This window comes from Capricornis sumatraensis, chromosome 15 (assembly GCF_032405125.1).
Source record: "Capricornis sumatraensis isolate serow.1 chromosome 15, serow.2, whole genome shotgun sequence".
NCBI classification, from domain to species: Eukaryota; Metazoa; Chordata; class Mammalia; order Artiodactyla; family Bovidae; genus Capricornis; species Capricornis sumatraensis.
This window is the reverse complement of record NC_091083.1, coordinates 46,464,204-46,608,382: the sequence shown is the minus strand read 5'-3', so window position 1 is coordinate 46,608,382 and position 144,179 is coordinate 46,464,204. Positions and strand designations below refer to the sequence as shown.

The 144,179-nt window shown below is 40.7% G+C and overlaps 3 protein-coding genes and 3 pseudogenes across 5 annotated transcripts; all 6 read right to left on the bottom strand.

Moving 5' to 3' along the window:
• Positions 1-1,922, bottom strand: part of LOC138091851 (prostaglandin F synthase 1-like) — a 13,698-nt pseudogene extending 11,776 nt beyond the window's left edge.
• Positions 1,923-15,372: 13,450 nt separating this feature from the next.
• LOC138091116 (prostaglandin F synthase 1-like) lies at positions 15,373-28,835 on the bottom strand. The gene is made up of 7 exons (XM_068986766.1): positions 28,821-28,835; positions 27,353-27,430; positions 26,808-26,930; positions 25,728-25,837; positions 24,654-24,819; positions 20,765-20,847; positions 15,373-15,415 (listed from the first exon to the last, which is right to left on the bottom strand). The coding sequence occupies exons 1-7, from the start codon at positions 28,833-28,835 to the stop codon at positions 15,373-15,375; spliced, it is 618 nt and encodes a 205-aa protein (XP_068842867.1).
• Positions 28,836-29,489: 654 nt separating this feature from the next.
• Positions 29,490-42,164, bottom strand: LOC138091474 (prostaglandin F synthase 1-like). 3 transcript variants are annotated; one of them, XM_068987322.1, is made up of 9 exons: positions 42,048-42,164; positions 40,148-40,315; positions 39,742-39,858; positions 38,413-38,490; positions 37,620-37,742; positions 34,786-34,895; positions 33,757-33,922; positions 31,822-31,904; positions 29,503-29,755 (listed from the first exon to the last, which is right to left on the bottom strand). In XM_068987322.1, the coding sequence occupies exons 1-9, from the start codon at positions 42,129-42,131 to the stop codon at positions 29,713-29,715; spliced, it is 972 nt and encodes a 323-aa protein (XP_068843423.1). In that variant the 5' UTR covers positions 42,132-42,164; the 3' UTR covers positions 29,503-29,712. The 3 variants fall into 3 exon arrangements, with proteins under 3 accessions (XP_068843425.1, XP_068843423.1, XP_068843424.1); XM_068987323.1 differs by lacking the exon at positions 29,503-29,755 and adding an exon at positions 29,802-30,060; XM_068987324.1 differs by lacking the exon at positions 38,413-38,490 and having other exon boundaries at positions 29,490-29,755.
• Positions 42,165-56,228: 14,064 nt separating this feature from the next.
• On the bottom strand, positions 56,229-69,019 carry LOC138091883 (dihydrodiol dehydrogenase 3-like; annotated as a pseudogene).
• An 11,195-nt stretch (positions 69,020-80,214) lies between these two features.
• Positions 80,215-88,046, bottom strand: LOC138091115 (dihydrodiol dehydrogenase 3-like; annotated as a pseudogene).
• Positions 88,047-99,079: 11,033 nt separating this feature from the next.
• On the bottom strand, positions 99,080-114,158 carry LOC138091695 (dihydrodiol dehydrogenase 3-like). The gene is made up of 9 exons (XM_068987628.1): positions 114,018-114,158; positions 107,557-107,724; positions 107,159-107,275; positions 105,853-105,930; positions 105,296-105,418; positions 104,384-104,493; positions 103,365-103,530; positions 101,239-101,321; positions 99,080-99,205 (listed from the first exon to the last, which is right to left on the bottom strand). The coding sequence occupies exons 1-9, from the start codon at positions 114,099-114,101 to the stop codon at positions 99,163-99,165; spliced, it is 972 nt and encodes a 323-aa protein (XP_068843729.1). The 5' UTR covers positions 114,102-114,158; the 3' UTR covers positions 99,080-99,162.
• Positions 114,159-144,179: the final 30,021 nt, after the last annotated feature.

The window sequence follows — 144,179 nt, the reverse complement described above, 5'->3', positions numbered from 1 at the left end:
TTCTTTGTGCTTTTAGTTCATTTTGCAACTGTTGTGATGAACTCATGACAGTTTCTCTGAATGTTCTGGCCAGAGATTAAATGGGCAGTAAGGAACCCTTCAATCCCAGGTGGCCAGTGGCTGTTCACAGGCCTCAGAGGACCCCAAGACAACCTCCGGGTTCAATGATTTGCTGGAAGACCCAAAGGACTCAGCATAAAGTTGTAGTCATGGATAAGATTTATACTGTGAGATGTTTGAGGCAAAATCAACAAAGGTGTAAAATGCCTGGTAAAAGCATCAAGAAACATGTGAAAGCTACTAAGACTTCAGTCTTCAGTGAAGCCACACAGAATACACCAATTAAAAAGCATATATATTTAATAAAGTGATGTTTTCATATAAGTATACATTGCTAATGATTACCGCAATCAACCTAGGCAACAGATCCATCACCTCATATACTTAAATTTATGGCATGTTTGTAAGAAAATTTAAGGTCTAGTCTCTACAAAATCTCAAGATATAGCCCATTATCTTTAACTATAGTCGCTGTGCTATATAACAGGTGTTCAGATTTATTCACCTTAGGACTGAAAGTCTGTACCCTTGACCAACATCTTTTTATTTTTCCTAGACTTGTCCCCAGCTTCTGGTCACCATACCTTATTCTTTCTTCTATGAGTTCCACTGTTTTAGATTCCACCTATAAGTAAATTATACAGTAATTGTTTTTCTGTTTATGGCTTATTACACTTAGCTTAAAGTTAGTTCATCTGTGTGGTTCAAAATGACAGGATTAATTTCATTTATATATTGAATAATATTCCACTTCTTTTTATGTGATTCAGACTCGTTCCTATTTCAAGGAGGTAGATAGTTGGTATAGCTTCTCTCTGTTAGGGTTGGTCCTGGATTTTCTTAAATGCTCTGGTATTTGTGTGTATACCAAGGAATGAACCCAATGAGCTTCAGTAACAGCCTGGACTCTTCCCTGCCCTCACCCCAATTTGTACTACAAAGTTCTGTCTTATGTTTCCAAAATGTATCTAATTATTTTCATCGGTTTTATAGATGAAAATTTTGAGGCTTAAAGTTTAAGGACCAGTCCATTGTCTCAACTACATACTATAAACACAAGATGGATAGCAAATTTTCTGGCTTACAGTATAGAGACTTGTCTACTAGCTCCTCTTTTATAACCCAGCACTGAAAACAATACTTAAATGAAAACACATTACAAAACACAAAGATACATTACAAAACCTAGCCTGTAAGATTGCATCTCATCACGTCAAATGATACTATAGTTCCCATCAGAAGTTTCCAAGCAGAAACAGAAGCACAGAGCAAAATACAGCTGGAGTGTTTCTGCCCTGGCACCTACCAGGCATCCCACAGTAGAAAAACGATTTTCTGCCATTATTTTTCAGTCACCTCATCTTCAGGACCTTCCACCTAAAAGCTTCTCTGGGTCATGTTTTTTTGGAAGGAGGAAAGAGTTCTTGAACTAATAAAATCTACAGCGAAACCCCACCATTGCAATCACACTTATAGCAAAGCAGCTAACAGTCAGTGTTCTCTACAGCCAAGTCTCACCTCTTCTGCCAAGCTGGGAAAGAGATGGAAACTGGAGGGGAACCCAGAGTAACTTGCAGGTGAGCACAGCTTCAGACCATGATGCAAAGTGGAGATTGGATGCTCTTTCTCCTTTCACAGGGCATGGTTCTAACCTGGTTAGTGGAACCACGTGACCCTCCCAGAGTCACACAGGAGCTCAGTGCTTGACAACCCAAGTCCCTTTTGCTCATATCACATCCACTACTATTTATATCTCAACCCCAAACCACTACTGTTACCTCTGGAGGTGCGTAGGTTCCAAATCCCAGGACAGGAATGAAGTGGCCATCATTAAGCTTCACCTTCTGGCTTTTGGGGTCCATTGCCTGTTGTTCCCCTGAGTAAGCAGATTGATTTTTTCTTCTGCCTTCAGAGGTTAGAAATAACAGGAAGCTAACACCCCAGCTGCACTGTCCAGTGTTAGCAGATGCATTGCAGGAGAAGTGTGATTAACCTAATGCCCATGGAGTCAGAGAGTTAACTTGTTTGATTTTTTTTATCAGTATAACCTAAAGTTTTATATAAAGTGAGATTGGCTGGGCAATTAATGACCGTTAGTTAAACTAGAAATTTCCACACTCCAACCTTTATATTTTCTATTATAGGCCCAATCTCAATCAAACATAAACTGAGACAATTGTCTTACAGTACAAACAGCACACATACACACATCACAAAATGTAAAGTGATAACAGCATTTTTGAAAATGTTATCCCTTAATAAAGAATCAAAACTTCAAGTGAAAGTAAATTTTCCTTTTTACATTTCTCACCAGCAAAATTATTTTGCTTTACAGACCTGACTGTGGTAAAATCCTGAACAGGATACCTAAACCAGACATTTTGGAAAAGTATTTATTAGAGGTTAATTATTAATAGCTTTAGGATACCATGTGCAGTGTGCAGAGAACGTTGTACTTAGTTATATAACTTTTACAGTACGCTTGCTTTCCAGGTGGCCCTAGTGGTAAAGAACCTGCCTGCCAATGCAGGAGATGTACAGTTTCCATCACTGGGTTCAATCCCTGGGTTGGGAAGATCCCCTGAAGGAGGGCATGGCAACCCACTCCAGTATTCTTGCCTGGGGAATCCCATGAACAGAGGAGTCTGGCGGGCTGCAGTCCATGGGGTTGCAAAGAGTCGGATGGAACTAAAACAGCTTAGCACACACCCAGAGTACTTTCATAATGTATCTGATACATACTTTACATAATTTACTAACTTGTTGAACATTATTCATAAAAGAAAACGCAAGAAACTACATGTATATTAGTAGCTAAGTTGTGTCTGACTCTTTGCGACCCCAAGGGGTGTAGCCGACCAGGCTCCTCAAGCCATGGGATTTTCGAGGTAAAAATTCTGGAGTAGTTTGCTATTTCCTTCACCAGAGGATCTTCCTGACCCAGGGATCAAACCCGAGTCTCCTGCATAAGCTACATAAATTATAACAAATTTGGAAAGAGTAAGGGAAATTGTGATGCACTGATATGTGGGGGTGTGGTGAAGTTAAATAAAATTTAACATATATAGTGATGTCAGCAAAATGGTGAAGTAAGATGACTGAATTCTCCCTTGGAAAGGCTAGAAAAGAAAGAGAAAGCAGCTGAAAAACCTAGTAAGATCTCTGTAAAACACTCAAAGATCTACAGCAACAAAGTGAACACACAATTAGGAAAAATCCAGAACAGAATGGTAGGAAATTTCATTGTGTATTACTCACCTGTACCCTCCTCCTCCCTGGGACAGTGCACTCTTGATCAGCCCCCAGATGCTTCCCTCAATCCAGAGTGATCAAAGAAAACCAACTGTGCAATGTTCCAACCAACTTGGGGGCTGCCTGGGGGCTGGTGCCTGTTCCAATTAACTCTAACCTTAAACTGAAGAGCAGCTGGAATGGCTATTGCAGCTCGAGGGGAACTATATATATATATATATATACACACACACACACACATATGTATACACATATATGTATATGTATATGTATACACATATATGTATATGTATACATACATACACACAGAGCCAAGGACAAAGGAATAAGGGTGGAGCCATAGACTAGACCATGTTTTGATAAAACCCTGAGTAGAACTGGGGTGTGGATTTGGGAGCCATAAGGCATTCAAAAACAGTCATAAATTCACTGGACTCAGAAAGCCACCCATGGGCCAGGCAAGATGCTGACTCAGAAATGAACTGAGTCACCCTTAGCTTTCCTGTTGGGGTGAAAGAAGGACAAGGAGAATGCCAGGCAAACTAGTGAAAGCCAGTCAGGACAGGGAACAAGATCTACCAAGAGTGAGTATTTGCCTGCTGTTTCAGGTAGCCAATTATGAACACATACATACACATACACACACACACACACATACACACAGGAACACACACACATCTGGATGGGGCAGGGAGGCCAGACGGGCCTGAGGAGCAGGGTCTGGGGTTCTGACGGTGTGCCAGGGGTGCACCACAGGCACGGCTGCCCACACCAGGGGCTGCTCCAGCATTCCTCCCTCCAGCTCTGCCACCCTCTAGGGCAAAGGTGCCAGAGTGGGGGAGGGGGGTGCACACTTACAAGAGGTGGAACCAGTGTGGACCCAACCCTCAGAGTTCTGCTCCAGCATATTGGGACCCGCCTGGCCCAGTAGGGTGGGGACAGCCACTGAGCACAGGAGAAGCGTTTGCTCACACTGGGCTCTGGCTCTAGTCTTCCCCTCCCCCTACCACCAAGATGACAGTTGCCAGCACTCCCTGGGAAGGGGTGACCCTGCCCACCTCAGCTCCAGCTCTGCCCCAAAGCCTCTGGGCACACAGACTGCACAGGGACACAGCCACACAAGGACAGCCCCGCAAAACCAGGACAGGGAACTTTTTCACCTAATTTCATAGAGACAGAGGATGTTAAACAAAATGAGAAGACTGAGGTATCTGTTTCAAATGAAACAATTTAAAAAAAAAGAAAAACCTGAAAAAAATCTGCTAATAAGATAGATATTAATAATTTACCAGAATTCAGAACAGTAATAAGAATGTTATTCTAACTAGGGAATAGAACATACTAACATTCACATGATAGGGGTTCCACAAAGAGAAGAGAGAGGAAAAGGGGCAGAAAATGTATCTGATGAAAATATGGCCAAAAAAAAAAAATTTTTCTGAACCTGGGACTTCCCTGGTGGTCCAGTGGTGAGGATTCTGTGCCTCCACTGCAGGGGGCACAAGTTCTGAAACTGGTCAGAGAACTACTTAGCAAAGGTGATTAAAACCATGAGATGGGGCCACGGCGTGCGGGCTCCTGTTCAGGCTTTGTCGGCCGGTCTGCGGGGCGTGCAGCTGGCAGTCCGCGTGTGGGGCGCCGGCGTCCTCTCGCCCTTGGGCGCCGGGTCAGTGGAGCGTTCCGGGCCCCGAGCGGGTCGGCAGGGTCCTCTGGTCGGGTGGACGGGCGGGCTGAGCGCGGCCGGCCCCTCACGGGGGTCCCGGAGCCTCAGGCTCGGTGAGCCTGGCTCCCAGCAGCCGTCACGGCTGCCCCCGCCGGACTGCAGTCCGGCCCGGGTCCCGCAGCTTCTCTCCCCAGGGAACGTCGTGTGGGTAAATTCCACTCTCTTGGTTCCTTTCCCTGGCTCCAGGGGCCACACACCCAGGCGTAGAGCCCCCAGTTTCAGCGTCTGTGTCGCGGCTTTCAAGCCCACTGCCTGCTTTGGGGTGGCCTGAGGGTAGGTGAGGGGCACGGTGCGGGTAGTGCTGCTCTTTTGTTGCAAGCCAGCCGGCCTCTCCCTGGAGCCCGAGGGAGCTCTCCAGATGATGCTGGGAGAGTGACCGGCGCCTCGAGCCTGCCTGTGCTGGAGGAGGTGCACAGCCGGCACCGGTGCCCTGGCCGGGTAGAGGTGAAGAAGAGAATCCCCTCCAGATGATGGGCTGCGCTGTCCTTTTCTCGAGTCGTATCAGTCCTGGAGACCGTCTCTGCTGGTGCCCTGGACGTCCTACCCCTTATGCAGTGGCTGCATCGTAGTCATGGGAGCCTCAGGGCCTGAGTAGCATGCCTTTCTGTATTCCCGGGAGTGTTAGCTGGAGACCAGTTTGAACTCTGGCAGTTTGTAGAGCTCATGCTCTTAATCAGGCCACAGTGCCCTCTCTCTGGAGCACATCTTTCCCCTGAGCTCCAGTCCCAGTGAATGACAGGACTTGGTCCTGTCCATGGAGGTGGGACTTAGATGTGACGATAACAGTATCTTAATAATGGCAATAGCTACAGCATCACTCATGTGGAAGATACCAGAGAAATGGGGCAGGGCGGGGCGAGGTTGCTATGCCTTTTCACAAGCCTAACTTCCTAGCTCCAGTGTCTCCTGGAGAGATGGGGATGGATTTCTCCTGCAAAGGCCTTAGGGATGGTAAGGCTTGCACGGTGGAGCTGAGAAAGCCCTAACCGCGTTCAGAAGCTGGTAATGGAAGAGGTGCTCAGAGAAGCAGCTGACCCAGAATAGGCCAGGGCCTTGAAGCAGTTCAGGGAGCTGTCAGGCACGTCCAGTGCTGCCTCAGGTTGTGGAATATGACCAGTGAAAGGACACTGAACTGCTCAGGAAAGGAGAAGACCATTGACATCTGGGCAGAGCCCTGGGAGCAAAGCAGGTGGCTGTGCGGTGGTGGGGGGAGGAGACCGCAGCTAGCAGCTGGCTCAGCTGTAAGCCAGTCACCTCCCTGAACCTCATGGATGATTGTGTGGCGAACACAGGAAATAAGAAAAGCATGTGCCGGGTACTTGGTCCCTGCTGTGGCTGTGGTGGCATGAGTGCAGGGTGGTGGCATGAGTGCAGGTTGGTGACACTGGCGGCCGTGGAGCCGCGCAGGGGTGCAGATTCTCCTGCAGCTCTAGTCCATGTCTTCCTTGGGTGCCCTTTTACTATCCTTTTCCTGCTGCTCCCAAGGGTGGAGCTCTGCACACCTACCTGCTTCCTTTCTTTAGACTGTAAGTGGCAGACAGCCACGCTGGTAACTTGCAAGCCCAAGGCTTATAACACCCCTTTACTAGTGCACGTGCACAAACAGCTTCCTGCCCCTGCAGTGGGCACTGCCCTCTCCCATCTCAGAGCCACTCTGGCGGTTCATAACCTTCACTCCCAGCTCTGAGGCTTGCCCCATCTCAACATCAACAATGTGTTATATTTTGTCCAGCAAGTTCTAACAGAAGGGAGGGCCATGTTAGCCCCAGACATTATGGAACCAGCAGTCTGATATATTTTTACTTCGTTTGCTTATTTCATTCAGGTTTCTTTAAATGAAAAAGTATCAATTTAACTTTATATGAATTCACAGGGGGAAAAGGCGTTAAGGAGAAACTGAAAGATTGCTGACATTCAGATAAATGTTTATTCAAAGTATTTAATTTTAAAAACTTCCTGAAAAGTTAAAGTTATGAAAATCACAAAAAGGCACACATTTTAAAGCTATATTCTTATAAATAGATGCAAGCCTGTTTTCAGGTGGTATAACAGTCCTTTTAAACAACAACAACAACAAAAAAAAAAAAAACCAGGAAATACCACCTCCAAAACAAAAAACCAAATATACTCCCTTTTTTTGGATTAAAAAAATAACAAGATTTAAAGTATAAGACTTTTAGAATACCAATCCCACCTGCTCTAAGCAAAATACCCTGTAACAGCAACATCACACTTGGGGAGGGAAAAACATCTTTGAGAATGGACTCTGGAGGCAGACAGGCCTGACTCTGAACCTAAGCTCTGCCACTGACTGGCTTAGCAGCCTTGGGTAATTGACTTTCTCAGCCTCTGTAAAATAGAGTAAACAATCGAGGTCATGGCTGCCTTGCAAGGTTTGGAGCTGTGCCTGAGACTGTGCAGGCTGGTTCAGCAGTGCCTGGTTGGGGTTGAGGGACACTCATCAATAGCACCCCTCCTGCCCTCCCAAATCTACACCAGTGAGGCCCATGAAGAGTGAAAGTTCAGCTCGCCACTTGTCCAAGCCTTGGTTGGAGTGATGCTGGACCTCTAGACCAAGTGCTGGTTAGGCTATGTCCTGCCTGCCCACAGGAGGCGCTGGATCGCCACAGCCTCTCCACAGCACCGCAATCCTGGCCCAGAGCAGCAGGACCTGTGCCCCAGTGGACGAGGCTGGGTGCTACGTGCCTAGTTATTCTCCCACCCTTTCATTCGGTTAACTCCTTCCCCTAGTCTGGGGGAGGGAGGTGGGCTGAGTACTTCAAAGAATGTCGTTCCTCATGACACCAGGGGCACCTCCAGCATCTGAAGTGTAGTGGGACCTCTGAGCACCAGGGCTCCATGTGAATGAACTTGAAGGATGTGGGGATGTGTTAGAAGTCGGGGGAAGGTGTATAGATGGACAGGTATATGTGACCCCATGTTTATACCTACAGATGGCGTGCATGGAAGTAAATGTTGTTTTTGCTTAAGCAGAAGTCTGGATGAATACGTATAAACTGAACAGCTTGCAGTGGTCTCTGGGATTGCTGAGGATTATCCTTGTTTTTGTTTACCACTTGAAGTGTTCTTACAGTGTGGGTCTTGTGTCTGTTATTGCTCAGAATGGACAGTATAAAAGTGAAGTAAAACAGGATATGAGACTGAGGAGTGTGATCCTCATTTCATAATACATTGGTGCAGAAAAAAACACTAGAGAAAAACGTCACTGTGTAATCTGAGTACTGGGGTTAAGAATAATTTTATTTTTAGTCTTAAAGTTTTTATCAACTAGCATAGTTTACCCTTATGCCTTGAAAAAATAACTAATTTCTGTAAGCAGGAAAAAGATTTAAATCAAGTTAGTGGGCCTTTAACCCAGAAGAACAGTGTCAGTGAAGGTCACCGGGCAATGGTCAGAAATGCTGTGTCACAGGGCACCCAAGAGGGCCACTGCTCCAGGAAGCTGTGTTGCAAAACTCACATGCAGAGAAACGCCTCACATAAACTTGCAGCTTCTCACTCTTACTGTCAGCTGTTGGTTCAGTGTCTTCATCATCACAGGGAGCGTTGCATCTGAATAGTCAGGTTATCTAACAGCATTATTTAAGCGAGGGTTCCTCTTGCTATAACGGAGATACAAAACTAGTTTTCCCAATAGGAAACTTGGTTTCTGGTATCCCATCTCAGAGGCAGGGGGAGGGTCCTGCCCCCCAGGAGCCTGCAGTATGGCCTCGTGCACATCCCACGGGCTGGGCAAGAGGGTGGCATGCTGGAATCAGTCACAGGTCACCCCTGACATCAGGGGACTTCAGGAAACATGGTGGTTCACTGCTGGCTGGCTCTGTGTCCACTGAAATTTCTGGAGGGATTTTTGTCACTCAAAGCAGGGACACTGGGCAGCTTCTTGTTTGCCGTAGCTGACCAGCTGACCCTCTGGCCCACACACTAGGCTGTGCTCAGTTGCTGCCTCCAGCCGGAGCCAGGATCTCTGGCCTGTGGCCTTCTCTCAGCACCAGTGCGTGTCCACACAGCCACAGTCTAAACTCGACAAGTTCCAGCCTCCCCAGATGCTGCCTCCTCCCCCAGCAAGAGCAGATGACCATGTGAATGCATCCACTCAGGAAGGGGAGGAGCCCCGAGCGCAGGCAGTCGCTGGTCCACAGCTTCAGCAATTCCCGGGAGTCTCCAAGGGTGGCCTGAGCTGTAGCCACTGAAAAGAAGGAGTTCCAGGGCTCAGCAGGAATGAAGACCTCTGTCGGCCAGAAGACAAGCATAGGACCGTGCCCAGCCCTGAGCTGCCAGTCCCTTGGGGTGAAGGGCAGAATCGTGGAAAGGACACGGCATTGTGCTCACACAACGAAGGCTGCCCATGCTGAGGTCCACGCAACATAGGCAGCCTCCCTGGTGTGGTGCTCAGCATCAGCAGACAGCTGGGGGGGGAGGGGTCCTGACAATGCTCAAATTAGTGTGAAAAGTCCTACAACCTTAGAAATATGCTAAGAAGCAGTGAACTGTATGCTTTAAAATGGTGGATTCTATGATGTGTGAATTCTAGCTCTATAAAAAGTGGGTGCCTATTGAATAAAAAGCAGACACAAACAAATAAATAAAACCATGAGATGGGGATGTTCCTGGATTACCTGGGTCACCCTGGTGTAATCACAAAGTTCTTATACGTGGGACCTGTCAAAGGGTTGTAGTCAAAGAGAAGGTGGGAAGATAGGAGCATTAGATAAGAGACTCGAAGACACTATGTGCTGTCTCTGAGATGGCTGGAGAGTCTACAAGACCAAGAACGGAGTGTTCTCCTGCTGTTCAGTCCCTCAGTGGTATCCAACTCTACCACAGCATGGACTGCAGCGCACCAAACACTTCTACCCTTCACTGTCTCCCAGAGTTTGCTCAAACTCATGTCCAGCGACTTGGTGATGTCATCTAAGCATCTCATCCTCTGTCACCAACTTCTCCTCCTAATCTTAATCTTTCCCAGCATTGGGGTCTATTCCAATGAGTTGCCTCTTCTGGTCAGATGATCAAAGTATTGGAGCTTCAGCTTCAGCATTAGTCCTTCCAATGAATATTCAGTGTTGATTTCCTTTAGGATTGACTGGTTTGATTCCCTTGCTGTCCAAGGGACTCTCAAGAGCCTTCTCTGGGACCACAGTTTGAAAACATCAATTCTTCGGCACTCAGCCTTCTTTATGGTCCAAATCTCACATCCGTACATGACTACTGGAAAAACCAGAGCTTTGATTACATAGAACTTAGTCAGAAAAATGATATCTCTCCTTTTTAATATGCTGCCTAGTTTTGTCATAGTTTTTCTTCCAAGGAGCATTTAATTTTATGGCTAAGGTCAGTGTCTGCAGTTATTTTGGAGCCCAAGAAAATAAAATCTGTCACTGTTTCCATTGTTTCCCCCATCTGCCATGAAGTGATGTGACCAGATGCCATGATCTTAGGTTTTTGAATGTTGAGTTTCAAGTTGGCTTTTTCACTCTCCACTTTCACCTTCATCAAAAGGCTCTTTAGTTCCTCTTCCCTTTCTGCCATAAGGGTGGCATCATCTGCATGCATGAGGTTATTGATATTTCTCCCCAAATCTTGTTTCCAGCTTGTGATTCATCCACCTTGGCATTTTGCAGGATGTACTCTGCATGTAATATAGATAAGCATGGTGACAACATACAGCCTTGATGTGCCTCTTTCCCAGTTTTGAACCACTTTGTCATTCCATATCCAATTCTAACTGTTGCTTCTTGGCCTGCATACAGGTTTCTCAGAAGGCAGGTAAGGTGGTCAGGTATTGCCAACTCTTTAGATGTACCACAGTTTATTGTGATCAATACTGTCAAAGGCATAAGCCTAGTCAATAAAGCAGAAGTAGACATTTTTCAGGAATTCTTTTGTGTTTTCTGTGATCCAGAGGATGTTGGCAATTTGATCTCTGGTTCCTCTGCCTTTTCCAAATCCAGCTTGTATATCTGGCAGTTCTCAGTTCACATGCTATTAAAGCTTAACTTGAAGGATTTTGACCATTGCTTTGCTAGCATATGAGACGGGCACAATTATGTGGTAGTTTGAACATTATTTGGCACTGCTCTTCTTCGGGATTGGAAAGAAAACTGACCTTTTCCACTGCTGAGTTTTTCAAATTAGTTGCCATGTTGAGTGCAACACTTTCATCCTTTAGGATTTGAAATAGCTTAGCTAGAAATCCTTCACCTCCAATAGCTTTGTTCATAGTAATGCTTCCTAAGGCCCACTTGACCCCACACTCCAAGATGTCTGGCTCTAGGTGAGTGAACATACCACCCTGGTTATCCAGGTCATTAAAACCTTTTTTGTACAGTTCTGTGTATTCTTGCCACTTTTTCTTAATCTTTTCTGCTTATGTTAGAGCCTTACAGTTTCTGTCCTTTCTGTGGTCATTTTCACATGAAATGTTCCCTTGGTATCTCTAATTTTCTTGAAGAGATCTCGGGTCTTTCTCATTCTATAGTTTTAATCTATCTCTTTGCATTGTTCACTTATGAAGGTATTCTTAATCTCTCTTTGCTCTTCTTCAGAACTCTGCATTCAGTTGCCTATATATTTCCCTTTCTCTTTTGCCTTTCACTTCTCTTCTTTCCTCAGGTATTTGTAAGGCCTCCTCAGACAACCATTTTGTCTTCTTGCATTTCTTTTTCTTGGGGATGGTTTCAGTAACTGCCTATTGTACAATGTTATGAACCTCCATCCACAGTTCTTAAGGCACTGTGGATCAGATCTAATCTCTTGACTCTATTTGTCACTTTCATTGTATAATCATAAGGGATTTGATTTAGGTCATGCCTTAATGGACTAGTAATTTTCCATACTACAGGGAGGAACCACAGTCCCCATCCATTAACAGAAAATTGGGTAAAAGATTTACTGAACATGGCCTTGCTCAACAGAGCAAGACTCAGTTTCCCCCACAGCCAGTCCCTCCCATCAGGTAGCTTCAACAAGCCTCTTATCCTCATCCATCACTAGACAGACAGAAGGAGCAAGAATTTCAATCCCATGGCCTCCAAAATGAAAACCACAATCACATAAAAGTAACCAAAATGATCACATGGGTCACAGCCTTGTGTAACTCATGAAACTATGAGTCATGCCATACACGGCCCCCAAGATGGATGAGTCATGGTGGAGAGTTCCAACAAAACTTGGCTCACTAGAGAAGGGAATAGCAAACCACTTAGAATTCTTGCCTTGAGAACCCCATGAACGGTAGGAAAAAGCAAAAAAGATACAACCCTGAGAGATGACTCCGCCAGGACAGTAGGTGTCCAATATATTATATGCTAGAGAAGAGTGGAGAAATACAGCCTGAAAGAATGATGAGGCTGATCCAAAGCAGAAATGACACCCAGCTCTGGATGTGTCTGGTGGTAAAAGTAAAGTTCTTTAAAGAACAGTATTGCATAGGAACCTGGAACATTAGGTCCATGAATCTAGGTAAGTTGGATTTGGTCAAACAGAAGATAGCAAGAGTGAATATGGATTTTTTTAGGAATCAGTGAACTAAAATAGATGGGAATGGGTGAATTTAATTCAGATGATGATTATATCAACTACTCTAGGGAAGCATCCTATAGAAGAAATGGAGTAACCCTCATAGTCAACAAGAGTCCAAAATGCAGTACTTAGGTGCAACCTCAAAATGACAGAAGGTACCTGGTCCATTTCCAAGGTAAACCATTCAATATCACAGTAATCTAAGTCTATGCCCCAACCACAAATGCAGGAGAAGCTGAAGTTGAACATTCTATGAGGACCTACCAGACCTTCTAGATCTAACACCAAAAAAAGATCTCCTTTTCATCATGGAGGACCAGAATGTACAAGTAGGAAGTCAAGAGATACCTGGAATAACAGGCAAGTTTGGCCTTGGGGTACAAATGTAGCAGGGCAAAGGATAACAGAGTATTACCAAGAGAACACTGTGGTCTTAGCAAACATACTCTTCCAACAACCCAAGACCTGTTCTCTAGGAGTTGGATAAAGCAACAAAATGGATTTCCCCTACAAACTCCAGAAGAGACCACAAGCCTGCTGGCACTTTGATTTCAGACCTCAGAACTGTATTTTGAATTTCTGACCTCCAGATATGTAAACGAATACCTTGGTGTTGTTTCAAAGCACAAAGTTTTTGGTCATTTGTTATAAGAGCAGCGTTAACTAAGACAGATGTGGTTCAAGTCAGCCCCACCTCCATCTGCAGCATCACAAGTTTTACTCTTTACTGGAATGTTCCTCTGACCTCAGACACTGGTTGTCATCTCCCCAAACACAGGAACCTTGTCTCTTGATTCCACTTTCTTCCTTAGTGACTGACTGATTCTGTGGTGCTCATTACAACAAAGTCTTTGAAAACTGTGTATACTCAATTCCACATTGGTCTCTTCACATCATTTCTTGAACCAACTTTACTCAGGGTTTGCCTTCACTACTCTATCAAAGCTGCACTTGATCCTGCCAAGATTAACTGCTGAATCCAGTGGTCCATTTTCAATCTTCTCTTACTTGACCCATTGAAAGCACCGGACTCTTTTCTCCTGCAAACACTTACTTCACATGCCTTCTAAAACAGTCCCTCCTACCTCACTCTCTGATCCTTTTCAACCTCTTTCGATGGTTCCTTCAGGTTTTTTTTTTTTTCCTTAAAGCAATTTCTTAATGCTTATTGCTCATGAAGCTTGACTTCCTTGTCCACACCACTCACTGTATAATGTAATATCTCTGACTGGTTAGTTTCATGGCTTTAAGAGACTATATTTGACAAATTTCAGATATGAATATTTTGTCTAAACCTTTCCTCTAATTGACTTGCATGTCCAGCTCTATGTACGCATCTTCACTTGGATACCTAAAAGCATTTGAAAGATACGTATCTATAACTGAACTCATGATCTTCCCACAAACATGAGATTCCCTGAATTGTCTCCATCTGAGAAAATGGCATCTGCATTTCCTGTTACTTAAACACAAACACCTGGAGTCAACTTTGATTCCCTTTTACCTTTCACCATATGTCCAACATGTTAGCAGTCTAGTTAATGCTGACCCTAAAATAAGTTCCTATTCCAATACCTCTGGCCATTTTTACTGCTCCTTCTGTGGTTTCAGCCAACATTGCCTCTCACCTAAATTCCTGTAGAGTCCTAAAAAGGGGCTCTTTCTCCTCTTTTTCTTCTAAACATAACAACCAGAGTGATTTTTTTGAAAACATGTCAGCTCATGTAACTGCTGTGCTCAAAACCAAAATATCATTCTCTACTTCCCTCAGAGTAAAGAACTCTCAAAAACCTACATGAGACAGACCCCATGGCCCCACTGGCTCTCTGGCTTGTCTTCAACTCCTCTCTGCTTCCCTCACTAAACTCCATCCACATCAGCCAACTTGCTGGCCCTCAAATGTTACATCAACATTCTTCCTTCCTGGACTTAATGTTTTCTGTTCCAGAGAAAAGCAAGGAGCCACTGTCTCTATGTTTCAAGGCTGTTTCTTGTACAAATGAAAAGTTGTGTGGGATTAAGGGTAGTTGGTGTCTCTGCCTAACAGATGGACAGAAATGTGAGAGATTGTGCAGGATTTTCTCAACAGACACCTACCCATTTCTAACAGCTAAATTCTCCTGATGACATTCACTGTCCCATCCTCCACTAGACAATAAACTCAAGGATTTTTCATTTAGTTAATATTTATTGATAAAACAATGTCTTACTAAAGAATGTTAAATAAAGTTTTGCTGAATGAATGAATGAATGACAACAAATGAGTGGATGGTAAACTATGTACGTATTTATCAAAATACTAAACATGGGCAGACAATTAAGAATTTAAACAAATGAATCAGATGTGTTGCTTTACAGAGAGCAAAATTTAATACTGGATTTTTTAAATCATATTTTAGCTTACCAAGATGATTATGCTAAGTTGAAAAGTATACAACCTGATTGAAGATTATTTGTCTTTGTAAATAATCATGCACACAAATTTGTGTAGGATTCTATAAGGAAAATGTACCAAAGTATTATTTAATGGTGAATTACAGCTTATCTTTATTTTCTATCATTTCTCTTTTACTTTCCAAACTTCCTGTAATTTTTTTTTAATTATCAGGGAAAAAAGAGCATTCTTACTTTGAAGTTTTAATTGTTTCATAAACTGTTTTGTTTTTTTTTCACACGGAAAGGCATTTTCAAAAGTTGAGACACTTCATTCAAGCACCTTCACCACTTACAAAAATCCTCTTCACAGCCCCAGAAGCAAGAAATTCTTACAGAACCACAGTGAGACCCGAGAATCAATATTCTTCAAGAAATGGATATTCAGGATGACTGACACCACTGAAAGAGAAGTAGGAGGATTCATTTATTAATTCTTTCATGTTGTCATAGAGAGCATTACTCTGTGAGTGCAGTCAGGATGAGCTAAAATTCAAAATCTACAAACACATCCCTCCTTCTCCCCCAACAAACACACATCAGCTGTCTGCTACATGTGCACACGGCACCTGCACATCCAGTCCCAACATTGATGTGTAACCGTCACTCCACAGTGACAGGTAGTTGGACTCAGGTTACAATTTTAAGAGGGCCCAAGACCTGGGGCTAGCTCTGGAGATCATTTCAGCCCCTTCGTGGAACTTCTGTCCCTAGACTATGAGAAGGATCATAGCGAACAAAGTAGCTACTCTTTTTTCACACATCCATGGATAAACAGATACTGAGCACTCCCCAAAATACAGACTGTCTCCATTAAGGAAATTCTACTCTATTGAAGAGATACTACAGTCACCTGAATAATCATACAGCACAAGGTGGCATTGATATTTTCTTAATTTACGATGTATTAAAACATTGGTCTATATTTCTGTCTTTGTGCCAGTATCATTCTGTCTTGATGACTGTGGCTTTGTAGTAGAGACTGAAGTCATGCAGGTTGATTCCTCCAGTTCCATTCTTCTTTCTCAAGATTGCTTTGGCTATTTGAGATTTTTTGATTTCCATACAAATTGTGAAATTATTTGTTCTAGCTCTGTCAAAAATACCATTGGTAGCTCGATAGGGATTGCATTGAATCTATAGATTGCTTTGGGTAGTATACTCATCTTCACTATAGTGATTCTTCTGATCCATGAAATTGGTATATTTCTCTATCTATTAATGTCCTCTTTGATTTCTTTCATCAGTGTTTTATAGTTTTCTATATATAGGTGTTTAGTTTCTTTAGGTAGATATATTCCTAAGTATTTTATTCATTTTGTTCCAATAGCAAATGGAATTCTTTCCTTAATATTTCTCTCTGTTTTCTCATTATTAGTGTATAGGAATGCAAGGGGTTTCTGTGTGTTGATTTTATATCCTGCAACTTTACTATATTCATTGATTAGTTGTAGTAATTTTCTGGTGGAGTCTTTAGCATTTTCTATGTAGAGGATCGTGTCATCTGCAAACAGTGAGAGTTTTATTTCTTCTTTTCCAATCTGGATTCATTTATTTCTTTTTCTACTCTGTTTGCTGTGGCCAACACTTCCAAAACTATGTTGAATAGTAGTGATGAGAGTGGGCACCCTTGTCTTGTTCCTGACTTTACGGGAAATGCTGTCAATTTTTCACCATTGAGGATAATGTTTGCTGTGGGTTTGTCATATATAGCTTTTATTATGTTGAGGTATGTTCCTTCTATTCCTGCTTTCTGGAGAGTTTTTTTTTTTATCATAAATGGATGTTGAATTTTGTCAAAGGCTTTCTCTGCATCTACTGAGATAATCATACGGCTTTTATTTTTCAATTTGTTAATGTGGTGTATTGCTGCTGCTAAGTCACTTCAGTCATGTTCGACTCTGTGTGACCCCAGAGATGGCAGCCCACCAGGCTCCGCTGTCCCTGGGATTCTCCAGGCCAGAACACTGGAGTAGGTATTACATTGATTGATTTGCAGATATTAAAGAATCCTTGCATCCCTGGGATAAAGCCCACTTGGTCATGGTGAATGATCTTTTTAATGTGTTGTTGGATTCAGATTGCTAGAATTTTGTTAAGGATTTTTGCATCTAAGTTCACCAGTGATATTGGCCTGTAGTTTTCTTTTTTGTGGCATCTTTGTCAGGTTTTGGTATTAGGGTGATGGTGGCCTCATAGAATGAGTTTGGAAGTTTACCTTCCTCTGCAGTTTTCTGGAAGAGTTTGAGTAAGATGGGTGTTAGCTCTTCTCTAAATTTTTGGTAGAATTCAATGGAACAAAATAGAAAGCCCAGAGGTAAATCCACACACCTATGGACACCTTATCTTTGACAAAGGCAGCAAGAATATACAATGGAGAAAAGACAATCTCTTTAACAAGTGGTAATGGGAAAACTGGTCAACCACTTGTAAAAGAACGAAACTAGAACACTTTCTAACACTATACACGAAAATAAACTCAAAATGGATTAAAGATCTAAACGTAAGACCAGAAACTGTAAACCTCCTAGAGGAGAACATAGGCAAAATCCTCTTACATAAATCACAGCAGGATCCTCTATGACCCACCTCCCAGAAATAAAAGCAAAAATAAATAAATGGGACCTAATTAAAGTTAAAAACTTCTGCATAACAAAGGAAACTATAAGCAAGGTGAAAAGACAGCCTTCAGAATCCGAGAAAATAATAGCAAATGAAGCAACTAACAAACGCCTAATCTCAAAAATATACAAGCAACTCCTGCAGCTCAATTTCAGAAAAATAAACGACCCAATCAAAAAATGTGCCAAAGAACTAAATAGACATTTCTCCAAAGAAGACATACAGATGGCTAACAAACACATGAAAAGATGCTCAACATCACTCATTATCAGAGAAATGCAAATCAAAACCACAATGAGGTACCATTTCATGCCAGTTAGAATGATGCTTTCCAAAAGTCTACAAGCAATAAATGCTGGAGAGGGTGTGGAGAAAAGAGAACCCTCTTACACTGTTGGTGGGAATGCAAACTAGTACAGCCACTGTGGAGAACAGTGTGGAGAATCCTTTAAAAACTGGAAATAGAACAACGTTATGACCCAGCAATCCCACTGCTGGGCATACACACCAAAGAAACCAGAATTGAAAGAGACACGTGTACCCCAATGTTCATCACAGCACTGTTTATAATAGCCAGGACATGGAAACAACCTAGATGTCCATCAGCAGATGAATGGATAAGAAAGCTGTGGTACATATACACAATGGAGTATTACTCAGCCATTAAAAAGAATACCTTTGAATCAGTTCTAATGAGGTGGATGACCTGGAGCCTATTATACAGAGTGAAGTAAGCCAGAAAGAAAAACACCAATACAATATACTAACACATATATATGGAATTTAGAAAGATGGTAATGATAACTCTGTACGCGAGACAGCAAAAGAGACACAGATGTATACAACAGTTTTCTGGACTCTGTGTGAGAGGGAGAGGGTGGGATGATTTGGGAGAGTGGCATTGAAACATGTATAATATCATATATGAAACGAATCACCAGTCCAGGTTCGATGTATGATACTGGATGCTTGGGGTTGGTGCACTGAGACGACCCAGAGGGATGGTATGGGGAGGGAAGAGGGAGGGGGTTCAGGATGGGGAACACGTGTATACCTATGGTGGATTCATGTTGATGTATGGCAAAACCAATACAATACTGTAAAGCAATTAACCTCCAATTTAAATAAATAAATTTATATTAAAAAAAACATTGGTTACTCAGTAGTTAGTATAACTATTGTTTTCTTTTTTCCACGTTTCAACTTTTCTTTCTAAACCTGTCCTTTTTAATTCAATTCATTAAGAGTGCATTCTGAGCAATTCAAGGGCCAGGAGCTGTGCTGTTGACCTGAGCCCACAAAGAGGAATAAGTCTAGCCATTCACAGCCTAATGAAAGAGAAGATAGAATTATACTTAAAAGTCTTTAAGGACAGAAAAGTGAGTCTCCACCATTTTTTCATTTATCATGTATTTTATCAGAATTGTGATATAGTTTTACAAACAATAGGGAGATTTTTGAGATCTTTCCCTTCAAACAAAGTCTTCGCTGTACCAATAATTTGCATTCCCTCCTCTCTAAACTCCCTTCCAAATTTCTCTTCTGTCTCTTCAATCATGACATTCTCCTGCAGTGATGAGGCAGCTAGAATTCTATGTTAGTGACTAAGTCAAAGGCAAGTAGGTGGGGGCTCCCCAGGGGGTGGACTTCTGCTGGATAAAGGCTAAACTGCAGTGAGTCTTCACTCAAGAAACCATAGAGACCCAGATGATCTTACCTCAGTGTGTCTTGTTAAGGACACAGCAGTCTTTCACTGGAGGGTCAGTTAAGCTCATGATCTACTGGTAATTCAGCTTGGTGAGATAACAAGGATGAGGACATGGGAATTGTAACAGGGAAAAAAGATCAATGAAGGAAGAGATTAATTTGAAAGAAATGGATTGTGTCTTGGAGAAGAAATGCCCATAAGGGAGAAAATCCACCAGACCCTTAGGAGATGAGGTGGAAGCAGGCCCATGTAACTTCTCAAAACTATTGAAGGTTGGCCTTCATGGGACCTTCCTCCATAAAAAAGTGTCAACAAGATGTTTTATCATTGTGTTAGGAATAACAAGAATGGGGGCTTCCCAGGTGGTCAGTGATAAAGGATCCACCTGCCAAGTAGGAGACATGTGTTCAGTGACTGGCAAGACAACTTGGAGAAGAAAATGGCAACCCACTCTGGTATTCTTGCCTGGGAAATCCCATGGACCCTGGAGCCTAGCAGGCTACAGTCCGTGGGTCCAAAGAGTTGGACACAACTAAGCAACTCATGTATGGATGTGAGAGTTGGACTGTGAAGAAAGCTGAGCACTGAAGAATTGATGCTTTTGAACTGTGGTGTTGGAGAAGACTCTTGAGAGTCTCTTGGACTGCAAGGAAATCCAACCAGTCCATTCTGAAGGAGAACAGCCCTGGGATTTCTTTGGAAAGAATGATGCTAAAACTGAAACTCCAGTACTTTGGCCACCTCATGCAAAGAATTGACTCTTTGGAAGAGACTCTGATGTTGGGAGGGATTGGGGGCAGGAGGAGAAGTGGACAACAGAGGATGAGATGGCTGGATGGCATCACTGACTCAATGGACATGAGTCTGAGTGAACTCCAAGAGTTGGTGATGGACAGGGAGGCCTGGTGTGCTGCGATTCACGGGGTCACAAAGAGTCAGACACGACTGAGCGACTGAACTGACTGACTGAAGCAACTAAACAACAACAAAACATGAATGTAATCCAGAAAGGATTCATTATTATACAGTTTTTATTAATATAACCATTTTATCCTGATGTAAAAACAATAGTGGGCTGCTGGCACTGTGCCCTCTGTGTTTACTGGGTCCCTTGGCCCTGAGAGGAAGTGCATCAGGCACAGGGATTAGGGGCACAAAGTAGTGAAATCACCACGATGTCAACTCTGAGGATTTTACTGATGGGCTGTCTTAGGTCCCAATCATTTCTGTTGGTCAGACACAGAGCCCAAGAGGAAACCTCTGCTTTGAGGCCTGCAGGAAGACTCTGGTTGGTTCCTATGCTGGAATCAGGACTGTCTTCCTAGAATCAAGTTTTTAAAAGCTTAGTTGCCCTGCTGATCTGCCTGCTACAGGAAAAAAAAAAAAAACCCATGTGTGTGAAACATCTGTAAGTCAATTATGGTAGAAATTCGTAATATCTTATGTTTCTATTGATGCCATTGGTTGCTTTCATGTCTTCTGGAGTCAGTTCAAAGTCAAGCACCTCGAAGAAAAGAAGAATCACATTACCTCTCCCCCATGAAAACGGCCTCCCCCTGGGGACTGGAGGACTTTCCAGCTGGATGGGGACAGGAAAAGGGGAGAGGGAAGCTGTGTCTGTCCTCAGCTCCCAGGTGAACAAGGCTGGGACCCTCTGCTGAGTTCTCACCTCTCCTTCCCACACCTCCTTCTCTGTCCACTTCACAAACATTACAGTGCCTCAGTCCCTTATCTTTCTAAGTGAATCACTTCAGACAGAAAAGAAATGTAGTAAAATACCCTTTTGTCTTTGGACACTCCTGCCTCGACACCTGAGCAAACATTAGACTGCTTCATGCTCCCCAACATGCCCTAAGTGTGACAGCATTGCACTGATGGGCTGAGGACTGATGTGGGGAGGAGTCTTCCTTGCAAAAGCCTATCCAAGAATCTGATAGCAAACTTACTCTTTATGAATAAATCTAAAAGAAACTTTGTGTAAATGCCTTTGTAGATAAAGTTATGAAAAGTTTAAATATTAAAGAACACCTAAAATATTAAAAGTTCACATCATAATCATGAAATGGATAGCTCAGTTTTGTAAAGAAATTTGTTTTCTCTGAAATCATCTAGTGTTCCAATGCAACATGAATCAAAGACTGACATACACATTCTCTTGTGGAAGTCAGTAAGGTGATACCAAATTTTAAATAAAAGAACGAATAAAAAGCAGCCAAGACATTCTTCAGTTCAGTTTAGTTCTGTCACTCAGTTGTGTCCGACTCTTTAAGACCCCATGAACTGCAGCACACCAGGACTCCCTGTCCATCACCAACTTCCGGAGTCCACCCAAACCCATGTCCACTGAGTCAGTGATGCCATCCAACCATCTCATCCTCTGTCATCCCCTTCCCTCCTGTCCTCAATCTGTCCCAGCATCAGGGTCTTTTCAAACGAGTCAGCTCTTCGCATCAGGTGGCCAAAGTATTGGAGTTTCAGCTTCAGCATCAGTCCTTCCATTGAATATTCAGGACTGATTTCCTTTAGGATGGACTGGTTGAAGAATTTACCATTCTGGAAATAAGACTTATTTTACAATTTAATAACACAGTACAGAAAAATAGTTAAATAGAAGAAAGAGGCCAGAAATGTACTTAAAGTCTCTCTATATATGACAGAGTTGACAATGAAAATCTGTGGAAAATATGGACGCGTTGTTTTTATTCAGTTGCTAAGTCATATCCAATTGTTTGTGACACACTGGACTGTGGCAAGGCAGGCTTCCATGTTCATTATCAACTCAGAATTGCTCAAACTCATGTCAATTGAGTTGGTGATACCATCCAACCACCTCATCCTCTGTCTCCCCCTTCTCCTTCTGCCCTCAGTCTTTTCCAGCTTCAGGGTCTTTTCCAGTGAGTCAGCTCTTCACATCAGGTGGCCGAAGTATTAGAGCTTCGGCTTCAACATCAGTCTTTCCAATGAATATTCAAGGTTGATTTCCTTTAGGCTAGATTGATTTGGTATCCTTGCTGTCTTAGATTTCCACTTAATAAACATATATGTAACCATTTTGATATTATATTGGAAAACCAATTCTAGGTGTATTGCAGGGCCAAATTTGAATGTAAACACAGAAACAGTTTTTTAGGGGACCATACACTTGACCTTGACTTAGATGGGCCTGTAACATTGGGCAGTGAACTTTGCCAGAATTGATGACTCAGTTCTGAGTCTAGAAATGAAGAGGTTTTTTTGTTTTGTTTTGTTTTGTTTTCATTCACTGACTATGGATCATAGTACTGTGCTGACGTGATAACCAGGTTAATTGACCACAGTCTAGCCAAATATACATGTAAAACTACATGGAGAAGTGTGCAGGCTCCTCTGACAAGAGTCATATCCACCTGCTAAAGCAAAACTGCTGATCTGCTCTGCACTGAGCTGCAAATGCATGAGCAAGAGCAGTTAAGAGGACAGCAGCTGAGCTGAGTTCAGGCTGATTGTCAAAATACAGAATCAAGAGATACAGAAATGATCTCTGCATTAAATCCTGAAAATGGGGAGAGTTTCCTGTATAGCTGTGACTAAGGGTACAATAATGGTCTCCTACAAATAAATCAAAAGAGAAACAACCTAGCTAAAGTGGACACAGTCTTGAAAAGGAGCTTCACAAAGAGAAACTCAAGAAGATCAAATGTATAAACATGAAAAACTATAATATTAAGGGAAAAGCAAAATAAAACCATGATGGTTTGGGGGTTAAAGATTGCTGCTATAATTTTTGTGCCCCCAAACTTCCAAATAGGAAAAGGAGTACATCAAGGCTGTATATTATCACCCTACTTGTTTAACTTATATGCAGAGTACATCATGAGAAATGCTGGGCTGGAAGAAGCACAAGCTGGAATCAAGATTGCCGGGAGAAATATCAATGACCTCAGATATGCAGATGACATCACCCTTATGACAGAAAGTTAAAAAGAATTAAAGAGCCTCTTGATGAAAGAGGAGAGTGAAAAAGTTGACTTACAGCTCAACATTCAGAAAACTAAGATTATGGCATCTGGTCCTATCATTTCATGGCAAATAGATGGGGAAACAGTGGAAACAGCAGCTGACTTTATTTTGGGGGCTCCAAAATCACTGCAGATGGTGACTGCAGCCATGAAATTAAAAGACACTTACTCCTTGAAAAGAAAGTTATAACCAACCTAGACAGCATATTAAAAAACAGACATTACTTTGTCAACAAAGGTCTGTCTCGTCAAGGCTATGGTTTTTCCAGTAGTCATGTATTGACGTGAGTTGCACTATAAAGAAAGCTGAGGGCCGAAGAATTAATGCTTTTGAACTGTAGTGTTGGAGAAGACTCTTGAGACTCCCTTGGACTGCAAGGAGATCCAACCAGTCCATCCTAAAGGAGATCAGTCCTGGGTGTTCATTAGAAGGACTGATGTTGAAGCTGAAACTCCAATATTTTGGCCACCTGATGCAAAGAGCTGACTCATTTGAAAAGACCCTGATGCTGGGAAAGATTGAGGGCAGGAAGAGAAGGGGATGACAGAGGATAAGATGGCTGGATGGCATCACCTACTCAATGGACATCAATTTGGGTAAACTCTGGGAGTTGGTGATGGACAGGGAGGTATGGCATACTGTGGTCCATGGGGTCACAAAGAGTCAGACACGACTAAGCGATTGAACTGAACTGAACTGAAATTTACATTTTGATGTTGTTAGAAATGGAGTCATTGAAAGGCCATGATAGTGGAGCTCTCACGAATGAGATTTTAAAATAGCATATTCATATAAGAGACTTGGGAGAAGGCTCTGTTGCCCCCTCCATGATATTAAGATACAAAGAGAAACCTGTGACCTGGATGAGGGCCCTCACCTGACCACACAGGAACCCTGACTCAGATCTCCAGCTTCAAAACTGTGAGAAATAAATTTCAATTTTCCTCAGCCACCCAATCAGTGATATTTTATTAGAGCAGTTCAAATAGTCTAAAAAAAATCACATATTGCAATTTCATCAACTGAGAACAAAGAAAATAAGATGTCATTTGCACAAGATGACAGAATAAATGCTGACATAACTCCAAAACCAAAATCTCTGTTTTCTGTCCAACCTGAACCCTCTCCAGCCATGCCGCCTCTCCTGTTGCCACATCAGGAGGAGAAAACCACCAAAAACACACACAACGCATTCATGCATGGGGAAGAACTGGTAACTTGTCTTGATTCAAGGAAAGTCTTGAGAGACAAAGAATGACCCTCGTGAAGGATGTTCCTTAGGACCCCTCTGCCCACAGCCCAACTCATCACCTGTATGTTCTCTTTGATCCACTTCTTGTTGCAACTCTTGGCCAGAACCACAATCCCACGTTGTATCTGGTAATGAAGGGCAACCAGAGCTGGGGTCTGCTTGTGCTTTTTGGCAATGGCACAAAGAACCGGGTCCTCCAAGAGAACGGGCAGGCCCAGGTTCACCCTGGAAGGAAATTCAAAAATGCTGAGGAGCTGAGACTAAGTACTCAGTTTGTGAGTAGTTTCACCAAATAAACCAAGTATGTCCACTCTATACCAGTGCTTCTCAAACTGTGGTCCATGTACTAAGAGCATCAGCATTACTCAGAATCTTGTTAGAAATACAAATTCCCAGCTTAAATGCAGACACACTGAATCAGAACCTCAATGGAGGCACCTCCTAATCTGTGTTTACAAAGTTCTCCAAGTCATTTGGATGCATGTTTGAGTGAGACCAGAACTGCCAGACTCGTGGATTTTTTTCCTTTTTTAATTCTCATTTGTTGTTTTTCTCCATTCATAGCTCTAAAGTTTGTACAATGGCATGAAAAGAAACAGTGATGGAAAAAGACTGGGAATTTTTTTTTAATTATGACTTTTCACAGGTATTGACACAAGTTGAATAGTGCAAAATATAGAACTATTCATTTCATCATTATTTATATTATGCAATTTTCTATATATGTTTACAAAAATGGTTCATATTGAAATTTGTTATGATGAGAGACCTGGAAGTTGCATATTATCATCCCAATTTTAGATAAAAGATATGTGAAGTTTAGACATGTATTATTAGAAATATGTTCATTGTTGAATAAATAAATAAATCATGATATGAGCTTGTGTCTCTGGTATCAACTGGGGGATTATATATAGACTTTAATGCAGACATTTGTTATTTATGGGTCAACAATCTAATACAATGTAGAAAAATTGGCTGGGTGATGGGAAGATAAAAGAGAAGGATTCATTCCATCCCTCCCTGCTTATACACTGTGCCTATGAGTTATCTGAGTAACATATGATTTACACTATTTTATCAAAAATTGAATTTTACATAAACTCCTTGTTGTCTTCATGAGGGTTCAATACCATTCTTTTAGTCGTTGAGATCCCAGAGCAGCATAGGCAACAAGAACAATATCATGTGACTTGCAAAAATCCAACAGTTTCCTCTGGTTGAGATAAGGGTGACATTCCACCTGTAGAATGTCAACAGAGAAGAGTGTCAGATTATATGGAAAGGTATTAATGTGACAGAAAAAGATGTAAGCTGGAAATATCAACACCAAGAGAGAAATAGACAAAAGTGTGTGTGTACAGTTAATTTTATGATAGACATGGATGGGAAAACAAGTCTAAGACTGAATAATCAAAACGTGGGCTCTACATTTCAGTAAATGCTTCTGAGTAAATATTTCATGTAATGTTAGCATCACCATGAGCCTTTAAATTAACGCTCTAACCTGGATGATTTCTATCATCTCCAGCACATTTTTCTGTTCTGTGCTCCCTGTTGAGACTCATAAATGCTGAGCCACCAAGATTTTGGATACAGCCAACAGAACCACACACGAACGCTTAACACCCATCTCAGCTGATTTTTCTCTTTATTACTTCCCATTCCAGTTTTTTTAATTATTTTTTACTGAAGAATGATTGCTTTACAGAATTTTGCTGCTGCTAATTTGCTTCAGTCTTGTCTGACTCTGTGAGACTCCATGGACGGCAGCCCACCAGGCTCCCCCATCGCTGGGATTCTCCAGGCAAGAGTACTGGAGTGGGGTGCCATTGCCTTCTCCACAGAATTTTGCTGGTTTCTGTCAAACCTCAACATGAACCCATTCCAGGTTTTAATGGTGTTCCTTCTTGCTTGCAGTTCACTCCAAGCCACAAAAGCTGGTCATCCCTCCATCTCAGGGAAATGCCTCCTTCCTCTAGCTCTGGATTCTACCCACAATTTACCAGGAAGCCTTCCACACCTATCAACCCAGACTTTATCAGAGATATCATTATGGATTTCATTCAGAAAGGCCAGACAGAGGCTCTGTTCTCTAGAACCCTCTGACCCACAAAGCTCAGATGAACAGAAGGAGAGGACAGACAGACATCAGGCTCCAGGGCAAGAAGGAGGTTGTGAAGAGCAGGAGGGAGAGGAGCCAAGCTGCTCACCTGGTTGCAGATGGGCTTGTACTTGAGCCCTGGCTTGTTCAGGATCTTCTCCAGCTGCTTGTGGTTGAAGTTGGACACCCCGATGGACTTGGTCAGCCCTGCGTCTTTACACTTCTCCAGGGTCTGGGGACGGATAGGTGCTGAAAAATCACTTGGAATGGGCAATAGAACAAGAATAAAAGCTGAAAAAAATACCTGTAAAAAGTGTCATCCAGAAGGAATTAGCATTGATTATCAAGAAGGAAAGAGGGGAAGAATGACATGACACAAAAAGGAGAATTGCCATCTCCTCCTTGGAAAACCCTGGAGAGCACATATCACATGGAAGGAAATAGATATCTGTCTCACTGTCCCAGATTCTCCTCCTCTGTTCCTCTCTGTGACCATTTCAGCAATGGTTTCCTCCCCACAACCCCAGCATCACATCCCTTAGAGTTCATGACCTGCTGAGACTGATGGCCCACAGCCCATCTCATAGGCAGAAGAACTGATGGAGTTTTCCCCTCTCCTGGCTCCTCCTTTAACTCTCTACTCTTGGAACTCACCTCCCATGTGTGACAGAGACCCACTGAGTCAGCTATCAGTTTTCCATTTTCATCTTTTGGGTATAATTCCTCCCCTGGCTGGAATAGAAGCAGTCATTTTAGACATGTCACAAAATAATTTCTCCACATTTAGCAAGGCTTCCAGGCACCCGGGATTAAACCTACATGAGGTAGGTTTATAACTTTCTAGATACTAATATTTGCAAAGTGATTGCATATAGAGATGTAAGCAAGGTCTTTAGGAGGGAGGCTTATTCTACTTTTTTACACTCAATACATGTTGTAATAAGTACAATTTTTCTAGGTCCTAAAAAGGACTTCAAGTGACTTCTGTGAATTTTGTCTGTTCTTGTACTGGCCTCTTTTGAAATATCTCTAATCTGAGAATGGCAGTAAGTTACATGGATTTATTTCCAGAATAAAAATTGCAGCCTTGACCTGGGCTAGATAATCAGATTTCCTTTTCCCTCTGAGTATCAGATGCCCTAAGGCAGGCACATGAACAAGAAAGACTCTCCTTAAGTTGGTATGGATTGTGGAAGATCAGGGTCTCAAAGATCAATGGTCTATGAGACCATTGTGGAAGATCAAGGGTCTCAAATGTTCATGGCCATGAACCTTGAGCTGCCCCAAGGTCATATTTTCCATCAGTGGAAAATTTTCAGTAAAAAACAAGCAAACCATGAGTAACATCCTGATAAGGCATAGAAATTAGTAGAAATTAGGAGACGTTTCTGAAGAGTACTGCGAATCCCCAGTCTGTCTGTGGCTATGGCTTGTCATCTACATAGTCCACTAAGCTATTGTGCATCAGATGGTTTGGGCTGCTTTTTGTGACTTGAAATCAAGAGTTCTCAGTAAACCATTCTTAACAGCTAAGTGCAGTCTACAAACCTCATCATAACGTCAGGCAAGAGAGGAGGCAATCTCTCCTATGTCCTTATAAAGGAACAAAGTTTAGATGCACCCAGAGTTTAAGGACCAGTCCCTCGTGACAGTTACATGGTCTAAAGACAAGACAGACATCCAACTTTCTGCCTTCCAGTCTAAAGACTTGTCCACTAGCCCCACTTATGCCCAGGCACTTCAGACTATACTTTAATAAAAACACACACTGAAACCCAAGAATACATTGGAAAACTTGGCTTGTAAGACTGTAGTATCCCCTCAGTGATATATCCCCTCAGTTATATCCTCCTGCCCACTCAAATGATACTATAGTTCTCATCAGAAGAAGTTTCCAAGCAGAAAGAGGAGTACAGGGAAAAACATAGCTGGAGTGTTTCTGCCCTGGCACTGAGTAGGTATCCCACAGTAGAAAAGCAATTCTCTCCCATTATTTTTCAGTCACCTCATCTTCAGGACCTTCCACCTCAAATGCTTCTCTGGATCATGTCTTTTTGAAAGAAGGAAAGTGTTTTGTAATAAAATAAAGAGAAACCTTAACTTGCTGTCCCTTAAATGTTACATAACACTCGGCCATCTTGAACTTAGTATTTCTGTTCCGGAGTAATGAATGGAGCCACTGTCTCTATGTTGCAAGGCTGTTTCTTGTACAAATGAAAACTTGTGTGGGATGAAGGGTAGCTGGTGTCTCTGCCTAACAGATGTACAGAAATGAGAGAGATTGTGCAGAATTATCTCCTACAGGCACTTACTCATTTCTAACAGCTAAGTCCTCCTGATTTCATTCACAGTCTTATCCTCCAGTAGGCTATTGACTCAAGAATTTCTCATTTTAATTGATATTTACTGATAATAAATGTGTTACTAAAGAATATTCTATAAAGTTTTGCTGAATTAATGAGGGAATGACAATCAATAAATCAATGGCAAAATATATAAAAATTCATCAAAATGCTAAGCATGGGCAAAAATTAAGAAATTAAATAAAAGAATAAGATATGCTGCTTTGTAGTAAGCAAAATATAATACTGAATTTTTAAGTCATATTTTTATTTTACCAAGATAATTATGCTAAGTTAAAAATAAGTAGAAAACCTGTAATTGAAGATCCTTTCCCTTTGTAAATGAAAACACACATGCATTTCTACAGGAAAATCATAAGGGAAAAGCACCAAATTTAAGTATTATTAAATGGGTTAATCACAGCTTATCTTTATTCTCTATCATTTCCTTTCAACTTTCCAAATTTTCTGTAATTTGCATTTTTTAACTATCATAAAAAAGTATTTTTACTTTGAAGTCTTTATTGTTTCATAAAATGTTTATTTTTTAAAAGGAAAGGCAGACTTTCAAACATTCAGACACTTCATTTAAGCACCTCCACCAAGTACAAAAATTCTCTTCATAGTCCTAGAAGCAAGTAATTCTCAAAGAACCACAGTGAGAGCTGAGAGTCAATATTCTTCAGAAAATGGATAGCCGGGCTGACCAACACCACTGAAAGAGAGGAGAAGGATTAACTTATTAAATCTGCCATGTTGTCAAAAACTGCTGCTCGATAGATGCAGTCAGGATATATTTGTCTAAATATGCAAACACGTCCCTCATTCTCCCCCGACAAGCACACCTGGAGGTGCCTGCTCCATGTGCACACGGCACCTGCACGTCCAGTCCCAACATTCACGTGTGATCTCCACTCCATAGTGACAGGTAGCTGGACTCAGGTTACAGTTTATATGAGAGCACAAGACCTAGGGCTAACTGTGGAGCCATTTCACACACCGGGAGAACTTCTTCAGTCCCTAGTTGATGAAAAGGTGCACAAATTAGCTGCCCTTTTCCACACACCCATGGATAAGCAAATACTGAGCACTCCAAAAATACAGAGCACCTCCATTAAGGAACTTGTCGTCTATAGGAGAGCTAGCATGCACACCTGAATATTCATACAGTTCAAAGCGGGATTATTACCTCTTTAACGTAGTCAAACATTGGTTATGCAGTAATACTGCTTTTTTCATTTTTCCCATGTTTTTACTTTTCTTTCAGAATTTGCCTTTTTCAATTTGATTCATTAAAGAATGCATTCGCAGCGATTCCAAGGACCAGGAGCCTGGCTAATGACCCGAGCCCACAAAGATAAATAAGTCTAGGCATTCACAGCCTAATGAAGGAAAACATACAATTATACTTAAAAACCTGTAAGTACAAAAAAGTAACTATCCACCTTTTTTACAATTCTCATGTCTTTTATCAGAAGCATTATAGCTATAAAAACAATAGGGAGAGTTTTGAAATCTGTCATTGGAAACAAAATTTCATTTCTCCAATAATTGTTATTGCCTTCTCTCTAAACTCCCTTCCAAATTCTCCCTGTTTGATTAGCCCTCTGTCCCATCAATCCTGACATCGTCCTGCAGTAATTAGGCAGCTGGAATTCAATGTTAGTGACTAAATCAAAGCCAAGATGGTAGGGGCTCCCCAGGGGATGGACCTCTGATGGACAAATACAACAGTGGTGTGAGTCTTGACTCAAGGAACCAGAGAGACCCAGACTATCTTACCTGAGTGTGTCCTGCTAGGCAGTCACTCACTGGAGGGTCAGTTATGCTCAAGATCTACTTGTAATTCAGTTTTGTGAGATAACAAGGATGAGGACATAGGAGTTGTAATAGGGAAGAAAGGGCAGTGAGAGATTGATCTGTAGGAAGTAGATGGTGTCTTGGTGAAGAAACGTCCATAAAGGAGAATGTCCACCAGACCCTTAGGGGACAGGGTGGAGGCAGGCCCACGTGACATTGTAGCACGGATGGATGTTGGCCTTTCTAGGACCTTCCTCCATTAAAAAACATCTACAATACATTTTATAGTTGTGTTGGGATTAACATGATTGCAGGCTTCCTAGGTGGCTCAGTGGTAAAGGATCCACCTGCAAAGCAGGAGACATGGGTTTGATCCCTGAGTCAGCAAATCCCCTGAAGAAGGAAATGGCAACTCACTTCAGTATTCTTACCTGGGAAATCCCAGGGACAGACGAGCCTAGTGGGCTACAGTCCATGTGATACCAAGAGTTGGAAATGACTGAGTGACTAAATAACAGCAAAACTTGAATGCAATTTATGATGGATTCATTATTATACAATTATTATTAATATAATAATTTTCCACTGATGTAGAAAGAAATAGAGATTAAACATGTTCACAGGACCCTGAAAGAATACAGGGCTGCAGGCCCTGTGCCTTCTGTGTTTCCTGGGTCCCTCAGTCTTGATAGGAGGCATACCAGGCACAGGGATTAGGGACACAAAGTAGTGAATTCACCAGGATGTCAACTCAGTGATTTTATTGATGGGCTGGCCTGGGCCCCATCACATTCCTCTTGGTCAGAGACAGAGCCCTGGAGGAAACCTCTGGTCTGAGGTCTGCAGGAAGCCCCTGGTTTACTCCTACTCTAGAAATCAGCACTGTTTTCCTAGATTTAAGCTTTTTAAAAGCTAAGTTCTCCTGCTGACCTGCCTGCCCCAGAAAACAGTATTTGTGGGAAACATAGGCAAGTCACTTACAGGTGAAATTCGTAATATCTTATATTTCTGTTGAGGCCATCGATTGCTTTCACGTCTTCTGGAGTCAGTTCAAACTCAAACACCTGGAAGGAAAGAAGAATCACATTGACCTATCCCCCAAGGAGCCAGCCTTCCCCTGGGGACTGGAGGACTTTCCAACTGGATGGAGACAAGAAGAGGGGACAGGGAAGCCATGTCTCTCCTCAGCTTCCAGATGAACAAGCCTTGGACCTTCTGCTGAGTTTTCACCTCTCCCTTCCCACACCTTCTCCTTCTCTGTTCACCTCACAAACATTACAGTGCATCAGTCACTTATCTTTCTAAGTGAATTACTTCAGACAAAAAATCTAAAACCGTTTTCTTTTTTCCAAACACACTGCTTTTAGACACTCCAGACTCGATACCTGAACTTGAGCTGACATTAGACTGATTGCCTCTCCCCAACACACCCTAAGGGTGACAGCATTCAGCTGAAGCAATGTGGGAAGGAGGCTCCCCTGAGAAAGCCTGTTCAGGAATCTGATATCAAACTACTCATTATCTATGATTGGATCTAAAAAAAAACTTTATGTATATACCTTCCTGGGGAGAGTTATGAAAAGTGTTTAAACATTAAGGAACAACAAATTATTAAAAATTCACTTTATAACAATGAAATGGAAAGCTCAATTTTGTAAAGAAATTCATTTTCTCCAATGAGTTCTCTTGTTTCAATGCAACATAAACCAAAGACTTAAACGCATATTCTGTTGTGGAAGTTGGTATAGTGATACTGAATTTTAAATAAGAGAAGAACTAGTCAAAAGCAGTCAAGACATCCTTAAAATAGAAGAATGTACCATACTGAAAAGCAAAACTTATTTTTTACTTCAGTAGCACAGTACAGAAATCGTTAAATAGAAATGAGTGGGCAGAAATGTACTTATGGACACATGATATGTGGCAGAGTTGACAAGGAAAATCTGTGGAAAATATGGACAGTTGTTTTTGTTATTCAGTCACTTAGTATGTCTGACTCTTTGTGACCCAAAAGGAAGAGGTTTTTCTCCCCACTCACTGACTGAGAATCATATCACTGTGCTGAAAAGAAGACTAGGTTAGTTACCTTATTCTAGCCAATAAAAATTATACAGAGGAGTCTTCAGGCTCCTCTGACAAGAGCCACATCCACCTGCTAAAGCAGAACTCCTGAGCTGCTCAGCACTGAACTGCAAATGCACAAAAGAGCCCAGCCTAGAGGACAATAGCAGAGCTGAGTACAGGCTCATTTTCAAACCACAGATTCAGATACACAAATGAACTCTGCATTAAATCCTGAAACTGGGGAGAGTTTCCTGTACAGCTAAGGGCAGAATAATCATCTCCTACAAATAAATCAAAAGAGAAACAACCTAGCTAAAGTGGACAAAGTCATTAAGAGGAACTTCACAAAGACAGAAACTCAAAAAGATTAAATGTATGAAGATGAAAGCCTATTAGTATTCAGGGAAATAGTAATAAAACCACAAGGCTTTGGAAGTTAAAGAAAATTTTTGTGCCCCCAAATTCACATGTTATGGTGTTAAAAATGGAGCCTTTGTGGGAGGAGTAAGTCATGATGTCAGAGGCCTCACAAATGAGATTTCAAGAATATCATATTCATATAAGAGACTTGGGAGAGCTCTGTTTCCCCTCCAACATGTAAAGATACAAGGAGAAGCCTGTGACCTGGAGGAGAGCCCTCACCCAACCACACAGGTACCCTGATCTCAGATCTACAGCTTCACAACTGTGAGAAACAAATTTAATTTTTTTCACAGCCACTCAGCCTGTGGTATTTTGATAGAGCAGTTCAAACAGTCTAGGAAAAATCACATAATGCAATTTTATCAATTGAGAACAGAGAAAGTAAGATATTTTCCTTCGGAGCCCTCTGCCCACAGCCCTGCTCATCACCTGCATGTTCTCTTTGATCCACTTCTTGTTGTTACCCTTGGCCAGAACCACAACCCCGCGTTGTATCTGGTAGCGAAGGGCAATCAGAGCTGCTGTTTTCTTGTGCTTTTGAGCAATGGCAGAGAGAACTGGGTCCTCCAGGAGAACGGGGTGGTTTGGGTTCACCCTGGAAGGAATTTCAGAAATGCTGAGGAGCTGAGACTATGCAGTTTCTAAGGAGGCTTTTCACAAAGAACAAGTAGGTCCACTCTAGGCCAGAGCTTCCCAAAGTGTGGTCCAGGGACCGGCAGCATCAGCATCACTTGGGATATTATTAGAAATACAAATTCCATGGCTGAGCTTAAGACAAACTGAATCAGAACCTCAACTGAATCACTTCCCATTCTGTGTTTACAGAGCTCTGCAGGTGATTCGGATGCATTATTGAGTTGAGACCAGAATGCCAAATTGTGGATTATTTTCTTTAATTCTCAGGGGTTGTTTTTCTTCTGCAATCGAGGGCATGAATAGAGAAACAGTAGGGAAAGCCCAAGAATTCTTTTTAAATTTCACTTTTTAAGGTACTGATAAATATTGAGTAGTCTCAAAAATAAGAGACATTTATTTTATCATTATTTTTCTATAGATGTTCATAGAAATGCTTCAAACTGAATTTTTTTCTATCATGATATACTGAGCATATTATTATCCCAAATTTAGATTTAAGGTAAGTGAGGTTTGCAACATCTCTTTTTACAAATGTGTTCATTAGTTTAAAAGTAAATCATGACATCAGCCTGTGTCTCTGGTCTCAACCGGGGGATTCTATATAGATTTCAATGCAGATATTTGTTATTGATGAGTCTACAAGCTAATACAATGTAGAAAAATTGTCTGGGTGATGGGAAGATAAAAGAGAAGGATTCATTTCATCCCACCCCTCTCTCCCCTCTGCCTATGAGAGTTATCTGAGTGCTGTGTTATTTAAATTATTTCATCAAAAATTGAATTTCAGGGCAACTCCCCGTTGTTTTCATTAGGATTCAATACCATTCTTTTACTCGTTGGGATCCCAGAGCAGCATAGGCAACAAGAACAATTTCATGTGACTTGCAGAAATCCAACAGTTTCCCTTGGTTGAGATAAGGGTGACATTCCACCTGTAGAATGCCCAAAGAGAAGAGTGTCAGATTATATGCAAAGGCAATATTAATATGACAGAGAAAGACTAAAAGTTTTCAAAGGCTAAAGGAAACAGTAGAACATTAAATGAAAACTGGAAATGCCAACATCAACAGAAAAACAGAAAAAAGTGTATTTATACAGTTAATTTTATAATAGACAAGGCTAGGAGAACCAGTCCAAGACTGAGTAATCAAAAGCTATGCTATACATTTGATTATATCAGTTCAGTTCAGTTCAGTCACTCAGTCATGTCGAATTCTTTGTGACCCCTTGAATTGCAGCACGCCAGGCCTCCTTGTCCATCACCAACTCCCGGAGTTCACTCAGACTCACGTCCATTGAGTCCGTGATGCCATCCAGCCATCTCATCCTGGGTTGTCCCCTTCTCCTCCTGCCCCCAATCCCTCCCAGCATCAGAGTCTTTTCCAATGAGTCAACTCTTCGCATGAGGTAGCCAAAGTACTGGAGCTTCAGCTTTAGCATCATTCCTTCCAAAGAAATCCCAGAGTTGATCTCCTTCAGAATGGACTGGTTGGATCTCCTTGCAGTCCAAGGGACTCTCAAGAGTCTTCTCCAACACCACAATTCAAAAGCATCAATTCTTCAGCACTCAGCCTTCTTCACAGTCCAACTCTCACATCCATACATGACTGCTGGAAAAACCATAGCCTTGACTAGATATGCAGATGACACCACCCTTATGGCAGAAAGTGAAGAGGAGCTAAAAAGCCTCTTGATGAAAGTGAAAGAGGAGAGTGAAAAAGCTGGCTTAAAGCTCAACATTCAGAAAACGAAGATCATGGCATCTGGTCCCATTACTTCATGGGAAAGAGATGGGGAAACAGTAGAAACAGTGTCAGACTTTATTTTGGGGGGCTCCAAAATCACTGCAGATGGTGACTGCAGCCATGAAATTAAAAGACGCTTACTCCTTGGGAGAAAAGTTATGACCAACCTAGATAGTATATTTAAAAGTAGAGACATTACCTTGCCAACTAAGGTCCGTCTAGTCGAGGCTATGGTTTTTCCTGTGGTCATGTGAGAGTTGGACTGTGAGAGTTGGACTGTAAAGAAGGCTGAGCACCAAAGAATTGATGAGTTTGAACTGTGGTATTGGAGAAGACTCTTGAGAGTCCCTTGGACTGCAAGGAAATACAACCTGTCCATTCTGAAGGAGATCAGCCCTGGGATTTCTTTGGAAGGAATGATGCTGAAGCTGAAGCTCCAGTACTTTGGACACCTCATGCGGAGAGTTGACTCATTGGAAAAGACTCTGATGCTGGGAGGGATTGGGGGCAGGAGGAGAAGGGGACAACCCAGGATGAGATGGCTGGATGGCATCACGGACTCGATGGACGTGAGTCTGAGTGAACTCCGGGAGTTGGTGATGGACAAGGAGGCCTGGCGTGCTGCGATTCATGGGGTCACAAAGAGTTGGACTTGACTGAGCGACTGAAATGAACTGAACTGACTAGACAGACCTTAGTCGACAAAGTAATGTCTCTGCTTTTGCATATACTATCTAGGTTGGTCATAACTTTTCTTCCGAGGAGTAAGCGTCTTTTAATTTCATGGCTGCAATCACCATCTGCAGTGATTTTGGAGCCCAAAAAATAAAGTCTGACACTGTTTCCACTGTTTCTCCACCTATTTCCCATGGAGTGATGGGACCAGATGCCATGATCTTCGTTTTCTCAATGTTGAGCTTTAAGCCAACTTTTTCACTCTCTTCTTTCACTTTCATCAAGAGGCTTTTTAGCTCTTCTTCACTTTCTGCCATAAGGGTGGTGTCATCTGCATATCTGAGGTTATTGATATTTCTCCCGGCAGTCTTGATTCCAGCTTGTGTTTCTTCCAGTCCAGTGTTTCTCAAGATGTACTCTGCATAGAAGTTAAATTAGCAGGGTGACAATATACAGCCTTGATGTACTCCTTTTCCTCTTTGGAACCAGTCTGTTGTTCCATGTCCAGTTCTAACTGTTGCTTCCTGACCTGCATACAGATTTCTCAAGAGGCAGGTCAGGTGGTCTGCTATTCCCATCTCTTTCAGAATTTTCCACAGTTTATTGTGATCCACACAGTAAAAGACTTTGGCATAGTCAATAAAGCAGAAATAGATGTTTTTCTGGAACTCTCTTGCTTTTTTAAATGTTTCATAAATTACTAGTATCACCTTGAGCCTTTAACTTCATCCTCTAACCTGGATGATTTTCATCACCCCCAACACATTTTTTTTGAACTGTACTCCCTGTTTAAGACTCATAAATGCTGAGACAACTAGACCAAGAATTCAGACATCAGAACCCCACACAAACCCTTAAAATCCATCTCAGCTGTTGTGACTCTTTATTAATTTACCTCTGATTCCATGTTTTCATTGTCTTCCTTCCTGTATGCAGTTCTCTTCAGGGCACTTTTCCCTCCATCTGCTTATTCTTTCATCTCAGGGAAACGCCTCCTTCTTCTAGTTCTGAGTTCTACCCACAGTTTAGAAGGAAGGCATCCCACCTTTTCCACCCAGACTGTCAAGCAGAGATACTGCTACAGATTCTATTCACACCATCTAGAGTGGCTCTGCTCTCTAGAATCCGCTGACCTACAAAGGTCAGATGAACAGGAGGGGAGGACAGACAGACATCTGGCTCCAGGGCAAGAAGGAGGTTCTGAAGAGCAGGAGGGAGAGGAGCTGAGCTGCTCACCTGGTTGCAGACGGGCTTGTACTTGAGCCCCGGCTTGTTCAGGATCTTCTCCAGCTGCTTGTGGTTGAAGTTGGACACGCCGATGGACTTGGTCAGCCCTGCATCCTTACACTTCTCCAGGGCCTGGGAGGGAGGGGTGGTGAACAATTACACGGAATGTTAGAGCAAGAATAAATGCGTCAAATCATCAGTAATCACACTCATCCATCAAAAATTACTCTTGACTATCAAGAAGAAAAATCAGGAAGAAGATCATGATATAAAAGGAATTATGGCCCCCTCCTTAGAAAAAAACCCCAAAAGACATATCACATGAAAGGAAAGAGATGCCTGTCTGCTGCTAAGTCACGTCAGTCGTGTCCGACTCTGTGTGACTCCATAGATGGCAGCCCACCAGGCTCCCCCGTCCCTGGGATTCTCCAGGCAAGAACACTGGAGTGGGTTGCCATTTCCTTCTCCAGTGCAGGAAAGTGAAAAGTGAAAGTGAAGTTGCTCAGTCGTGTCTGACTCTTCGCGACCCCAAGGACTGTAGCCTACCAGGCTCCTCCATCCATGGGATTTCCCAGGCAAGAGTACTGGAGTGGGTTGCCATAACTGCCCCCATATTCTCCTCCTTCGTTCCTCTTTGTGAACATTTCAGCAATGGTTTCCTCCCCACAACACCAGCATCCATGCCCTTAGATTCATGAACTGCTGAGTCTGATGGTCCACAGCCCATTCTCACAGGTGGAAGAAATGAAGGAGGTTCCTCCTCTGCTGACTCCTCCTTTTGTTCTCTCCTCCCTGGACTCACCTCCCACGTGTGACAGAGATCCACTGAGTCAAATATCAGTTTTCCATTTTCATCTTTTGGAAGTAATTCCTTCCCTGGCTGGAATGGAAGCAGTCATTTTAGAGATGTCACAGAATAATTTTCCTGCATTTAGCCAGGCTGCCATACACCAGGGATTAAACCTCCATTAGGTAGGTTTACAACTTTCTAGATGCTAATATTTGCAATGTGATTTGCATATATAGAGTTGTCAGCAATGTCTTTAATAGGGAGACTTATTTTAATGTCTTATATTCAATTTATGTTGTAATAAATACAATCTTTCTAGGTTCTAAAAGGGACACACAGTGACTTCTCTGAATTTTCTCTGTTCCTTGTACTTAACCTATTTTGAAATACCTTTCTGTGCTGGGAATGGCAGTAAGTTACATGACACAATTTCCAGAATAAAAATTTCGATCTTGACCTGGGCTAGATTTCAGATTTCCTTTTTCCTCTGAGCATCAGATGCCCTAGGGCAGGCATGTGAACCATCAAGGTTCTTTTTGGTTGCTATGGAATGTGGACCATCCAGACATGCTCTCAAATGTTCATGGCCATGATGAGCCTTAGGCAGCCCCAAGGCCATATTTGTCACTAATGAAAAATGTTCAATAAAAATAAAGCAAACCATAAGTAGTGCCATGATAAAGGATAGAAAAAAGAAGACATTTCTGAAGAGCACTGTAACCCTCAATTCTTCCTGTGGCTGGGATTTGTCATCCACATAGTCCATGAAACTATTTTGCATTGTATGGCTTGAGTATATTTCTGTGACTTGAAATCAAGAGTTCGAAGTAATAATATTCTTAATGGTTAAGTGCAGTCCACAAGCATAAACCTGAAGACCAGGGAGAGTGTAGGCAAGGTCTCCCAAGTCCCTATAAAGGTATGAGGTTTAGACACACCCTGAGGGAGCGCCGCCAAATCTGCTCACCTAGAAAGAGTGAAAGACAAGATAAACTCATCATATTCAATGCAAGGCAGTGTCATGCTCATCACAGCTGCACCAAACTCTTGGTTCATGAAATCTCCAGTCATAACCAGGACTGCATGCAGAACTGACTTATTTTATTTCCTTTAATTTTTCAATCAGAGCCTCAGATTATTAACTCCTTTCTCTGGGAGACATGTAAGGGGGTCAAAGAAACTCAGTAAAAAAAATGATCACAAATGATTACTTGGGGGATTCTACTGTAGTGTAATCATCACTACAACCTATTAAGACAAATCTTAATTCAACCATCTGTGCAAGTTGATGAACATTCTAACACAAGACATGACATTGGTGTGATCACACAAATTTCCAACCTTCAGAGCCAGTGGAAAATGAATAATATAGAGATCAACATAGTCCAGTTGAAGCTTTTTCAGTGACCTTTCCAAGGCTGGTCGGACCAACTCTGGTCGAAAGGATGTGCACCAAAGCTGTAGAGGTTAGAGAATAAAAATTGTATTAATAATACTTTAGGTAATTATTTTTGGCAGTACCATGTGGCTTGTAGGATATTACTTCCCCAACCAAGGTTCAATCCTGGCTTATGGAAGAAAGCACCAAGTTGTAACCACCGAACCACCAGGAAACTCTAATACTTTAGTAATGTACCAATAAACATAATTCACTAAACAATTCTTCACCAAATGATCCTGTTTTATAATTGTCACCTGGGCACAATCACTTGCACACATGTGCACACACTCACAACACACACAGTACCTTTGAAGTGCAGAATATGTCTTCTCTCTTCACAGTGCCATCTGCAATCTTCCTTTGAATGGCCTGTCCAACCTGCTCTTCATTTTGGTAAAAATGAGCACAGTCAATATGGCGGAACCCAACCTCTATAGCGAATGGGGTGAATTCCAGAGCTTCCTTCTTAGCAACCTACATAAGCAACAAAGGTTTAAGTTGAATATCCACATAAGAAATTGCTAGGCACAAGCTTTGATCTTCCCAAGAATCAACTTTTTTCTGTCTTTGGTTAGTTCTTCATGTTTAGTGACGAACACATGACAGCTTCCCATAACATTCCTAATGAGTAATTAAATGGTCACCACCCAGAAACCCATCAACATCAGGTGATCAGTGGTTGATTGCTGTCATCAGAGGATGGCAAGACCACCTCTAGGTTCAATGATTTGCTGGAAGAACCCCAGGGACTCAACAAAATGTTGTAGTCATGAATATGATTTATAATGTGGGGTGTTTGAAGCAAAATGAACAAAGTTACAATGTTCCTGGTGAAAGTATCAGAACCAACGTGAAAGCTTCTGAGACTTCTGTCCACCAGTGAAGCCACACAGACAGAATACAATGAAAAAAATTGTATCTCTCCAAGGTGTACAATGTGATGTTCTCATAAATGTTGCTCCTGTTATTCACTCACTCTGTCTGTCAGATTCTTTGCAACTCCATGGACAATAGCATGCCAGGCTTCCCTGTTCTTCACTAACTCCCAGAGTTTGCTCAAACTCGTGTCCACTGGGCCAATGATGCCATCAAACCATCTCATCCTCTGTCACCTCCTTCTCCTCCTGCCCTCAATCTTTCCCAGAATCAGGGTCTTTTCCAATGAGTCAGCATTAGCATCAGGTAGCCAAAGTACTGGAGCTTCAGCTATAGCATCAGTCATTCCAAGGAATATTCAGGTTTGATTTCCTTTAGGATTGATTTGTTTGATCTGCTTGCTGTCCAAGGTACTCTCAAGAGTCTTCTCCAGCATCACATTTCGAATGCATCTTCTTCAGCAGTTATGGTCCAACTCTCACATCCATACATGACTACTGGAAAAACCATAACTTTGACCATATGGACCTTTGTTGGCAAAGTAATATCTCTGATTTTTAATGTCCAAGTTTGTCACAGCTTTTCTTCCAAGGAGCAACCTTCACAGTGATTTTGAAGCCCCAAAAAAATAAAGTCTGTTCCAATTAAAATAAATAAATTTATATTTTTTAAAAAAAGAAAAAAAATGATAAAATTTAAAAAAATAAAAAATAAATAAATAAAGTCTGTCAGTGTTACCATTTTCCCCATCTATTTGCCAAGAAGTTATGGAAATAGATGTCATGGGCTCAGTTTTTTTTTAATGGGGCATTTTAAGCCAACTTTTTCACTCTCCATTTTTACCTTCATCAAGAGGCTGTTTAACTCCTCTTCATTTTCTGCCATTATTGTGGTGTCATCTACATATCTAACATTATTGATATTTCTCCCAGCAATCTTGATTCCAACGTGAGCTTCATCCATTTATTTATTTATTATTTTACATAATAAAATGCACAGAGAAATTTTGCAATTGCAGTCACCCTCAAAGGAGAGCAGCTGACAGTGTTCTTGACAGCCGAGTCTCACCACTTCTGCCAAGCTGGGAAAGAGATGGAAACTGGAGTGGAACCCAGAGTAATCTGCAGGTGAGCACAGCCTCAGACCCTGATACAGAGTGAAGACTGAATGCTTTCTTCCCTTTCATAGGGATTGGTTCTAGCCTGGTTGGTGGAACAATGTGATGCTCCCAGAGTCACACTGGGCTCAATGACTTGATAATCCATGTCCCCTTACTCTCATGTTGCATCTGTCTACTATTTATATCTCAACCACTAACCCCTACTGTTACCTCTTCAGGTGCATAGGTTCCAAATCCCAGGACAGGAATGAAGTGGCCATCATTAAGTTTCACCTTCTGTCGTGTGGGATCCATTGTTGTTTCTTCCCTGAGTAAGTAGACTCTGATTTTTTTCTTCTCCACAGGTTAGGAAAAACAGGAAGGTAACACCCCAGCTGCACCATCCAATGTTAGCAGATATATTGTAGGAGGAGCATGATTAAACCAGTTTCCATTGTGTAACAACAGGATTGAAATCAGCTAACTTATTTGTTTTTTCTTATCAGTAAAACATTATTACCTAATGACGATCTGTGCTGAAAAATTACTGACCATATGTTAGACTAGAAATTTCCACAAGAGCAATATTTTTCACTTTTCTATTTCAAAGCCAATTTTGATCAAATATCAATTGAAACAACTGTCTTACAATGAAAACATACACACATACACAAACCACACAATGACCCAGAGGGATGGTACGGGGAGGGAGGTGAGAGGGGGGTTCAGGATGGGGAACACATGTACACCCGTGGCAGATTCATGTCGATGTATGGCAAAACCAATACAATATTGTAAAGTAATTAGCCTCCAATTAAAATAAATAAATTTAAATTTAAAAAAAAGTCCTGAATGTATAAAAATAATAATAAAATAATTTAAAAAAATTTTTTCAAAATGTTACCCTTTAATAAAGAATCAAAACTTCAAATGAAAATAGATTTGCCCTTTTACATTTCCCACCAGCAAAATTATTTTGCTTGCAGCTCTGACTGGTGAAATCCCGAACAGGATACATAACCAGACATTTTGGCAAAGTACTTATTGGAGGTTAATTATTAACAGCCTTAGGATACCATGTGCACTGTGAAAAGAGACTATGAATGTTTACACCTGTACCTAGTTATATAACTTTTAGGTACTGTCATGATGGAAACAGTGTCAGATTTTATTTTGGGGGGCTCCAAAGTCAGTGCAGATGGTGATTGTAGCCATGAAATTAAAAGAGGCTTACTCCTTGGAAGGAAAGTTATGACCAACCTAGATAGTATATTCAAAAGCAGAGACATGACTTTGCCAACAAAGGTCCATCTAGTCAAGGCTATGGTTTTTCCAGTGGTCACATAGGGTTGTGAGAGTTGGGCTGTGAAGAAAGCTAAGTGCTTAAGAATTGATACTTTTGAACTGTGGTGTTGGAAAAGACTCTTGAGAATCCCCTGGACTACAAAGAGATCCAACCAGTCCATTCTAAAGGAGATCAGTCCTGGGTGTTCATTGGAAGGACTGATGCTAAAGCTGAAACTCCAATACTTTGGCCACCTGATGCGAAGAGTTGACTTATTGGAAAAGACTCTGATGCTGGGAGGGATTGAGGGCAGGAGAAGGATGCGACAGAGGATGAGATGGCTGGATGGCATCACCGACTCGATGGACATGAGTTTGGGTGAACTCTGGGAGTTGGTAATGGACAGGCAGGCCTGGTGTGCTGCATTTCATGGGGTCACAAAGAGTTGGACACAACTGAGTGACTGAACTGAACATAATGTAACTGATACATATTTTACATTATCTACTAAATGTTATACATTATTCATAAAAGAAAAATCTATTTTAAAAATTTTAAATACAACAAATTTGCAAAGAGTAATGGAAATTGTGATACACTGATGCACGGGGATGTTGTGAAGACAAATAAAATTTAATATATGCTGTGATGTCAGCAAAATGACATCATGTGAGCTAGGAGGACTGAATTCTTCCATGGAAAGATAAGAAAAGAAAGAGAAGGCAGCTGAAAAACCTTCTAGGAGTTCTGGGAAACAGTCACATATCTATAGCAACAAAGTGAACATGCAACTAGGTAAAATCCAGAACAGAGTGACAGGGAACTTCATTATGTTTTTACTCACCTGTCTCCTCCTCCATAGTCAGTCTCTCCCATCAGAAAGCTTCCATAAGCCTCTTAGCCTTACCTGTCAGAGGGCAGACAGAATGAAAACCACAATAACAGAAACCTAATCAAACTGATCACATGGAACATAGACTTGTCAAATTCAAGAACTATGAGCCATGTCATCTAGGGCCACCCAAGATGGACGGGTCATGGTGGAGCATTCTGACAAAACGTGATCCACTGGAGAAGGGAATGGCAAACCACTTCAGTATTCTTACCTTGAGAACCCCATGAACAGTATGAAAAGGTAAGAAGATATGACATTGAAAGATGCACTCCCCAGGTCAGAAGGTGCCCAATATGCTGTTGAAGAAGAGTGGAGAAATAATTTCAGAAAGAATGAAGAGATGGAGTCAAAGCGAAAATTACGCCTAGTTGTGGATGTGACTGGTGAGGGAAGTAAAGTCCGATGCTGTAAAGAGCAATATTGCATAGGAACCTGGAATGTTATGTCCATGAATCAAGGTAAATTGGAAGTGGTCACACAGGAAATGGCAATAGTGAACATAGACATTTGAGGAATCAGTGAACTAAAATGAACTGGAAAGGGTAAATCTAACTCAGATGACCATTATATCTACTACTGTGGCCAGGAATCCCTTCAAAGAAATGGAGTAACCATCAAAGCCAACAAGAGTCTGAAATGCAGCATTTGGTCCCAATCTCATAAACGACAGAATGATCTCTGTTCATTTCCAAGGCAAACCATTCATTATCACAGTAACCCAATCTATGCCCCAACCAGTAATGCTGAAGAAGCTGAAGCAGAGTGGTTCTATGAAGACCTACAAGACCTTCTAGAACTAACACCAAAAAAAAGAAAAGAAAACAGATGTCCTTTTCATCATAGGGGACTGGAATGCAAAAGTATGAAGTCAAGAGATACCTGGAGTAACAGGCAAATTTGGCCTTGGAGTACAGAATGAAACAGGGCAAAGGCTAACAGAGTTTTCTCAAGAGAATGCACCAGTCATAGCAAACACTCTCTTTCAACAACACAAAAGAAGACTCTACACATGGACATCACCAATGGTCAATACCGAAATCAGATTGATTATAGTCTTTGCAGCCAAAGATGGAGAAGCTCTATACAGTCAACACAAAAAAGACTGGGAGCTGACTATGGCTCAGATCATGAACTCCTCATTGCCAAATTCAGGCTTATATTGAAGAAAGTAGGGTAAACCACTAGACCATTCATATTTGACCTTAATTAATCCCTTACAATTATATAGTGGAAGGGACAAATAGATTTAAGGGATAATATCTGACAGACAGAGTGCTTGAAGAACTGTGGACAGAGGTTTGTGATATCATACAGGAGGCAGTGATCAACCATCTCCAAGAAAAAGAAATGCAAAGAGGCAAAATGGTTGTCTGTTAGTTCAGTCACTCAGTTGTGTCCAACTCTTTGCAATGCCATGGACGGCAGCACGACAGCCATCCCTGTCCATCACCAACTCTTGGAGCTTTATCAAAGTCACGTTCATTGAGTCGGTGATGTCATCCAACCATCACATCCTCTGTCATCCCCTTCTCCTTCTGCCTTCAATCTTTCCCAGAATCAGGATCTTTTCAAATGAGTCAGTACTTCACATCAGGTGGCCAAAGCATTGGAGTTTCAGCTTCAGAATCAGTCTTTCCAATGAATATTCAGGATTGATCTTTAGGATGGACTGGTTGGATCTCCTTGCTATCCAAGGGACTCTCAAGAGTCTTCTCCAACACCACAGTTTAAAAACATCAATTCTTCAGTGCTCAGTTTTCTTTATACTCCAACTCTCACATCCATACATGACTACTGGAAAAATCATAGCCTTGATGAGATGGAATTTTGTTGGCAAAGTAATGTCTTTTCTTTTTAATATGCTGTCTAGGTTGGTCATAATTTTCCTTCCAAGGAGTAAGCATCTTTTAATTTCACGGCTGCAGTCACCATCTGCAGTGATTTTGGAGCCCCAAAATATAAAGTTTGTCACTGTTTCCACTCTTTTCCCATCTATTTCCATGAAGTGATGGGACCAGATGCCATGATCTTAGTTTTCTGAATGTTGAGTTTTAGGCCAACTTTTTCACTCTCCTCTTTCACTTTTATCAAGAGGCTCTTTAGTCTTTCTTCCCTTTCTGTCATAAGGGTGGTGTCATCCATCTGCATATCTGAGGTTATTGATATTTCTCCCAGCAGCCTTGATTGGTGCTTGTGCTTCAACCAGACCAGCATTTCTCATGAGGAACTCTGAATATAAGTTAAATAAGCAGGGTGACAATATACAGCCTTGATGTACTCCTTTCCCTATTTGTAACGAGTTTATTGATTGTCTGAGGAGGCCTTTAAAATAGCTGAGAAAATAAGAGAAGCTAAAGGCAAAAGAGAAGAGGAAAGATATACCCATTTGAATTGAGTTTCAAAGAATAGCAAGGAAAGATAAGAAAGCCTTCCTCCATGATCAATGCAAAGAAATAGATTAAAATAATAGAATGGGAAAGACTAGAGATCTCTTCAAAACATTAGAGAAATCAAGGGAACATTTCATGCAAAGATGGGCACAATAAAGGACAGAAATGGTATGAACCTAACAGAAGCAGAGGATACTAAGAAGAGGTGGCAAGAATACACAGAAGAACTATACAAAAAAGATCCTCACAACCCAGATAATCATGAAGGTGTGATCATTCACCTAGAGCCAGATATCCTGGAATGGGAAGTCAAGTGGGCCTTAGGAAGCATCACTACAAACAAAGCTAGTGGAGGTGATGGAGTTCAAGTTGAGCTATTTCAAATCTTAAAAGATGATGCTGTGAAAGTGCTGCACTCAATATGCCAGCAAATTTGGAAAACTCAGCAGTGGCCAGAAGACTGGAAAAGTCAGTTTTCATTCCAATCCCAACGAAAAGCAATGCCAAAGAATGTTCAACCTACCACACAATTGCACTCATCTCACATGCTATCATAGTGGTACTCAAAATTCTCCAAGCCAGGCTTCAACAGTACATGAACCATGAACTTCCAGATGTTCAGGCTGGATTTAGAAAAGGCACAGGAATCAGAGAACAAATTGCCAACATCCACTGGATCATAGAAAAAGCAGGAGAGTTCCAGAAAAACATCGGCTTCATTGACTATGCCAAAGCCTTTGACTGTGTAGATCACAACAAAGTGTGGAAAATCCTAAAGAGATGGGAATGCAAGATCACCTTACCTGCCTCCTGAGAAATCTGTATGCAGATCAAGAGGCAACAGTTAGAACTGGACATGGAACAACAGACTACTTCCAAGTCGGGAAAACAGTACATCAAGGCTGTATATTGTCACCCTATTTATTTAACTTCTATGCAGAGTACATCATGCGAAATGTCAGGCTGGATGAAGCACAAGCAGGAACCAAGATTGCTGGGAGAAATATCAATAACCTCAGATACACAGATGACACTACCCTTATGGCAGAAAGGGAAGAAAAACTAAAGAGCCTCTTGGTGAGAGTGAAAGAGAAGACTGAAAATGTTGACTTAAAACTCAGCATTCAGAAAACTAAGATCATGGCATCTGGTCCCATCCCTTCATGGCAAATAGATGGGAAAACAATGGAAACAGTAAAAGACTTCATTTTGGGGGGCTCCAAAGTCACTGCAGATGGTGACTGCAGCCAGAAATTAAAAGACGCTTACTCCTTAGAAGAAAAGTTATGACCAACCTAGATAGCATATTCAAAAGCAGAGACATTACTTTGCCGACTAAGGTCCGTCTAGTCAAGGCTATGGTTTTTCCTGTGGTCATGTATGGATGTGAGAGTTGGACTGTGAAGAAGGCTGAGCACCGAAGAATTGATGTTTTTGAACTGTGGTATTGGAGAAGACTCTTGAGAGTCCCTTGGACTGCAAGGAAATACAACCTGTCCATTCTGAAGGAGATCAGCCCTGGGATTTCTTTGGAAGGAATGATGCTGAAGCTGAAACTCCAGTACTTTGGCCACCTCATGTGAAGAGTTGACTCATTGGAAAAGACTCTGATGCTGGGAGGGATTGGGGGCAGGAGGAGAAGGGGACGACCGAGCATGAGATGGCTGGATGGCATCACTGACTCGATGGATGTGAGTCTGAGTGAACTCCGGGAGTTGGTGATGGACAGGGAGGCCTGGCATGCTGCAATTCATGGGGTTGCAAAGAGTTGGACTCGACTGAGCAACTGAACTGAACTGAACATTCACGGTGTAGGGATTCCAGAAGCAAAAGGGAGGGTGAAAGGGGCAAAAAATGTATCTAATGAAATTATGGCTACAATTTTCTGAACCTGGGACTTACCTGGTGGTCCAGTGCTTCCACTGCAGGGGGCACAGGTTTTGAAACTGGCTGGGGAACTATTTATCAAAGGTGATTAAAGTCATGAGATGGGGGATGTTCCTGGATTACCTGGATCACTCTGGTGTAATCAGAGTCCTTATACATGGGACTTGGGAGGGTTGTAGTCCCAGAGAAGGTGGGAAGATAGGAGCATTAGATAAGAGAATCCAAGGCACTATTCACTGTCTCTGAAGATGGCAGAAGAGTCTCCAAGACAAAAAATGAAGTGTTTTCTTGTTGTACAGTGACATAGTCACATATGACTCTGCACCCCATGGACTACAGCACACAAAGACCCCTGTCCTTCACTATCTCCCCGGGTTTGCTCAAACGCATGTCCATTGAGTCAGTGATGCCATCAAACCAGCTCATCCTCTGTCATGCCCTTCTCCTCCTGCCCTCATTCTTCCCCAGCATCAGGATCTTTTCCCAGTGAATCAGCTCTTTGCATCAGGGGGCAAAATGTTGGAGCTTCACATCAGTCCTTCCAATGAATAATCAGGGTTGTTTTCTTTTAGGATTGACTGGTTTGTTCTCCTTGCTGTTGAAGGGACTAAGAGTCTTCTCCAGAACCACAGTTCAAAAGCATCCATTCTGCGGCACTCAGCCTTCTTTATGGTTCCACTCTCACATTCATACATGACTATTGTAAAAAAAACATAACTTTGACTATATGGACCTTGGTAGGAAAAGTGATGTCTCTGCTTTTAATACATTTTAATACAATTTTAACACATTGTCTAGGTTTGTCAGATTTCTTTTTTTTCAAGGAACAAGTGTCTTAATTTTGTAGCTGCAGTCATGGTTCACAGTGACTTTTGAGCCCAGGAAAATAAAGTCTATCACTGTTTCCATTTTTCCCCTATCTATTTGCCATAAAGTGATGGGACTGGATAGGCTTCCTGGTGGCACTAGTGGTAAAGAACCTGCCTGCCAATGCAGGAGACATAAGTGGCATGGACTCTACACCTGGGTCAGGAAGATTCCCTGAAGGAAGGCATGGCAATCCACTCCAGTATCCTTGCTCAGAGAATCCCATGCACAATGGAGCCTGCCTGGCTACAGTCCATAGGGTTGCAAGAGTCAGACATGACTGAAGTGACTTAGCATGCACTCATGCATGATGTGACTGATTGCAATGATCTTATTTTCTTGAATGTTGAAATTTAAGCCAGGCTTTTCACTGTCTTCTGCCACCTTCATCAGGAGGCTCTTAATTCCTCTTTGCTTTCTGCTAGAAAGGTGGAGTCATCTGCATAACTGAGATTATTGCTATTTCTCCCAGCAATCTTGATTCCAGCTTGTGATTCATCCAATCCTGTACTTAGCTTGATGTACTCCACATATAAGTCAAATATGCAGGGTGATGATAAACAGCCTTGACACACTCCTTTTACAATCAAACCAGTTCATTGTTCCATGTCTGGTTTGAACTGTTGCTTCCTGACCTGAATACAGGTTTCTCAGGGGGCAGGTAAGGTTTTCTGTTATTCTTATCTCTTTAAGAATTTTCCACAGTTTGTTGTGATCCACACAGACTTTTGAGTAGTCATGGAAGCAGAAGTAGATGTTTTTATGGAATTCCCTTGCTTTCTCTATGACCCAAGAGATATTGGCAATTTGATCATTGCTTCCTCCACATTTTCTAAATCCAGCTTGAAAAAGTTATTGGTTCACATATTGCTAAAGTCTAGCTTAAAGGATTTTGAGCATTACATTGCTAGCATTTGAAATGAGTGAAATTTTCAGTAATATGCACATAGTTTGGCATTGCCCTTTTTGTGTGACTGGAATAAAAACTGACTTTTTCCAGTCTTGTGGCCACTGCTTTGCTTTCCAAATTTGCTGGCATATTAAGCGCAGCACTTTAACAGCATCATCTTTTAGGATTTGAAATAGCTCAGCTAGAATTCCATCATGTCCACTAACTTTGTTCATAGTGATGCTTCCTAAGGCTGACTAGACTTCACACTCCAGGATTCTGGCTAGAGGTAAGTGACCACACTATTGTGGTTATCCATGTCATAAAGACCTTTTTTGTACAGTTCTTTGGTGTATTCTTGCACCTCTTTTTAATCTCCTCTGCTTTTATTAGGTCCTTATCGTTTTTTTCCTTTATTTTCCTCATCTTTACATGAACAATTTCCTTGGTATCTCTAATTTTCTTGAAGAAACATTTAATCTTTCCCATTCTATTGTTATAGTCTATTTCTTTGCATTATTCACTTAAGGAGTCTTTCTTATCACTCCTCACTATTCCTTGGAACTCTTCACTCTGTTGAGTGTATCTTTCCCTTACTCCTTTGCCTTTCCCTTCTCCTTTTTCTTCAGCTATTTTCAAGGTCTCCTCAGACAGCCATTTTGCCTTCTTGCATTTCTTCTTCCTAGGGATGGTTTGGTCACCACCTCCTGTACAGTGTTACAAGCCTCATCTATAGTGTTCAGGCACTCTATCAATGTAATCCCTTGAATCTATGAAACACTTCCATTATATCATCATAAGGGATTTTATTTAGGTCATATGTGAATGGCCTAGTGACTTTCCTACTACAGGGAAGGAATACAGACCCACCTATCAGCAGAAAATTGGATAAAAGATTTACTGAGCATGACCCTGCCTACCAGAGTAAGACTCAGTTTTCCCCACAATCAGTCCCTCCCATCAGGAAGCTTGCAAAGCCTCTTATCTTCATCCATCACATGGCAGAGGGGGAGCAAGAATTTAAGTCCTATGGCCCTCAGAATGAAAACCACAATCACAGAAAACTAACCAAAATGATCACATGGGATCACAGTCTTCTGCAGTTAATGAAACTATGAGTCATGCCATACAAGGCCACCCAAGATGGGCGAGTCATTGTGGAGAGTTTTGACAAAATGTGGTTCACTAGAGAAGGCAATGGAAAACTACTTAACATACTTGCTGTGAGAACACCATGAACAGAATGAAAAGGCCAAAAAGATATGACACTAAAGGATGAACTCCCCAGGTCAGTTGGTGCCCAACGTGCTACTACTAGGGAAGAGGGAGAAATAGCACCAGAAAAAATGAAGAGGCTGTGCCAAAGCAGAATTAATGCCCAGGTGTAGAAGTATCTGTTGGTGAAAGTAAAGTCTGATGCTCTAAAGAATAATATTGCATAGGAACCTGGAGCATTAGGTCTCTAATCCAGATAAACTGGGTGTGGACAAACAGGAGATTGCAAGAGGAAACACGGACATTGTAGGAATCAGTGAACTAAAATGGACAGAGATGGGCAAATTTAATTCAGATGAGCATTATATCTACTACTGTGGGAAAGAATCCCTTAGAATAAAAGAAGAAACGCTCATAGTCAATTAAAGATTCCAAAATGCAGTACTTGGGTACAGTCTCAAAAATGACAGAATGATCTTGGTTCACTTTCAAGGGAAATCATTCAACATCACAGTAATCAAATTCTATGCCCTAACCGCAAATGCTGAAGAAGCTAAAGTTGAAAGGTTCTATGAAGACCTACAAGACCTTCTAGAACTAACCAAAAAAACAGGTGTCCTTTTCATCATAGGGAGCTGGAATCCAAAAGTAGGAAGTCAAGAGATACCTGGAGTAACAGGCAAGGTTGGCCTTGGAGCACAAACAACCCAGGGCCAAGGCTAACCGAGTTCTGTCACGAGAACACTCTAGTCATAGCACACACCCTCTTCCAACAACACAAGACCTGTTCTCTAGGGGCTGCAAAAGGTGACAAAATAGGTTTCTCCCTACAAGTTCCAGAAAAGAGTGCAGGCCTGCTGGCCTTTGATTTCAGCCCATTGATTTCGAATTTCTGACCTCCACAATGTAAAATTACAAATTGGTGTGTCAATCCACAAAATTTTTGGCCATTTGTTGGAGCAGCAGAATTAAGTAATACAGATGTGGTTCAAGTCAACCCACCCCCGTCTGCTGCATCATAGGTTTTCGTCTCTGCTAGATTGTTCCTCTGACCTCAGAGCCAGGTGGTCATCTCCCCCAACTGGGAGCCTTGTCCAGTTTCTTCAGCAATTGCCCAATACCATGGTACTCATTACAGCAAAGTCTTTGAAAACTGTGCATACTCTGTCTATCACTGATCTCTTTCCACCATTTCTTGAGCCCACTCTACTCGGAGTTTGCCTTCACCACTCTATCAAAGTTTCCATTGACTTTGCTAAGGTTAACTGTGAAATCCAATGGTCAGTTTTCACCCTTTTCTTACTTGTCCCCTTTGAAGCATTAGACTCTTTTCTCCTCCAATCGTTTACTTCATGTGCTATCTAAGAACTGTCCCTCCCATCTCACTAGCCTCTTCTTCTCAGCCTCTTTTACTGGTTCTTTCACTTTAGAAACAAAAAAGAGAAACAAAATCTTCTTAATGCTGGATCTTCATGAAGCATGACTTCCCTGTCTACACTCACTGTATAATATAATATCTCTGATTTTCTACTTCCATGGCTTTAGGTAGCAACTAAATTTGACAAATCATGAATATAAATATTTTATCTAAACCTTTTCTCTAGTAGACTTCTATGTCCAACTGTATTCATATACCTTCACTTTTGAGTACCTAAAGGCACCTCAAATATACATGCCTAAAATTGAACTCCTAATCTCCCCACAAAAATGTGCTCCCCACATTGTCTCCATCTGAGAAAATTGTATCTCCATCTCCTGTCCCTTAACTACAAACACCTGGAGTCAACTTTTATTCCCTTTGACTTTCACCGTATGTCCAATATGTTAGAAAGTCTAGTGGATGCTGCCCTTAAAATATATCCTTCTTATAACAACTCTGATCACTTTTACTGTTCATCCTGTGGTCCAAACCAACATCACATCTCATCTAAATTCCTGTAGAATCCTAAAAGAGGGCTCTTTTCCCTCTTTTTCTTCTCAACATAACAACCAAAGTGACTTAAAAAAAAAAAAAAGTCAGCTTATGTCTATTGTGCTCAAAACCCAAAATATCATTCTCCATTTCTCACAGAGTAAAGTCATTTAAAAGCCTATGTGACAAGGACGCCCTGCCCCACCAGCTCTCTGACTTGTCTTCAGCTCCTGTCTCCCCACCTCACTAAACTCCACCCACATCAGCCAACTTGCTGGCCCTTAAATGTTACATGAACTCTGTTCCTTCCTGGACTTATCATTTACTGTTCCAGATAAATGCATGGAGCACTATTACCATGTTGCAAAACTGTTTCTTGCACAAATGAAAAGTTGTGTGGGATGAAGGGTAGTTGGTGTCTCTGCCTAAGAGATGTGCAAAAATAGAAGAGACTGTGTAGAATTATCTCCAACAGGAATTTACCCATTTTTAACAGCTTAATAATCCTAATTTTGTTCACAGCCTCAGCCTCCACTAGAGTATTGACTCATTTTAATTTATATTTATTGATAAAACAATTTCTAGGCAAACGAATAAGAAATAAAATAAATGAATAAGATTTTCTGCTTTAAAGTAAGTTAATATAATGCTGGATTTTTTAAATCATATTCTTAACATACCAAGGTAATTATGCTCAGTTAACAAATAAGTATACAACCTGTAGCTTGAAGATTCCTTCTCTTTGTAAATAAACATGCACACACATTTGTATAGGAAAGTGCACCAAAGTATTACTAAAACGATTAATCACAGCTTATTTTTATTTTCAATCCTTTGCCTCTATTTCCTAACTTTCTGTAAATTGTATGTTTATTTTAATTATCAGAAAAAGAAGTATTCTTACTTTGAAGTCTTTATTGTTTCAAAACATGTTAAATGTTTTAAAATGAAAAGCAAGCTTTCAAAATTTCAGAAACTTCATTTAAGCACCTCCACCAAGTATAAAGTGGGCTGAACTCTAAATTTACAAACACGTTCCTCCTTCTCCCCTGACAAGCACACAACAGGAGTCTGCTCCGTGTGCACACGGCACCTGCACATCCAATGCCAACATTTATATGTAATATTCATTCCACAGTGACAGGTAGTTTGGCTCAGGTTACAATTAATAAGAGGGCACATTCATAGGACTAAGTATGGAGGTCATTTCAGACACAGGTGGAACTTCTATCCCTAGATGATGAGAAGGGTCACAGTGAACAAATTATCTGCTCTTTTTCACACATCCATGGATAAGCAGATACTGAGAACCCAAAAAATTACAGGGTGTCTCCATTAAGGAATTTCTCATCTGTTGAAGAGATACCATGTACACCACTATAATCATACAGCTCAAAGTGGGATCATTATTTTCTTACTTTATAATGTATTAAAACACTGGTTATTCAGCAATTAATTTTAGTGCTGTTTTCCTTTTTTCCATGTTTGTACTTTTCATTATAATGTGTCCTTTTCAATTCAATTCATTATAAAGTGCACTTTTTGTGATTCCATGTTCCAGGAGCTATGCTATTGAGTTGCACCCACAAAGATATGTAAGTCTAGGCATTAATAGCCTGATGAAGGAGAACATAGAATTAAAAAGCCTTTGAAAACTTAAAAGCCATTGAGTACAGAAGAGGAACTTTCCGCGTTTTTTTCATGTATCATATCTTTTCTTAGAATCAAGATACAGCTTTGCGACAATTAGGAGAGTTATGAGATTTTCCGCTGAAACTATATCTTCAGTATTACAAAAACTAAAAAAACTAATCTAAAAAACTAAATCTTTGTTTTACAAATAATTTGTATTCTTTTCTCTCTAAACTCCCTTCTAAATTTCTATTTTGTCTCTTCAGTCCTGATCTTCGTCAGTAATTAGGCAGCTGGAGTCACATGTTAGTGACTAAGTCAAAGTCCAGGTGATAGGGGCTTCCAAAGGGATGTATTCCTGATTGACAGAAGCTACAGTGGGGTGAGTGTTGACTCAAGAAACCAGACACCCAGCCGATCTTACCTGGCATGTCCTGCTAACAACACAGAAGTCACTCACTGGAGAGTCAGTTAAGTTAATGACCTACATGTAATTCAGTTTTTTTTAATTATAAGGATGAGAAAATGGGAGTTGGAATAGGGAAAAAAAAAGACCAAAGAAAAGATCAATTGGAAATATATGGGTAATGTCTTGGAGAAGAAATGCCCATTAGGGAGAAAACACACCAGACACTTCAGGAAAGGAGTGGAAGTAGGTCCCCTGTGACTTCTGAGCACTGATGCACATTGGCCTGCCTGGATCCCCTCCAGAAAAACATTAACATAACATTTTACAACTGTACATGGGCAAACATCAACGTGGGCTTCCCAGGTTGTTCAGTGGTAAAGGATCACACTGCCCATGCAGGAGACATGGGTTCAACCCCTGGGGTGGGAAGATCCCTTAGAGAGGGAAATGCCTGGGAAATCCCATGGATAGAAGAGCCTGGTAGGCTACCTCTTTTGGGGTTGAAAAAGAGTCAGACTTCACAACTGAACAACAACAAAACATGAATGTAATGCATGATGGATTCATTATTATATAGTTATTATTAACATAATCATTTTCCATGATGCAAAAAGAATTAAAGATAAAACATCTTCACAGGTACCTGAAGGAATAGTGAGCTACAGGCACCGTGCCCTTTGTGTTTTCTGGGTCCCTCCACCCTAAGAGCAGGTACAGCAAGCCCAAGGATTAAGGGCATAAAGTAGTGAATTCACCACAATGTCCACTCTGGCCATCCTGGACAATGGCCACTCTTTCCTGGGCTTTCCTGGGACCCAGTCACATTTCTGTTGGTCAGAGATCAAGCCCTGGAGGAAGAGATCGAGACCAGAGCTCAAGCCCCTGGTCTGAGATCTACAGGAAGCCCCTGGTTTATTCCTACACTGGAAATCAGGACTGTCTTTCCAGAATTAAGCTTGTGAAAAGCACAACTCCCCTGTTGACCTGCCTGCTACAGAAAACAGTGTACATGTGAAATATCTGCAAGTCACTTACAATAGTATCTCATTATATCTTATATTTCTATTGAGGCCATCGATTGTTTTCATGTCTTCTGGAGTTAGCTCAAAATGAAACACCTGGAATGAAGGAAGAATCACATTAACCTCTCCCCCAAGAAGCTGGCCTCCCCCTGGGGACTGGAGGATTTTCCAGCTGGATGGAGATAAGAGGAGGGGACAGGGAAGCTGTATCTGTCCTCAGCTTCCAGGTGAACAAGCCTGGGACCCTCTGCTGAGTTATCACCTCTCCTTCCCACACCTTCTCCTTCTCTGTCCACCTCACAAACTTTACAGTGCATCAGTCCCTTATCTTTCTAAGTGAATCACATGTGACAAAAAACAAACTAAAATCTCCTTTTTCCAAACACATTGCCTTTGGACACTCCTGACTCCATATTGAACCTGAGCTGACATTAGACTGATTGCCTCTCCCCAACACACTCTAAGGGTGACAGCATTCAGCTGAAGCAGTGTGGGAAGGAAGCTCCTCCATGAAAACCTGTTCAGGAATCTTATATCAAACTACTCATTATCTATGATTGAACCTAACTAAAAATTTATGTAATGCTTTTGTGCAGAAAGTAATCGAATTGTTAAAACATTAAAGAACAATTTAATACTTAAAAATTCACATCATAATCATGAAATTGCAAGCTCAGTTTTGTAAAGAAATTCATTTTCTCCAAAGTGTTCTAGTGTTTCATTGCAACATGAACCAATGACTTGAGCATGTATTCTTTCCTGGAAGTTGGTAAAGTGATACTAAATTTTAAATAAAAGAGAGCTAATCAAAAGCAGTCAAGACATTCTTAAAAATAAAAAATTACCATTCTGAAAAGCAAGACTGATTTTTGACTTTAAGAACACAGTGCAGAAAACTGAATATTTAAATAGAAGAGAGACACCAAAAATGTATTTATGAAAACTTGATATGTGACTGAGCTGACAATGAAAATCTGTGAGGAAATATGGAACCTTAGATTTACATTTAAATATACATAAATATATATGTATCCATTTTCATATTATCTTAGATAATCAGTTCCAGCTAGATTACAGAACCAAATTTAAATGGAAACATGGAAACAAGTGATCAGGGGACAATTTCCCTTCCCCTTGACTTGGCCTGACCTGTAACCTGCATTGAATAGTGATATTTCCCAGAAGTGGTAAGCCAGATCTGAGCCCAGACAGGAAGAGGACTTTTTCCCTAATCACTGACTTAGGGTCATAGCCCTGTGCTGAAATGAAGACTAGGTTAGTTGGTACAGTCAAGCCAAATATTCATGAAAAACTATACAGAGAAACATGAAGGCCCATCTGACAAGAGCCATATCCACCTGCTAAAGCAGAACTGCCAAGCTGCTCTGAGCCGAACTTCAAATTCATAAAAGAACCCTGCCAAGAGGACAACAGCTTAGCTGAGTGAAGGCTGACTGTCAAACCACAGAAGCAAGAGACACATAAATGATCTCTGAATTAAATCCTGAAACTGAGGAGTTTCCTGTACAGCTATGGCTAAAGGTACAATAATGGTCTTCTACATGAAAACAAAATACAACCTAGCAAAAATGGACAAACTATTGAAGAACTTTCACAAAGACAGAAACTCAAGAAGATTAAATATATGAAAATGAAACCTTATTAGAATTCAGTGAAATGCAAACTAAAAACACAATGGTTTGGAGGTTAAAGATCACTGCCATAATTTTTCTGCCCTCATATTCACATGTTGATGGTGTTAGAGATGAAATTTTTGAGAGCCGATTAGGTAATGATGGTGGAGCCCTCATGAATGAGATTTAAACAATATATTCATAGAAGATATTTGGGAGAGCTCTATTGCCCCCTCCACCATGTTAAGATACAAAAAGAAGCCTGTGACTGGCAGCAGCACCCTCACCTGACCACACGGGCACCCTGAACTCAAATCTCCAGCTTCAGAATTGTTAGAAACAAATTTAAATTTTTTCTCAGGCACTCAATATGTGGTGTTTTGTTAGAGTGGTTCAAACGTTCTTAAAAAAAATCAAATAATTCAATTGCATCAATTGAGAACAAAGAAAACAAAACATCATTTGCATGAAGTGACAGAATACATTGCAAATGTAATGCTCAAACTAAAACCTTCATTATCTGTCCAACTGTGACCCTCTCCAGACATGATGCCTCTCCTGTTGCCACAGCAGGAGGAGAAAACCACCAGGAATACACACAAGGCATTCATGCTCAGGGAAAGAACAGGTAACTCGTCTTGGTCCAAAGACAGTCTGAGAGTCAGAAAAAGAATAACCTCATGAAGGATATTCCTTGGGAACCCTCTCCCCACAGTCCCACTCATCACCTGTATATTCTCCTTGATCCACTTCTTATTGTTACCTTTGGCCAATACCACAATCCCATGCTGTATCTGGTAGTGAAGGGCAACCAGAGCTGGGGTTTTCTTATGCTTTGGGGCAATGGCAGAGAGAACTGGGTCCTCCAAGAGAATAGGGTGGTTCAGGTTCACCCTGGAAGGAAATTCAGAAATGCTGAGAAGCTGAGACTAGGTACTCAGTTTGTGAGTAGGTTTCCCAAACAGACCAAGAGGTTCACTCTAGACCACTGCTTCTCAAAGTGTGGTTCACGGACCAGCATCATCAGTATCACCTGGGATCTGGTTAGAAATACAAATTCCATGGCTGACCTGAAGACAAAGTGAATTAGAACCTCAACTGTGTCACTTCCCAATCTGTGTTTACAGAGCTCTACAGGTAATTCAGAGGCACTATTGAGTTGAGACCAAGACTGCCAAACTCATGGATTTTCCCCTTGATTTTCAGAGGGTGTTTTTTCTTCTACAATCAAAGGCATGAAAAGAGAAACTGAAGGAAAAGACCAAAAATAGTTTGTAAATTTCACTTTTTCTAAGGTATTGGTAAAAATTGAGAGGCCTCAAAATAAGAGACATTTATTTCATCATTATTCTACTATAGATGCTTACAAAAATGGTCGAATTTCTTTTCTATCATGATAGACCTAGGAGTTATATATTATTATCTCAACTTTAGACATAAGGTAAGTGAGTCTAGAAACACATATTTCCTTTTAAGATGCTTTGTGAATTTTTTTAATTAATTTATTTTATTCTATTTTTAATATAAATTTATTTATTTTAATTGGTGGCTAATTACTTTACAATATTGTATTGGTTTTGCCATACATCAACATGAATCCACCACGGGTGTACACGTGTTCCCCATCCTGAAACCCCCTCCCACCTCCCTCCCCATACCATCCCTCTAGGTCATCCCAGTGCACCAGCCCTGAGCATCCTGTATCATGCATTGAGCCTGGACTGGCAATTCGTTTCACATATGTTATTATACATGTTAAATGCCATTCTCCCAAACCATCCCACCCTCTCCCTCTCCCAGAGTCCAAAAGCCTGTTCTATACATCTGTGTCTCTTTTGCTGTCTCTCATACAGGGTTATCATTACCATCTTTCTAAATTCCATATATATGCATTAGTATACTGTATTGATGTTTTTCTCTCTGGCTTACTTCACTCTGTATAATAGGCTCCAGTTTCATCCATCTCATTAGAACTGATTCAAATATATTCTTTTTAATAGCTAATACTCCATTGTGTATATGTACCACAGCTTTCTTATCCATTCATCTGCTGATGGACATCTAGGTTGCTTCCATGTCCTGGCTATTATAAACAGTTCTGCGATGAAAATTGGGGTACACGTGTCTCTTTCGATTCTGATTTCCTCAGTGTGTATGCCCAGCAGTGGGATTGCTGGGTCGTATGGCAGTTCTATTTCCAGTTTTTTAAGGAATCACCACACTATTCTCCATAGTAGCTGTACTAGTTTGCATTCCCACCAACAGTGTAAGAGGGTTCCCTTTTCTCCACACCCTCTCCAGCATTTATTGCTTGTAGACTTTTGGATTGCAGCCATTCTGACTGGTGTGAAATGCCACCTCATTGTGGTTTTTTGATTTGCATTTCTCTGATAATGAGTGATGTTGAGCATCTTTTCATGTGTTTGTTAGCTATCTGTATGTCTTCTTTGGAGAAATGTCTATTTAGTTCTTTGGCTCATTTTTTGATTGGGTCATTTATTTTTCTGGAATTGAGCTGCAGGAGTTGCTTGTATATTTTTGAGATTAGTTGTTTGTCAGTTGCTCCATTTGCTATTATTTTCTCCCATTCTGAAGGCTGTCTTTTCACCTTGCTTATAGTTTCCTTTGTTGTGCAGAAGCTTTTAAGTTTAATTAGGTCCCATTTGTTTATGTTTGCTTTTATTTCCAGAATTCTGGGAGGTGGATCATAGAGGATCCTGCTGTGAATTATGTCGGAGAGTGTTTTGCCTATATTCTCCTCTAGGAGTTTTATAGTTTCTGGTCTTACATTTGAATCTTTAATCCATTTTGAGTTTATTTTTGTGTATGGTGTTAGAAAGTGTTCTAGTTTCATTCTTTTACAAGTGGTTGACCAGTTTTCCCAGCACCACTTGTTAAAGAGATTGTCTTTAATCCATTGTATATTCTTGCCTCCTTTTTTAAAAAAAAAGGTGCCCATAGGTGCATGGATTTATCTCTGGGCTTTCTATTGTGTTCCATTGATCTATATTTCTGTCTTTGTGCCAGTACCATACTGTCTTGATGACTGTGGCTTTGTAGTAGAGCCTGAAGTCAGGCAGGTTGATTCTTCCAGTTCCACTCTTCTTTCTCAAGATTGCTTTGGCTATTTGAGGTTTTTGTATTTCCACACAAATTGTGAAATTATTTGTTCTAGTTCTGTGAAAAATACCATTGGTAGCTTGATAGGGATTATGTTGAATCTATACATTGCTTTGGGTAGTATACTCATTCTCACTATATTGATTCTTCTGATCCATGAACACGGTATATTTCTCCATCTATTAGTGTCCTCTTTGATTTCTTTCACCAGTGTTTTATAGTTTTCCATATATATAGGTCTTTTGTTTCTTTAGGTAAATATATTCCTAAGTATTTTATTCTTTTCATTGCAATGGTGAATGGATTTGTTTCCTTAATTTCTCTTTCTATTTTCTCATTATTCAGTTCAGTTCAGTTCAGTCACTCAGTCGTGTCTGATCCTTTGCGACCCCATGAATTGCAGCACGCCAGGCCTCCCTGTCCATCACCAACTCCCAGAGTTCACTCAGACTCACATCCATCGAGTCAGTGATGCCATCCAGCCATCTCATCCTCGGTCATCCCCTTCTCCTCCTGCCCCAAATCCCTCCCCGCATCAAAGTCTTTTCCAATGAGTCAACTCTTCGCATGAAGTAGCCAAAGTACTGGAGTTTCAGCTTTAGCATCATTCCCTTCAAAGGAATCCCAGGGCTGATCTCCTTCAGAATGGACTGGTTGGATCTCCTTGCAGTCCAAGGGACTCTCAAGAGTCTTCTCCAACACCACAGTTCGAAGCATCAATTCTTCAGCGCTCAGCTTTCTTCACAGTCCAACTCTCACATCCATACATGACCACTGGAAAAACCATAGCCTTGACTAGTCGGACCTTTGTTGGCAAAGTAGTGTCTCTGCTTTTGAATATGCTATCTAGTTTGGTCACAACTTTTCTTCCAAGGAGTAAGCGTCTTTTAATTTCATGGCTGCAATCACCATCTGCAGTGATTTTGGAGCCCCCAAAAATATATTCTCATTATTAGTGTATAGGAAAAGTACAACTTTCCAAAACTGAACCAGGAAGAAATAGAAAATCTTAACAGACTCATCACAAGCACGGAAATTGAAACTGTAATCAGAAATATTCCAGCAAACAAAATCCCAGCACCAGACGGCTTCACAGCTGAATTCTACCAAAAATTTCGAGAAGAGCTAAGACCTATCTTACTCAAACTCTTACAGAAAATTTCAGAGGAAGGTAAACTTCCAAACTCATTCTATGAGGCCACCATCACCCTAATACCAAAACCTGACAAAGATGCCACAATAAAAGGAAACTACAGGCCAATATCACTGATGAACATAGATGCAAAAGTCCTTAACAAAATTCTAGCAATCAGAATCCAACAACACATTAAAAAGATCATATATCATGACCAAGTGGGCTTTATCCCAGGGATGCAAGGATTCTTCAATATCTGCAAATCAATCAATGTTATTCACCTCATTAACAAATTGAAAAATAAAAGCCATATGATTATCTCAATAGATGCAGAGAAAGTGATTTACAAAATTCAACATCCATTTCTGATAAAACAAAAAAACTCTCCAGAAAGCAGGAATAGAAGGAACATACCTCAACATAATAAAAGCTATATATGACAAACCCACAGCAAACATTATCCTCAATGGTGAAAAATTGAAAGCATTTCCCCTAAAGTCAGGATCAAGACAAGGGTGCCCACTTTCACCACTACTTTTCAACATAGTTTTGGAAGTTTTGGTCACAGCAATCAGAGCATAAAAAGAAATAAAAGGAATCTAGATTTGAAAAGAAGAAGTAAAACTCTCACTGTTTGCAGATGACATGACCCTCTACATAGAAAACACTAAAGACTCCACCAGAAAATTACTAGAACTAATCAATGAATATAGTAAAGTTGCAGGATATAAAATCAACACAAAGAAATGAAACACACATTTTTTAAATGTGTTCATTAGTTAATAGGTAAATCATGACCTATTAGGTAAAGCTTGTGTCTCTGGTCTCAACTGGGGGATCATATATAGATTTTAATGCAGACATTTGTTATTCATGAGTCAACAAGCTAATACAATCTAGAAAAATTGGCTCGATGATGGGAAGATAAAAGAGAAGAATTCATTCCGTTACTCTGCTCTCTTCCCTTTGCCTATGAGAGTTATCTGAGTATTGTATGATTTAAACTATCTCATCAAAAATTGAATTTTACATAAATTTCCTGTTTTTTTCATTATAGTTCAGTACCATCCTTTTACTCTTGGGGATCCCAGAGCACTATAGGCAGCAAGAACAATATCATGTGACTTGCAGAAATCCAACAGTTTCCTCTGATTGAGATAAGGGTGACATTCCACCTGTAGAAAACCAATAGAGAAGAGTGTCAGATATTATGGAAACATAATACTAATATGACAGAGGGAGACAAAAAGTTTAAAAAATGATAAAGGAAAAACTATAACATTAAATGTAAACTGGAAATATTAACATCAACAGAGAAACAAAGAAAAGTGTTAATTTATGATGGACATAGATGGGAGAACCAGTCCAAGACTGACTAATCAAAAGATGGAAAGTACATTTGAGTAGACATTCATGAATAAATATTTCATAGACTGTTAGCATCACCATGAGCTTTTAACTTCACCCTCTAACCTGGATGATTTTCATAATGTCCAGTACAATTTTCTGAACTGTGTTCCCTGCTAACGACTTATAAACGCTGTGACACCAAGATTTAGGATTCAGCCATCAGAACCCCACACAAACCCTTAATACCCATTGCAACTGATTTAACTCTTTATTAATTTACCTTGGATTCCGTGTTTTCATGGTTTTCCTTCCTGTACAAAGCTTGCTCCAGGACACTTTCAACCTCCGAACTGGTCATGCTATCATCTCAGGGAAATGCTTCCTCACTCTACTTCTGGATTCTATTCACGATTTACCAGGAAGCCGTCTGCACTTTTTCCATCCAAATTTATCAGACAGAGATACCATTATGGGTTCTATTCACACCATCCAGACAGGGGCTCTACTCTCTAGAACCTTCTGTCCACAAATGTAGGATGAACAGGAGAGGAGGACAGACAGACATCTGGCTCCTGGGCAAGAAGGAGGTTCTGAAGAGCAAGAGGGAGATGAGCTGAGCTGCTCACCTGTTTGCAGACAGGATTGTACTTGAGCCCCGGCTTATTCAGGATCTTCCCCAGCTGCTTGTGGTTGAAGTTGGACACCCCGATGGACTTGGTCAGCCCTGCATCCTTACACTTCTCCAGTGCCTGGGAGGGAGGGGTGGTGAACAGTCACTTGGAATGGGCAATAGAACAAGAATAAAAGCTGGAAAAAAAAATCTGTAAAAAGTGTCATCCATCAAGAATTAACATTGATTATCAAGAAGAAAACAGGGGAAGACATTATACAAAAAGAATTATCATCTCCTCTTTGAACCCTGGAGAAGACATATCACATGGAAGGAAAGAGATGCCTGTCTGCACTGTCCCATACATCTCCTCCTCCTTTCCTCTCTGGAACATTTCAGCAATGGTTTCCTCCCGACAACCCAGCATCACAGCCCTTAGACTTTATGAACTGCTGGGTCTGATGGTCCACAGCTCATTCTCACAGGTGGGAGAAATGAAAGAGGTTCCCACAGTCCTGGCTCCTCCTCTGGTCTCTCTCCTCCCCATACCCACCTCTCATGTGTGACAGAAATCCACTGAGTCAAATACTAGTTTTCCATTTTCATCTGTTGGCAAAATGTCCTCCCCTGGCTGGAATGGAAGCAGTCATTTTATAGATGTCACAAAATAATTTCTCCATAGTTAGCCAGGCTCCCAGGAATTAAACCTCCATGAGGTATCTTTACAACTTTCTAGATACTAATATTTGCAAAGTGATTTTATCTATGTAAGCAATGTCTTCAGGAGAGAGGGTTACTCTACTTTTTTATACTAAATATACGTTGTAATAAGTACAGATTTTCTACTTCCTAAAATGGACTTCCTGTGGCGTCTGTGAATTTTGTCTCTTCTTGTACTTGCCTCTTTAGAAGTGCTTCTGTGAGCTGGGAATGACAGTAAGTTACATGGCTTTATTTCTAGAATAAAAATTGAAATCTTGACCTGGGCTAGATAATCAGACTTCCTTTTATCTCTGAGCATCAGGGGCCCTAGAGAAGGCATATGAACCAGCAAGTCTCTCCTTAGGTTGATATGGAATGTGGAAGATCCAGCCATGCTCTCAAATATTCATGATCATGAGCCTTGAGCTGCCCCAAGGCAGCTAATGGAAAATGTTCAGTAAAAATAAAGCAAACCATGAGTAGTACCCTGATAAGGGATAGAAAAAAAGGAGACATTTCTGAAGAGTACTGCAACCCTCTGTCTGTGGCTGGAACTTGCCAGCTATGTAGTCCATGAAGCTGTTTTTTGTCAGATGGCTTGAGTTCTGTTACATGAAATCAGTTGTTCTAAGTAAACCTTTCTTAAAGGCTAAGTGCAAACTACAGACCTCATCTGAAGACAGGAAAGAGTGTAGGCAAGGTCTCCCAAGTCCCTATAAAGGTATGAGGCTTAGACCCACACAGAGGGAGCACCACCAAATCTGCTCACCTAGAAAGGGTGAAAGGCAAGATAAACTCATCATGTTCAATGTAAGGCAGTGTCATGCTCACCACGGCTGCACCAAACTCTTGGTTTATGAAATTCCTAGAGACTCAGGAATCATAACCAGGACTGGGTGCAGAACTGGCTTATTTCTATTTCCAAAAGTTTTCAAGCAGAGACTCTCAGATTATTTAACTCCTTTTTCTGGGAGGCATGTAAGGAATTCAAAGAATCTCAGTTAAAAGATGATTATAAATGATTACTTGGGGGATTCTACTCTAGTGTAATCATTCCTTCAACCTACTAGACAAATCTTACTTCAACCATCCAGGCAGGTTGATGAACATTTTAACACAAGATATAGCATTGATGTGATCACACAAATTTCCAACATTCAGAGCCAGTGGATAATGCATAATATAGAGATCAACATAGTCCAGTTGAAGATTTTTCAGTGACTTTTCCAAGGCTGGTCAGACCAACTCCAGTCGAAAGGATGTGCACCAAAGCTGCAGATGTTAAGAAATAAAATTTGTATTAATAAAACTGTAGTTAATTTTTTTTTGGGGGGGGGAGGTGGTGTGTACCATGTGGCTTGTGGGATATTACTTCCCCTACCAAGGATGGAATCCCAGCTCATGGCAGTAGTGCACCACGTCTTAAGCACTGAACCACCAGGAAACGCTAATACTTTAGGAATATACCAATAAGCATAGTTCACCAAACAACTCTTCACTGAACAAATGATCCTATTATATAATTTTCACCTGGGCATAATCACTTGCACACATGTGCACACACACAACACACACAGTACCTTCGAAGTGCAGAATATGTCTTCTCTCTTCACAGTGCCATCTGCAACCTTACTTTGAATGGCCTGGCCTATCTGCTCTTCACTTTGGTACACATGAGCACAGTCAATATGGTGGAACCCAACCTCTACAGCAAATGCTGTGAATTCCAGAGCTTCCCTCTTGGCAACCTACATAAGCAACAAAGATAGAAGCTGAATATCACATAAGAAATTGCTAGACACAAGCTTTCACATTTCCAATATAAACATTTCTTTGCACCTTTGGTTAGTTCTGTATGTGTAGTGATGAATGCTTGATGATTTCCCTGAACATTCCTGGTCAGTGGTTAAGTGGACACCTAGGAACCCTTCAACCTGAGGCAATCAGTGGTTGATTAATGGCATCAGAGACCTCAAGACCACCTGCAGAACCCAAAGAATTCAGCGTAAAGTTGTAGTCATGGATATTATTTATATAGTGAGACGTTTGAAGATAAATCAACAAAGGTGCCTGGTAAAAGCATCAAGAAACGAAGTAAAAGCTTCTAAGTTCTCTGTCTACCAGTGAGGCCACAAAGAAAACACCACATAAAAACTGTATACAATCAAGGTGTACAAAGTAATGTTGTTTCTGTTCAGTCACTCAGTCCTGTTCAACTCTGTCTGACCCCAAGGACTGCAGCACTCCAGGTTTCCCTGTCTTTCATTATCTCCTGCAGTTTGCGCAAACTCATGTCCATTGTGTCAATAATGCCGTCCAACCATCTCATCCTCTATCATCTCCTTCTCCTCCTGCCCTCAATCTTTCCCAGGATCAGGGTCTTTTCCAATGGGTTGGCTCTTTGCATCATGTGACCAAAGTAGGAGCTTCAACTTCAGCATCAGTCCTTCCAAGGAATACTCAGGGTTGATTTCCTTTAGGATTGACAGGTTTTGTCTGTCTCCTTGCTGTCCAAGGTGCTTTCAAAAGTCCTCTTCAACACCACAGTTCAAAAGCATCAATTCTTTGCACTCAGACTTCTTTATGGTCCAACTCTCACATCTATTCATAACTACTGGAAAACCATAGCTTTGACTATATGGCCCTTTGTCAGCAAAGTAATGTCTCTGCTTTTTAATACACTGTCTAGGCTTCCCATAGCTTTTCTTCCAAGGAGCAAGCATTTTTTAAATTCCTGGCTATAGTCACCACCCACAATGATTTTGGAGTCCAAGAAAATAAAGTGTGCCACTGTTTTCATTTTTCCCTCGTGTATTTCCCATGATATGATGGGACTGAATGCCATCATAGTATTTTTAATGCTGAGTTTTAAGCCAGCTTCTTCACTCCCTCTTTTACCTTCATCAAGAAGCTTTCTAGTTCCTCTTCTCTTTCTGTCATTAGGGTGTTGTCATCTCTATTCTTGCCTGGAGAATCCCATGGACAGAGGAGCCTGGCAGCCTACAGTCCATGGGACTGCAAAGTCAGGAAAGACTGAGTGACTAAACCACCACCATCACCAAGGAACGAGCCAGTGAGCTTCAGTAACATCCTGGCCCCTTCATTCCCCTCACCCCACTTTGCTCTACAAAGTATACAAGTCCTGTCTTCTATCTGCAAAATGTCTCTGAATATGTTTTTCCTTTTTATGAATTAGAATAGTGAGACTCAAAGTTTAAGGACCAATCCCTTGCCACGTCTACCCTAAAGACAAGATAGACAGCAAACTTTCTCACTTCCAGACTAGAGACTTACCAGCCCATCTTATGCCCGAGCACTGCAAACCGTACTTTAAAAAAAAACATTGAAAGTGAAATTCACTCAATCATGTCCAACTCTTTGTGACTCCATGGACTTTAGCCCATCAGGCTCCTCTGTCCATGGGATTCTCCAAGCAAGAACATTGGGGTGGGTTGCCATTTTCATCTCCAGGGGATCTTCCTGGCCCAAGGATCGAACCCATATCTCCAGCATTGCAGGCAGATTCTTTACCATTTGAACTACCCAGGGAAGCCCAAGAAAACATTACAAAATCTAGCCTGTAAGGTAGTACCTTTTCCCTTCAAATGAGATTATATTTTCCCTAAGAATAAGTTTCCAAGCAGAAACAGCAATATGAGGCAAAACACAGTTGGAGTGTTTCTTGCCTGCCATCTAGCAGGCACTCCACAGTAGAAAAACAATTCATTCCCATTATTTTTCATTCATCTCATCTATAGGACGTCCCACCCCAAATACTTCTCTGTGTTATGGCTTTTTGGAAGGAGGAAAGAGTTCTGGAAATAATTAAATATACATATAAACCTCACCATTGCAATCACCTTCAAAGCAAAGAAGCTGACAATTTTCTTGACAGCTGAGTCTCCTCTTCTGCCAAGCTGGGAAAGAGACAGAAACTGGAGGGGAACCCAGAGTAATCTGCAGGTGAGCACAACCTCAGACCCTGATGCAGAGTGGAGACTGGATGCTATCTCCCATTTCACAGAGCATGGTTCTAGCCTGATTGGTGGAACCACATGACCCTCCCAGAGTCATCCAGGAACTCAGGGCTTGACAACCCAAGTCCCTTCTATTCATGTTACATTCACTTACTATTTATATCTCAACCCACAACCACTACTGTTACCTCTGGAGGTGCATAGGTTCCAAATCCCAGAACAGGAATGAAGTGGCCATCATTAAGCTTCACCTTCTGGCCTTTGGGATCCATTGCCTGTTTCTCCTCTGAGTAAGCAGATTGATATTTTCTTCTTCCTTCATAGGTTATAAATAACAGGAAGTTCACACCCCAGTTCACTGTCCAACATTAGCATATATACTGTAGGAGAAGTATGATTAAACTAGTGTCCATGGAATAAGGAGAGGCTTGAAGACAGTCAACTTGTTTAATTTTTTTTATCAGCATAACCTCAAGTATTATATACTGATGAAATTGGGTGGGCAATTATTGACCATTAGTTAGACTAGAAACTTCCAACAACAATCTTTTTTGTTTTCCTCTTATGACCATAATGTCAATCAAAGATTGATTGAAAAAGCTATCTTACAGTACAAACACACACACATACATAAATCACACAATCTGAAAGTGTTTAATAGCATTTTTTAAAATGTTACCCTTTAATAAAGAATCAAAACTTCAAATGAAAATAAATTTGTCTCTTTATATTTCCCACCAGGAGAATTATTATGCTTTACAGACCTGACTGGTGAAATCCTGGACAGTATACAGAAACCAGACATTTTGGCAAAATACTTATTGGAGATTAATTATTAATAGCCTTAGGATACCATATGCACTGTGCAAAGAGACTCTGAGTGTTTATACATTGTACTTAGTTATATAACTTTAAGAGTACTCGTAGATTAGCACTGAAACATGCATAGTACCATACGTGTAATAGATGACCACTCCAAGTTTGATGTATGAAATGGGGCACTCAAAGCTGGTCCACTGGGACAACCCAGAGGGATGGGATGGGGAAGGAGGTGGAATGGCAGTTCGGGACAAGGGGACACATACAACCGTGGTTGATTCATGTCAATGTATGACAAAAGCCACCACAATATTATAAAGTGATTAACCTCCAATTAAAATAAGTAAATTAATTTTTTTTAAAAAGATTATTCTCATAATGTAGCTGATACATATTTTACATAATTTACTGTTCCACATTATTCATAAAAGAAAAAACTATAAACAAATTAAAATATTATAAATTTGGAAAGAAAACAGAAGTTGTGATGCACTGATACATGAAAATGTAGTGAAGATAAATAAAATTTAACATGTACAGTGATGTCAGCAAACTGGTGAGATGGGAGGACTGAATTCTCCCAAGAAAAAAACAAGAGAAGAAAGAGAAATTAGTTTTAAAACTTGATAGGAGTTCTGGAAAACAGTCAAACAAAGATTGGCAGCAACAAATGAATAGGCAGTTAGGAAAAATCGAGAACAGAGTAGAAGGAAATTTCATCATGTGTTACTCACCTGTACCCTCCTCCCGCCTGGAGCAGTGCAGTCTTGATCAGCTCCCACTTGCCTCCCTCAAACCAGAGCGATCAGAGGAAACCTTATTGCGAGGTTCCAACCAACTTGGGAGCTTCCTGGAGACTGGTATCTGTTCCACTTAACTCTAAGCTTGAACTGAAGAGTTCCTGGAATGTCTATTGCAGCTGCAGGGGAACTATATATGTGTGTGTGTGTGTGTGTGTGTGTGTGTGTGTGTGTGTATACATATATATGGAACCAAGGACAAAGGAATAAGGGTGGAGACATAGACTAGACCATGTATTAAAAGGCCCTGAATAGAATGGGGGTGTGGATTTGGGGGACATAGTGCATTCAGAAACAGTCATAAATTCACCAGAATCAGATAACCAGTCTCGACCAGGTAAGATGCTAACTCAAAAGTGAACTGAGCCACCCTGAGCTTTCCTGTTGGGCTGATCCCAGGACTAGGAGTTAACTAGTGAAAGTTATGACAAGGAACAACTCTACCAAGAGTGAGCATTTGCCTTTTTCAAGGATCCAACTGAATGCACACACACAGGAACACGCACACATCTGGACGGAGCAGGGCAGCCTCAGAGAGAGCCCTGAGGAGCAGGGTCTGGGGCTCTGATGGCATGCCAGCGCTGCACCACATGCATGGCTGCCCGCACTGGGGGCTGCTCCTGCACACCTTCCTCCAGCTCTGCCACCCTCTGGGGCAAATGTGCCAGTGTGGAGGAGGGGGGTGCACACTTACAAGGAGTGGAACCAATTTGGACCCAACTCTCAGAGTTCTGCTCCAGCATCTTGGGACTCACCTGGCCCAGTAGGGTGGGGACAGCCACTGAGCACAGGAGAAGCCTTTGCTCACACTGGGCTCTGGCTCTAGCCTGCCCGTCCCCCTCCCAACAACATGACAGTTGCCAGCACTCCCTGGGAAGGGGTGACCCTGCCCTCCTCAGCTCCAGCTCTGCCCCAAAGCCTCTGGGCACACAGACTGCACATGGATAGGTCCACACAAGGATACCCGTGCAAACCAGGACAGGTAACTTTTATTACCTAATTTCATAAGAAGGAGGAAGCTAAGCAAAATGAGAGGGGAATTTGTGTCAGATGAAACAATAAGGAAAAAAAAACCTGAAAAGGTCAGATATTGAGACAAAGATTAATAATTTATCAAAATAATTTACCAGAATACAGAATCATAAGAAGAATGCTACATTAACTAGGGAATAGAACATACTAGCATTCACAGTGTAGGGGTTCCAGAAGCAGAAGAGATGTGCAAGGGGTCTGAAAATGTAGGTGTGATGAAATTGTGGCTAAAAATTTCCTTTAACCTGGGACTTTCCTGGTGGCCCAGTGGTGAGGACTCGGTGCCTCCCACTGCAGGGGTTACAATTCTGAACCTGGTCTGAGAACAATCTTGTAAAGGTGATTAAAATCTTGAGATGCAAGATATTCTTGGTTTCCCTGGTAACCCTAATATAATGACAAAGTCCTTACATGTGTGACATGGAAGGGTTGTAATCGAAGAGAATGTGGGAAGACAGGATCATTAGATAAAAGATTCTAAGATGCTATAGTCTATCTCTGAATATCTCGGTAGAGTCTGCAAGATGAAGACAGAAGAGTTCTCTTGTTCAGTTTCTCAGTTGTGTCCAACTCTTTGCCACCACATGGACTGCAACACAGCAGGTTTCTCTGTCCTTCGCTATCTCCCAGAGTTTGCTCAGATTCATGTCCATTGAGTCAGTGATGCCATCCAACCATCTCATCCTCTGTACTCCCATTCTCCTCTTGCCCTAGTCTTCCCCAGCATCAGGGTCTTTTCCAATGGGTTGGCACTTAGCATCAGGTGGCTAAATATTGAGCTTCAGCTTCAGCATCAATCCTTCCAATGAATATTCAGGGTTGATTTCCTTCAGGATTGACCAGTTCAATCTCCCGGCTGTCCAGAGTCTTCTCTAGAACCAAGTTTGAAAGCAACAGTTCCTCAGGGCCCAGCCTTCTTTACAGTCCAACTCTCACATTCATACATGACTACTGGAAATGCCATAGCTTTGACTCTACGGAACTTTGTCAACAAAGTAATGGCTCTGTTCTTAAACAGGCTATCTAGATTTGTCATAGTTTTTCTTCCAAGGAGCAAGCATCTTAATTTAATGGCTGCAGTCACCATCTGCAGTGATTTTGGAGGCCAAGAAAATAAACTTTGTCACTGTTTCCAAGTTTTCCCCATCTATTTGCTGTGAAGGGATGGAACCAGATGCCATGATTGTAATTTTTCAAATATTGAGATATAAGCCAGTTATTTCTCTCTCCTCTTTCACCTCCATCAAGAGACTCCTTAGTTCCTATTTTCTTTCTGCCATTAAGATGATGTCATCTGCATATCTGATGTTACTGATATTTCTTCTAGCAATCTTCAGCCCACCTTGTGATTCATCCAGCCCGATGTTCCATATGATGTACTCTGCATATAAATTAAGTAAGCAGGGTGACAATATATGGCTTTGATGGACTCCATTCCCAATTTGAAACTAGTCCATTGTTTTGTGTCCAGTTCTAACTGTTGCTTCTTGGCCTGCATACAGGTTTCTCAGGAGGCAGGTAAGGTGGTCTGGGATTTCCATCTCTTTAAGAATTTTCCACATTTTGTTGTGATCCACAGAGTCAAAGGCTTTAGCATAGTCAATGAAACAGAAGTAGATTTTTTTTTTGAATTCTCTTGCTTTTTCTATGATCCAATGGATGTTGGCAATTTGATCTCTGGTTACTCTGCCTTTTCTAAATCCAGCTTGTACATCTGGAAATTCTTGGTTCACATACCACTGAAGCCTAGCATCAAGGATTTTCAGCATTACCTTGCTACTATGTGAAATGAGTGCAATTGAGCAGCAGTTTGAACATTCTTTGGCATTGCCCTTCTTTGGGATTGGAATGAAAACTGACCTCTTCCAGTCCTGGGGCCACTGCTGAGTTTTCCAAATTTGCTGGGCTATTGAGTGCAGCACTTTCACAGCATCATCTTTTAGGATTTGAAATAGCTCAGCTGGAATTCCGTCACCTGCACTAGTTTTGTTCATGCAAAGCACTCTTGACTTCACATTCCATGACGTCTGGCCCTATGTGAGTGCTCACACCATAATGGTTATCCCAGTCACTAAGGCCTTTTTTTGTATAGTTCTTCTTTGTACTCTTGCCACTTTTTCCTAATCTTTTCTGCTTATCTTAGGTCATACTTTTTTTTTGTCCTTTATTGTCCTCATCTGTGCATGAAATATTTCTTTGGTATCTCTAATTTTCTTGAAGTGATCGCTAGTGTTTCTCATTATATTTTTTTCCTCTGTTTCTTTGTATGATCACTTAAGAAGACTTCCTTACCTCTCTCAGCTATTCCTTGGAACTCTGCATTCAGATGGGTAAATCTTTCCCCTTCTCCTTTGCCTTTTCCTTTTCTTCTTTTCTCAGCTATTTGTAAGGTCTCCTCAGATGACCATTTTGCCTTGTTGCATTTCTTTTCTTGGGATAGTCTTGATTATCCCCTCGTATATATTGTTACAAACCTCCACCCATAGTTCTTCTCTATGGCACTCTATCTATCAGACCTAATCCCTTGAATCTTTTTGTCACTTCCACTGTATAATCATAAAGGATTTCATGTAGGTCATTCCAAAATGACCTAGTGGTTTTCCCTTCTACTGAAGGGAGCACAGTCCCACTGTTACCAAAATGGTGTGTTGGGGTATGGCTGCTCGTTGTTCAAATCCAATAATCAGGCCAGGTTGGTGGAAAGGAAAGTTTGTTTGATTTCAGATTCCAGCAACTGAGCTGTTTGTGTGGCAAACATCTGTCCAAAGGCCAACCCCCCTCCACTGGAAACCAGTGGGGCAAGAGCCCTTACAGACAGAAGTGATAGTGGTGCTATATGCAGAAACAGCACAGTCAGCTCTGGCAGTCATCTTCAAATTGGTCATCAGTGGTCTTACCCGTGTCATCTTGATTGCTTTATGTACATTAGTCTTCAGTTCCAGGACCCATTTGTTTGCATTTCTTGAGGCCATTACTCAGAAGTGTGGCCGCTTATGTCATGGATATATTCTCGTCATCATGTAGTTAACTTCTCCACCTGGTGTTTTAGTATCTATAAGGCAGCTCACAGGATATGGTTCAGAATATTATCTATAGCCCTTGAGAAAGAGTGGAAGGTCCTTGATTATGCTTAATGACCACATTGTTATTATTTAGTCTCTTTTGACCCTTTTCCTTTGTGTCTACAGTTCTCGATTCTCTGATTAAACTTATTCTTTGAAGTTTTCCACAAAGAGCAGGAAAGGACATGGTACAGGGGCAAGGAACAAAGGATTCTGCTTCATGTCACCACCCATCAGCAGAAAACTGGGTTAAAGATTTACTAAGCATTGCCCTGCCCACCAGAGAAATACTTTCCCCACAGTCAGTCCCTCCCATCAGGAAACTTGCACAAGCCTCTCATCCGTATCCATCAGAGGGCACACAGAAGAAGAAAGAATTTCAATCCTATGGCCTCCAGAATGAAAACTACAATCACAGAAAACTAAACAATGTGATCACATGGATCACAACCTTGTATAACTCATGAAACTATCAGTCATGCCATGCAGGGCCACCCAAGATGGACAAGTCATGATGGAGAGATCTGATGATGGAGGAGGAATGGCAAGCCACTTCAACATTCCTGCCTTGAGAACCCCATGAACAGTATGAAAAGGCAAAAGTATATCATACTGAAGGATGAGATACACGTGTTGGTAGGTGTCCAATGTGCTACTAGAAAAGAGTAGAGAAATAGCTCTAAAAGGAATGAAGAGTCAGAGCCAAAGCAGAAACAACACCCAATTGTGGATGTGTCTAGTGGTAGAAGTAAAATCTGATGCTGTAAAGAGTAATATTGCATAAGAGCCTGGAATGTTAGATCTCTGAATCCAGGTAAATCGGATGTGGTCAAACAGGAGATGGCAGGAGTAAACATGGACATTTTAGAAATGAGTGAACTAAAATGGATGGGAAATAGGTGAAATTAATTCAATTGACCATTATATCTCCTACTGTGGGCAAGAATCCTTTAGAAAGAAGGGAGTAGCCCTCATATTCAACAAAAGAGTCCAAAATGCAGTATACTTGGGTGCAATCTCAAAGATGACAGAATGATCTTGGTTCATTTTCAAGGCAAACTATTCAACACGACAGAAATCCAAGTCTATGCCCCAACCACAAACGCCAGAGAAGCTGAAGTTGATGTGTTCTTAGAAGACCTAAGAGACCTTCTAAATTTAACACTGAAAAAAGATGTCCTTTTCATTTTAGGGGACTGGAATCCAAAGTAGAAAGTCAAGAGATACCTGGACTAACAGGCAAGTTTGGCCTTGGAATACAAATGAAGCAGGGCCAAAGCTAACAGAATTTTGTCAAGAGAATGCTCTTGTCCTAGCAAACACCCTCTTCCAACAACATAGGACCTGTTCTCTAGGAGCTGTATAAGGCAAGGAAATGGATTTTCCCCTACAACCTCCAGATAAGAATGTTGGCCTGCTGGCACTTTGACTTTAGCCCATTGAATTGCATTTTGAATTTCTGACCTCAGGCTATGTAAACTAATACATTGCTGTTGTTTCAAAGCACAAATTTTTGGTCATTTGTTATACCAGCAGTATTAACTAAAACAAACGTGGTTCAAATCAGCCCCACCTCCTTCTGCTGTATCATAGGTTTTCCTCTCTCTGCTGGACTGTTCCTCTGACCTCAGAAGCAGGTGGTCATCTCCCCTAACAGGAAACCTTGTCTTAAATTCCACTTTCTCCTCAGCACCTGCCCAATTCCATGGTCCTCATTACAGCAACGTCTTTGAAAACCGTGTGTACTCTGTTTCTCACTGGTCTCTTCACACCATTTCTTGAACTTACTCTACTCAGGGTTTGCCTTCACCACTATCAAAGCACCGCTTGACCTTGCCAAGGTTAACTGCCCAATCCAATGGTCCGTTTCAGTCTTCTCTTACTTGTCCACTTGGAAGCACTGGACTCTTTTTGCCTCCAATCATACCCTTCACTTGCTTTCTAAGAACAGTCCCTCCCACCTCACTAGCCTCTCCTTCTCTGCCTCTTTTGCTGATTCCTCCACTTTTTCTTTTTTTAAGGAAAAACCAACTCCTCAGTGCTGAGTTGTCATGAAGCTTAACATCCATGTCTATACTCACTCACTGTATGACATATTATCTCCAGTTTTCCAGTTTCTTGGCTTTAAGTGGCAACTAAATTTGAGAAACCACAAATATAAATATTTCAGCTAACCTTTTTCTCTGATAGATTTCTATGTCCAACTGTATGCATGCATCTTCACTTGGGTACCTAAAGGCATCTCAAAGATACATGTCTATAATTGAACTCTTAATCTTCCCACAAAAATGTGCTCTTCCCACACTGTCTCCATCTGAGAAAACGGCATCTCCTTTTCCTATCCCCTAAGCACAAATGTTGGGGGTCAGCTTTGATTCCCCTTTTCCTTTCACTTTATGCCCAATACGTTAGACAGTCTAGTTGATGCAGCCCTTAAAATACATCCCTACTCTAACAACTTTGACCACCCTTACTATTCCTTCTGTGTCCACGCAAGCATCATCTCTCACCTAGATTCCTGTAGAGTCCTAATAGAGGGCTTTTTTTTTTCTCTTTCTTCTCAATATAGCAACCAGGGTAATTTTTTTAAAAACCATCTCTGTTCATGTAACTTCTCTGTTCAGATCCCAAAACATCATTCCCCATTTCTCTCAGAGTAAAATCCTTTCAAAAACCTACATGATACAGACCCAAGGTCCCAGTGGCTCTCTGGGGCTTCTCTTCAGCTCCTGTCTCCCCAACTCACTAAGTAAGCTCCACCCATATCAGCCGACTTGCTGGACCTTAAGTGTTACATAAACACTCATTCTTCCTGAACATAGTGTTTTCTGTTCCAGAGTAATGAAGCGAGCCACTGTGTCTATGTTGCAAGGCTGTTTCTTGTACAAATGAAAAGTTGTGTGGGATGAAGAGTAGTTGGTGTCTCTGCCTAACAGATGTACAGAAGTGGGAGAGATTGTGCAGAATTATCTCCAACAGGCACTTACCCATTTCTAACAGCTTAATTCTCCTGATGTCATTCACAGTCTTGGTCCACTAGACTATAAACTCAAGAATTTCTCATTTTAAATAATATTTATTAATAAAACCATGTGTTTCTAAAAAAATATTCAGTAAAGTTTTGCTGAATTAATGAATGAATTGCAACCAATGAATCAATGGCAAAATATATAAAAACTCATCAAAACACTAAGCATGGACAAACAATTAAAAAGTTAACTAAATGAATAAGATGTGCTGCTTGACAGTAAGCAAAATATAATACTGGATTTTTTAAGTCATACTTTTATTTTATCAAGATATTTATGCTAAGTTAAAAACAAGTAGACAAGTTGTAGATTAAAGATCTTTCTCTTTGTAAATGAAAATACACACATATTTCTATAGGAAAATCATAAGGTTAAGGCACCAACTTTAAGTATTATTAAATGGGTTAATCACAGCTTATCTTTATACTCAATCACTTCCGTTCTGTTTTCCAAATTTTCTGCAATTTGTATTTTTTAATTTTGAAAAAAATAGTATTCTTACTTTGAAGTCTTTGTTTCATAAGCTTTTTATTTTTTTAAGGAAAGACAAGCTCTGAAACATTCAAATACTTCATTTAAGCACCTTCACCAAGTACAAAAATCATCTTCATAGTCCTAGAAGCAAGTAATTCTCAAAGAATCACAGTGAGAGGTGAGAGTCAATATACTTCAGAAAATGGATACTAAGGATGGCCAACACCACTGAAAGAGAGGAAGAGCATTAATTTATTAAATCTGTCATGTTTCAAAAGTTGCTACTCTATAGATGCAGTCAGGATATATTTGTCTAAATCTATAAACACATCCCTCCTTCTCCCCTGACAAGCTCACATGCAGATGCCTGCTCCATATACACACGGCACCTGCACGTCCAGTTCCAACATTTATGTGTGATATTCACTCCATGGTGACAGGTAGTTTACAATTTATGAGAGTGCAAGACCTAGGACTAACTGTGGAAGTCATTTCAGACACAGGTGGAACGTCTGACTCTTTTTCACACATCTATCAATAAGCAATACTGAGCAGATCCCGAAATGCAGAGTGCCTCCATTAAGGAACTACTTGTCACCAATCCGAGCACTATCATATGCACCTGAATAATCAATCATACAGCTCGAAGTGGGATTACTAATTTTTTAAATTATAATGGAATAAGCCACTGGTTATTCACTAATTACTATTACTAATTTTTTCTTTTTCCATGTTTCTACTATTCTTTCAGAATTTGTCTTTTTCAATTCAATTCATTAAAGAATGCATTCTAAGCGATTCCAGGGGCCAGGAGCCAGGCTGTGGACCCGAGCCCACAAAGATAAATAAGTCTAGGCATTCACAGCCTAATGAAGGAAAGCATACAACTATACTTAAAACTCCTTAAGTACAGAAAAGTAACCTTCCACCTTTTTTTTCCAATTATCATGTCTTTTATCAGAAGCATGATACAGTTATACAAACAATAGGGAGAGTTTTGACATCTTTCATTGGATAGGAAATCTTCGTTTCTCCAATAATTGGTATTCCCTTCTCTATAAGCACCATTCCAAAGTCTTCCTGTTTGATTAGTCTTCTGTGTCTTCAATCCTGACATCCTCATGCAGTAAATAGGCAGCTGGAATCCCATGTTAGTGACTAAATCAAAGTCAAGAAGGTAGGGGCTCCCCAGGGGGTAGACCCCTAATGGACAAATACAACTCTGGCATGAGTCTTCACCCAAGAAACCCAGATGATCTTATCTGAGTGTGTCCTGCTAGGCAGTCACTCACTGGAGGGTCAGTTAAGCTCATGATCTACTTGTGATTCAGTTTTATGAGATAACAAGGATAAGGACATGGGAGTTGTAATAGGGAAGAGATAGATTTGTAGGAAGCAGATGGTGTCTTGGTGAAGAAATTCCTATTAGGGAGAATGTCCACCAGACACATAGGGGACAAGGTGGAGGCAGGCCCATGTGACATTGTAGCACTGATGAATGTTGGCCTTTCTAGGACCCTCCTCCATAAAAACATCCACAATACATTTTATAGTTTTGTGGGGTTAACATGATTGCAGGCTTCCTAGGTGGCTCAGTGGTAAAGGATCCACCTGCAAAGCAGGAGACATGGGTTTGATCCCTGGGTCGGCAAGATCCCCTGGAGAGGGAAATGGCAACTCACTTCAGTATTCTTGCCTGGGAAATCCCAGGGACAGAAGAGCCTGGCAGGCTACAGTCCATGAAGTACCAAGAGTTGGAAACAAGTGAGTGACTAAAAACAACAACAAAACTTGAATGCAATTCATGATGGATTCATTATTATACAGTTATTATTAATACTGTAATAATAACTTTCCCCTGGTATAAAAAAAATAAAGATTAAACATGTTCAAAGAACACTGAAAGAATACTGAGCTGCAGGCACTGTGCCCTCAGTGTCTACTGGGTCCCTCAAACCTTAGAGGAAGTACACCAAGCACAGGGACTAGGGGTACAAAGTAGTGAATTCACCATGATGTCAACTCAGGGGATTTTACTGATGGGCTGTCTTGAGCCCCAGTCACATTTCTGTTGGTGAGAAATGGAGCCCTGGAGGAAACCTCTGGTCTGAGGTCTGTAGAAAGCCCCTAGTAGATTCCTAAGCTGGAAATCAGAACTATCTTCCTAGAATTAAGCTTTTAAAAAGTGTAGTTCCCCTGCTGACCTGCCTGCTACAGAAAACAGTGTATGTGTGAAACACCTGCGAGTCACTTATGGTAGAAATTCATAATATCTCATGTTTCTGTTGGTGCCATCAGTTTCCTTCATGTCTTCTGGAGTCAGTTCAAAGTCAAACACCTGGAAGGAAGGAAGGAACAATCATGTTAACCTCTCCTTAAAGGAGCTGGCCTCCCCCTGGGGACTGGAAGACTTTCCAGCTGAATGGAGACAAGAAGAGGGGACAGGGAAGCCGTGTCTGTCCTCAGCTTCCAGGTGAGCAACCTAGGACCCTCTGCTGAGTTCTCACCTCTCCTTCCCACACCTTCTCCTTCTCTGTCCTCCTCAAAAAGATTACACTGCATCAGTCATTTATCTTTCTAAGTGAATTACTTGAGACAAAAACAAAACAAAAAATCTAAAATTGTTTTTTTCCAGACACACTGCTTTAGACACTCGTGACTCGATAATGAACCTGAGCTGACATTAGACTGATTGCCTCTCCCCAACACTCCCTAAGGGTGACAGCGTTCAGCTGAAGCAGTTTGGGGAGGAGGCTCCGCTTGAAAGCCTGTTCAGGAATCTGATATCAAACTACTCACAATCTACAAAGAAATCTAACAAAAACTTTATATAAATGCCTTTGTGGACAAAGTTATGAAAAGTGCTTAAACATTAAGGAACAACAAATTATTAAAAATTCACATCATAATAATGAAATGGAAAAATCAATTTTATAAAGAAATTCATTTTCTCCAAAGTGATCTCATGTTTCAATGCAACATGAACCAAAGACTTAAACACATATTCTCTTGTGGAAGTCAGTATAGTGATACAAATATTAAATGAGAGAAGAGCTAGTCAAAAGTAATTAAGACATCCTTAAAATAGAAGAACATACCATACTGAAAGGCAAGACTTATTTTTCTCTCTAGTAACACAGTACAAAAAACTGAAAAGTTAAATAGAAAAGAGTGGGCAGAAATGTACTTATGGATACTTGATATATGACTGAATTGATGATGAATATCTGTGGAAAATATGGACACTTGGTGTTATTCAGTCGCTCAGTGTCTCCAACTCTTTGTGACCCCAAGGGAAGAGATTTTTCCCCACTCACTGACTGGCAATCATACAACAGCGCTAAGACGAAGACTTATTCTAGCCGATTATATATGAAAAACTATACAGAGAGGTGTTCAGCATTCTCTGACAAGAGCCACGTCCACCTGCTAAAGCAGAACTGCCAAGCTGCTCTGCCCTGAAAATGCATGAGAGAGCCCAGCCAAGAGGACAACAGCTGAGCTGAGTGCAGGCTGTTGGCCAAACCACAGAATCAAGAAATGCAGAAGTCATCTCTGCATTAAGTCCTGAAACTGGGGAGAGTTTCCTCTACAGCTATGGCTAAAGTACAATAATAGTCTCTTACACAGAAGTCAAAAGAGAAACAACATAGCTAAAGTGGACAAAGTCTTCAAGAGAAATTTCTCAAAGACAGCAACTCAAGAAGATTAAATGTGTGAAGATGAAAATGTATTAGTATTCAGGGAAATACAAAATATAACCATAATGATTAGGAGGTTAAAGATCACTGCCATAATTTTTGTGTCCCCAAATTTACATGTTGATGGTGTTATAAATAGAGCCTTTCGGATGATTAGATCATGATGGCAGAGCCCTCATGGATGAGATTTCAACAATATCATACTCATAAAGGAGATTTTGGAGAGAGCTGTTGTCCACTCCACCATGTTAAGATAAAAGGGAAGGCTGTGACCTAGGGGAGAGCCCTCACCCGATGACAAGGACATCCTGACCTCAGACCTCCAGCTTCAGACTGTGCAAAACAAATTTAGGTTTTTTTTTTTTCCCAGCCACTCAATCTGTAGTATTTTGTTAGAGCAGTTCAAACAGTCTTAAAAAAACACATAATGAAATTTTATCAATTGAGAGCAGAGAAAATAAGATATCATTTACATGAGGTAACAGAGTAAATTGTTGATATAACTCTAAAACTAAGATCTCTATTTTCTGTCCAATCTTAACCCTATCTAGCCATACTGTCTCTCCTGTTGCCAAATCTGGAGGAGAAAACCATCAGGAATATACACAAGGCATTCATGCACAGGGAAGAACAAGCAACTTGTCTTGACTCAAGTATAGTCTTGAGAGCTGAACAAAGAATGACCCTTAGGAAAAATATTCCTTAGGAGCCCTCTGCCCAGAGCCCTGCTCATCACCTGTATGTTCTCATTGATCCACTTCTTATTGTTACCCTTGGCCAGAACCACAACCCCACGTTGTATCTAGTAGCAAAGGACAACCAGAGTAGGGTTTTCTTGTGCTTTTTGGTAATGGCACAAAGAACTGGTTCCTCCGAGAGAACGGGCAGGTCCAAGTTCACCCTGGAAGGAAATTCAGAAATGCCAAAGAGCTGAGACTGAATACTTAGTTTGTAAGTAGGCTTCCCATACAGACTAAATAGGTAGACTCTAAACCAGAGCTTCTGAAAGTATAGTCCAAGGACCGGCATCATCACTATCAACTAGGATGTAGTAATAAATATAAATTCTATGGCTGAGCTGAAAACAAACTGAACAGAACTTCAACTGTGTCACCTCCCAGTCTGTGTTTACAAAGCTCTGCAGGTGATTCCGATAGATTATTAGGTTGAGACCAGATTGCCAAATTTTCTATATTTTCTTTAATTCTCAGATTGCTTTTCTTCTAAAATCAAGGGCATGAATAGAAATACAGAAGGAAAAGGCAAGAAATTGTTTTAAAATTTAACTTTTCAAGGTATTGATAAAAATTGAGTAGTCTCAAAATAAGAGACATTTATTTTATCATTATGTTTCTATAGATGTCAAAAAATGCTTCAAATTGAAATTTTTTCTAACATGATAGACATAGACATATTATCATCTCAATTTTAGATATGAGATAAGTGAAGATTGCAATATCTATTTTTAGAAATATGTCCATTAGTCAATAAGTAAATCATGACATAAGCTTGTGTCTCTGGTCTCAACTGGGGGATTCTATATAGATTTCAATGCAGACATTTGTTATTGATAAATCGACAATCTAATACAACATAGAAAAAATGGCTGTGTAATGGGAAGATAAAAAAGAAGGATTCATTCCATCCCTCCCCTCTCTTGCCTCTGCCTATGAGAGTTATCTGAGTGCTGTATAATTTAAAATATTTCATCAAAAATTGAATTTTATGGAAACTCCCAGGTATCTTCGATAGGATTCAATACCATTCTTTTACTCATTGGGATCCCAGAGCACCATAGGCAACAAGAACAATTCCATGTGAACTGCAGAAATCCAACAGTTTGCTCTGAGTGAGATAAGGGTGACATTCCACCTGTAGAACACCCACAGAGAAGACTGTCAGATTATATCCAAAGGCAATATTAATATAACAGAGAAAGACTAAAAGATTTCAAAGGCTAAAGAAAAGACTACATCATTAAATGTAAACTGGAAATGTCAACATCAACAGAGAAATAGAGAAAAGTGTATTTATACAGTTAATTTTATGATAGACATGTATGGCAGAAGCAGTCCAAGGCTGAATAATCAAAAGCTGGGCTCTACATTTGAGTAGATGGTCCTGAGTAAATATTCATAGATTGTTAGTATCACCTTGAGCTTTTAACTTCACCCTCTAAACTAGATGATTTTCATTACTTGCAACACATTTTTCTGAACTGTGCTCCCTGTTTAAGACTCATAAATGCTGAGACACCAAGACCAAGAATTCAGACATCAGAACCCCACACAAACCCTTAACACCCATCTCAGCTGATTTGTTACTTTATTAATTTACTTCTGATTCCATGTTTTCCTCATCTTCCTTCCTGTATGCAGATCACTTCAGGGCACTTTCGCCTCCATCTGGTCATCCTTTCATCTCAAGGAAATGCCTCCTTCCTCTAGTTCTGGGTTCTACCCACAGTTTAGAAGGAAAGCATCCCACTTTTCCACCCAGAATTTGTAAACAGAGATACTGTTATAGATTCTATTCACACCACCAGAGAGACCCTACTCTCTAGAATCCTCTGCCCATAAAGGTCAGATGAACAGGAGGGGAGGACAGACAGACATCTGGCTCCAGGGCAAGAAGGAGGTTCTGAAGAGCAGGAGGGAGAAGAGCCAAGCTGCTCACCTGGTTGCAGACAGGCTTGTACTTGAGCCCCAGCTTGTTCAGGATCTTCTCCAGCTGCTTGTGGTTGCAGTTGGACACCATGATGGTCTTGGTCAGCCCTGCATCCTTACACTTCTCCAAGACCTGGGAGGGAGGGGTGGTGAACAGTCACTTGGAATGGGCAATAGAACAAGAATTAATGCTGAAAAACATCAGTAATCACACTCATCCATCAAGACTTACCTTTGACTATCAAGAAGAAAAATCGGGAAGAAGGTCATGATATAAAAAGAAAAATTACTGCCCCACCTTTGAAAAACTCCTGAGAAGTCATATCACATAGAAGGAAAAAGATGCCTGTCTACACTGTCCCCAAATTCTCTTCCTCCGTTCCTCTCTGTGAACATTTCAGCAATGGTTTCCTCTCCACAACCCCAGCATCCGTGCCCCTAGATTCATGAACTGCTGAGTCTGATGGTCCACAGCCCATTCTCACAGGTGGAAGAGATGAAGGAGGTTACCCCTCTGCTGACTTCTCCCCTCATTCTCACCTCCCTGGACTCACCTCCCATGTATGAGAGAGATCCACTGGGTAAAATATCAGTTTTCCATTTTCATCTTTGGGGGATAGTTCCTCCACTGGCTGGAACAGAAGCAGTCATTGATGTCACAAAATAATTTCTTTGCATTTAGCCAGGTTGCCAGGCACCAGGGATCAAACCTCCATCAGGTAGCTTCACAAATTTCTAAATACCGATATTTGCAAAGTGATATGCATATATGGAATTATCAGCAATACCTTTAGGCAGGGGGCTTATTCCAATCTCTTACACTCAATATACATTGTAATAAATACAATATTTCTAGGTCTTAAAAGGGACTCACAGTGACCTCTCTGTATTTTGTCTGCTACTTGTACTTGTCTATTTTGAAATGCCTTTTGGGGCTGGAAATGGCAGTAAGTTACATGACATAATTTCCAGAATAAAAATTGTAGTCTTCATATGGCTAGGTATCAGACTTTCTTTTCCCTCTGAGCATCAGGTGCCCTAGGGCAGACATGGGAGCTGTAAGGCTATCTTTAGGTGGATATGAAATGTGGGTGCTCTCAAATGTGCTCTCACACATGCTCTCAAATATTTGTGACTGTGAACCTCAAACTGCCGCAAGGTCATATTTGCTTCCAATGGAAAATGTTCAGTAAAAAATAAAGTAAATCATGAGTAGTATGCTGATAAGGGATAGAAGAAAGGAGACATTTCTGAACACTGCTGAAAATCCTCAAAACACTCTGTGTCTCGGACTTGCCATCTACATAGTCCGCTAAGCGATTTTGCATTAGATAGCTTGAGTTTATTTCTGTAACTTGAAACCAAGAGTTCTAAGTAAACCACCATTCTTAATGGCTAAGTGCAGTCTACAAACCTCATCGTGAAGACAGGCAAGAGTGTAGGCCATGTCTCCCAACTTCCTATACAATTAAGAGATTTGACTCACCCAGAGAAAGCACCACCAAATCTGCTCAACTTGAAAGAGTAAAAGACAAGATTAACTCATCATGTTCAATGTAAGGCAGTGTCATGCTCACCACAGCTGCACCAAACTCTTGGTTCATGAAATCCCCGGACACTCAGGAGTCATAACAAGGACTGTGCAGAACTGGCTGATTTCTCTTTCCTTTAGTTTTTCAGGCAGAGCCTCAGATTATTAACTCCTTTCAAAAAACTCAGTAAAAAGATAATTACAAATAATTATTTGGGGGATTCTACTCTAGTATAATTGCCCCTTCAACCTACTAAGAAAAATCTTTATTCAACCATCCATGCAAGTTGATACGCATTTTAACACAAGATATAACATTTATGTGATCACACATAAGGCGATTTCTAACCTTCAGAGCCACTGGAAAATGAATAATATAGAGATCGACGTAGTCCAGTTGAAGATTTTTTGGTGACTTTTCCAAGGCTGGTTGGACCAACTGTGGTCGAAGGGAAGTTAACCAAAGCTGTAGAGATTAAAGAAAGAAAGTTGCATTAATAATACACAAGGTAATTATTTTTTTTGTCTTACTGCGTAGTTTGTGGGATATTACTTCCCGAAAAAAGGATGGAATCCTGGCTCATGGCAGTAAAGCACCAAGTCTTAAGCACCGAACCACCAGGGAACTAATACTTTAGGAATATACCAATTAGCATAGTTCAGCAAACAACTTCTAACCAAAGGACCCTATTATGTAATTGTCTGTAATTGTTAAAAGTGATTGGCACAATCACTTGCACACGGGCACACACACAATACACACAGTACCATTGAAGTGGAGAATATGTCTTCACTCTTCACAATGCCATCTTCAATCTTGCTTCAAATGGCCTGGTCAATCTCTTCATTTTGGTAGGCATGAGCACAGTCAATATGGCGGAACCCAATATCTATAGCGAATGAGGTGAATTCCAGAGCATCCCTCTTGGCAACCTACATAAACAACAAATGTAGAAGTTGAATACTCACATAAGATATCGCTAGGCACAAGCTTTGATTTTCCCAAGAATCAACTTTTTTCTCTGTCTTTGGTTAGTTCTGTATGTATAGTGATGAACCCATGACAGTTTCCCTTAACATTCCTAATAAATAATTAAAATGAACACTAGCCAGGAACCCTTCAACTTCAGGTGATCAGTGGCTGATTGCTGGTATCAGAGGATGGCAAAACCACCTTTAGGTTCAGTGATTTGATGAAAGAACTCAAAGGACTCAACAAAATGTTGTAGTTATGAATATGATTTATAATGTGAGGTGTTTGAAGCAAAATGACCAAAGTTACAAGGTGCCTGGTAAAAGTACCAAGAACCAAGGTGAAAGCTTCTGAGACTTCTACCTATCAGTAAAGCCACACAGAATACACCCCCTCAAAAAATGGTATCTTTTCAAGGTGTACAATGTGATATTCTCATATAAGTTATTCTTGTTATTCACTTGCTCAGTCGTGTCTGACTCTTTGCAACCCCATGGACTGCAGCACTCCAGGTTTCCCTGTTCTTCACCATCTCCCAGAGTTTGCTCAGACTCATGTCCTTTGAGCCAATGATGCCATCAAACCATCTCATCCTCTGTCCCCTCTTTCTCCTCTTGCTCTAAATCTTTCCCAGAATCAGGATGTTTTCCCATGAGTTGTCACTAGCATCAAGTAGCCGAAGTGTTGGAGCTTCAGCTTTAGCATCAGTCATTCCAAGGAATATTCAGGGTTGATTTCCTTTAGGATTGACTAGTTTGATCTGCTGGCTGTCCAAAGGACTCTCAAGAGTCTTCTCCAAAACCACAGTTCAAATGCATCAATTCTTTGGTGCACAGCCTTCTTTATGGTCCAGCACTTACATCCATACATGAACATGACTACTGGAAAAACCATAGCTTTGACAATATGTACCTCTGTGGGCAAAGTAATGTCTCTGCTTTTTAATACACTGTCCAAGTTGGTTATAGCTTTTCTTCCAAGTAGCAAGTGTCTTTTAATTTTCTGGCTACACACCATTCACAGTAATTTTGGAGACAAAAAAAAAAAATAGTCTGTCACTGTTTCCATTGTTTCCCCATCCATTTGCCATAAAGTTATGGGACAGGAGGCTATGATCATAGTTTTTCAAATGTGAAGTTGTAAGCCAGGTTTTTAACTCTCCACTTTCACCTTCATCAAGAGGCTGTTCAATTTCTTTTCACTTTCTCCCATTATGGTGGTGTCATCTGCACATCTCAGGTTATTGATATTTTTCACAGCAATCTTGATTCTAGCTTGAGCTTCATCCTGGATTGTTCTTACTCATGTAAGTATCCATTCTTAATAATTACCACAAGCAAGCTAGTCAACAGACCCACTACCTCACATAGCTACCTTTTGGTGGTGCTTATAAGAAGATTTATATCTAGTCTCTAAAAAATCTCAAGATATAGCCCATTATTTTTAACTATAGTAAACTTGCTGTACATCAGGTCTCCAGAATTATGCATCTTATAACTGAAGGTCTGTACCCTTGACCAACATCTTTCCATTTTTCCCAGTCTTGTCATCAGCTTCTGCTCACCATACCTCTACTCTCTCTTCTACAAGTACTATTATTTAGGATTCCACCTACAAGGATATCATGCAGTATTTGTCTTTCTATTTCTGGCTTACTTAGCTTAATGTTCTCCCAGTTCTTCTGTGTGATTGCAAGTGGGTTAACTTTGTTTTCAATGCTCAATAATATTCCATTTTGCCAGGAGCCAGCACGAGAGATCCCACCCATGGCAAAGGTCATGAGGAAGAGACCTGATAGGCAAAGGCGAATCAGGACTCAAGGGACCCCCTGGACCTGCTCAAGCATCTACCCCAAAAGCAGAATCTGTCTGTTCTACTATTTCATGCCTCTCACCAAAACCTCTGATATTAACGGGAGGCTATCCCCAACCACCTTTCTCTAAAGAAAATCAACTTAGAGCTTTAGTTAATAAGTCTCCTGGGCATAATAGAGTGTTCCAATCCAAACCCCTCTGATGACTTTCTAGCTGCCTGACAAGCTTGTTCAGACTTCTGCAGTTACACATGTGATTGTTTATGGCCTCCCAACCGTGAGAGGCACGGGAAGCCTATAATATTCTAAAAATATAGAGCCTTTCAGGTAGTTAAGAAATTATTAGAATAGCACTGGTTGAGGGTTTCATTGTTGAGTCAATACTTGCTGTTAAGTTTCCATATCCCTTACCCATTATGTCTTTGAGAATATACATTAATTAATATAGCTGGTATGTGAAAAAAATAAGTTGTAGCCTTTGATTTAACCACATCAGACCTTGAGTTAATAAATTCTTTACATGTTATAGCCCACTAAACCCTTACCCTATAGGAATGTAAACTTATCTACTGCTTTCGGAGAGTGGCACCTGACTTTAGAAAAATCACTTTTGGAGAAAATAATTTTTCTGGTTGACTAATCATTATCAGAAAGGGTCATAAAAATGTTAGCAGGCCTCCTGGCCAGAAGATGATGTAAATCACCTGAGACCTTTGTATGTCGGAAGGAATGCAGAAAGAAAGCCTGGTCTCGATAAGGGTCAGGACTGCTGACCCCGCATGACTCTGCATCTTCCATTATTTTCTATGTACAGCTCAAGGTACATAAGCTCCCTTGGAAAATAAAGTTGTGGGCCTTGCTCACTGAAGCTTGGTCTCCCCATGTTGTTCTTTCTTTTCAGGCTGACTCCCTGGAGCACAGGGGCCCTCTGAGTTCACTTCTCTGCCTGGGCTTCTAAGACTCACTTGAGAAGGTGCCCAAGGTGGGGCACCTTCCGAGATTCAAGAGGGTGCCTGTGGCTTACGTGAACAGTGCAAGTCCCGTGCTGGGGCTTTATTGGCTTTCTGCGTAAACCAAGGAATATCAGCCTCTTTCTCTCCTCTATTTTCTTAACTATAACATTCTTTTCCTTTCTCTCTATCAGTCTCTCAGTCACCGATGCCGTCACCCTGAGGATACCCTGGATCCAACTGGGGCTGGACCCTGGTACCACTGCTTTTTATGTGATTCAAAATCTTTCCCATTTCAAAGAGGTAGATAGTGAGTATAACACAGTTCTGCTGGGTCTAGTTCGAATTTTTCTTAAATGCATGGACATTTGGGAATGGGCTTCCCTGGTGGCTCAGATGGTACAGAATCTACCTGCAATTCAGGGAACCTGGGTTCCGTCCCTGGGTTGGGAAGATCCCCTGGAGAAGGGAAAGGCTACTCACTCCAGTATTCTGGCCTGGAGAATTCCATGGACTGTACAGGCCATGGGGTTGCAAAGAGTCAGACACAACTGAGTGACATTCACTTTCGGGGATGTACCTGGTAATGAGCCCATGAGCTTAACTAACAGTCCTGTTGCTTTACTCCCCTCAACCCAGTGTGTTCTACAAAGTAAATAAATTCTGTCTTCTATCAGCAAAATGTCTCTTAATAATTTTTCCATTTTATAAATTAGAATAGTGAGCCTCAAAGTATAAGTCCAGTACCTTGTCACATCTATTCTAAAGGCAAGATAGACAGCAAACTTTCTAGCTTCCAGTCTAGAGACTTGTCCACTAGCCCCTCTTATACCAAGCACTGCAGACCGTACTTTCAGTTCAGTTCAGTTCAGTCACTCAGTCACGTCCGACTCTTTGCGACCCCATGAATTGCAGCACGCCAGGCCTCCCTGTCCATCACCAACTCCCAGAGTTCACTCAGACTCACATCCATTGAGTCAGTGATGCCATCCAGCCATCTCATCTTCTGTCATCCCCTTCTCCTCCTGCCCTCAATCTTTCCCAGCATCAAGGTCTTTTCAAATGAGTCAGCTCTTTGCATCAGGTGGCCAAAGTATTGGCCAGCATCAGCTCCAGCATCAGTCCTTCCAATGAACACCCAGGAATGATTTCCTTTACGATGGACTGGTTGGATCTCCTTGCAGTCCAAGGGACTCTCAAGAGTCTTCTCCAACACCACAGTTCAAAAGCATCAATTCTTCGGTGCTCAGCTTTCTTCATAGTCCAGCTCTCACATCCATACATGACCACTGGAAAAACCATAGCCCTCAATTTTGTTTATCTTCTCAAAGAATCAGCTTTTAGTTTTATTAATCTTTACTATTGATTCTTTTACTTTTTTTCATTTATTTCTGCTCTGATCTTTATAACTTCTTTCCTTCTGCAAATTTGGGGGTGGGGGGTGGGGAGGGAGGGTGTTGTTCTTCTTTTTCCAGTTGTTTCAAGTGTAAAGTTATGTTGTCGATTGAAAGTTTTTCTTGTTTCTTGAGGTAGGATTGTTTTGCAACAAACTTCCCTCTTAGAAGTGCTTTTGCTGCATCCCATAGGTTTTGAGTTCTCATGTTTCATTGTCATTTCTTTCTAGAAATCTTTTGATTTCCCTTTTGATTTCTTCAGTAACCTGTTGGTTATTTAGAAATGTATTATTTAATCTCCATGTGTTTATGTTCCTTACAGTTTTTTACTTGTAACTGATATCTAGTCTCATAACATTGTGGTCCGAAAAGATTCTGGATACGATTTCAATTTTCTTAAACTTACTGAGACGTGATTTGTGACCCAAGATGTGGTCTATCCTGGAAAATTTTTCATGTGCACTTGAGAAGATGTATTCTTCTGCATTTATATGGAATATCCTGAAGATATCAATGAGATCCATCTCATTTAATGTATCATTTAAGACTCATGCTTCCTTATTTTCTGTTTTGATGATCTGTGATTGGTGTGAGTGGGGTGTTAAAGTCTCCTACTATTATTGTGTTACTGTCAATTTCTCCTTTTATGTCTGTTACTGTTTGTCTTATGTATTGAGGTGCTCCTATGCTGGGTGCATAGATATTTACAGTTGCTATGTCTGCCTCTTGGATTGATCCCTTGATCATTATGTAGTGTCTTTCCTTATCTCTTGAAATATTCTTTATTTTAAGGTCCACTTTGTCTGATATGAGCATTGCTACTCCAGCTTTCTTTTGCTTTCCATTTGCATGGAATATATTTCTCCATCCTCTCACTTTCAGTCTATATGTGTCTTGAGGTCTGAAGTAGGTTTCTTGTAGACAACACATAAATGGGTCTTGTTTTTGTACCCCATCAGCCAATCTGTGTCTTTTGGTTGGAGCATTTAATCCATTTACATTTAAAGAAATTACTGATATATTTGTTCCTTTGCCATTTTCTTAATTGTTAGGGTTTGATTTTGTAGATCTTTTTCTTCTCTTGTATTTCTTGACTATATAAGTCCCTTTAACATTTGTTGTAAAGCTGGTTTGGTGGTACTGAATTCTCTTAACTTTTGCTTGTCTAAAAAGCTTTTGATTTCTCCATCAATTTTGAATGAGATCCTTTCCACGTAGAGTAATCTTGGTTGTAGATTTTTCCCTTTCAGTACTTTAAGAATATTCTGCCATTCCCTTCTGGCCAGCAGAGTTTCTGCTGCAAGGCCAGCTGTTTAATGTATGGGGTTTCCCTTGTATGTTACTTGTTGCTTTTCCCTTGCTGCTTTTAATATTTTTTCTTTGTGTTTAATCTTTGTTAGTTTGGTTAGTGTCTGTGTTGATGTGTTTCTCCTTGGGTTTATCCTGTATGGGACTCTTTGTGATTCTTGGATTTGATTGATTATTTCCTTTTCCATGCTGGGGAAATTTCCAACTATACTCTCTTTGAAAAGTTTCTCATACACTTTCCTTTTCTCTTCTTCTTTGGAGACCCCTATAATTTGAATATTAGTGCATTTGATAGTGTCCCAGAGGTCTCTGAGACTATCCTCAGTTCTTTTCATTCTTTTTACTTTATTCTTCTCTTCAGGAGTTATTTCCACCATTTTATCTTCCAGCTCTCTGATTCGTTCTCTGCTTCATATATGCTGCTATTGATTCCTTCTAGAATAATTTTAACTTCAATAATTGGGTTGTTTGTCTCTGCATGATTATTCTTTAATTCTTCTAGGTCTTTGTTAATTGATTCCTGCATTATCTCCATTCTGTTTTCAAGGTTTTGGGTCATTTTTACTATCATCATTCTGAATTCCTTTTCAGGTAGTTTGCCTATTTTGTCTTTATTTATTTGGACTTCTGTGCTTCTAGTTTGTTCCTTCATTTGTGCAGTGTTTCTCTGCCTTTTCATTCTTTTTTTTTTTTAACTTATTGTGCTTGAGGTTTCTTTTTCCTAGGCTTCAAGGTTGAATTCTTTCTTCCTTTTGGTTTCTTCCCCCCTGCCCCAAGGTTGGTGAAATGGTTTGTGTAAGCTTCATATAGGGTGAGATTTATGCTATTTTTTTGTTTGTTTATTTTTCCTCTAATGGGCAAGGCTGAGTGAGGTGGTAATCCTGTCTGATGATGACTAGATTTGGATTTTTATTCTGTTTGTTGTTTGGATGAGGTGTCCTACACAGGGTGCTACTGGTAGTTGGGTGATGCCAGTCTTGTATTCAAGTGATTTCCTTTGTGGGAGTTCTGTCTATTTTATACTTCCTAGGATTAGTCCTCTGGCTCTCTACGGTCTTGGATCAGTACTTCCATGCCAAAGGATCAGGGTTTGATCTCTGGTCAGGAACAAAGACTCCACAAGTGGTTTGTTATGGCATTCAGTGCAGTTCAGTTCAGTTACTCAGTCGTATCTGACTGTTTATGACCCCATGAATCACAGCACGCCAGGCCTCCGTGTCCATCACCAACTTCCATAGTTCACTCAGACTCACGTCCATCGAGTCAGTGATGCCATCCAGCCATCTCATCTTCTGTCATCCCCTTCTCCTCCTGCCCCCAATCCCTCCCAGCATCACAGCCTTTTCCAATGAGTCAGCTCTTCACATGAGGTGGCCAAAGTACTGGAGTTTCAGCTTTAGCATCATTCCCTCCAAAGAAATCCCAGGGCTGATCTCCTTCAGAATGGACTGGTTGGATCTCCTTGCAGTCCAAGGGACTCTCAAGAGTCTTCTCCAACACCACAGTTCAAAAGCATCAATTCTTCGGTGCTCAGCCTTCTTCACAGTCCAACTCTCACATCCATACATGACCACAGGAAAAACCATAGCCTTGACTAGACAGACTTTAGTCGGCAAAGTAATGTCTCTGCTTTTGAATATGCTGTCTAGGTTGATCATAACTTTCCTTCCAAAGAGTAAGTGTCTTTTAATTTCATGGCTGCAATCACCATCTGCAGTGATTTTGGAGCCCAGAAAAATAAAGTCTGACACTGTTTACACTGTTTGCCCATCTATTTCCCATGAAGTGATGGGACCGGATGCCATGATCTTCATTTTCTCAATGTTGAGCTTTAAGCCAACTTTTTCACTCTCCTCTTTCACTTTCATCAAGAGGCTTTTGAGTTCTTCTTCACTTTCTGCCATAAGGGTGGTGTCATCTGCATATCTGAGGTTATTGATATTTCTCCTGGCAATCTTGATTCCAGCTTGTGCTTCTTCCAGCCCAGCATTTCTCATGATGTACTCTGCATATAAGTTAAATAAGCAGGGTGACAATATACAGCCTTGATGTACTCCTTTTCCTATTTGGAACCAGGCCATTGTTCCATGTCCAGTTCTAACTGTTGCTTCCTGACCTGCATATAGGTTTCTCAAGAGGCAGGTTAGGTGCTCTGGTATTCCCATCTCTTTCAGAATTTTCCACCAGTTTATTGTGATCCACACAGTCAAAGGCTTTGGCATAGTCAAGAAAGCAGAAATAGATGTTTTTCTGGAACACTCTTGTTTCTTCAATGATCCAGCAGATGTTGGCAATTTGACCTCTGACTCCTCTGCCTTTTCTAAAACCAGCTTGAACATCTGGAAGAGAAGACTCTACACATGGACATCACCAGATCGTCAACAGTGAAATCAGATTGATTATATTCTTTGCAGCCAAAGATGGAGAAGCTCTATACAGTCAACAAAAATAAGACCAGGATCTGACTGTGGCTCAGATCATGAACTCCTTATTGCCAAATTCAGACTCAAATTGAAGAAAGTAGGGAAAACAACTAGACCATTCAGGTATGACCTAAATAAAATCCCTTATGATTATACAGTGGGAGTGAGAAATAGATTTAAGGGACTAGATCTGATAGATAGAGTGCCTGATGAACTATGGACAGAGGTTCGTGACATTGTACAGGAGACAGGGATCAAGACCATTCCCATGGAAAAGAAATGCAAAAAAGAAAAATGGCTGTCTGAGGAGGGCTTACAAATAATTGTGAAAAGAAGAAAAGTGAAAAGCAAAGGAGAAAAGGAAAGATATAAGCATCTGGATGCAGAAGTCCAAAGAATAGCAAGAAGAGATAAGAAAGCCTTCCTCAGCGATCAATACAAAGAAATAGAGGACAACAACAGAATGGGAAAGACTAGAGATCTCTTCAAGAAAGTTAGAGATACCAAGGGAACATTTCATGTAAAGATGGGCTTGATAAAGGACAGAAATGGTCTGGACCTAACAGAAGCAGAAGATACTAAGAAGAGGTGGCAAGAATACACAGGAGAACTGTACAAAAATTATCTTCATGACCCAGATAATCACGAAGGTGTGATCACTCACACTCAACTAGAGCTGGACATCCTGGAATGTGAAGTCAAGTGGGCCTTAGAAAACATCACTACAAACAAAGCTAGTGGAGGTGATGGAATTCCAGTGGAGCTATTTCAAATCCTGAAAGATGATGCTGTGAAAGTGCTGCAGTCAATATGCCAGCAAATTTGGAAAACTCAGCAGCAGCCACAGGACTGAAAAAGGTCAGTTTTCATTCCAATCCCAAAGAAAGGCAATGCCAAAGAATGCTCAAACTACCGCACAATTGCACTCATCTCACACGCTAGTAAAGTAATGCTCAAAATTCTCCAAGCCAGGCTTCAGCAATACATGAACTGTGAACTTCCAGATGTTATGGCATTAAGTGAGATTAAAACACATACTCAAAATAGGAAACCAAAGATGAACTCCAGACAAATGGGAGTTACAAAATCGGTAAATAATAATTAAAATGATGGAATATACACATGTACATATACATCCATAAGCAGAATCAATAGAGTCCAACAAAAATAAAGTACAATCGACTGACCTGGAGAACAAAGGATACCAAAAATGATATCTACCAGTTAAGAACAAAACTAACGAAAGCACAAACTGGAAAACTAAACTAAAGCATGGCGCCAAGTGGGGAATAAAACAATGAAAAAAAAAAAGCTAACAAATATGTTGACAGGAAAGGAAAGAATGAAAGAATAGATATGTGAAGCTAAACAGAAGTAGATAAAATAGATTTATATACATTAAAGATTAACTGCTAGGGGGAAAGAACAGTAGGAAAAGCAAACACAGGAAGATTTTTTAAAAATTAAAGTTAAAAAATTTTTAAAAAGAAAAACAAAAAAAAGGAAGAGGAAAGAAAAAACAAAACAACATAGAAAACTCCACAGAGCTGCAAAGGCCCAACATAAAGGCAGAGGTTTATAGCAACAATAAAAAGTGTGATTGAAAAAAAAAACTCGAAAGATTAATTAGATTTCACAGTGCCAATAAAATCAACAACTACAATGAGGATGGGCAGAGGAAAAAAAAAAAGAAAAAAGATCCATAAGAAACTACACAGCAGGTCAAAACAAGAATAATAATTGTTTTTCTTGAGTCACTGCTGTCAGGATCCTTTCCTTCTCTTTGAGTTACAGTCCACCTCACCTCCCTAGGATGCCCCCCCAACATTGTGCTGGTCTCTGGACCTGCTGTGGGGGCAATTCATTTTCTAATCTGTTCTGACTCCTGTGTGTTCTTGCCTCCAATGTCAACAGCTATCAGAACTAGTGCGTTTTCTTCTGTGGGAGTTCTCAATGTCCTTTTATATATTCCATAGACACAGAGTCTGCATAGCTGATTGTGTAGATTTAATCTGCAACTTATACAGCTGGTGGGAAGGTTTTGGGTCCTCTTCCCTAAACACACTGCCCCTGGGTTTCAATTGTGGTTTTATTTCCACCTCTGCATGTGTGTTGTCCACTGGGGTTTGCTCCTGAGGCTGTCCTGGAGAACCTAGGTTTGTCCCAGAGAGGGCCAGGTGTGAAGGTGGTGTAGCTCCTTGGGTCACAGGGGTTCTGGCAGCACCCAGTACTCAGGAGAGTTGGCGGCTAGGGCATCAGGAAATATAGTGCTCCAGAAGAGTATGGCAATCAGTATTTTCCAATACACTCCAGTATTCTTGCCTGGAAAACCTCCTGATAGACAAGCCTGGCAGGCCACAGTCCACAGGGTTGCAGAGTTGGACACAACCGAAGGGACCCCATGTGTGTAGACACAAGACTTTTTTTTTTTTTTTTTTTTTTTTGCCTGTGACAGTTCTGCCCCAGTGAGGGTTGAACATGAAGGTAGCAGAGCTGCTTGGGTCGTGGGGACCATGGTGCCACCAAATGTGCAGGGAAACAGACTGCCTGAGCCACTGAAGTATTGGCCCTATCAGAGTCTTTTTTCAAGCCTCTGGTACCTGGCCATCAGAAGGCCTCTTCGGCTAGTCTTTGTCCATAGCTCCGCCTGTTCAGGCACTTAGAGGGCTCCTTTGCCTGGGGATCTTTCCTGTTGTTCCATGCATCAAGCACATAGAGGGCCCCCCTTCCCTGTGCCACACCCCGCCCCACAGTGGGGTCCTACTCTGTAAATCAGCACATGAGGCACTTAAAGGGGCACTCCGAGTGGGGTCCTCCTCTGTACTTCCCTGCCTTAGGAGCTCGATGGGTCAGCCTTTCTATTGTTCAGCTACCCATGCTGGTGTGTGGGGAGAGAGAGGCTATGGTGATGGCTCCATCCCCTATGCGTGACTTGGCATTTCCCACCACAGTCTCCTCCCTCACATTCCTTCATCTGTCTCTCCACAGCAGCCCTTGCCCTGGGATTGCTCCACAATCCCTAAGCTCCAGCTCCCAGCCACTGTGCCTTCTAGGGGACTTGCATCCCTGTCCGGGGTGTTGTATGGCTGCGGCAAGAACTGTCTGATTCTCATTCTATTCAGGCTGCCACAGATCAACTGTTTCACACTCAGCCTTAAATGTTTCTCCTCTGACTCAGACAATTGCCCCGCTGTGGGGACTGGACCCCTGCTTCAGTTCCCCCACACGCTGAGGGCAGGTCGAGTCCTACTAACACTCCAGTTTTTCCCTCTAGTTCCTTTGTCCTACAGAGTTCTGTGTGGTTCCATATATTCTTTTCTGCTGGTCAGGTCCTCCTGTCCGCTCTCAGCTGGTGTTCTGTGTGCACTTCTATGTCTGAAGGTGTATTCCTGATGTATCCGAGGAGAGAGATGTACTCCACGTCCACCTACTCATCCGCCATCTTGTTCCTCTACAGAGTGACTTTTTAAAAAACATCAGCTCATGTAACTACTATGCTCAAAACCCAAAATGTAATTCTCCATTTCCCTCAGAGTAAAGTCCTGTCAAAAACCTACATGACACAGACCTCCGGGCCCCACCAGCTCTCTGGCCTTCTCTTCAAATCCTCTCTCCCCACCTCACGAAACTCCACCCACATCAACTGACTTGCTAAATGTTACATGAATACTCATACTTCCTTGACTAGCATTTTCTGTTCCAGAGAAATGCAGGGAGCACAATCTCTATGTTTCAAGGCTCTTTCTTGTACAAATGAGAAGATGTGTGGGATGATGTGTAGTTGTCTCCTCTGGCCAACAGCTGTACAGAAATGGGAGAGATGGTGTAGAAATATCTCCTACAGGCACTTGCCCATTTCTAACAGCTAAATACTCCTGATTTTGTTCACAGTCTCAGCCTCCACTAGACTATTAACTCAAGAATTTCTCATTTTAATTAATATCTATTGATAAAACAATTTCTAGGCAGATGATTAAGAAGTTAAATGAATAAAATTTGCTCCCTTACAGTAAGCAAAATATAATGCTGATTTGTAAATGGTATTTTTAGCTTACCAAGATAATTATGCTGTTAAAAAATAAGTATACAACCTGTAGATTGAAGATTCCTTCTCTTTGTAAGTAAAAAATCACACACATTTGCACAGAAAAATGCACGGAAGTATTATTAAAACGGTTAATCACAGCTTATTTTGATTTTCAATCCTTTGCCATCTTTTTCCTAATTTTGTGTAATTTGTATGTATTTCCTTAATTATCAGAAAAATGGAAGTATTCTTACTTTGAAGTCTTTATTGTTTCATAAAGTGTTAAATGTTTTAAAAGGAAAAGCAAGCTTTCAAAATTTCAGACATTTCATTTAAGCACCTTCACAAACTACAAATATCTTCACTGCCCTAGAAGCAAGACATTCTCAAAGAACCACGGTGAGAGCTGAGAGTCAATATTCTTCAGAGAATGGAAACTCAGGATGACCGACACCACTGAAAGAGAAGAAAGATTCATTTATTAAATCAGCCATCTTGTCATAGAGAACATTATTCTGTGAATGTGGTCAGGATGGGCTAAAACTCTAAATCTACAAACACGTTCCTCATTCTCCCCTGACAAGCACACCTGCAGGTGCCTGCTCCATGTGCACACGGCACCTACACGTCCAGTCCCAACATTCACGTGTGATCTCCACTCCACAGTGACAGGTAGTTGGACTCAAGTTACAATTTATATGAGAGCACAAGACCTAGGGCTCACTGTGGAGGCCATTTCACACACAGGGAGAACTTCTTCGGTCCCTAGTTGATGAAAAGTGCACAAATTAGCTGCCCTTTTCCACACATCCATGGATAAGCAAATACTGAGCACTCCAAAAATACAGAGCACCTCCATTAGGAACTTGTCATCTATAGGAGAGCTACTATGCACACCTGAATAATCACACAGTTCAAAGCAGGATTATTACCTTTTTAATTTATAATGTAGTCAAAACATTGGTTATGCAGTAATTACTATTACTGCTTTTTTCATTTTTCCTGTGTTTCTACTTTTCTTTCAGAATTTGTCTTTTTCAATTTGACTCATAAAAGAGTGCATTCTGAGCAATTCCCAGTACCAGGAGCCTGGCTCAGGTCATTATCTGAGCCCACAACAGAGTACAGAAAAGTAAGTATCCACGTTTTTTTCAATTATCATGTCTTTTATCAGAAGCATGATAGCTGCTATAAAAACAATAGGGAGAGTTTTGAAATCTTTCACTGGAAACAAAATCTTCATTTCACCAATAATTGGTATTCCCTTCTCTCTAAATTCCCTTCCAACATCTCCCTGTATGATTAGCCCTCTGTCCCTTCAATCCTGACATCTTCCTGCAGTAATTGGGCAGCTGGAATTCAATGTTAATGACTAAATCAAAGTCAAGATGGTAGGGGTTCCCCAGGGGATGGACCCCAATGGACAAATATAACAATGGTGTGAGTTTTGACTCAAGAAACCACAGAAACCCAGATGATCTTACCTGAGTGTGTCCTGCTAAGCAGTCACTCACTGGAGGGTCAGTTAAGCTCAAGATCTACTTGTAATTCAGTTTTGTGAGACAACAAGGATGAAGACGTGGAAGTTGTAATAGGGAAGAAAGGGCAGTGAAGAGATAGATTTGTAGGAAGTAGATGGTGTCTTGGTGAAGAAATGCCCATAAGGGAGAATGTCCACCAGACCCTTAGGGGACAGGGTGGGACAGGCCCATGTGACATCATAGCACTGATGGATGTTGGCCTTTCTAGGACCTTCCTCCATTAAAAAACATCTACAATACATTTTATAGTTGTGTTGGGGTTAACATGATTGCAGGCTTCCTAGGTGGCTCAGTGGTAAAGGATCCACCTGCAAAGCAGGAGACATGGGTTTGATCCCTGAGTCAGCAAATCCCCTGAAGAAGGAAATGGCAACTCACTTCAGTATTCTTGCCTGTGAAATCCCAGGGACAGAGGAGCCTGGTGGGCTACAGTCCACCAAGAGCCCATTTCCAAGAGTTGGAAATGACTGACTAAATAACAACAACAAAACTTGAATGCAATTCATGATGGATTCATTATTATACAGTTATTATTAATATAATAATTTTCCACTGATATAGAAAGAAATAGAGATTAAACATGTTCATAGGACCCTGAAAGAATACAGGGCTGCAGGCACCTTGCCCTCTGTGTTACCTGGGTCCCTCAGCCTTGAGAGGAGGTACACCAGGCATAGGGATTAAGGGCACAAAGTAGTGAATTCACCAGGATGTCAACTCAGTGATTTTATTGATGGGCTGGCCTGGGCCCCATCACATTCCTCTTGGTCAGAGACAGAGCCCTGGAGGAAACCTCTGGTCTGAGGTCTGCAGGAAGCCCCTGGTTTACTCCTACTCTAGGAATCAGCACTGTTTTCCTAGATTTAAGCTTTTTAAAAGCTAAGTTCTCCTGCTGACCTGCCTACTACAGAAAACAGCATTTGTGGGAAACATCGGCAAGTCACTTACAGGTGAAATTCGTAATATTTTATATTTCTGTTGAGGCCATCGATTGCTTTCATGTCTTCTGGAGTCAGTTCAAAGTCAAACACCTGGAAGGAAGAAGAATCACATTGACCTATCCCTCAAGGAGCCGGCCTCCCCCAGGGACTGGAGGACTTTCCAGCTGTATGGAGACACAAAGAGGAGACAGGGAAGCCATGTCTGTCCTCAGTTTCCAGATGAACAAGCCTGGGACCTTCTGCTGAGTTCTCACCTCTCCCTTCCCACACCTTCTCCTTCTCTGTCCACCTCACAAACATTACAGTGCATCAGTTGCTTATCTTTCTAAGTGAATTACTTCAGACAAAAAAAGAAGAAATCTGAAGTCGTTTTTTTTTTTTTCAAAACACTCTGCTTTTAAACACTCCTAACTTGATACCTGTACCTGAGTTGACATTAGACTGATTGCCTCTCCCCAACACACCCTAAGGGTGACAGCATTCGGCTAAAGCAATGTGGGAAGGAGGCTCCCCTGAGAAAGCCTGTTCAGGAATCTGATATCAAACTACTCATTATCTATGATTGGATCTAAAAGAAAACTTTATGTATATACTTTCCTGGAGAAAGTTATGAGAAGTGTTTAAACATTAAGGAACAACAAATTATTAAAAATTCACATCATAACAAAGAAATGGAAAGCTCAATTTTGTAAAGAAATTCATTTTCTCTGAAGTGATCTCTTGTTTCAATGCAACATGAACCAAAGATTTAAACACATATTCTGTTGTGGAAGTTGGTATAGTGGTACTAAATTTTAAATAAGAGAAGAACTAGTCAAAAGCAGTCAAGACATCCTTAAAATAAAAGAACATACCATACTAAAAAGCAAAACTTATTTTTTTACTTCAGTAACACAGTACAGAAATAGTTAAATAAACAAGAGTGGGCAGAAATGTACTTATGGACACTTGATATGTGGCAGAGTTGACAAGGAAAACGAGGAAATGGACAGTTGTTTTAGTTATTCAGTCACTTAGTATGTCCGACTCTTTGTGACCCAAAAGGAAGAGGTTTTTCTCCCCACTCACTGACTGAGAATCATATCACTGTGCTGAAAAGAAGACTAGGTTAGTTGCCTTATTCTAGGCAATAAAAACTATACAGAGAAGTCTTCAGGCTCCTCTAACAAGAGCCACATCCATCTGTTAAAGCAGAACTCCCGAGCTGCTCAGCACTGAACTGCAAATACACAAAAGAGCCCAGCCTAGAGGACAAGAGCTGAGCTGAGTGCAGGCTCATTTTCAAACCACAGATTCAGATACATAAATGAACTCTGCATTAAATCCTGAAACTGGGGAGAGTTTCCTGCACAGTTAAGGGCACAATAATGGTCTCCTGCTGCTGCTGCTGCTGCTGCTAAGTTGCTTCAGTCATGCCTGACTCTATGCGACTCCATAGACGGCAGCCCACCAGGCTCCCCCGTCGCTGGGATTCTCCAGGCAAGAACATTGGAGTGGGTTGCCATTTCCTTCCCCAATGCATGAAAGTGAAAAGTGAAAGTGAAGTCACTCAGTCATGTCCAACTCTACAAATACATAAAAAGAGAAACAACCTAGCTAAAGTGGACAAAGTCATTAAGAGGAACTTCACAAAGACAGAAACTCAAAAAAATTAAATGTATTAATATGAAAGCCTATTAGTATTCAGGGAAATATTAATAAAACCACAAGGCTTTGGAAGTTAAAGATAATTTTTGTGCGCCCAAATTCACATGTTATGGTGTTAAAAATGGAGCTTTTGTGGGAGGAGTAGGTCATGATGGCAGAGCCCTCACAAATGAGATTTCAAGAATATCATATTCATATAAGAGACTTGGGAGAGCTCTGTTTCCCCTCCAACATGTAAAGATACAAGGAGAAGCCTGTGACCTGGAGGAGAACCCTCACCCAACCACATAGGTACCCTGATCTCAGATCTACAGCTTCACAACTGTGAGAAACAAATTTAATTTTTTTCATAGCCACTCAGCCTGTAGTGTTTTCATAGAGCAGTTCAAACAGTCTAAGAAAAATCACATGATGCAATTTTATCAATTGAAAGAGAAACTAAGATATTTTCCTTAGGAGCCCTCTGCCCACAGCCCTGCTCGTCACCTGCATGTTCTCTTTGATCCACTTCTTGTTGTTACCCTTGGCCAGAACCACAACCCCACGTTGTATCTGGTAGCGAAGGGCAACCAGAGCTGCCGTTTTCTTGTGCTTTTGGGCAATGGCAGAGAGAACCGGGTCCTCCAGGAGAACGGGTTGGTTTGGGTTCACCCTGGAAGGAATTTCAGAAATGCTGAGGAGCTGAGTCTCTAAGGAGGCTTCTCAAACAGACCAAGTAGGTCCACTCCAGACCAGTGCTTCCCAAAGTCTGGTCCAGGGACCGGCAGCATCAGCATCACTTGGGATATTATTAGAAATACAAATTCCACAGCTGAGCTGAAGACAAACTGAATCAGAACCTCAACTGTGTCACTTCCCATGCTGTGTTTACAGAGCTCTGCAGGTGATTCGGATGCATTATTCAGTTGAGAACAAATGCCAAATTGTGGATTATTTTCTTTAATTCTCAGGGGTTATTTTTCTTCTGCAATCAAGGGCATGAATAGAGAAAAAGTAGGGAAAGCCCAAGAATTCTTTTCAAATTTCACTTTTTAAGGTATTGATAAAAATTGAGTAGTCTCAAAAATAAGAGACGTTCATTTCATCATTATTTTTCCAGGATGTTCACAGAAATGCTTCAAATTGAAATGTTTTCTATCATGATATACCAAGCAGTTACATATTATCCAAATTTTAGATATGGGTTAAGTGAGGCTTGCAACATCTGTTTTTACAAATGTGTTCATTAGTTAATAAGTAAATCATGAAATCAGCTTGTGTCTCTTGTCTCAACTGGGTGATTACATGTAGATTTCAATGCAGACATTTGTTATTGATGAGTCTACAAGCTAATACAATGTAGAAAAATTGTCTGGGTGATGGGAAGATAAAAGAGAAGGATTAATTTCAACCCACCCCTCTCTCCCTACTGCCTATGAGAGTTATCTGAGTGCTGTATTATTTAAATGTTTCATCAAAAATTGAATTTCAAGGAAACTCCAGATGTCTTCATTAGGATTCAATACCATTCTTTTACTCGTTGGGATCCCAGAGCAGCATAGGCAACAAGAACGATTTCATGTGACTTGCAGAAATACAACAGTTTGCTCTGGTTGAGATAAGGGTGACATTCCACCTGTAGAATGCCCAAAGAGAAGAGTGTCAGATTATATGCAAATGCAATATTAATATGACAGAGAAAGACTAAAAGTTTTCAAAGACTAAAGGAAAGACTAGAACATTAAATGAAAACTGGAAATGTCAACATTTACAGAGAAACAGAGAAAAGTGTATTTATACAGTTAATTTTATGATAGACATGGATGGGAGAACCAGTCAAATATTGAGTAATCAAAAGCTGTGCTCTACATTTCAGTAGATGTTCCTGAGTAAATATTTCATATATTACTAGTATCACCTTGAGCCTTTAACTTCACCCTCTAACCTGGATGATTTTCATCACCTCCAACACATTTTTCTGAACTATGCTCCCTGTTTAAGACTCATAAATGCTGAGACAACTAGACCAAGAATTCAGACATCAGAACCCCACACAAACCCTTAAAATCCATCTCAGCTGTTTTGACTCTTTATTAATTTACTTCTGGTTCCATGTTTTTATCATCTTCCTTCCTGTATGCAGTTCTCTTCAGGGCACTTTTCCCTCCATCTGCTTATCCTTTCATCTCAGGGAAACGCCTCCTTCCTCTAGTTCTGAATTCTACCCACAGTTTAGAAGGAAGGCATCCCACCTTTTCCACCCAGACTGTCAAGCAGATATACTGCTACAGATTCTACTCACACCATACAGAGAGGCTCTTCAACTAGAATCCTCTGACCCGCAAAAGTCAGATGAACAGCAGGGGAGGACAGACATCTGGTTCCAGGGCAAGAAGGAGGTTGTGAAGAGCAGGAGGGAGATGAGCCGAGCTGCTCACCTGGTTGCAGACAGGCTTGTACTTGAGCCCTGGCTTGTTCAGGATCTTCTCTAGCTGCTTGTGGTTGAAGTTGGACACCCCGATGGACTTGGTCAGCCCTGCATCCTTACACTTCTCCAGGGCCTGGGAGGGAGGGGTGGTGAACAGTCATGAACAGTCATTTGGAATGGGCAATAGAATAAGAATAAATGCTGAAAAACATCAGTAACCACACTCATCCATCAAGAATTACCCTTGACTATCAAGAAGAAAAATCAGGAAGAAGGTCATGTTATAAAAAGAAAAACTACTGCCCCCACCTTAAAAAAAAAAACCCAGAAAAGATATATCACATGGAAGGAAAAAGACACCTGTCTACACTGCCCCAAATTCTCCTTTTCCATTCCTCTCTGTGAACATTTCAGCAATGGTTTCCTCTCCACAACCCCAGCATCCATGCCCTTAGATTCATGAACTGCTGAGTCTGATGGTCCACAGCCCATTCTCACAGGTGGAAGAAATGAAGGAGGTTCCCCCTCTTCTGGCTCCCCCTTTGGTTCTCTCCTCCCTGGACTCACCTCCCACGTGCGACAGAAATCCACTGAGTCAAATATCAGTTTTCCATTTTCATCTTTTGGAAATAATTCCTCCCCTGGCTGGAATAGAAGAAGTCATTTTAGACATGTCACAAAATGATTTATCTGCATTTACAGGCTGCCAGGCACCAGGGAGTAAACCTCCATCAGGTAGCTTCACAAATTTCTAAATATTAATATTTGCAAAGTGATTTGCACATATGGAGTTGTCAGCAATACCTTTAAAAAGGAGGCTTATTCCAATCTCTTATACTCAATATATGTTGTAATAAATACAATTTTTCTAGGTCCTAAAAGGGACTCACATTGACTTCTCTGAATTTTGTCTGCTCCTTGTACTTGCCAATTTTGAAATGCCTTTTTGGGCTGGAAATGGCTGTAAGTTACATGACATAATTTCCAGAATAAAAATTGTAGTCTTCATATGGCTAGGTATCAGACTTTTCCCTCTGAGCATCAGGTGCCCTAGGGCAAGCATGTGAATCAGCAAGGTTGTCTTTAGGTGAATATGGAATGTGGATGATCTACACATGCTCTCAAATATTTGTGACCATGAGCCTCAAACTGCCCCAAGGTTATATTTGCCTCCAGTGGAAAATGTTCAGTAAAAAATAAAGTAAATCATGAGTAGTGTCCTGATAAGGGATAGAAGAAAGGAGACATTTCTGAACACTGCTGAAAATCCTCAAAACACTGTGTCCGGGACTTGCCATCTACATAGTCCACTAAGCGATTTTGCATTAGATAGCTTGAGTTTATTTCTGTAACTTGAAACCAAGAGTTCTAAGTAAACCACCATTCTTAATGGCTAAGTGCAGTCTACAAACCTCATCGTGAAGACAGGCAGGGGTGTAGGCCATGTCTCCCAACTTCCTATACAGTTAAGAGATTTAACTCACCCAGAGGAAGCACCACCAAATCTGCTCAACTTGAAAGAGTAGAAGACAAGATTAACTCATCATGTTCAATGTAAGGCAGTGTCATGCTCACCACAGCTGCACCAAACTCTTGGTTCATGAAATCCCCAGACACTCAGGAGTCATAACAAGGACTGTGTGCAGAACTGGCTGATTTCTCTTTCCTTTAGTTTTTCAGGCAGAGCCTCAGATTATTAACTCCTTTCAAAAACTCAGTAAAAAGATGATTACGAATAATTATTTGGGGGATTCTACTCTAGTGTAATCATCCTTTCAACCTACTAAGAAAAATCTTTATTCAACCATCCATGCAAGTTGATACGCATTCTAACACAAGATATAACATTGACGTGATCACACAAATTTATAACCTTCAGAGCCAGTGGATAATGCATAATATAGAGATCGACATAGTCCAGTTGAAGATTTTTCAGTGACTTTTCCAAGGCTGGTCGGACCAACTCTGGTCGAAGGGAAGTTAACCAAAGCTGCAGAAGTTAAAGAATGAAAGTTGCATTAATAATAAACAAGGTAATTTTTTTTTTTGAAGCTTGTGTGATATTACTTCCCCTACCAAGGATGGAATCCCAGCTCATGGCAGTAAAGCACCAAGTTTTAAACACTGAACCATCAGGGAACTCTAATACTTTAGGAATATACCAATAAGCATAGTTCGGCCAACAACTCTTCACCAAAGGATCCTATTATGTAATTGTCACCTGGGCACAATCACTTGCACACATGCACACACACACAACACACACTGTACCTTTGAAGTGCAGAATATGTCTTCTCTCTTCACAGTGCCATCTGCAATCTTGCTTCGAATGGCCTGGCCAACCTCCTCTTCATTTTGGTAGGCATGAGCACAGTCAATATGGCGGAACCCAATCTCTATAGCAAATGGGGTGAATTCCAGAGCTTCCCTCTTAGCAACCTACATAAGCAACAAAGGTACAAGTTGAATACCCACATAAGATATTGCTAGGCACAAGCTTTGATCTTCCCAAGAGTCAAATTTTTTCTATGTCTTTGGTTAGTTCTGTATGTATAGTGATGAACCCATGACAGTTTCCCTTAACATTCCTAATAAGTAATTAAATGAACACTAGCCAGGAACCCTTCAACTTCAGGTGATCCGTGGCTGGTTGCTGGTATCAGAGGATGGCAAAACCACCTTTAGGTTCAGTGATTTGATGAAAGAACCCAAAGAACTCAACAAAATGTTGTAGTCATGAATATGATTTATAATGGGAGGTGTTTGAAGCAAAAGGAGCAAAGTTACAAGGTGCCTGGTAAAAGTACCAAGAACCAAGGTGAAAGCTTCTGAGACTTCTATCTACCAGTGAAGCCACACAGAATACACCCAAAAACATACAAAAAAAAAAAAAAGCTGTATCTTTTCAAGGTGTAAAATGTGATATTCTCATATAAGTTATTGTTGTTATTCACTTGCTCAGTCGTGTCTGACTCTTTGCAACCCCATGGACTGCAGCACTCCAGGTTTCACTGTTCTTCACCATCTCCCAGAGTTTGCTCAAACTCGTGTCCTTTGAGCCAATGACGCCATCAAACCATCTCATCCTCTGTCCCCTCCTTCTCCTCTTGCTCTAAATCTTTCCCAGAATCAGGGTGTTTTCCCATAAGTTGTCACTAACATCAAGTAGCCAAAGTATTGGAGCTTCAGCTTTAGCATCAGTCACTCCAAGGAATAGTCAGGGTTGGTTTCCTTTAGGATTGACTAGTTTGATCTGCTGGCTGTCCAGGGGACTTCAAGAGTCTTCACTAACATCACTGTTCAAATACATCAAGTCTTTTGTTGTTGTTGTTTTTGATGGTGACAGTGTTGGTCTGTATTTTTATTTTATTTTTTTTAATTTTACTTTATTTTACTTTACAATACTGTATTGGTTTTGCCATACATCAACGTGAATCCACTATGGGTGTACATGAGTTCCAAATCTTGAACGCCGTCCCACCTCCCTCCCTATACCATCTCTCTGGGTCATGCCAGTGCACCAGCCCCAAGCATTATATATCCTGCACTGAACCTAGACTGGGACTGGTGATTCATTTCTTACATGATATTATACATGTTTCAATGTCATTTTCCCAAATCATCCCACCCTCTCCTTCTCCCAGAGTCCAAAAGTCTGTTCTATACATCTGTGTCTCTTTTGCTGTCTCGCATACAGGGTTATCATTACCATCTTTCTAAATTCCATATATATGCATTAGTATACTATATTGGTGTTTTTCTTTCTGGCTTACTTCACTCTGTATAATAGGCTCCAGTTTCATCCACCTCATTAGAACTGATTCAAATGTGTTCTTTTTAATGGCTGAGTAATACTCCATTGTGTATATGTACCACAGCTTTCTTATCCTTTCATCTGCTGATGGACATCTAGGTTGCTTCCATGTCCTGGCTATTATAAACAGTGCTGCGATGAACACTGGGGTACACGTCTCTTTCAATTCTGGTTTCCTTGGTGTGTATGCCCAGCAGTGGGATTGCTGGGTCATAAGGCAGTTCTATTTCCAGTTTTTTAAGGAATCTCCACCCTGATCTCCATAGTGGCTGTACTAGTTTGCATTCCCACCAACAGTGTAAGAGGGTTCCCTTTTCTCCACACCCTCTCCAGCATTTATTGCTTGTAGACTTTTGGATCACAGCCATTCTGCCTGGTGTGAAATGGTACCTCATTGTGGTTTTGATTTGCATTTCTCTGATGATGAATGATGTGAGCATCTTTTCACATGTTTGTTAGCCATCTGTATGTCTTCTTTGGAAAAATGTCTATTGAGATCTTTGGCCCATTTTTTGATTGGGTCATTTATTTTTCTGGAATTGAGCTGCAGGAGTTGCTTGTATATTTTTGAGATTAGTTGTTTGTCAGTTGCTTCATTTGCTATTATTATCTCCCATTTCGAAGGCTGTCTTTTCACCTTGCTTATAGTTTCCTTTGTTGTGCAGAAGCTTTTAATTTTAATTATACCCCATTTGTTTATGTTTGCTTTTATTTCCAATATTCTGGAGGGTGGTTCATAGAGGATCCTGCTGTAAATTATGTCAGAGAGTGTTTGGCCTATGTTCTCCTCTAGGAGTTTTACAGTTTCTGGCCTTACATTAAGATCTTTAATCCATTTTGAGTTTATTTTTGTGTATGGTGTTAGAAAGTGTTCTAGTTTCATTCTTTTACAAGTGGTTGACCAGTTTTCCCAGCACCACTTGTTAAAGAGATTGTCTTTTCTCCATTGTATATTCTTGCCTCCTTTAAAGATAAGGTGTCCATAGGTGTGTGGATTTATCTCTGGGCTTTCTATTTTGTTCCCTTGATCTATATTTCTGTCTTTGTGCCAGTACCATACTGTCTTGATGACTGTGGCTTTGTAGTAGATCCTGAAGTCAAGTTCATAGCAATAAAGGCATACTTCAAGAAACAAGAAAAAAGTAAAATAAAAAACCTAACTCTACACCTAAAGCAACTAGAAAAGGAAGAAATGGAGAACCCCAGAGTTAGTAGAAGGAAAGAAATCTTAAAAATTAGGGCAGAAATAAATGCAAAAGAAACAAAAGAGACCATAGCAAAAATCAACAAAGCCAAAGCTGATTCTTTGAAAGGATAAATAAAATTGACAAACCATTAGCCAGACTCATCAAGAAACAAAGGGAGAAAAATCAAATCAATAAAATTAGAAATGAAAATGGAGAGATCACAACAGACAACACAGAAATACAAAGGATCATAAGAGACTACTCTCAGCAATTATATGCCAATAAAATGGACAACGTGGAAAAAAATGGACAAATTCTTAGAAAAGTACAACTTTCCAAAACTGAACCAGGAAGAAATAGAAAATCTTAACAGACCCATCACAAGCACAGAAATTGAAGAAATCAGAAATCTTCCAGCAAACAAAAGCCCAGGTCCAGATAGCTTCACAGCTGAATTCTACCAAAAATTTTGAGAAGAGCTAACACCTATCCTACTCAAACTCTTCCAGAAAATTGCAGAGGAAAGTAAACTTCCAAACTCATTCTATGAGGCCCCATCACCCTAATACCAAAACCTGACAAAGATGCCACAAAAAAAGAAAACTACAGGCCAATATCACTGTTGAACATAGATGCAAAAATCCTTAACAAAATTCTAGCAATCAGAATCCAACAACACAATAAAAAGATTATACACCGTTACCAAGTGGGCTTTATCCCAGGGATGCAAGGATTCTTCAATATCTGCAAATCAATCAATGTAATTCGCCTCATTAACAAATTGAAAAATAAAAGCCATATGATTATCTCAATAGATGCAGAGAAAGCCTTTGACAAAATTCAACATCCCTTTATGATTAAAAAAAAAAAACTCTCCAGAAAGCTGGAATAGAAGGGTCTTACCTCAACATAATAAAAGCTGTATATGACAAACCCACAGCAAACATTATCCTCAATGGTGAAAATTGAAAGCATTTTCCCTAAAGTCAGGATCAAGAGAAGGGTGCCCACTTTCACCACTACTATTCAACATAGTTCGGAAGTTTTGGTCATAGCAATCAGAGCAGAAAAAGAAATAAAAAGAATCCAAATTGGAAAAGAAGAAGTAAAACTCTCACTGTTTGCAGATGATATGATTCTCTACGTAGAAAACCCTAAAGACTCCACCAGAAAATTACAAGAGCTAATCAATGAATATAGTAAAGTTGCAGGATATAAAATCAACACACAGAAATCCCTTGCATTCCTATACACTAATAATGAGAAAGTAGAAAAAAAATTAAGGAAACAATTCCATTCACCATTGCAATGAAAAGAATAAAATACTTAGGAATATATCTACCAAAAGAAACTAAAGACCTATATATATATATAACTATAAAACACTGGTGAAAGAAATCAAAGAGAACACTAATAAATGGAGAAATATACCATGTTCATGGATCGGAAGAATTAATATAATGAAAATGAGTATACTACCCAAAGCAATCTACAGATTCAATGCAATCCCTATCAAGCTACCAGCGGTATTTTTCACAGAGCTAGAACAAATAATTTCACAACTTGTATGGAAATACAAAAAACCTCAAATAGCCAAAGCAATCTTGAGAAAGAAGAATGGAACTGGACAAATGCATCAATTCTTTGGTGCACAGCCTTCTTTATGGTCCAGCACTTACATCCATACACGAACATGACTACTGGAAAAACCATAGCTTTGACAATATGTACCTCTGTGGGCAAAGTAATGTCTCTGCTTTTTAATACACTGTCCAATATTGTTATAACTTTTCTTCCAAGGAGCAAGTGTCTTTTAATTTTCTGGCTACACATCATTCACAGTAATTTTGTAGACAAAAAAGAAAAAAAAAAAGAGTCTGTCACTGTTTCCATTGTTTCCCCATCAATTTGCCATGAAGTTATGGGACAGGGTGCCATAGTTTTTCAAATGTGGAATTGTAAACCAGGTTTTTCACTCTCCACTTTCACCTTCATCAAGAGGCTGTTTAATTCCTCTTCATTTTCTGCCATTATGGTGGTGTCATTTGCATATCTCAGGTTACTGATATTTCTCACAGCAATCTTGATTCCATATAAGTATCCATTCTTAATAATTACCACAAGCAAGCTAGTTAACACCATCATCTCACATGGCTACCTTTTAGAAGTGCTTGTAAGAAGATATAGATCTAGTCTCTACAAAATCTCAAGAGATAGCCCATTATTTTTAACTATAGTCAACTTGCTGTACATCAGGTCTCCAGAATTATGCCTCTTACAACAGAAGGTTGTACCCTTGACCAACATCTTTCCATTTTTCCCAGGCTTGTCACCAGCTTCTGGTCACCATAATGCTACTCTCCCTTCTATGAGTACCACTATTTTAGATTCCACCTACAAAGAGATCATGCAGTATTTGTCTTTCTGTTTCTGGCTTACTTCACTTGTGATTGCAAATGGACTAACTTTGTCTTCAGTGCTCAATAATATTCCATTTCTTTTTATGTGATTCAGAATCTTTCTCATTTCAAGGAGGTAGATAATTGGGGTAACAGACTTCTGCTGGGTCTAGTTCTGGTTTTTCTTAAATGCCCAGACATGTGGGGATGGGCTTCCCTGGTGGCTCAGACAGTATAAAATCTGTCTGCAATGCAGGAGACCTGGGTTCGATCCCCAGGATAGGAGATCCCCTGGAGAAGGGAAAGGCTACCCACTCCAGTACTCTTGCCTGGAGAATTCCACAGACTATACTGTGCATGGGATCACAAAGAGTCAGACACGACTGAGTGGTGTTCACTTTCAGGGATGTACCTGGGAATGAGCCCATGAGCTTCAGTAACAGCCCTGTCCCCTTCCTCTCCTCAATCCAATGTGCTCTATGAAGTAAACAAGTTCTGTCTTCTATCTGCAAAGTGTCTCTTAATAATTTTTCCATTTTATAAATTAGAATAGTGAGCCTCAAAGTATAAGTCCAGTCCCTTGTCACATCTACTCTAAAGACAAGATAGACAGAAAACTTTCTGGCTTCCAGTCTAGAGACTTGTCCACTAACCCCTCTTATGACCAAGCACTGCAGACCATACTTTAATAAAAACACATTACAAAACCCCAGGATACATTACAAAACCTGGCCTATAAGATTGTATCTTATCCCCTCAAGTGATACTAAGGTTCCCATCAGAAGAAGTTTCCAAGCAGAAACAGGAGCACAAGGCAAAATGCAGCTGGAGTGCTTCTTGCCTGGCACCAAGCAGATATCCCACAGTAGAAAAGCAATTCTTTTCCATTAGTTTTCAGTCACCTCATCTTCAGGACCTTCCACCTCAAATACTTCTCTGGGTCATGTATTATTGGAAGCAGGAAAGAGCTCTTGAACTAATAAAACATACATAAAAACCTTGCAACTGTAGTCACCCACAAAGGAAAGCAGCTGACAGTCAGTGATCTTGACAGCCGAGTCTCACCTCTTCTGCCAAGCTGGGAAAGAGATGGAAAGTGGAGGGGAACCCAGACCCAGAGTAATCTACAGATGAGCACAGTTTCATAACCCTGAGGCAGAGTGAAGACTGAATGCTCTCTCCTCTTTCATAGGGCATGGTTCTGGCCTGGTTAGTGGAATGATGTGATCCTCCCAGAGTCACACAGGAGCTCAGTGCTTGACAACCCAAGTCCCTTTCACTCATGTTATATCCACTACTATTTATATCTTGACCTACAACTGCTACTGTTACCTCTGGAGGTGCATAGGTTCCAAATCCCAGGACAGGAATGAAGTGGCCGTCATTAAGTTTCACTCTCTTGCTTTTGGGATCCATTGCCTATTTCTCCTTGGAGTAAGCAGACTGATGTTTTTCTTCTTTCTTCCCAGGTTAAGAATAACAGGAAGGTAACACCCCAGCTGCACCATCCAATGTTAGCAGATATATTGCAGGAGGAGCATGATTAAACCAGTTTCCATTGAGTAAGAACAGGATTGAAATCAATTAGCTTGTTTGCTTTTTTCTTTTTTTAGCAGTAAAACACTATTATATAATGATGATATGTGCTGAATAATTATTGACTATATTTTAGACTAGAAACTTCCACAAGAGCAATAGTTTTTATTTTTCTATTACAAAGCCAATCTCGATCAAACGTCAGTTGAAACAATGGTCTTACAGTACAAACATACACGAATACATAAATCACACAATCCAAAAGTGTTTAATAAGCATTTTTTAAAATGTTAACCTTTAATGAAGAATCAAAACTTCAAATGAAAATAAATTTGCCTTTTTACATTTTCCATCAGCAAAATTATTATGCTTTACAGACCTGACTGGTGAAATCCTGAACATGATATGGAAACCAGACATTTGGCCAAAGTGCTTATTGGAGGTTAATTATTAATAGTTTAAGGATATCATGTGCAGTGTGCAAACTCTGAGTGTTCTTACCTGTACTTAGTTATATAACTCCAATAGTACTCTCATAATGTAACTGACACATATTTTACATAATTTAAAAACTGTTCCACATTATTCATGAAAGAAAAACCTATAAACAAATTAAAATACAACAAATTTGGAAAGAGTAATGGAAATTGTGATGCACTTATAGACAGGGATATTGTGAAGACAAATAAAATTTAACATGTGCAGTGATGTCAGCAAAAAGGTGAGATGGGAGGATGGAAATCTCCCATGGAAAGACAAGAAAAGAAAGAGAAGGCAGCTGAAAAACCTCATAGGAGCTCTGGAAAACAGCCACACAAAGATCTATAGCCAAAAAAAAGTGAAGAGACAACTAGGAAAAATCCAGAACAGAACTACAGAAAATTTCATCATATATTACTCACCTGTACCCTCCTCCTGCCTGGGGCAGTGCAGTCTTGATCAGTTCCAGTTGCCTCCCTCAAACCAGAATGATCAGAGAAAACCTTATGTGCAATGTTCCAACCTACCTGGAGATGTATGTATGTATGTATAGTGTATATGTATGTGTATATATATATATATATATATGTGTGTGTGTGTGTGTGTATGTATGTATGTATGTATATACATATACATACATACAGGGACTCAGGACAAAGGAATAAAGGTGGAGACACAGACTAGACCATGTATTAATAAAACCCTGAAGAGAACTGGGGTGTGGCTTTGGAGGACACAGGACATTCAAAAAACAGTCATAAATTTACCGGAATCAGAAAGCAATTCTCAGGCCAGGCACGATGATGACTCAGAAATGACTGAGACCCCCTTAGCTTTCTTGCTGGGCTGATCCCAGGACTAGGAGCATGATGAGCAAACTAATGAAGAAGTCATGACAAGAAACAAATCTACCAAGAGCAAATTTTTACCTGCTGTTTCAAGTACCCAATGATGAACACAAACACACACAGGAATACACACACACACACACAGCAACACACACAGGAAAATACACACACACATCTGGATGGGGCAGTGCACACTTATAAGGGATGGAATGATTTTGGACCCACCATCAGAGTTCTGCTCCAGCACCTTGGGATTCACACAGTCCAGTAGGGTGGGTACACCCAGTGAGCACAGAAGCTTCTGCTCACACTTGGCTCTGGTGTAACCTCTCTCCCCTCCCACCAAGCTGCCAGCATGCCCTAGGGAAGGGGTGACCCTGCCAACATCAGCTCCAGCTCTGCCCCCACATCCTCTGAGCACAAAGACTGCACAGGAACCTGTCCACACATGGACACCCCTGCAAGACCAGAACAAGTTTTTCACCTAATTTCGTAGGGATGCTTCCTTGGTGGCTCAGCTGGTAAAGACTCTGCCTACAGTGTGGGAGACCTGGATCCATCTCTGGCTTGGGAAGATCCCCTGGAGAAGGGAACAGCTACCCACTCCAGTATTCTGGCCTGGAGAATTCCATGGACTGTACAGTCCATGCGGTCACAAAGAGTCAGACCCGACTGAGCGACTTTCACTTCACAGGGAGAGAGGAAGTTAAAGAGAAGAGAGAGGAATTTGTGTCAAATGAAACAATAAGAATAAACACCAGAGAAAAAATCAGCTATGAGATAGACATTGATAGTTTACCAATATAATTGACCGGAATGGAGAAACATAAGAAGAATGCTACCTTAACTAGGGAATGGAACATACTAACATTCACAGTGTAGGGGTTCCAGAAGCAGAAGAGAGGAGGAAAGGGACAGAAAATGTATCTGATGAAAGTATGGCTAAAATTTTCTTAACCTAGGACTTCCCTGGTGGTCCAGTGGTGAGGACTCTGTGCTTCCACTGCACGGGGCACAGGTTCTGAACCTGGTCGGGAAACTACTTACCAAAGGTGATTAAAATCATGAGATGCGAGATATTCCTGGATTACCTGGATCACTCTGGTATATTCACAGAGTCCTTATACATGGGACCTGGGAGGGCTGTAGTCGAAGAGAAGGTGGAAAGATAGGAGCATTAGATAAGAGAATCAAAGAAAGACCCTATGGGCTGTCTCTGAAGATGTTGGAAGAATGTCCAAGACAGAAAATGAAGCATTCTCTTGTATAGTGACATAGTCGCGTATGACTCTTTGCACCCAATGGACTATAACACGCAAGGATTCCCTGCCCTTCACTATCTCCTGCGATTTGCTCTAACTCATGTCCATTGAGTCAATGATGCCATCAAACCAGCTCATCCTCTGTTGCACCCTTCTCCTCCTGCCCTCAGTCTTTCTTGCATCAGGGTCTTTTCCAATGAGTCAGCTCTTTGCACTAGGGTGAAAAATATTGGAGCTTCAGCTTCAGCATCAGTCCTTCCAATGAATATTCAAGGTTGTTTTCCTGTAGGATTGACTGCTTTGTTCTCCTTGCCGTTGAGGGACTGAATCTTCTCCAACACCACCATTCAAAAACATCAAATCTTCGGCCTTCATTATGGTTCAATTCTCACATCCTAACATGACTACTGAAATAACCATATTTTTTACTAAATGAAACTTGGTGGGCAAAGTGATGTCTCTGCTTAATACGTTGTCTAGGTGTGTCATAGATTCTTTCCAAGGACCAAGTGTCTTAATTTCCTTGCTGCAGTCATGGTTCACAGCGATTTTGGAGCCCAAGAAAATAAGTCTGTCACTGTTTCCATTTTTTTCCCATCGATTTGTCACAAAGTGATGGGACTGGATGGGCTTCCAGGTGGCCCTACTGGTAAAGAACCTGCCAGTGCAGGAGACATAAGTGACATGGGTTCTACACCTGGGTCAGGAAGACCCCCTGAAGGAAGGCATGGCAACCCACACCAGTATTCTTGCTCAGGGAATCCCATGGACAGTGGAGCCTGGCCAGCTACAGTCCATAGGGTCACAAAGAGTCGGACATGACTGAAGCGACTTAGCATGCACTCACGCATGATGTGACTGATTGCAATGATCTTATTTTCTTGAATGCTGAAATTTAAGCCAGGTTTTTCACTCTCCTCTACCACCTTCATCAAGAGGCTCTTTAGTTCCTCTTCACTTTCTGCCTGAAAGGTGAAGTTATCTGCATAACTGAAGTTATTGATATTTCTCCCATCAATCTTGATTCCAGACTGTGATTCATCCAACCCTGCACTTAGCTTGATGTACTCCACATATAAGTCAAATATGCAGGGTGGCAATATACAGCCTTGACGTACTCCTTTCCCAATTTTAAACCAGTTCATTGTTCCATGTCTCGTTCTAACTTTTGCTTCTTGACCTGCATACAGGTTTCTCAAGAGGCAGGTAAGATTTTCTGTTATTCCTATCTCTTTGAGAATTTTCTACAGTTTGCTCTGATCCACACAGTCAAAGACTTTAAAGTAGTCATGGAAGCAGAAGTAGAAGTTTTTATGGAATTCCCTTGCTTTTCTACGATCCAAGAGATATTGGCAATTAGATCATTGCTTCCTCCACTTTTTCTAAATCCAACTTGTAAAAGTTCTCAGTTCACATATTGCTAAAGTCGAGCTTGAAGGATTTTGAGCATTACTTTGCTAGCATGTGAAATGAGTGCAATTTGCAGTAGTTTGAACATACTTTGGCATTGCCCTTTTTGTGATTGGAATAAAAACTGACTTTTTCCAGTCCTGTGGTCACTGCTTTGCTTTCCAAATTTGCTGGCATATTGAATGCAGCACTTTAACAGCATCATCTTTTAGGATATGAAATAGCTCAGCTAGAATTCCATCATATCCACTAACTTTGTTCATAGTAATGCTTCCTTGGGCTGGCTAGACTTCACACTCCAGAATTCTGGCTAGAGCTAAGTGACCACACCATCGTGGTTATCCAGGTCATTAAGACCTTTTCTGTACAGTTCTTCTGGGTATTCTTGCACCTCTTTTTAATCTCCTCTGCTTTTATTAGGTCCTTACCATTTTTTTCCTTTATTGTCCTCATCTTTAATGAAAAGTTTCCTTGGTATCTCTAATTTTCTTGAAGAGACATCTAGTCTTTCCCATTCTATTGTTTTGGTCTATTTCTTTGCATTGTTCACTTAAGAAGGTTTCATGTTTGGGAGCACATGTAAGAATTAAAGATTTTAAAATTAAAAAAATAAAAAATTAAATTAAAAAAGAAAAAAAATAAAAAAAATAAAACACATGAAAAAAAAAAAAAAAAGAAGGCTTTCTTATCTCTCCTTGCTATTCCTTGGAACTCTGCACTCAGTTGGGTATATCTTTCCCCTACTCATTTCCTTTCCCATTTCCTCTTTCCTCAGCTATTTGCAAGGTCTCCTCAGACAGCCATTTTGCCTTCTTGCATTTCTTTTTCTTCAGGATGGTTTTTTCACCACCTCCTATACAGTGTTACAAATGTCATCCATAGTTTCAGGCACTCTATCAATTTAATCCCTTGAGTCTATTAATCATTTCTATTATACCATCATAAGGGATTTTATTTAGGTCATATGTGAATGGTCTAGTGATTTTCCTACTACAGGGAAGGAATACAGGCCCACCTATCCATAGAAAATTGGATAAAAGATTTACTGAGCATGACCCTGCCTACCAGAGTAAGACTCAGTTTTCCCCACAGTCAGTCCCTCCCACCAGGAAGCTTGAAAATCCATCACATGGCAGACAGAGGAGCAATAATTTCAATCCTATGGCCCTCAGAATGAAAACCACAATCACAGAAAACTAACCAAAATGATCACATGGGATCACAGTCTTCTGTAACTCATGAAACTATGAGTCATGCCATACAGGGCCACCCAAGATGGGCAAGTCATGGTGGAGAGTTCCGGCAAAATGTGGGTCACTGGAGAAGGCAATGGAAAACCACTTTAGCATTCTTGCTGTGAGAACCCCATGAACAGAATGAAAAGGCCAAAAAGATATGACACTGAAGAATGAACTCCCCAGGTCAGTTAGGTGCCCAATGTGCTACTAGGGAAGAGGGAGAAATGGCACCAGAAAGAATCAAGAGGCTGTGCCAAAGCAGAATTAATGCCCAGGTGTAGAGGTATCTGTTGGTGAAAGTAAAGTCTGATGCTCTAAAGAATAATATTGCATAAGAACCTGGAGCATTAGGTGTCTAATCCAGATAAACTGGGTGTGGACAAACAGGAGATTGCAAGAGGAAACACGGACATTGTAGGAATCAGTGAACTAAAATGGACAGAAATGGGCAAATTTAATTCAGATGAGCATTATATCTACTACTGTGGGCAAGAATCCCTTAGAATAAAAGAAGAAGCCCTCATAGTCAATTAAAGATTCCAAAATGCAGTACTTGGGTACGGTCTCAAAAATGACAGAATGATCTTGGTTCACTTTCAAGGGAAATCATTCAACATCACAGTAATGGAATTCTATGCCCCAACCACAAATGCTAAAGAAGCTAAAGTTGAAAGGTTCTGTGAAGACCTACAAGACCTTCTAGAACTAACCAAAAAAAGATGTCCTTTTCATCATAGGGAGCTGGAATCCAAAAGTAGGAAGTCAAGAGATACCTGGAGTAACAGGCAAGGTTGGTCTTGGAGCACAAACAACGCAGGGCCAAGGCTAACCGAGTTCTGTCACGAGAACACTCTAGTCATAGCACACACCCTCTTCCAACAACACAAGACCTGTTCTCTAGGGGTTGCAAAAGGTGGCAAAATTGGTTGCCCCCTACAACTTCCAGAAAAGAGTGCAGGCCTGCTGGCCTCTGATTTTAGCCCATTCGTTTTGAATTTCTGACCTCCACAAATGTAAACTAACAAATTGGTGTGTCAATCCACAAAATTTTTGGCCATTTGTTGGAGCAGAAGAATTAACTAATACAAATGTGATTCAAGTCAACCCATCTCCGCCTGCTGCATCATAGGTTTTCGTCTCTCTGCTAGATCGTTCCTCTGACTTCAGAGCCAGGTGGTCATCTCCCCCAACTGGGCGCCTTTTCCACTTTCTTCAGCAACTGCTCAATTCTGTGGTCCTCAATGATAGAGTATACACAGATCAGTCCTGGGTGTTCATTGGAAGGACTGATGCTGAAGCAGAAACTCCAATACTTTGGCCGCCTCATGCGAAGAGTTGACTCATCGGAAAAAACCCTGATGCTGGGAGGGATTGGGGGCAGGAGGAGAAGGGGACAACAGAGGATGAGATGGCTGGATGGCATCATGGACTCGATGGACATGAGTTTGGGTGAACTCTGGGAGTTGGTGATGGACGGAGGGCATGGCGTGCTGTGATTCATGGGGTCGCAAAGAGTCGGACATGACTGAGCGACTGAACTGAACTGAATATTCCATTGTGTATATGTACCACAGCTTTCTTATCCATTCATCTGCTGGTGGACATCTAGCTTACTTCCATGTCCTAGCTATTGTAAACAGTGCTGTGATGAACATTGGGGTACATGTGCCTCTTTCAGTTCTGGTTTCCTTGGTATGTATGCCCAGCAGTGAGATTGCTTAGTCGTATGGCAGTTCTATTTCCAGTTTTTTAAGGAATCTCCACACTGTTCTCCATAGTGGCTATACTAGTTTGCATTCCCACCAACAGTAAGAGGGTTCCCTTTTCACCACACCCTCTCCAGCATTTATTGTTTGTAGACTTTTTGATAGCAGCCTTTCTGACTGGCGTGAGATGGTACCTCATTGTAAAAACCCAGCTTCTGAATGCTGGGTCTTTATGAAACTTGACTTCCCTGTCTACATCACTCACCGTATAATATAATATTTCTGATTGTCTACTTTCATGGCTTTAGATAGCAACTAAACTTGACAAACCACAAATACAAATATTTTGCCTAAATCTTTGCTCTAACACTCTTCTATGTCTAACTGTATGTGTGCATCTTCACTTTAGTACCTGAAGGCATCTCAAAGGTACATGTCTATAATTGAACTCATAATCATCCCACAAAAAATGTGCTCTCCCACCATTGTATCCATCTGAGAAAATGTCCCTTAATCACAAACTTCAGGAGTCAACTTTGATTCCCCTTTTCCTTTCACCATTCATCCAATATGTTAGAAACTCTAGTGGATGCTGCCCTTAAAGTATATCCCTATTCTAACAACACTGACCACTTTTATTGTTCATTCTGTGGCCCAAGCCAGCATCAGTTCAGTTCAGTTCAGTTGCTCAGTCGTGTCCGACTCTTTGCGACCCCATGAATCACAACATGCCAGGCCTCCTTGTCCATCACCAACTTCCGGAGTTCACTCAGACTTACGTCCATTGAATCAGTGATGCCATCCAGCCATCTCATCTTCTGTTGTCCCCTTCTCCTCCTGCCCCAATCCCTCCCAGCATCAGAGTCTTTTCCAATGAGTCAACTCTTCGCATGAGGTGGCCAAAGTACTGGAGCTTCAGCTTTAGCATCATTCTTTCCAAAGAAATCCCAGGGCTGATCTCCTTCAGAATGGACTGGTTGGATTTCCTTGCAGTCCAAGGGACTCTCAAGAGTCTTCTCCAACACCACAGTTCAAAAGCATCAATTCTTCGGCACTCAGCTTTCTTCACAGTCCAACTCTCACATCCATACATGACCCTTGGAAAAACCATAGCCTTGACTAGACGGACCTTTGTTAGCTAAGTAATGTCTCTGCTTTTGAATATTCTATCCAGGTTGGTCATAACTTTTCTTCCAAGGAGTAAGAGTCTTTTAATTTCGTGGCTGCAGTCACCATCTGCATCACATCCCATTAAATTCCTGTAAGGTCTTAAAAGAGGGCTCTTTTCCCTCTTTCTCTTCTCAATGTAACAGCCAGAGTGAATTTTTTTTTTGCTTTCATATTTTTTATTTTATTTATTATTTAATTGAAGGATAATTGGTTTACAGAATTTTGTTGTTTTCTGTCAAACCTCAACATGAATCAGCCATAGGTATACATAAATCCCCTCCCTTCTAAACCTCCCTCCCATCTCCCTCCCCATCCCACCCCTCTAGGTTGACACGGAGACCCTGTTTGGGTTTCCTGAGACATACAGCAAATTCCCATTGTCTATCTATTTTATTACATATGGTAATGTAAGCTTCCATGTTACTCTCTCCATACATCTCATCCTTTCCTCCCCACTCCTTGTGTCCATAAGTCTATTCTCTATGTCTGTTTCTCCATTGCTGCCCAAGAAAGAAATTCTTCAGTACCATTTTTCTAGATTCTACATATATCCGTTAGAATACAATGTTTATCTTTCTCTTTCAGACTTACGTCACTCTGTATAATAGGCTCTAGGTTCACCCACCTTTAGAACTGACTCAAATGCATTCTTTTTTTATGGCTGAGTAATATTCCATTGTGTATATGTATCACGATTTCTTTACCCATTCTTCTATCAATGGAAATCCATGTTGCTTCCATGCTCTAGCTATTGCAAATGGTGCTGCAATGAACAATGGAAAACATGTGTCTTTTTCAACTTTGGTTTTCTCAAGGTATACGCCTAGGAGTGGGATTGCTGGGTCATATGGTGCTTTTATTCCTAGTTTTTTAAGGAATCTCCATCCCATCTTCCATACTGGCTGTATCAATTTACATTTCCACCAAAAGTGCAAGAGCATTCCCTTTTCTCCAACCCTCCCCAGTATTTATTGTTTGTAGACTTCTTGATGATGGCCATTCTGACTGGCGTGAGGTGATTGTAGTTTTGATTTGCATTTCCCTAATAATGAGTGCTGTTGAGCATCTTTTAATCTGTTTGTTAACCACCTGCATGTCTTCTTTGGAGAAATGTCTGCTTAGGTCTTTTTCCCACTTTTTGATTGGGTTGTTTGTTTATCTGGTATTGAATTGTATGAGCTGTTTATATATTTTGGAAATTAATCCCTTGTCAGTTGTTTCATTTGCTATTATTTTCTCCCATTCTGAGAGTTGGCTTTTCACTTTGCTTATAACCTCCTTTGCTGTGCAAAAGCCTTTAAGCTTAATCAGGTCCCACTTGTTTACTTTTGTTTTTATTTCCACTACTCTAGGAGGTGGGTCATACAGGATCTTGCTTTGATTTATGTCATCAAGTGTTCTGCCTATGTTTTCCTCTAAGAGTTTTATATTTTCTAGCCTTACATTTAGGTCTTTAATCCATTTGGAATTTATCTTTGTGTATCATGTTATCTTTGTGACACATGTTTTCCACTGTTCATTGCAGCACCATTTACAATAGCTAGAGCATGGAAGCAACCTGGATGTCCATTGATAGATGAATGGGTAAAGAAATCTTGATACATATACACAATGGAATATTACTCAGCCATAAAAAAGAATGCATTTGAGTCAGTTCTAAAGGTGGGTGAACCTAGAGCCTATTATACAGAGTGACGTAAGTCTGAAAGTGTTATAATTTCATTCTTTTCTATGTACCTGTCCAGTTTTCCCAGAACCATTTATTGAAGAGGCTGTCTTTGCCCCATTGTATATTCTTGCCTCCTTTGTCAAAAATAAGGTACTCACAGGTGCATGGGTTTATTTCTGGGCTTTCTATATTGCTCCATTAGTCTATATGTCTGTTTTTGTGCCAGCACCATACTGTCTTGATGACTGTAGCTTTGTAGTATACTCTGAGGTAAGGAAGGTTAATTCCTCCAGCTCCATTCTTCTTTCTCCTGACTGCTTTGGCTATTTGGGATCTTTGGCGTTTCCATTCGAATTCTGAAATTTTTTCTTCTAGTTCTGTGGAAAATGTCACTGGTAATTTGATAGGGATTCCATTGAATCTGTAGATTGCATTTAGTAGTATAGTCATTTTCACAATATTGGTTCTTCCTATCCAGGAATATGGAATGTCTCTCCATTTGTTTATGTCATCTTTGATTTCTTTCATCAGTGCCTTCTAATTTTCTGTGTACAGTTCTTTTGTCTCCTTTGGTAAGTTTATTCCTAAATAATTTATTCTTTTCGTTGGAATAGTGAGTGGGATTGATTCCTTAATTTCTCCTTCTGATTTTTCATTGTTAGTATATAGAAATTCAAGTGACTTCTGTGTGTTCATTTTGCTAAATTCACTGATTAACTCTAGTAATTTTCTGATAGTATCTTTAGGGTTTTCTATGTACAGTATCATGTCATCAGCAAACAATGAGAGCTTTATTTCTTCTTTTCTGATCTGGATTGCTTTTGTTTCTTTTTCTTCTCTGATTGCTGTAGCTAGGACTTCCGAAACTATGTTGAATAATAGTGGTGAAAGTGGACACCCTTGTCTTATTCCTGATCTTAGGGGGAATGCTTTCAGTTTTCACCGTTGAGAATGTTTGCTGAAGGCTTATCATATATGGCTTTTAGTATGTTGAGATAGGTTCCTTGTATGCCCATTTTTTGAAGAGTTTTAATCATAAATAGGTGCTGAATTTTGTCAAAGGCTTTTTCTGCATCTACTGAGATGATCATATGCTTTTTATCTTTCAATTTGTTAATATGGTGTATCACATTGATTGACTTGCATATATTGAAGAATGCTTACATCCCTGGAATGAACCAAACTTGATCATGGTGTATGAGCTATTTAATTTGTTGTTGAATTCTGCTTGCTAAAATTTGGTTGAGGATTTTTGCATCTATGATCAGCAGTGATATTGGCCTGTAGTTTTCTTTTTGTGTGTTGTCTTTGGTTTTGGGATCAGGGTGATGGTGGCCTCATAGAATCAGTTTGGAAGTGTTCCTTCCTCTTCAATTTTTTGAAAGAGTTTTAGAATGATAGGCATTAGCTCTTCTCTAAATATTTGATAGAATTCTCCTTTGAAGACATCAGGTCCTGGGCTTTTATTATTTTGGAGATATTTGATCACAGCTTCGATTTCAGTGCTTGTAATTGGGTTGTTCATAATTTCTATTTCTTCCTGGTTCAGTCTGGGAAGATTGAACTTCTCTAAGAATCTATCCATTTCTTCCAGGTTATCTGTTTTATTGCCATACAGTTGTTCATAATAGTCTCTTATAATCCTCTGTATTTCTGCACTATCTATTGTAACCTTTCCTTTTTCATTTCTAATTTTGTTGATTTGATTTTTCTCTCTTTTTTTCTTGATGAGTCTGGCTAAAGGTTTGTCAATTTTGTTTATCTTCTCAAAGAAACAGCTTTTAGTTTTATTAATCTTTACTATTGACTCTTTTATCTCTTGTTCATTTATTTCTGGTCTGATCTTTATAACTTCTTTCCTTCTACTAATTATTTGGCGGGGGGTGTGGTTCTTCTTTTTCCAGTTGTTCTAGGTGTAAAGTTGTGCTGTCTATTCGATGTTTTTCTTGTTTTTGAGGTAGGAATGTACTTGCTCTAAGCTTCCCTCTTAGAACTGCTTTTGCTGCATCCCATAGGTTTTGAGTTGTCATGTTTTCATTGTCATTTATTTCTAGAAATCTTTTCATTTCCCTTCTGATTTATTCAGTAATCTGTTGGTTATTTAGAAATGTATTATTTAATTTCCATGTGTTTGTGTTTCTTACAGTTTTTACTTGTAATTGATATCTAATCTCATAGTGTTGTGGTCCAAAAAGATACTTGATATGATTTCAATTTTCTTAAACTTACTGAGATGTGATTTGTGACCCAAGATGTGGTCTATCCTGGAAAATGTTTCATGTGCACTTGAGAAGAAAGTGTGTTCTTCTGCATTTGGATGGAATGTCCTGAAGATATCAATGAGATCCATCTCATCTAATGTATCATTTAAGACTTGTGCTTCCTTATTAATTTTCTGTTTTGATGATCTGTCCATTGTGTGAGTGGGGTGGTAAAGTCTCCTAGTATTATTGTGTTACTGTCAATTTCTCCTTTTATATCTGTTACTGTTTGTCTTATGTATCGAGGTGCTCCTATGCTGGGTGCATAGATATTTACAGTTGCTATGTCTGCCTCTTGGATCAATCCCTTGATCATTATGTAGTAAAACAATGATATTCTTGAAATATTCTTTAAGGTCCATTTTGTCTAATGTGACGATTGCTACTCCAGCTTTCATTTGCTTTCCATTTGCATGGAATATATTTCTCCATCCTCTCACTTTCAGTCTATATGTGTCTTGAGGTCTGAAGTGGGTTTCTTGTAGACAGCATATATATGGGTCTTGTTTTTGTATCCCTTCAGCCAATCTGTATCTTTTGGTGGAGTATTTAATCCATTTAAACATAAAGTAATTATTGACATATATGTTCCTATTGCCATTTTCTTAATTGTTAGGATTTGATTTAGTAGATCTTTTTCTTCTCTTGTATTTCTTGGCTATATAAGTCCCTTTAACATTTGTTGTAAAGCTGGTTTGGTGGTACTGAATTCTCTTAACTTTTGCTTGTCTAAAAAGCTTTTGATTTCTCCATCAATTTTGAATGAGATCCTTTCCACATAGAGTAATCTTGGTTGTAGATTTTTCCCTTTCAGCACTTTTTTTTTCACTTTACAATATTGTATTGGTTTTGCTATACATCAACATGAATCTGCCACAGGTGTACACATATTCCCAATCCTGAACCCCCCTCCCACCTCCCTCCCCATACCATCCCTCTGGGTCATCCCAGTGCACCAGCCCCAAGCATCCTGTATCCTGCATCAAACCTAGACTGGCAATTCATTTCTTACATGATATTATACCTTTCAGTACTTTAAAAATATTCTGCCATTCCCTTCTGGCCTTCAGAGTTACTGCTGCAAAATCAGCTGTTAAACGTATGGGGTTTCCCTTGTATGTTACTTGTTGCTTTTCCCTTGCTGCTTTTAATATATTTTCTTTGTGTTTAATCTTTGTTAGTTTGATTAGTATGTGTCTTGATGTGTTTCTCCTTGGGTTTATCCTGTGTATGGGACTCTTTGTGCCTCTTGGACTATTTCCTTTCCCATGCTGGGGAAATTTTCAACTGTAATCTCTTCAAAAAGTTTCTCATACCCTTTCTTTCTCTCTTCTTCTTCTCAGACCCCTATAATTTGTATGTTGGTGCTTTTGATATTGTCCCAGAGGTTTCTGAGACTATCCTCAGTTCTTTTCATTCTTTTTACTTAATTCTGCTCTTCAAGAGTTATTTCCACCATTTTATCTTCCAGCTCACTGATTCGTTCTTCTGCTTCATATATTCTGCTATTGATTCCTTCTAGAGTATTTTTAATTCCAATAATTGTGTTGTTTGTCTCCATATGTTTATTCTTTCATTCTTCTAGGTCTTTATTAATTGATTTGAGCATTTTCTCTATTCATTTTCAAGGGTTTTTATCATCTTTACTATCATTATTCTGAACTCCTTATTAGGTAGTTTGCCTATTACCTCTTCATTTATTTGGACTTCTGTGAAAGTTTGTTCCTTCATTTGTGCAGTGTTTATCTGCATTTTTATTCTTTTTTTCTTTAAACTTATTGTGCTTAAGGTTTCCTTTTCCCAGGCTTCAAGGTTGAATTCTTTCTTCCTTTTGGTTTCTGCCCACCCCACCCCCCACCAAGGTTGGTGCAGTGATTTGTGTAAGCTTCATATAGGGTGAGATTTATGCTGGTTTTTGTTGTTGTTGTTGTTGTTGTTGTTTGTTGTTGTTTGTTTGTTTTTCCTCTGATGGGCAAGGCTGAGTGAGGTGGTAATCCTGTCTGCTGATGACTAGGTTTTTATTTTTTGTTTGTTTGTTGTTTGGATGAGGTGTCCTGCACAGAGTGCTACTGGTGGTTGGGTGATGCCAGGTCTTGTATTCAAGGGGTTTCCTTTGTGGGAGTTCTCACTGTTTGATACTCCCTAGGGTTAGTTCTCTGGTAGTCTAGGGTCCTGGATCAGTACTTCCATGCCAAAGGCTCAGGGCTTGATCTCTGGTCAGGAACAAAGATTCCACAAGTGGTTTGTTAGGGCATTAAGTGAGATTAAACACATACCCAAAAATGAGAAACCAAAGATGAACTTCAGAAAAATGGGAGTTACAAAATCAGGCAAATAATAATCAAAATGATGGACTATACACATATACATATACATCCATAACCAAAATCGAGAGAGTCCAACAAAAATAAAGTATGCTTGATTGACCTGGTGAACAAAGGAAACCAAAAATTATATCTACCAGTTAAAAACAAAACTAACAAAAGCACAAACTGGAAAACTAAACTAAAGCAAGGTGCCAAGTGGGGAATAAAGCAATGAAAACAAAACTAACAAATATGTTGAGAGGAAAGGAAAGAAAGAAAAGAAAGAATGAATAGATATGCAAAGTTAAATAGATATAGATGAAGATTTATATACATTAAAGATTAATTGCAAGGGGGAAAGAACAGTAGGAAAAGCAAACAAAGGAAAGTTTTAAAAAATTAAAAGAAAAAATAAAAAAGGGAAGAGGAAAGAAAAAACAAAAAAAAAAAAAAAAAGGAAAACTCAAAAGAACTGCAAAAGCCCAATGTAGAGGCAGAGGTTTATAAGAACAATAAAAAGTGAGATTTTTTAAAAAATCAAAATCTTAATTAGATTTCATAGTGCCAATAAAATCAACAACTACAACAGGAATGGAGGGGGGGGGGGAAGATCCAAAAGAAACCACAGAACAAGTCAAAACATAAGAATAATAAATATTTTTCTTGAGTCACTGCTAACAGGATCCTTTCCTTTACTTCAAGTCACAGTCCACCTCACCTCCCTAGGATGCCACCCAACACCGTGCTGGTCTCTGGACCTGCTGTGAGGACAGTTCAGATTCTAATTGGTCCTACTCTCGTGTGTTCTTGCCTCCAATTCCACAGCTATCAGAGCTAGTGTGTTTTCTTTTGTGGGAGCTCTCAATGTCCTTTTATATATTCCATAGACATAGAGTGTGTATAGTTGATTGTGTGGACTTAACCTGCAGCTTATACAGCTGGTGAGAAGGTTTTGGGTCTTTTCCTTAGCCACACTGCCCCTGGATTTCAATTGTGGTTTTATTTCCACCTCCACATGTGGGTCATCCGGTTTGTCCCAGGGAAGGCCAGGTATGGATGTAGTGCAGCTGCTTGGGTCACAGGGGTTCTGGCAGCACCAGGTACTCAGAAGAGTTGGCAGTTAGGGCATCAGAAAACAGAGTGCTCTAGAAGGGTATGACAATCAGTATTGTCCAATACACTCCAGTATTCTTGCCTGGAGAACCCCCTGATAGAAAAGCCTGGCAGGCCACATTCCACAGGGTCACAGAGAGTTGGACACGACCAAAGGGACCCCATATGCATAGACACAAGACTTTTTTTTGCCTGTGACAGCTCTGCCCCAGTGAAGGTTGAGCATGAAGGTGACAGCGCTGCTTGGGTTGTGGGGACCATGGTGGCGCCAAGTGTGCAGGGATATGGACTACCTCAGCCACTGGAGTATTGGCCCTATCACAGTCCTTTTTCAAGCCTCTGGTACCTGACGATCAGAAGGCCTCTTCCCCTACTCTTTGTCCACAGCTCCGCCCATTTAGACACTGAGAGGGCTCCCTTGCTGGGGTCCTTCTCTGTTGTCCTATGCATCAGACACATAGAAGCCCCTCTCCCAGTGCCGCCCCTTCCTGCCTCGGGCTGGGGCCCTACTCTGTAGATCAGCAATCAGGCACTTAAAGAGGCACTCTGGGTGGGGTCCTCCTCGGTAGTTCCCTCCCTCAGGTGCTTGATGGATCAGCCTCTCTTTCGTTCAGCTGCGCATGCTGGTGTGTGGGGAGAGAGGGTATGGTGATGGCTCCATCCCCTATGTGTGACTCAGCAGTATCTCCTTGATACCATGTCTGCCTGGCTTTCCTCCACAGGCATTTCCCACCACAGTCTCCTCCCTCACAGCTCATCTGTCTCTCCACAGCAGCCCTTGACCTGGAATAGCTCCACAATCCCTAAGTTCCGGCTCCCAGCCACTGCCCCTTCTAGAAGACTTGCATCCCTGTCTGGGGTGTGTATGGCTGCAGCAAGAACTGTCTGATTCTCTTTCTATTCAGGCTGCCACAGATCAACTGTTTCACACTCAGCCTTAAATGTTTCTCCTCTGACTCAGACATTTGTCCCGCTGTGGGGATTGGACCCCTGCTTCAGTTCCCCCACACGCTGAGGGCAGGTCGAGTCCTACTAACACTCCAGTTTTTCCCTCTAGTTCCTTTGTCCTACAGAGTTCTGTGTGGTTCCATATATTCTTTTCTGCTGGTCAGGTCCTCCTGTCCGCTCTCAGCTGGTGTTCTGTGTGCACTTCTATGTCTGAAGGTGTATTCCTGATGTATCCGAGGAGAGAGATGTACTCCACGTCCACCTACTCATCCACCATCTTGTTCCTCTACAGAGTGACTTTTCAAAAAACATCAGCTCATGTAACTACTATGCTCAAAACCCAAAATGTAATTCTCCATTTCCCTCAGAGTAAAGCCCTGTCAAAAACCTACATGACACAGACCTCTGGGCCCCACCAGCTCTCTGGCCTTCTCTTCAACTCCTCTCTCCCCACCTCACGAAACTCCACCCACATCAACTGACTTGCTAAATGTTACATGAATACTCATACTTCCTTGACTAGCATTTTCTGTTCCAGAGAAATGCAGGGAGCACAATCTCTATGTTTCAAGGCTCTTTCTTGTACAAATGAGAAGTTGTGTGGGATGAAGTGTAGTTGCCTGCTCTGGCCAACAGCTGTACAGAAATAGGAGAGATGGTGTAGAAATATCTCCTACAGGCACTTGCCCATTTCTAACAGCTAAATACTCCTGATTCTGTTCACAGTTTCAGCCTCCACTGGACAATCAACTCAAGAATTTCTCATTTTAATTAATATCTATTGATAAAACAATTTCTAGGCACACAATTAAGAAATTAAGTGAATAAGATTTGCTGCCTTAGAGTAAGCAAAATATAATGCTGATTTATAAATGGTATTTTTATCTTACCAAGATAATTACACTAAGTTAAAAAATAAGTATACAACCTGTAGATTGAAGATTCCTTCTCTTTGTAAGTAAAAAATCACACACATTTGCACAGAAAAATGCACGGAAGTATTATTAAAATGGTTAAGCACAGCTTATTTTGATTTTCAATCCTTTGCCTTCTTTTTCCTAATTTTGTGTAATTTGTATGTATTACCTTAACTATCAGAAAAATAGAAGTATTCTTACTTTGAAGTCTTTATTGTTTCGTAAAGTGTTAAATGTTTTAAAAGGAAAAGCAAGCTTTCAAAATTTCAGACACTTCATTTAAGCATCTTCACATAGTACAAAAATCTTCACCACCTTAGAAGCAAGACATTCTCAAAGTACCGCGGTGAGAGCTGAGATCAATATTCTTCAGAAAATGGATATTCTGGGTGACCAACACCACTGAAAGAGAAGAAGGAGGATTCATTTATTAAATCAGCCATGTTGTCATAGAGAACATTGTTCTGTGAATGTGGTCAGGAAGGGCTAGAACTCTAAATCTACAAGCAGGTGCCTCCTTCTCCCCCGACAAGCACACCTGCAGATGCCTGCTCCATGTGCACATGGCACCTGCACGTCCAGTCCCAACATTCACATGTTACATTCACTCCACAATGACAGGTAGGTTGACTCAGGTTACAATTTATACAACAGCACAAGACATAGGACTAACTGTGGGCATCATTTCAGACACAGGTGGAACTTCTGTCCCTAGATGAGGAGAAGAATCACAGTGAACAAATTAGCTACTCTTTTTTACACATCCATGGATAAGCAGATACTGAGAACCCCCCAAAATTCAGGGTGTCCCCATTAAGGAATTTATCATCTGTTGAAGAGACACCACATACACCTCAATAATCACACAGCACAAAGTGGGATCATTATTTTCTTACTTTCAGTTCAGTTCAGTCACTCAGGCATGTCCAACTCTTTGTGACCCCATAAATTGCAGCACGCAAGGCCTCCCTGTCCATCACCAACTCCCTGCATGTTTAACTTATATGCAGAGAACATCATGAGAAACGCTAGGCTGGAAGAAGCACAAGCTGGAATCAAGATTGCCGGGAGAAATATTAATAACCTCAGATATGCAGGTGACACCACCCTTATGGTAGAGAGTGAAGAAGAGCTAAAAAGCCTCTTGATGAAAGTGAAAGAGGAGAGTGAAAATGTTGGCTTAAAGCTCAACATTCAGAAAACGAAGATCATGGCATCTGGTCCCATCACTTCATGGGCAATAGATGGGGAAACAGTGGAAACAGTGTCAGACTTTATTTTGCAGGGCTCCAAAATCACTGCAGATGGTGATTGCAGCCATGAAATTAAAAGACGCTTACCCTTGGAAGGAAAGTTGTGACCAACCTAGATAGCATATTCAAAAGCAGAGACAGGAGGAACTGTAAATATGGCGGAGGAATAGGACAGAAAGACCACTTTCTCCCTCACAAATTCCTCAAAAGAACATTTCAACGCTGAGCAAACTCCACAAAACAACTTCTGTAGGCTGGCAGAGGACATCAGGCAACCAGAAAAGCAGACCATTGTCATTGTCTTCAAAAACAGGTAGGAAAAAATATAAAAGATGAAAAAGGAGACAAAGGAGGTGGGGAGGGAGCTCCGTCCTGGGAAGGGAATTTTAAGAAGAGAGGTTTCCAAACACCAGGAAACACTCTCCCTGCCGAGTCTGTGGCGAGCCTTGGAAACACAGAGGGCAACATAACAGGAAGGAAAAAATAAATAAATAATTAAAACCAACAGATTACAAGCCCAACAGTAACTCCCCCAGCGGAAAAGCAGCACAGATGCCTGCTTCTGCCACAAGCTAGTGGGGGCAGGGCAGGGAAGCGCGGGAGGCGCAGGCTGCAGTGCTTTGTAAGAATCGGGCAGGAACGCCCCACGCACAACCAGAACGATCTAACTTGGGCTAGCAAACCAGACTGTGGGAGAGCCACCACGTGAAAAGCTCGAACATAAGACACCGCCAGGACCGAGCACAGAACAAAGGACGGAGCGGAAAAAGCCAGCTGCAGACCATCCCCCGCCGGGGACGGGCAGCCAGAGCCGTAAAGGCTGGAAAGGGGCAATTGCAGACCCGGAGAGACTTTACTTACCAAACTGCAAGCAGGCTTCTTTGCTAAGACTTCTGGGGGTGCTGGACAGTCACCATCTGCCTCACAGGGGGCGCCAGCGGTCCACCCAGAAAGCTGAGCAGCAGCACAGAAAAGGTGACAAGTCGCGGCGATCGCGCTCGCAAAACTCCTGAGCTACTCGGACCTGGAAAGGGCACAAAGCGCAGTCCCAGCCGAATCTGTGCCTCTGAGGGCTGCCTGAGCGCCGAACCTGAGCGGCTTGGACCAGGGAAGTGCACGCAGCCTAGGGCTGGCCCCAGACGGTTCCCGGCTGAGCATCGTAGAGCCGGAGCGGTTTGTGCGCCGCGAGAAGGGACAGGTCAAGCAGGGCTGAGACACTGTTTGCACACGACAGTGCTATTTCTTTGCAGCATCCCCCCTCCCCACAGCGCGACTGAACTAGTGAGCCTAAAAAACCAGCAAACAGAAGAAGTTAAACAGAGGGAACCACCTTGGAAGTGATCCCACACGGCCCACAACATCAGAGAAGGGCCAGAAATATTTTTACTATTGATAAAATCATTCCTTTTTTTTTTCTTTTCTTTCTAACTTTTTTTAATTGTTAAGTCTTCTATTTCTCCTCTAATTTTTATTTCTATAACCTACTATTACTATTTTTTAAAAAAGACTTTTTTTTTTAAGGCAAACACCATATATAGTCTTTGGATGGTTGTTGGTGGGTTTTTTTTTCTTTAATAATTCTTGTTTTGTTTTGTTTTTTTTTTTTCTCTTTTTTTTCTTTCTTCCTTTTCCCTCCTGCTTCTTTTCTTTAATATTGTATTTTTGAAAATCCAACCTCTACTCTAGATTTTTAATCTTTGCTCTTAGGTTTTTGTTGTCAATTTTGTACATTTAAAAACCCAAACTTGACTACCCAAGTTTACCTGAGAGCAAGATTACTGGCTTGACCACTCTCTCCCCCTTTGGACTCTCCTTTTTCTCCACCAGGTGGCCTCTGTCTCTTTTCTCCCCCATCTCTTCTCTATCCAACTCTGTGAATCTCTGTGTGTTCCAGACGGTGGAGAACACCTAAGGAACTGGTTACTGGCAGGATTTGTCTCTCTCCTTCTCATTCCTCTCTCTTATCCTCCGGGCTACCTCTGTCTACTTCCTCCCTCTCCTCTTCCCCGTATAACTCCGTAAATACCTCTGAGCGGTCCAGACTATAGAGTGCACATTAGGAAGTGACTACTGGCTAGCTTGCTCTCTCCTCTTTTGATCTCATCGTATCTCATTCCAGTTACCTCTAACTACCCCCTCCATCTTCTCTTCTCCTTGTAACTCAGTGAACCTCTCTGAGTGTCCCTCAATGTGAAGAAACTTTTCATCTTTAACCTAGATGTTTTATCATCAGTGCTGTATAGATGGAGAAGTCTAGAGGCTACTGTAAAAATAAAACTGAAAACCAGAAGCAGGAGGCTTAAATCCAAAGCCTGAAAACATTAGAGAACTCTTGAATTCAGGGAACATTAAGCAATAGGAGCTCATCAAATGCCTTCATACCTACACCGAAACCAAGCTCCACCCAAGGGCCAACAAGTTCCAAAACAAGACATACCATGCAAATTCTCCAGCAACACAGGAACACTCCCCTGAGCTTCAATATACAGGCAGCTCAAAATTATTCCAAAACCTTTGAAGTCTCATAACCCATTACTGGTCACTCCACTGCACTCCAGAGAGAAGAAACCCAGCTCCACCCACCAGAACTCCAACACAAGCCTCCCTAACCAGGAAACCTTGACAAGCCACTGATAGAATCCCACCCACAGTGAGAAAGCTCCATAATAAAGAGAACTCCACAAATTACCAGAATATAAAAAGGCCACCGCAAACGCAGCAATATAACCAAGATGAAGAGACAGAGGACTACTCAGCAGGTAAAGGAACAGGAGAGTTGCCCACCAAACCAAAGAGGAAGAAGTAGGGAATCTACCTGAGAAGGAATTCCTAATATTGATAGTGAAAATGATCCAAAATCTTGAAATCAAAATGGAATCACAGATAAATAGCCTAGAGACAAGGATTGAGAAGATGCAAGAAAGTTTTAACAAGGACCTAGAAGAAATAAAAAAGAGTCAAAATATAATGAATAACACAATAAATGAGATCAGAAACACTCTGGAGGCAACAAATAGTAGAATAACGGAGGCAGAAGATAGGATTAGTGAAATAGAAGATAGAATGGTAGAAATAAATGAATCAGAGAGGAAACAAGAAAAATGAATTAAAAGAAATGAGGACAATCTCAGAGCCCTCCAGGACAATATGAAACGCTCCAACATTCGAATTATAGGAGTCCCAGAAGAAGAAGACAGAAAGAAAGATCATGAGAAAATCCTTGAGGAGATAATAGTTGAAAACTTCCCTAAAATGGGGAAGGAAGTAATCACCCAAGTCCAAGAAACACAGAGAGTTCCAAATAGGATAAACCCAAGGCGAAACACCCCAAGACACATATTAATCAAATTAACAAAGATCAAACACAGAGAACAAATATTAAAAGCAGCAAGGGAAAAACAACAAATAACACACAAGGGATTCCCATAAGGATAACAGCTGATCTTTCAATAGAAACTCTTCAGGCCAGGAGGGAATGGCAAGACACACTTAAAGTGATGAAAGACAATAACCTACAGCCCAGATTACTGTACCCAGCAAGGATCTCATTCAAATACAAAGGAGAAATCAAAAGCTTTACGGACAAGCAAAAGCTGAGAGAATTCAGCACCACCAAACCAGCTCTCCAACAAATTCTAAAGGATATTCTCTAGACAGGAAACACGAAAAGGGTGTATAAACCCGAACACAAAACAAAAAAGTAAATGGTAACGGGGTCATACTTACCAATAATTTCCTTAAATGTAAATGGTTGAACGCCCCAACAAAAGGCAAAGACTGGCCGAATGGATACAAAAACAAGACCCCTCTATATGCTGCTTACAAGAGACCCACCTCAAAACAAGGGACACATACAGACTGAAAGTGAAGGGCTGGAAAAAGATATACCACGCAAATAGAGACCAAAAGAAAGCAGGAGTGGCAATACTCATATCCAATAAAATAGACTTTAAAACAAAGCTGTGAAAAGAGACAAAGAAGGCCACTACATAATGATCAAAGGATCAATCCAAGAAGAAGATATAACAATTATAAATATATATGCACCCAATATAGGAGCACCGCAATATGTAAGACAAATGCTAACAAGCATGAAAGGGGAAATCAACAATAACACAATAATAGTGGGAGACTTTAATGCCCCACTCACACCTATGGACAGATCAACTAAACAGAAAATTAACAAAGAAATGCAAACTTTAAATGATACATTAGACCAGTTAGACCTAATTGATATCTATAGGACATTTCACCCCAAAACAATGAATTTCACCTTTTTTTCAAGTGCTCATGGAACCTTCTCCAGGATAGATCACATCCTGGGCCATAAATCTAAACTTGATAAATTCAAAAAAATCAAAATCATTCCAAGCATCTTTTCTGACCATAATGCACTAAGATTAGATCTCAATTACAGGAGAAAAACTATTAAAAATTCCAACATATGGAGGTTGAACAACACACTTCTGAATAACCAACAAATCACAGAAGAAATCAAAAAAGAAATCAAAATATGCATAGAAACTAATGAAAATGAAAACACAACAACCCAAAACCTGTGGGACACTATAAAAGCAGTGCTAAGAGGAAAGTTCATAGCAATACAGGCATACCTCAAGATACAAGAAAAAAGTCAAATAAATAACCTAACTCTACAACTAAAGCAACTAGAAAAGGAAGAATTAGAGAACCCCAGAGTTAGTAGAAGGAAAGAAATCTTAAAAATTAGGGCAGAAATAAATGCTAAAGAAACAAAAGAGACCATAGCAAAAATCAACAAAGCCAAAAGCTGGTTCTTTGAAAGGATAAATAAAATTGACAAACCATTAGCCAGACTCATCAAGAAGCAAAGAGAGAAAAATCAAATCAATAAAATTAGAAATGAAAATGGAGAGATCACAACAGACAACACAGAAATACAAAGGATCATAAGAGACTACTATCAGCAGTTGTATGCCAATAAAATGGACAATGTGGAAGAAATGGACAAATTCTTAGAAAAGTACAATTTTCAAAAACTGAACCAGAAAGAAATAGAAAATCTTAACAGACCGATCACAAGCACGGAAATTGAAACTGTAATCAGAAATCTTCCAGCAAACAAAAGCCCAGGTCCAGACGGCTTCACAGCTGAATTCTACCAAAAATTTCGAGAAGAGCTAACACCTATCCTACTCAAACTCTTCCAGAAAATTGCAGAGGAAGGTAAACTTCCAAACTCATTCTATGAGGCCACCATCACCCTAATACCAAAACCTGACAAAGATGTCACAAAAAAAGAAAACTACAGGCCAATATCACTGATGAACATAGATGCAAAAATCCTCAACAAAATTCTAGCAATCAGAATCCAACAACACATTAAAAAGATCATACACCATGACCAAGTGGGCTTTATCCCAGGGATGCAAGGATTCTTCAATATCCGCAAATCAATCAATGTAATTCACAACATTAACAAATTGAAAAATAAAAACCATATGATTATCTCAATAGATGCAGAGAAGGCCTTTGACAAAATTCAACATCCATTTATGATAAAAACTCTCCAGAAAGCAGGAATAGAAGGAATATACCTCAACATAATAAAAGCTATATATGACAAACCCACAGCAAACATTATCCTCAATGGTGAAAAATTGAAAGTATTTCCCCTAAAGTCAGGAACAAGACAAGGGAGCCCACTTTCACCACTACTATTCAACATAGTTCTGGAAGTTTTGGCCACAGCAATCAGAGCAGAAAAAGAAATAAAAGGAATCCAAATTGGAAAAGAAGAAGTAAAACTTTCACTGTTTGCAGATGACATGATCCTCTACATAGAAAACCCTAACTCCACCAGAAAATTACAAGAGCTAATCAATGAATATAGTAAAGTTGCAGGACATAAAATCAATACACAGAAATCCCTTGCATTCCTATACACAAATAATGAGAAAGTAGAAAAAGAAATTAAGGAAACAATTCCATTCACCATTGCAACGAAAAGAATAAAATACTTAGGAATATATCTACCTAAAGAAACTAAAGACCTATATATAGAAAACTATAAAACACTGATGAAAGAAATCAAAAAGGACACTAATAGATGGAGAAATATACCATGTTCATGGATCAGAAGAATCAATATAGTGAAAATGAGTATACTACCCAAAGCAATTTACAAATTCAATGCAATCCCTATCAAGCTACCAGCCATATTTTTCACAGAACTAGAACAAATAATTTCAAGATTTGTATGGAAATACAAAAAACCTCGAATTGCCAAAGCAATCTTGAGAAATAAGAATGGAACTGGAGGAATCAATCTGCCTGACTTCAGTCTCTACTACAAAGCCACAGTCATCAAAACAGTATGGTACTGGCACAAAGACAGACATATAGATCAATGGAACAAAATAGAAAACCCAGAGATAAATCCACACACATATGGACACCTTATCTTTGACAAAGGAGGCAAGAATATACAATGGAGTAAAGACAATCTCTTTAACAAGTGGTGCTGGGAAAACTGGTTAACCACTTGTAAAAGAATGAAACTAGATCACTTTCTAACACCGCACACAAAAATAAACTCAAAATGGATTAAAGATCTAAATGTAAGACCAGAAACTATAAAACTCCTAGAGGAGAACATAGGCAAAACACTCTCAGACATAAATCACAGCAGGATCCTCTATGATCCACCTCTCAGAATTCTGGAAAAAAAAGCAAAAATAAACGAATGGGATCTAATTAAAATTAAGAGCTTCTGCACAACAAAGGAAAATATAAGCAAGGTGAAAAGACAGCCTTCTGAATGGGAGAAAATAATAGCAAATGAAGCAACTGACAAACAACTAATCTCAAAAATATACAAGCAACTTATGCAGCTCAATTCCAGAAAAATAAACAACCCAATCAAAAAATGGTCCAAAGAAATAAATAGACATTTCTCCAAAGAAGACATACAGATGGCTAACAAACACATGAAAAGATGCTCAACATCACTCATTATCAGAGAAGTGCAAATCAAAACCACAATGAGGTACCACTTCACACCAGTCAGAATGGCTGCGATCCAAAAATCTGCAAGCAATAAATGCTGGAGAGGGTGTGGAGAAAAGGGAACCCTCCTACACTGTTGGTGGGAATGCAAACTAGTACAGCCACTATGGAGAACAGTGTGGAGATTCCTTAAAAAATTGCAAATAGAACTACGTTATGACCCAGCAATCCCACTGTTGGGCATACACACCGAGGAAACCAGAACTGAAAGAGACACATGTACCCCAATGTTCATTGCAGCACTGTTTATAATAGCCAGGACATGGAAACAACCTAGATGTCCATCAGCAGATGAATGGATAAGAAAGCTGTGGTACATATACACAATGGAGTATTAGCCATTAAAAAGAATACATTTGAATCAGTTCTGATGAGATGGATGAAACTGGAACCTATTATACAGAGTGAAGTAAGCCAGAAAGAAAAACACCAATACAGTATACTAACACATATATATGGAATTTAGAAAGATGGCAATGATGACCCTGTATGCAAGACAGCAAAAAAGACACAGATGTGTATAATGGACTTTTGGACTCAGAGGGAGAGGGAGAGGGTGGGATGATTTTGGAGAATGGCATTCTAACATGTATACTATCATGTAAGAATTGAATCGCCAGTCTATGTCTGATGCAGGATACAGCATGCTTGGGGCTGGTGCATGGGGATGACCCAGAGAGATGTTATAGGGAGGGAGGTGGGAGGGGGGTTCATGTTTGGGAACGCATGTAAGAATTAAAGATTTTAAAATTAAAAAAATAATAAAAATAATAAAAAATGAAAAAAACAAAAGCAGAGACATTACTTTGCCAACAAAGGTCCGTCTAGACAAGGCTATGGTTTTTCCAGTGGTCATGTACGGATGTCAGAGTTGGACTGTGAAGAAAGGTGAGCACCAAAGAATTGATGCTTTTGAACTGTGGTGTTGGATAAGACTCTTGAGAGTCCATTGGACTGCAAGGAGATCCAACCAGTCCATTCTAAAGGAGATCAGTCCTGGGAGTCTCTTACTCTATAATATATTAAAACACTACTTATTCAGCAATTTGTATTACTGCTGTTTTCCTTTTTTCCATGTTTGTACTTTTCATTCTAATGTGTCCTTTTAAATCCAATTTATTATAAAGTGCATTTTTAGCAATTCCATCTTCCAGGAGCTGTGCTATTTAGTTGAGCCCACAAAGATAAGCATTCACAGCCCAGTGAAGGAGAACATAGAATTAAAAAGCCTTAGGGAACTTAAAAGCCTTTGAGTACAGAAGAGGAGCTTTCCATGTTTTTTCCATGTATCATATCTTTTCTTAGAATCATGATATAGCTTTGCAACAACAGGGGCAGTTTTGAGATCTTTCACTGAAATTAAATCTTCATTTTGCCATTATTTGTATTCTCATTTCTCAAAACTCCCTTCCAAATTTCTATTTTGTCTCTTCAATTCTGATCTCCTTCTTCAGTAATTAGGCAGCTGGAGTTGCATGTTAGTGACTAAGTCAAAATCCAGGTGATAGGGGCTTCCAAAGGGATGTACCCCTGATGGACAGAAGCTACAGTGGGATAAGTGTTAACTCAGAAAACCAAACACCCAGCCGATCTTCCCTAGGCGTGTCCTGCTAAGGACACAGAAGTCATTCAGTGGAGGGTCAGTTAATGACCTACTTGTAATTCAGTTTTTTGAAATTATAAGGACGATGAAATGGGAGTTGGAATAGGGAAAACGGCCAATGAAGAGATCAATTTGAAATAAATGGATAATGTCATGGAGAAGAAATGCCCATTAGGGAGAAAACCCTCCAGCCACTTAGGGGAGGGAGTCAAAATAGGTCCCCTGTGACTTCTGAGCACTGATGCACATTGGCCTGCCTGGATCCCTCCAGAAAATCATTAACATGACATTTTATGACTGTACGTAGGCAAACACCAACGCAGGCTTCTCAGGTTGTTCAGTAGTAAAGGACCCCACTGCCCATGCAGGAGACATGGGTTCAACCCCTGGGGTGGGAAGATCCCTTGGAGAGGGAAATGCCTGGGAAATCCCATGGACAAAAGAGCCTGGTAGGCTATAGTCCATGGGGTTGCAAAAGAGTCAGACAGGACTTCGTAGCTGAACAACAACAAAACATGTGTGTAATGCATGATGGATTCATTCTTATATAGCTATTATTAATATAGCTATTATTAATATAATAATTTCCCCTGATACAAAAAGAATTAAAGAAGAAACATATTCACAGGTCCCTGAAAGAAGAGTGTGCTGCAAGCACTGTGCCCTTTGTGTATTCTGGGTCCCTTCTTCCTCCACCCTGAGAGGAGGCAAACTAGTAGTGAAATCACCATGATGTCAAATCTGGGGATTCTATTGATGGACTGTCCTGGGCCCAAGTCACATTTCTGTTGGTCAGAGATGGAGCTCTGGAGGAAACCTCTGGTCTGAGGTCTGCAGGAAGCTCCTGTTTTATGCCTACACTGGAAATCAGGACTCTCTTCCCAGAATTAAGCTTTTGAAAAGCTTAGTTCTCCTGCTGACCTGCCTGCTACAGAAAACAGCGTATGTGTGAAATATCTGCAAGTCATTTACAATAGTATCTCATTATATCTTATATTTCTGTCAATGCCATCAATTGCTTTCATGTCTTCTGGACTCAGCTTAAAGTCAAACACCTGGAAGGAAGGAACAATCACATTAACCTCTCCCGCAAGGAGACAGCCTCCCCTCTGGAGACTGGAGAACTTACCAGCTGGATAGAGACACGAGAAGGGGACAGGGAAGCCGTGTCTGTCCTAAGCTTCCAGGAGAACAACCTGGGACCCTCTCCTGAGTTCTCATCTTTCCTTCCCACACCTTCTCCTTCTCTGTCCACTTCATAAACATTATAGTGCATCAGTCCTTTATCTTTCTAAGTGAATCACTTGTGACAGAAAACAAACTAAAATCTTCTTTTTCCAAACACATTGCCTTTGGACACTCCTGACTCAATGCGAAATCAGATTGATTATACACTTTGCAGCCAGAGATGGAGAAGCTCTATACAGTCAGCAAAAACAAGACCGGGAGCTCACAGCAACTCAGATCATGAACTCTTATTGCCAAATTCAGACTTAAATTGAAGAAAGTAGGAAAAACCACTAGACCATTCAGGTATGACCTAAATCAAATCCCTTATGATTGTACATTGGAAGTGAGAAATAGATTTAAGGGACTCTATCTGATAAACAGAGTACTTGGTGAACTATGGACGGAGGTTCATGACATTGTATAGGAGACAGAGATCAAGAACATCTCCATGGAAAAGAAATGCAAAAGCAAAATGGCTGTCTGAGGAGCCCTTACAAATAGCTGTGAAAAGAAGAGAGGTGAAAAGCAAAGGAGAAAAGGAAAGATATAAGCATCTGAATGCAGAGTTTCAAAGAATAGCAAGAAGAGATAAAAAAAAGCCTTCCTCAGTGATCAATGCAAAGAAATAGAGGAAAATAACAGAATGAGAAAGACTAGAGCTCTCTTCAAGAAAATTAGAGATACCAAGGGAACATTTCATGTAAAGATGGGCTTGATAAAGGACAGAAATGGTATGGACCTAACAGAAGCAGAAGATATTAAGAAGAGGTGGCAAGAATACAAAAAACTGTACAAAAAAGATCTTCACGACCCAGATAATAATGATGGTGTGATCACACACCTAGAGCCAGACATCCTGGAATGTGAAGTCAAGTGGGCCTTAGAAAGCATGACTATGAACAAAGCTAGTGGAGGTGATGGAACTCCAGTTGAGCTATTTCAAATTCTGAAAGATGATGCTGTGAAAATGCTGCACTCAATATGCCAGCAAATTTGGAAAACTCAGCAGTGGCCACAGGATTGGAAAAGGTCAGTTTTCATTCCAATCCCAAAGAAAGGCAATGCCAAAGAATGCTCAAACTACCGCACAATTGCACTCATCTCACATGCTAGTAAAGTAGTGCTCAAAATTCTCCAAGCCAGGCTTCAGCAATATGTGAACCGTGAACTTCCTGATGTTCAAGCTGGTTTTAGAAAAGGAACCAGAGATCAAATTGCCAACACCCACTGGATCATGGAAAAAGCAAGAGAGTTCCAGAAAATTATCTATTTCTGCTTTATTGACTATGCCAAAGCCTTTGACTGTGTGGATCACAATAAACTGTGGAAAATTCTGAAAGAGATGGGAATACCAGACCACCTGACCTGCCTCTTGAGAAATCTGTATGCAGGTCAGGAAGCAACAGTTAGAACTGGACATGGAACAACAGACTGGTTCCAAAGAGGAAAAGGAGTACGTCAAGGCTGTATATTGTCACCCTGCTTATTTAACTTATA

Excerpts from the sequence above, each read along its gene's own strand:
- LOC138091695 (XM_068987628.1), bottom strand. The coding sequence starts at position 114,101 with ATGGATCCCAAAAGCAAGAGAGTGAAACTTAATGACGGCCACTTCATT. Across the intron at positions 107,725-114,017 it reads GAACCTATGCACCTCCAGAG|GTTGCTAAGAGGGAAGCTCT; the intron begins GTAACAGTAGCA and ends TTGCTTATGTAG. Across the intron at positions 101,322-103,364 it reads GGATCAAAGAGAACATGCAG|GTGTTTGACTTTGAACTGAC; the intron begins GTGACGAGCAGG and ends TCTTCCTTCCAG.
- LOC138091116 (XM_068986766.1), bottom strand. Across the intron at positions 25,838-26,807 it reads ACAAGCCCATCTGCAACCAG|GTGGAATGTCACCCTTATCT; the intron begins GTGAGCAGCTTG and ends GACATTCTACAG. Across the intron at positions 15,416-20,764 it reads AGATATTACGAATTTCTACC|TGGTGTCAGTCATCCTGAAT; the intron begins ATAATTGACTTA and ends CTTCTCTTTCAG.
- LOC138091474 (XM_068987322.1), bottom strand. The coding sequence starts at position 42,131 with ATGGATCCCACACGACAGAAGGTGAAACTTAATGATGGCCACTTCATT. Across the intron at positions 33,923-34,785 it reads TCCCAACGAGTAAAAGAATG|GGTGAACCCAAACCACCCCG; the intron begins GTATTGAATCCT and ends AATTCCTTCCAG. Across the intron at positions 31,905-33,756 it reads GGATCAAAGAGAACATGCAG|GTGTTTGAGTTTGAACTGAC; the intron begins GTGATGAGCAGG and ends CTTTCCTTCCAG.